This window comes from Carassius gibelio, chromosome B13 (genome assembly GCF_023724105.1).
Source record: "Carassius gibelio isolate Cgi1373 ecotype wild population from Czech Republic chromosome B13, carGib1.2-hapl.c, whole genome shotgun sequence".
Lineage (NCBI taxonomy): Eukaryota > Metazoa > Chordata > Actinopteri > Cypriniformes > Cyprinidae > Carassius > Carassius gibelio.
In genome coordinates this window covers 22,628,090-22,770,514 of record NC_068408.1, presented here as the reverse complement: position 1 = coordinate 22,770,514, position 142,425 = coordinate 22,628,090, and the positions used below count along the sequence as shown (strand labels likewise).

At 37.1% G+C, this 142,425-nt stretch overlaps 2 protein-coding genes and 1 long non-coding RNA gene across 8 annotated transcripts; 1 reads left to right on the top strand and 2 right to left on the bottom strand.

Annotated features, from left to right (window-relative positions):
- Nucleotides 1–10,126: 10,126 nt before the first annotated feature.
- Nucleotides 10,127–12,945, bottom strand: LOC127970791 (uncharacterized). The gene is made up of 3 exons (XR_008156681.1): nucleotides 12,710–12,945; nucleotides 11,215–12,211; nucleotides 10,127–10,665 (listed from the first exon to the last, which is right to left on the bottom strand). It is a non-coding gene; the product is annotated as an uncharacterized LOC127970791 (long non-coding RNA).
- A 29,994-nt stretch (nucleotides 12,946–42,939) lies between these two features.
- LOC127969851 (echinoderm microtubule-associated protein-like 4) lies at nucleotides 42,940–131,069 on the top strand. Of its 6 annotated transcripts, XR_008156377.1 has the most exons (25): nucleotides 73,249–73,528; nucleotides 90,014–90,196; nucleotides 96,935–97,067; nucleotides 97,544–97,741; nucleotides 100,481–100,618; nucleotides 101,813–101,838; nucleotides 102,468–102,500; nucleotides 104,230–104,353; nucleotides 104,698–104,847; nucleotides 105,281–105,350; nucleotides 105,583–105,693; nucleotides 106,338–106,433; nucleotides 106,719–106,853; nucleotides 107,348–107,483; nucleotides 110,063–110,214; nucleotides 111,101–111,226; nucleotides 113,025–113,156; nucleotides 116,795–116,862; nucleotides 116,977–117,065; nucleotides 117,159–117,256; nucleotides 120,341–120,428; nucleotides 120,642–120,740; nucleotides 123,378–123,508; nucleotides 126,298–129,664; nucleotides 130,395–131,069. XR_008156377.1 is itself a non-coding variant. In XM_052571973.1 (24 exons), exons 1-24 carry the CDS (start codon nucleotides 43,263–43,265, stop codon nucleotides 126,790–126,792), a joined length of 3,036 nt encoding a protein of 1,011 aa, XP_052427933.1. In that variant the 5' UTR covers nucleotides 42,941–43,262; the 3' UTR covers nucleotides 126,793–131,069. The 6 variants fall into 6 exon arrangements, 5 of the variants coding, with proteins under 5 accessions (XP_052427934.1, XP_052427933.1, XP_052427931.1 ...); XM_052571973.1 differs by lacking the exon at nucleotides 73,249–73,528 and adding an exon at nucleotides 42,941–43,287 and having other exon boundaries at nucleotides 126,298–131,069; XM_052571971.1 differs by having other exon boundaries at nucleotides 73,106–73,528; nucleotides 126,298–131,069.
- A 1,024-nt stretch (nucleotides 131,070–132,093) lies between these two features.
- Nucleotides 132,094–134,713, bottom strand: wu:fj16a03 (uncharacterized protein LOC335475 homolog). The gene is made up of 3 exons (XM_052571836.1): nucleotides 134,551–134,713; nucleotides 133,236–133,334; nucleotides 132,094–132,307 (listed from the first exon to the last, which is right to left on the bottom strand). Exons 1-3 carry the CDS (start codon nucleotides 134,594–134,596, stop codon nucleotides 132,222–132,224), a joined length of 231 nt encoding a protein of 76 aa, XP_052427796.1. The 5' UTR covers nucleotides 134,597–134,713; the 3' UTR covers nucleotides 132,094–132,221.
- Between the last annotated feature and the right edge of the window lie 7,712 nt (nucleotides 134,714–142,425).

Sequence of the window (142,425 nt, the reverse complement as noted above, 5' to 3'; positions counted from 1 at the left end):
TGTCCATTCTTGTCTCCAAATCCATCCATTTTCCTGTGCAAAGTCTCAGTCTCAGTGCTGACCGCTCTGCCCACTGCTTCAATCATAAAGGGCAGCCTTGTGAGACTGGTTTTCTGAGCCTTCTGTTTTTCCCCGATCTCCATGCTGAGGTGTTGAGATTGTGGGATAAACAGTATTCATCCCGTATCTACAGGGGTGATGCCAATGGTGGAGCAGATGCTTGCAAGTTGTCTTTCCCCATCCTCAGCATCATCCTTGAAGGTCCCAAAGCTTCCCACCAGGCCTGTGAGGCTGACATCTAGTCTGGTTGGGAAAGCTTATACGGCGGCAGGTCAGGCTGGCGCATGTTTGCACACCATACCAGGCTGACCTGCTCATGGATCTGGATGACAGGGGCTAGGAGGAAACTGTCAAGGACAGATTCTTCTTCCTAGACACCTCACTCTTGCTCTCTGGCCTCTTCGGCGACGTAGTAAACACTGTTGTCGAGAGGTTTCAGGATGCAAGGAAACAAGCTGCGGTGTCATTCCCAGGCCAACACTACCATTGTCAGGTCCCTGAGGACGGCTCCACCTGGGGAGGAAAGAATAACACCTCAGTATATGGTGCCCGATGCTCCTCAGTGCCCTCATGGAGATTTACTGATTCCCTTGCAACCCTCTGTGCTTCAGGACTCAGTGAGCTCCAATGAACAAATTTTCCTGCTGGTCATCTGCTTCAGGGCACCGAACTGGCTCCTCTAATAACACCAGAAGCCAGCCTCGAGAGGATGGTTCCCTTAGCAGGTTTTCTGGCAGTATGGTATCTTCTGCCAAATGTCTTCAAATGGTTCCTGCCAATTGTAGAATGAGGCTACAGAATCCAGTTTGGTTCTCGTCTGCCTCGCTTCAACAGGGTCATTCCACATCAGTGGGCCCTGAGCAGGCTCTAGTAATGGAACAAGAAGTACTGTAGATACTCTCCTGAGGAAGGGGGCCATAGAACATATTTCTCCTTTCTCAATTCCATGTTTCCATCCTTCCTCAACGCTGGAAGTTCCTGAGCTTTGCTTCCGTGGCAAGGCATATCAATTTTGAGTTCTTCCCTTTGACCTGTCACTCTTACCCTGCACTTTCACAAATTTAGTGGATGCTGCTCTTGCTCCTCTGCGACTCCAGGGCATCCACATACTCAGTTACATTGATGATTGGTTGATACAATCGGAGCAGATGGTGGCTCAACATTGAGATGTTGTCCTCGCCCATATGAAAGAGCTGTGTTTAAGACTAAACGGCAAGAAAAGTGTGATTTCTCCACTACAGAGAACCACTTATTTAGGCATGGTGTGGAATTCGACCATGATGCAGGCACGTTTGTCTCCTGCTCTTATCAAGCCCATCTTCACAGCAGTCAAGAGAGTAAGAGAAGGCCAATGACTCACTGTCAAACAGTTTCAAAGGTTGTTGGGTCTGATGACAGCAGCTTTAAATGTGATAACTTTTGCCTGCTGTACAAAGCACCTTGCAGTGGTGGCTCAGGACCATAGTACTTCAGGCATTCTGTCCTCCTCCGTTCCAGGAAGCAGGCCAAGAAAGGCTCAATCTGCCCTGTCCAGGTCAGGACTTTGATGATTACGCACACAGAGCTGCCCCGTGGCAAAAGGCAGATTAGCTGTTTGTTTGCTTTGGTCTGCCCAAGAAAGGATCTCCAGCGACCAAGCAGACTATGAGTAGGTGGGTGGTTTTGGCCATCTCATTAGCCTACGAGTCCTCTGGCCTCCTGTCACCTATGGGGGTCAGGGCGCACTCGACCAGGAGTATGGCGGCCTCCAAGGCTTTCAACTCGGGTGTGGCCTTGCAGGACACTGAAGGGGAACATCCCCAGGTTATGTATATAACCATGGTTCCCTGTGGGAATGAGATGCTGCATCTCCTTGCCATACTTCCTGCATCCCTGCAAGCGGTACTTCATTGAAACTAACTTGCTGTCTGGAGGATTTGCTTTTATTCTTCATGGTTGCTCAGATCACCCCGCTCGTGATGTCTCGCTGCTCCATTGGACTGATTTTACATGTGCTTCAGAATGCAGTCACGCAGAGGAGTTCCCAATGCATTTCTCAACGCAACGTTTTATTTTTTATTTTTTATTTTTTATGGAAAGTAATGCATTACTTTTACATTACTTTTTGTCACCTGAGCTGTGCTTGCTTATTTATTCTTAATAATGAAAAACCCAAGTTATATTTTTGGCAGCTGTAAAGGCCCTTTAACACCAAAAATGCTCAACACAGGGACAGAAGAAGTGCACTGAATAAATGGGAAAACAAAGTAAAATATATTTTCTGGTAAATTTGAAAGTAATATTTTATGCTACTATGGACATGAAAAAAGTCACCTGGTTATGCAATTTGTAATGCATAAACAAACTCAAATATATGGCCATATTAATACCCATACAGTAAATCATTATGTAATATATTATGTTATATGTGAATTGAACAAGAGTATTGTTTGTAAAATACAGATTTTCCGCAGCTGCACCCCCCATCGCAGAGGCCCCCTTTTCTGTTCTGCCTTTTGGGAGCTTAGGATAGTGGACCTGCATTTGTTAGTCTGAGTTGAAGGATTGTTTCCCATAGCAGTGAGTGTTGTGCACTGTGTTTTCGGCTGGTGTGATTGGACCCATTGCTTGATGGATGAGGTCCTGAAAGCTCTCGCCCTGCTGTGCGTTGGGGCCAGTTAGCTGCACAACTCTCACTCTCATGCACATGCATTCCCCTCTCTGCAGCTGGGCCTGCTTGTTGCACTCACCAATAGCCATTATTCACAGAGTTAACGTAACGGCCTCTGTCAGCACTGCCAGCCTGCTACCACATCACTATCCACAGGCTCAATTACAAACATTTGTATCCTACCAGCTACGCCAGCTTTTCCACACGCGCGTGTGTGTTTGCTGGAATAATGTTACATGGACGGTGTGCCACATCACTTGACTTGTTGTCTGGACCAGCGCGATTTTAGAACAAGCAAATGGAAAGTAATCAATTATTGACACAAGGTGCAATTTGGCTGCTTCGCTTCACTGGTGACCACACTCTCTCAGTTCATGCCTCTGGTTAGTGTCGACGAAGAAAGCTTTTTTTTTTTTGCTGGAAGATGTGAAAAACTCATTCTTTTCCCTGTTTCACGTTTTCCCTCACTTTCTCACTTCGGTAAAGTCTAAGAAATGTGACTCCTGTGCTCCTTCCAGTGAAATTAGGTGTTGTTAGCATGCTGTTGCTAGAGAGCCAGCATTTGAGAGGGAATGTTTTGGAACTCAACCACAAGGTCTCGGAGGATTACAGAGGATTACCCTCACACTGTAAACTCTTCTTACAGGGTTAATCTTGTCTTTTATACATTTTCACACAGAGTGGACCTATAACGCCGTCTGAGGAAGTTCTGAGATCTTAGAAGTTCAAAGCCACGCATAACACACAGCATGCGGCTGGACTAAGCAAACACTGCAATTTGCCCCTGGGCTAGTAAGGCCCAGATGTGCCTGAATGACTGTGTAGTGGTGAATGTACTACTACTAAATGTAGTGTGATAAAATGTCAGCTACAGTTCAATGTAATCTAAGTGTATATAAAAATAAACATCTTCAAATGTATATTACATTTATACTATAATATTTATAGTATAAATTCAAGGTTCCTTGCCAGAAAAAAACAAACAAACAAAAAAAAAAAATTATCAAATTTTATTGTCTTTTTTTTTTCAATTGCTGTACTGTTATAGAATATAGAATAATTATATTTCATATTTAATAATGATTACATAAAATAATAATAAAATATAAATAAAATTATTAAATACCTTCTAATGTGTAGATAATAATAATAATAATAATAATAATAAACATTAATATTATTATTATTAATAATAATAATAATAATAATAATAATTTTTTATAATTATATTTTATATGTAATAATGATTACATTTAATAATAATAAGATATAAATAAAATACAGTTTTCAAATCAGAAATGATATTCTCAAAACTACTTGTACAACCTTCATATCATCTAGTCACTTGTACACATCATAAAACCAGTTTCTCATTCTTTTGAACAAGTTGCGACTGCTTTTGAACATTCAAGCAATTTTGAACCCCCCCCCCCCCAAAACATCTAGACATTAGTTCATTGTATCAGTCATTAAATGCTAAATGGTTCATCTAGTTATATCAAGCACTTTTTTTTTTTTAATTACATAAGCATATGGCATACTGTTCAATACAGTTACTGTCATCCAAAATCTTGCTATAGTTTACATCTGGTTATACTAAGGAAGTGCACTGTTATATTGACAACATGACTAAGCATTTTGATTTGTTTTTGTCTTGTTTGTGAACAATGACACAAGGACTTTTTAGTCTGATGGCATTGATGTGTTCACTGACATAAGTGCGTTACAGGCTTCTGCAGGTAATCCATTTGAGAAATGCCAATACTTTCATTGCAAATATTAAGGATTATTCGAGAAATGCACCAAAGCAACTGAGAAAAACTGTAAATAAATACCTTTTAATGTATACATTTTTCTTCAAGGTTCATTGCCAATATAAATTGGGCATTCTTTTGATGTTCTGAAAATGAATGTTGAGTGTGGAGACTTTTTTAAAGCTCTTGGCCTAAAATTTGTTCCAGCTTTATGCTTTTTGTTATGAACAAGCAAGCATCAGTCAGTCCCATGTCACATCATTGCTTGGAAAACAATATTTAAAATGAGACTGTCAAATTTCCAGAATGTTCTAGTCAAATCATGTTTTTATCATAAAGGCACTGAACATCATAACATTATGTAGTGTTCATCTTCATCAAAACTGCTGTAACGATGATGAGCAACAAATGCTGTGGAAAGATCTATAATCAAACACTTATGAGATCTAGAAAATGAAGAAAGTAATTAGGAAATGGGGTTGAAAAGGAGACAAAGGGAAAATGATATGGGTAAGATCCAGAAAAGATTAAAAGACTGAAGATAGCATCACTGGCAATGTTTAGATTGTCTGGACTCAAATAAGCTGAAAATATGTTGCTTGTTTCTTACTAACAAACCCAGTGGGCATTTGTGTATCTGCATCTAAAGTGAACATCTATTTGATTCTGATGCCTAAAAACAGACATTAAAGATAAAAATATATAATATAAATATGACAGCACAGATAAAAGCTTGCCTACAATCATGTAACATATTGTATTCTGTGGCACAAAGAAGAAAGAAGAGATGGTGGAGGAGGAGTTTGAAGAAGGGTGAATAAATCAGAGCGGGAGGAGGAAGTCGACAGACGAGTTAGCAGGAAGGATGATTCTCATTAAGCCGAGCTGAGAAGCATCATGAATGATGAATGGGCTGCTGAAAGGCTTCTTTTCATCAGGCCTGTCAGATGACTGCTGAGGCTCCTCAAAAGGTCACTGTGAAAGTCAGTATCAATCTAAAGAAATTCACTGCCTTTGAGCTCTCAAACCCATCCTGGATCTGGTGAAGGTCTCGGCTGATAAGCAAAGTCTTGTAGGTTCTAGCCTCATTAGGAAGGATCTATGAATTATTACCATTGTGTGCTTCAGTTGAATATGTACGGGTGTCGTTGTAATATCCGTTTTACAAGCAGCTTTAGATAAAAGTGTCACCTAAATAACAAACGAGTTAGTCATTAGCCATCAGTGATTCTGTCATGATTTATTCACGTTCATGTTTTTTTAAGTATGTATGTTTTTGTTTTGTTTTGTTTTGTTTTTGGTTTCTGTGGTACACAAAATTAGTTGTTTAGAAGAATGTTCATGGTGCTCTTTTCTAGAGAACGAAATCAGTGATCAAGTGACCATAATGTTAAAATAAGTACTATAAAAGTACCATATACATATATATACGATTTGCTGATTTGGTGCTCAAGACATTTTTTCATTAATATAAATGTAAAAAAACAACAACTTTATAATATTGTTGAAATGGTGATACACCATTCAAAACTTTGAGGTAATTAGTTCATTTATTATTATTATTTTATTTAATTTTTTTTCCAGCAAGGATGCAATTGATTAAAAGTGACAATATATTTATAGGACATTTATAGGCTAATGTTATAAAACACATACATTTCAAATAAATACTATTGAAATATATATATATATATATATGATGTATACACATTAAAAAAGAAGACACAGGAAATGAGGTCAGCAGCTCTACCCGGTGACCTCTGGGTAATGTGCTTTCTAATCTCCACTAAACCGAGGCAGTCTGGACAATCTCTGTTCTCCTGCAGTTCTCTCTCTCTCAGCACCAAAACATCCTGTCTACAGCCGCAGTGCCATTGCAAGACTAGTGCTGATACATGAGCTGCATGCATATAGATAGAGCTCCGTCCATATGCTCTGAATGCTCCGCATACCTCAGCCATTCGGGATGAGTGCAGATTTGCTTATTAAAAATATCATTATTACAGATTTCAATTTTCATTTAAGGTATTAAAATCTAGAATAACATGTTGGAGATATGTGTGTTGTCCAAATTATTCCATTGACAAAAGAATTCAATTTTCTGCAACCAGTTACAAAGGGGAAGGATTCAGGCTAGTGAACTGATTTGCTTTGGTGTTTACACTGTATTTATTTATTTATTTATTATATGTGTATGTGTGTGTGTGTGTGTCTGTGTGTGTGTGTGCGTGCGTGTGTTTTGTATGTTGGCACTGCCTTATAGAGAATGCACAATTTAAAAAAACTAAACTTTAATATAATCTAGTTAGATATAATGGCCATTAATCAAATGGGCAACTCTGCTCTGTTTCTGTCCATTGAAATCACATCCTACCATGGTTGCTTGGCATGATATGATCAATTTCATGTGCCACTGTTGCCAGATATCGATCACCTAAAATTAATGCAGTTGATGCCAACTCCACTATGTGAAATTTACTAAAGGTAAACTGTAACTTGATATTATCAAGTCTTTTCCAGCAAAACAAGTGAAAAGCCAAAAAAAAAAAAAAAACACATTTTCAAGATACTCACATAAAGTGCACATATCTGGCAACATTGATTACAAAACTAACATATGAAGGAAAATCTGTAAATAAGTTCCACCAAAATCTACAGAGAGCAAAATGGTGATCTAATTTCCACATAAAATCAGAGATAAACAGAAATCTAAAAACACAAACCAGCAATTTTTCTAAATGATCAATATCAAAAATAATTATTTACAATCAAATGTGAATTTAAGCAGTAAACATTGCGTGTGCACTGGGTATTTTTACATCACATCTCCCAAGCCTTTTTATTTATTTATTTATTTCAACAAACTGTTATACGTCTGACTAATGCAAATACTGAATAAAGTTGAACTAAATTTGCCCATTGTTTAAAAAGAAACACTGTTTATTCTAAACCACAGATATGAATTTACAATAACTTACATTAACAATAACAAACATTCCATTATGTAAAGCTTAACAGTTCATTAGATCACTATAGTTGCATTGTGTTTATACACTGTGTCTGTGTTTGTTTGCGCAAGTGTCTATACTGTCAATGCGCTGAAACCTGAGCCTCATCATAAGCGTTTCATTGTGCCATGGACACTTTGTAAGCGTGCAATTGACAAATAAACAAACAAGAGTTGACTGGACTTGACTTGAATGTGCCGTCCTGCCTTCTCAAACTCACACGTGTTTCATTTCATTTGACTTTATGTCCTGTTAAGCACTCTGGGTATGTGAGAGAACCTGACACTGCGCGTGATGACATGGTCTCTGAAGCACAGTTGGCCGGGCAGCGACCCAGAGTCTCTCCACCCCTGAGCTGGCACTGGCAGCACTCGTTAGCAGACAGATACTCAAACTCACAGGCTATTTGAAGACTTGTGCTGGTATTTGCACACATGGCATTCAAGCCCAGCCAAGGATCTCCTCACATTAAATTTAATCTAGACCTAAAAGCATACTAGTAAAGAAGGAAATCTGTGATTGCATTATTATATTAAATTGCACCTGTGACATTTGGAATTAAACTGAAAATGCTTAGCTAAATTACTTCATTCAAAAAGTTTTAGCATTTTAGAATTGTACTTTTGAATTGAAAGAAGTACAAATAAAATGTAATGAAATTCATTTACATTTAAAATAATTTGTTGTAGACTATTTTCATTCAGAGGTTGCTTGTAAATTTCACAAATAATAAAAAGAAATAATGCACTGAATTAAACATAAAACATACAATTTTAGAAAGTAGAAACAATTCAATAGTATTTTCTTGTAAAACATATCCCCATAAAATTTGTGTCTCATTTGTTATTGTATAATAATAATAATAATAATAATAATAATAATAATAATAATAATAATAATAATAATAATTAATTTATCATTACACACATTTATCATAATTGCCTTTTTATTTAACTATATATATATATATATATATATATATATATATATATATATATATATATATATATATATATATATATATATATATGCAAACAAATTATTTAAACAGATTTATGGATCATCTCCCAAAATGTTTATATATTATAAAACAAAAATCTGGAAGAGCCAATAACATTATATTAGACCTAATTGTTGTAAATTATAAAAAACTGAGTAGTCAATGGATAAAAATTTTGATTTAGATATTTATTTTAATAAAGTTATCTGATACAACATCTATGATGATGCTATGATGACAGTATCACATTTTACCTTGAAAAATATATAAACAACTGAGGAAAATGTATATATATATATAAATGACTGTTGTATTTCTTTGATTTATTTGAATTTCTCTTTTTATTCCAATTCATCGTCTGGAGCATTTGGACTTAACGTGAGTGAATTCTTAAATTCTATATTTTTCTCAGCTCTCATGGATCACCTTGATTAATTGTGTATTGTACTGTAAAGTTTTCAACATTTGCTTCCAAGACAAGAATGTATGAGAGAAAACAGATGGTAATGTTAGGATAGTGAGATTTTAATGGGTAAAGTTTAGCTGCAGTGCTCCAGAAGCTCAAGTGGAATACGGGAGACTCAGCCAAACCAGCGTGGATTGATTTATAGCTCTGAAGTGAGCAGCCTAGCCAGCAGTACAGAAACAGCAATCTGCAACAAGCCTGCATAAATCACCCCCCAAACAGGGAGCAGCTGTCCTCAAATGTGGCCCACACCCCACTGCACAGCCCGGGGTCACTGACCCACTGCACACCCTTCCAAAAGCACCCATTTCAGTCCTCACGCAAACACTCGTTGACAGGAAGAAAATTTCACAACATATTACAATATAATTTGATAACAATGCAAGACCCCCTTATGTCTCCTCTTGGCAATTGAGGAAGATTACTTACAAATTGTTGTCCGACCGTTACTGATTACATGACCAAGTTACATGACAAAAATTAGAGTTAGAGCTCATTCAGAGACAGAGCTGGACACAGATAGCCATGTTTAAAAGCTTCTGAAGAAAACCGAGAATGTTTCTGGATCAAATATATGTTTAAAAATGAGAGAGGGAAGATGCAGAGATGATGATTTTATAAGTTGTAATGTTGTCTCTCTTGGACAGAGTGGGACGTCTTGTATTTTACAAGCCCTGCTTAGTTCAAATGCAGAACTTTAACAGGCCTAGTGGTATTGGGTCAAAATAAAAACCAGTATTCCTTCTCTCTCTCTCTCTCATATAAAATAGGATTTATGTGAGCTGAGATTCTTAGTGAAGTCTTTATTCTGTGATATTTTGAAAAATATGTTAAATTTATTTATTTTATTTTTTTTCTAGACTAGTGCACTATTTTTATTTTACTGTGATACATGCACTTTCTATAGTAGTATACATATGTGTAGCTAAATAAAACCATGATCTTACAATAATTAAATGCTGTTAATAAAAAAAAAAAAAACCTCCAGTCATTTTCCAGTCTTTTTTTTTTTGCCTCATCAGAATGAAAAAATAAAATAAAAGAATAACAATAATAATTTTGACTTTGGAGCTTGCTATGTGAACACACACACAAACAAATTTTTCATACAAAATTAGAAAATAGTATTTTTGTGCATTTTTCATAAAAGTAAACATAAATTCTATAGCGTTTTAAGTTTCATTTTTTTTTTTCTTCAGCAATAACCTGCCAAGTGCCTTCTTTAAAAAGAGACCAACACATTTAAAATTCACCACAAGATTTATGGTTAACAGGTAAAAAATGTATTATAACATTTAAAAAGAACTATTAAACTGCCCATTTCTAATTATTGGAAGGGATTTGTCCCTTTTACTGTCTATGGTGGTTATGGCCTTGAATAATAATGACGCTTGCCTTTGCAACACTTTTAATGAATAGTCTGACTGGCAACCACAACCAAACAGACTCATTAGTCTTCACACTGAGTGGGAGATGTGATATGGCATGCTGAAGTGGGCTGAAAGTTTGCATTGGTAAGATTTTTGAAAGCATACGAATTCAATCAACTGTATAATGGACCCTACCCACGTCTCTCAGCAGATTTTAGAGCCAATCCAGCCACAGGTCAGTCGGTTCATGCCCCTGTCCAGCCACACACAACTGGATTGCAGGTTCCAGTCCATTGGCAGAGCAGACTTCCTTCCTCCAGGCCTTATAGTTACGTGAGCTGTATCCTGACAGATGGACTAAGCAATACACAGTTAATTAGCACACAGAAAGAAGCCCACACTACTGCTCGTGAGAATATAAACCAGAACTACCACCTACCTTTTTTTTCAGGGTACAAATGCGTGTGCTGTTTGCCATATATTATAATGGATAGGACAAATAGGACAATTATGCAAGTCGTAAATAGTGACAGACTGTTAATGGATGCCTTAAGTGGTAATGTGACTCTCTAGAATAAATTATTCAGCTTGTACACAGGCTACCAAATTAACTAAATTGTAAAAAACACAATTTTCAGGTTTTGGCACTAAAACACTGTTGTGTGTACTTCTATATGCCATAGATTAGATAAACAGCCCAAACTGGAACAGATGAAAATATATAATTCAACAGATGAACAATAGATTTATAAAAACCAGGATAAAACTGACCAATCAAAATAGTATTATTTTATATCATATTTACTGTATTGTGAAAAGTGAAAGTGACGTGACATTCAGCCAAGTATGGTTACCCATGCTCAGACTTCATGCTCTGCATTTGACCCATCCAAAGTGCACACACACCTGGAGCAGTGGGCAGCCATTTATGCTGCGTCACCCGGGGAGCAGTTGGGTGTTCGATAGCTCAGGCGACCAGATGGCTCAGGTGACCATGGCGGAGGTTGGGATCCGGAAGGCAAAAGTGGAGTTGGAGTGACAAAGGCCCAAGGTGGAGTTGGAGGGAAGGAGGGTGCTAATGGAGCCAGAGAGATGGAGGGATCAGGCACAACCAAAAGAATGGAGTCCTGAGGCGGCGGATGGTCGACGACTGACCAAGGTGGAGCCAGAGGGACGAGGAAGCCCAGCAAAGCTGTTGGACTGACAGGAGCCATGGTGGAGCCGCTGGGTCAATGGGCCAAGATGGAGTCTAGGTTTCGGAGGTTGGAATCAGAGACCTGGGATCCTCCGACCTCAATGATCAGGAGACTGACAGGCCCGCTGCAACTCCAGTCCACAGAAGAAAGGCTGAGAATGAGCTGATGGGCTGGCAGGATGCAGCGATGGCTGGTTGGAAGTTCATAACAGTCAAGGGTTTCAGAGATGGTGTATGCTGCCCACACACACCAAATGGCAACACCCATGACAAGGGAGTGCCACAGACAGGGGAATGACCTCCATGGTCATGACAGGACACACAGACAGTTGCAAGCAGACAAACAGTTCAAAACAGACCTCCATGATTATTTCAGGACTGATAGGGAGTTCAGATGTTGACAGAAGAAGTACCTCAGAATAAAAGTCTATAAAATCTCCTGAGTCCTGCCTCAGCTCACCCTCAGCGGTGGTACGGTGAGTGGGGCTTTCCACCATTGCATGTATTGTAGCCGGCTTTCACACCTGGTCAAACGACCAATGAGGCTCTGGCTCCAGGGCGATCATCAGCTCTGTCGCTCCTCTTGCCGTTGACTCATCGATCAAGGCGGGCGCTGGCCCTCCTTCTGCAGCAGGCTCAGGTTGATGCTGCATGTGGCGGGGTGATGCAATTTCCCCATTTTTTGTAGTTGTCTGGTATTCTGTCATGCTTTAGTGTATCAAAGATAAATGCACAAAGATGAAGAAGTTAATAAATTGAAGTAATATATCCGCACAAAAATAAATCCACCATAGAGGAAGTTTTGTGATACATGTAGACGCAAACATTCACATTAACAATACCTGACAAAAACTGAACAGACTGGAACTGTAATACACAGACCAAATGAGGATAACAAAAAATAAATATATTATATTTTATTATATTATATTATATTATTTTATATTATATTATATTATATTATATTATATTATATTATTGATCAGAACGACTTGCATAAACGTTTTTGGAAAAGTTTTGGGCTGCAAACCGATTGTTCCCTTTATAAGGAACTTTGTAGTAGTGCCTAAAAACAAAAAGCATTTCTGAAGAACATCGAGGTCTCGTGATGGAGCATCAGTGTCTGGTCTTCCTCACATTTGTAAGAGTCATTAAATTATCTGGCTTTCAGCCCTTTTGACAGATGAGAGATATTATCACACACACCTGGGGCAGGACATTGGTCTCACAGGGCTTTTGCTCCTCAAGGCCTTCCATAGTTCAGGGCTCTGTTCACTGTAAGGGTAAACAGCACTGACGTCCCATCAGGTTTTGTTCTGGTTACAAAGGGAGTAGAGGGGGCAAAGAGAGTAGGAGCACAAGAGTTTTTTTTTAGCACTCGAGGTCTGTGCAACGTCCGGTCAGACTGAGAGAGCCAACACACCTGCAGGACAGGGGAGTTCAAACTGGAGCTTCATGAACCAATATAATCATGAGTTCAAATAGATAACAGTCAAGCAAATATATATGTATATATAAGCAGCTACACTACAAGCTAATTTGCTGCAATTATATTAAAGATCTTTATAGGTTGTTATAAAAATATATAAATTTATTTAATCTTTGCAGTCACATGAGCATTTGATTAAAAATCAACAATGATCTCTTATTGTGACACATTTAAACTTTAAAAGATATACTAAACGGAAAACCTGAAGACTGACAAAACAGCAGGATTTAATTACACATAAAAAAAAAGCTAATAAAAAAAAAGCGAAATGAGTTTTGAAATGCAATTTTTTGAGCAGCTTTATGCAAACAAATTTTCTGAACAAACTGATTGACTAAACTGGAACAGATTTTCCAGCAATACATACCATAGAGAAAACATTTTAAAAGAAATAAGTATAAATTGAAGGTGTGTGCATATTAACTAAAAACAGTTATGTATCCTTTTTTATTTTTTATTTTTAAACTACACTTTGGTAAAAGTGCTACTGGAACAGCTACATCAGAGCTACTCTCACAAATCAGTTATGATAGTTAGCATTAACACTTATTCATTAAAACCTAGAAGTCATATCAGAATGATCATATTTACAAGATAAAAAAGAACACTTTAATGTCAACACAATTGTATTAATATTTATCACGCCCGGTTGCTTGCACCACTGTGAGGCATTAGAGGGTGTTCCTGTGTTGTCTTTTCATCCTGCCTTTGGTTCTGGTTATTGACTCCATTTACCATCTCGCTGTGTTTTGTATTAGTGTCTACCTGGTTCAGCTGTGTTCCATTTCCTGTTTGCTCCTATGTTTGAGTTTATTTAGCCTTGTTCTGCCATTGTCTGTTGTGAGTTGTTGATAAGTGTTACCTCCTGTGTTTCTTGTGACCCTTTGTTGGTTCCGTCATGTATTTTTGGATGTATACCTGTGTGGATTATTATTAATGGATCTTAAACTGCATTTGGACCTTCTGCCTGTTGCCTACTTGTGCTCAACCATAACAGAACAACTCACCACAACAAGGGATCCAGTAGTTTTCATCAAGCGCCCAGGTCAATGTACTCGTTGTGACCCTTAAAAAGACACTTTGTTCCATTTGTCAAATTGTTCATAATATTGAGGCTTATGTGGAGGAGTTTCTTTCCTATTACTATCTTGTACATAGTGTGATGGGAGGAGCACACGACAGACACAGTGGGCGTGGCGTCATGCCTCGGAGAGGCTTTTATTAACAGAAAATCAAATAAAACTGGGGATAAAAGTGGCCAAAGGGGGAGAGTGTCCAAAATAAACAGGGGATCTGGTGTCCTTGTCATGCTGCAGGGTTTGTGTGGGTCATGCAGTGTCCACATAGGAGGGATCCAGGTAAGGGTTGGAGTCCGGCGGCCACACACGCTCCCCTCTTCGGTCCGGGGCGTGAGGGGCGGCGGCTTCCTCTAGCGGCCACATCACTCTCGTTGGCCGCAGTGCTGGCAGGGGATGGATGGCCCAGCATCCTGGCCCGTCGGCCATGTAAACGGGTGCGGTTCTTATTCGGATTCCGGGTCCGGCAGCTCACGTCTCTGGTGGCGAGTCCCTCAATGCACCCTTCCTGGACCCACGAGGACACCAGTGTGCATGCATGGGGAAGAGTCCGGTCTCCCGAGGAGAGGCGTGTTAGGCTTTTAAACAGCGGTGGTGAGGAGGCTCCATTTAGTGTGCCCCATCACACGCGGCCAGCCCTGACTTGTCCAGCGCTCTCTCCTCTCAAACACCCACTCCAGTCGGGAGCCTGGTGAAGGACGGCGATTTAGGACGGGGTGCAGGTGACAATCAAGGAGGAGGCAGCTGACTCGTCATAATAGCTACGATGCATTGCTGAGGGACTATTTTTGGAGTGGGCTCAACCTGGATATCGGCCTTAACTTGTCAGGTTAGACCCTGGGGTGCAGTAGGATATGGTCTCCAGTGGCCAAAAAGTCCGGCCGATCAGGATTGCCAGCATGTCATCACCACTCCCATGCCACAGCCAGAGCCAATTCCCAAGATGGCTGCAAGGCTCCAGCCAGAGCCAGTTCCCAAGATGGCTGCAAGGCTCCATGCCAGAGCTGCTTCTTCACCTGCCACCTCATTGGCCAGAGTTGCTCCTTCAACTGTCTAGTTTGCCATGTCAGAGCCTCCAGCCATAATGAAACCCACGCCAAGGTCTTCAGCCACGATGGACAACACTCCAGAGTTTACGGTCATCATGGACACCAAACCAAAGTTCCCTGTCCTCAGGAGTGTTGTATTTGGAGACAATAAGGATTTATCTGCATGTTTGAGGCCAAGAATCCATTCCTGAACCAATTCCAGTTCAAGACTCTGGTCCTGACCAAAGTCCAGTCCATGAATCCATTCCAGATCCAAGTCCAGTTCAAGTTTCTGTTCCTGAACCAAGTCCAGTCCAAGAATCCATTCCTGACCCAATTCCAGTTCAAGTATCTGGTCCTGAGCCAAGTCTAGTACAAGAATCTGTTCCGACACCAAGCCCGGTTCAAGTCTCTAGTCCTAAACCAAGTCCAATCCAATAATCCATTCCGGAACTAAATCAAATCCAAATTTCTGGTCCTAAGCCAAGTTCAGTCCAAGACTCCATTTGCTGAACCCAATACAGACCCAGTTGCCTTCTGGCCACTGATCCATCCAGATCCACCTAACCCACCATGTGCTCCACCAGCTACACCAAGACCGCCATCTGTCTTAACTGTGCCACCTTATGGTCAAGCAGCTCAATCAGCTCAATCAGCTCAAGTCTTCGTCTCAATTTGGTCTCTGCCCTTTGCTTCGCTGCCTCCACTGTGGCCACCACCTTCAGTTCAATCAGCTCTACCTCTGAATTTACTCTAGTCCCTCCACTCTGATCCGCTGATTCCTCAGTGGCCGCTGGCCCAAGTTCTGTCAGCTTCATCTCTGGTACTGATCTGATCTCGACCCCCCGCTTTGCGGACTTATCCATGGCCCTCATCCTCTGTTCCGCCTCTTCCGCCCATGCCTCTCCATGGTCCTGGCTATCCTTCTCTCCCCTGTGTCTGCCTCTGTACCACCACCCTCCTGGGCTTTGTAGGGCATCTGGAATCAGCCCTATGGCTGATATGTGGATTATCATTAAAGGATCTTCAACTGCATTTGGACCAGCTGCCTGTTTCTTAAATGTGCTCAACTGTTACAATACAAATGGGAAACTTCCAAGATGGATAATTGGAAACATATTGTTGTGAAAGTTGACGGTACGGTTTAATTTGAAAGCATTTGGATTCATCTTACTGGTTTGTGAGGGGGTCAGTCTTTGTGGTAAAACTGCATTTATACATCTACACCATACAAACAATGGTTGTGAATGGTTTTCCCCAACAGCTGTTGGGGAAGTTGTGGCCTAGTGGATAGAGAGTGTGACTCCTAACCCTAAGGTTGTGGGTTTGAGTCTCCGGCCGGCAATACCACGACTTAGGTGCCCTTGTGCAAGGCACTATTTTTTTTATTGTTCACCACAAAACGATCAATTTAGGCAAGCAAAGTAAATATGGTCAATTTTGATTTCAGTTGGACTTTAAGAGTTGAAGTTCACTACAAGTGTACATTCAATGCAATTAAGCTTATTTTATTTACACTTGCCAGGTGGACTTGGCACACCTGACTGTGCCCTTCTCTCCAGAACCCATATAAATCATGTGTACTAATCTAACTGACAATTTATGTTTGATGAAACATTAGAACTATGGTACTGAATGTGTAATTAATGAGTTATTTGTACTTGGCTTTCAATAACGGGAAGGACATTAACAAGCTCACCCATGTGCTTGTGACACAATGTGCAGACTGCAGTACATTGAATAGGTTACATTTCCATGCTCTCACACTCCTTCATCAGTTTGTTTATTTGCACCGAGCCCCAGGACAGTCCAGCACTGTTGCCCCTCTGACAGCTGGAGGAAGAACAGACATGAGCTGTGGCCCACTGCCCTGCCCAATTCAAAACAGAAACAATTTGACCTGAGGCAGAGAACCACACCGCTGAAAGAGTGGGGAATTATGGGTGTTTCTTTAAATATGGGCACTTGTGGACTTTTAGAAAATAAACGAAATCTTAAAATGAACTTTTCACAATCATTATTTAATGATGTCATTTCATTTGTCACTTTTTGACACACAGAGTACACCTTAAGTGTCATTTTTCGACGTGCAGGAGCTTTAAATTAGAAACCCTTGACGTCAGTATGCTGACACGAAAGGCACTAGGAATTTTATCGTCATGATTAAATTATATATTGGTTAAAATATTGCCATTATTGCATATATGTTGGGGTTTGATTTTTCAGTGTAAACAATCACAAAAGTTTTATTTATTACACTATTTACACATTTATGAGCAGGTAACCCAAGCCCTGCCCCTACCATTCCTCAATAAAACACAATATATAAGAGGCAGATACAGCTACAGTCATAATTTATAAAAAAATATTAATATTCCAGGTATTTCGAGGCAAAACAACAAAGCGGTATCGTTTTCAGCGATTTAAACAGTGGGCTGTATCATACTCAGGTGCAAAACGATGCCAGGCATGATACAAGTGTATTTTTCTATTTTCAGCCTGAAGCAGTTATCCTTTTCAAGTCCTGCGCCATGTTGTTTAAATAGCAAATGCATTTGCATGCCCATGGGCATGCTGGTCTGAAAATGAGGTGTGTTCTGGTGTATTGTTGGCACGTTGCCGTTTTTAGGCAATTGAAATAGACTGCACTATGAAGTGTCGCAGTTATATCATTGGGTAAGTGGGTAATGTTTTAATTTGATGGCATCAAACTGGGAGCCGCTATTATGCCTGGCACTGAAAATCCTTTTTAATGCATGATTTTAGTTTCACTTTCAAGATCCGCAATTGCAGTGGTTTTGTTGTTTGTCAGTGGTGCTCATGATCTGCAATTTGCCCACTGCCTCAGTTATCTCTCCTAACTCTGTTTATGTGGTAAGTGAAATTTTATGTACTGTAATGTAACAGGAATTATGTAATATCCACAGCGTAAGTAAACATCTCACACATTTTATGTTACGTTATGGAGCCAGCATAATCTGAATTTATAGTTTCTAAATGGTTATGCAGTGCTAACGTGATGCTAACATGTTGCTAACTTGATGCTGACATGTTGTATCAATAGGAAATAAATAATATTAATAATAATACCAAAATCAATTTCTCAAACATGTAAGGCCGGAATATTCCCTCAGCAGTGGCCATCATTACAGGTGTTTATATTTACAGGTGTTTCTATTTGTCTATTTTCCATAGAAGGCTACAGCATAGATGACCTGTTGTTGGACTGTTGCTGTTTCCCTGGGAGTCCACTAGTGGTCTCACTTCCCCATAGTCACCCCACTGCAGGCACTACATTTCCCACTAGCCTTTGTCCCATTCGTCACAGTTTATTGCACACCTTTTAATTGCATTCAGCTGTCTCCACTTTCATCGTTTGCACCTGCATATAAACCAGCCTGTCTCTATCTGTTTCATGCAGTCCTTGTTTTCCGTCACCGGGCTTTCTCGTGCCCCCTTTGTGTTTTTTCATGTTTCTTGTTTTTAGACTGCTTTCCTTGTTATTGACCTCTAGCCTGTTTTGGGATTTTGATTTTGGATTACCCCATTAAACACTGCAATTGGATCTCTCGTTGGATCTCTGTGTGCATTCGCATAGTGACTGTTGAGGAGATAAAGTAAGAATTAAATTTTTAAGGACAAAAACCAAACGAGGTATAAGACGAATATTGAGAGTGAGAGAGAAAAAGAAAGAAAACACAACAGGACACTATAACTGACTGGGAGGTGAAGCAGGTCTGCTGGACCAGACTAGGGCAGACACTAGGTTGTGGTTGCTACGGCAACTGACGAACACTTCAAAGAACAAGACAACTTGAGACGGTGAAGATGTTCCTCTCAGCTACTGCATGCACATCATCCAACACTCACTGTGGCTAGTTGAAACCCACAGCTCTGCTTTGAAACCAGCCTTCAAAGATCAGAAGACCTGAAAAGACCACATGCAACCATGGAAACAGAGTGTGTGCTCAGAATAAGGAGCAAACCCGATGTTTACAGTGCATGACACACGTTCAGTGATCAGACATGAGGCAGCTGGATATAAACCAAAAATATTCTGTCATACTTATAGACTGATATTTATAGTAGGCTGGAATTGAAAGGTACATGTGCATGCCCCAGCATAAGCAGTACTGTAATCAAAGGAAGTGTCTCTTTGCACATTTTTCCCAGTGGAACAAGCCCATAATTCTGCTGAATGTCTGAGAATGAAGAGTTATGCCATGTTTGGTTTCCAGCAGGTCTAATCTTTGACATCTCATGAAAACCTCCTTATTGCATTAACGCCTATCAGCTTTCCAGAAAGCTCCTCTGCATTAAAGGGGGGGGGGGGGGGGGGGTTGTGTGGAGGGGGTGAAATGCTATTTCATGCATACTGAGTTTTTTACACTGTTAAAGAGTTGGATTCCCATGCTAAACATGGACAAAGTTTCAAAAATTAAGTTGTACGTTTGAAGGAGTATTTTTGTACCAAAAATACCTCCTCCAGTTTGTCACAGGATTCAGAAAGTTTTTTTCGAGTATGGGTCTGTGTGACGTTAGATGGAGCGGAATTTCCTTATATGGGTCCTAAGGACACTTCTCCCGGAAGAGCGCGCGCTCCCGTATAGCAGAGCAGAGAGAGCAGAGACATTCACTGATCAGAGCAAGAGACCGAATTGTCACAAAAGAAGTGTGTTTTTGGTTGCCAGGGCAAGACAACCCTGCACAGATTACCGAAAAAAAAAAAAACAGCATTAAGGGACCAGTGGATGGAGTTTATTTTTACAGAGCATCAACGGAGTTGTGCAAGTGTTTGTGTTTGTTCCCTGCATTTCGAAGATGCTTGTTTTACAAACAAGGCCCAGTTTGACGCCGGACTTGCACATCGTTTATTTCTTAAGGATGATGCAATCCCAACGAAAAAGGGTCACGATCGTGTGTTGGAACCGCAGGCGGTGAGTAAAACTGCTTCAAATATCTCTGTGTTGTTAACTTCGCTATCAGCGTGTAAGCACATCAAGTAAACAACATGCGATGTTGTCATCAAACTGCACTTTCCACATGTACCAAAAAAAAAAAAAAAAACGACGTGGAACTTAGTCATTTTCCAAAACCGCTAAGCAAATATATACAGTTTCAATACATACCATATAGAGACGTCGTTGCTGATGCTTCTCTTGTTAAATTTCAGCCTCTGGATCTGATTCTGGATCATAAATATACGCTGAATCTGACTTTTGGCCATTGTTTGTTTTGGAAGTTTTTTTCCTCACGGTAATGTCACAGCTTCCAAATGCTCTCAACGCAAAAGCTTACTCGCGCTTGTGATTCTTTAGCTCCGCCCACACGTCACGCCTCCAGGCGCTCGTGTTTTTCCGAGAAAAATCTGTACAGACTATATTTCTCTTATAAATATAATAAAACTAAAGACTTTTTGGATTTATGAAGGATGCAGTACTACTCTATAGGTACTCAAGATTAACAGGATATTGAGTGAAAACGAGCATTTTACCCCCCTTTAAAGGAATACCTTTGTAAGAAAAAAAAAGTATTGAATGCACTCGCAGTCTACTTCAAATCTTAAAAATATATATTTTTGAAAAACCATACTTGCAGATTAATATATTTCATGAACTTCATGTTTTTATCAACCTTAAAGGGATAGTTTACCCAAAAAATTACAATTATGTCATTAATTATATATATATATATATATATATATATATATATATATATATATATATATATATATATATATTACCTGTCATTCATGAATCCTCTCCTGTGGCCTCATGGGATAAAGTGCCCATCAAATGTGCAAACAAGAATCTCAGCAGAAGCTGTAAGTCACTTTTGTGTGCTAAATAGCAGTGGTGTATAAAGTACCTGAAGGTCATCCTCAAGTAAAAGTACATATATATATATATCTATATATATATGTTCATACACAGCTTGAGTAGCAAGATTGTGTTCAGTTCTAACTATTTCTTCCATTTTGTATTTTTGGGTAAGAATAAGAAGCACTTTATCTGGTACTTAGTGTCTTTCAGTCCAACATATGAAAACATTTCTGGAATCTGCATCTGAACTAGCATTTAACCAACAGTTTATGTATCTCAGAGGGAACATAGATTCATTTAAACTGCAGTTACAGATGCCTAAATGATTTGATTTGAACAAATTAAAAAAAAAAGGACTAACGGGTTTAAAACGATATGAGGGTGAGTAATTAATGACATCAGTTTCATTTTTTGGTAAACTAGCCCTTAAGAAATTCCCAGGTAACAATTTTAGGTTGTAAAAATGTTGTGGCAACATTTAGAAATGTTTCTAAAACACTGACATTCTTCTTCTTCTTCTTCTTCTTCTTCTTCTTCTTCTTCTTCTTCTTCTTCTTCTTCTTCTTCTTCTTACCCCAAATTAAACATTATTTTAATGCATTTTATATAAATTTATATACACTTTTCTCAGATTTGTTTTGCCACCACAGGTTATATAGAGGTTAAATAAATACAAGCTGTTCGCACATCATAAAGTTCAAAAACTGTTTGTAAAAGTAATTCATATGAATCAAGTAGTTTAATCCAAGTTTTAAGAAGAGACATGGTCACTTTACGTGATGAGCTCCCCATTGGTTAAATACATTGTCATACATCAAACAATTTGACCACTGCACACACAACAAAGAGCCTATAAAGCTTTTGCATAGGAGGGCACTCTAAAATGGGGCGGATTTCTGAAACAAGATCCTGTCCAAATAATGAATTCTGACCTGGGCTCTTTCCAATAAAAAGTGTTCCAGATTCACTGTAGGAGCACCGATCTTCATTACTGGAATTCAAACAAAAACTGTCACGGAGAAGTAGAGAAAGCAAGAGAGACAGAGGTAGGCAGATGTAGCCGTAAAGCTCGTTTTTATGGAGAAGGTGGGGAACAGAATTGTTGCACATCGCCTCTGCCATGCTCGAACACAGAACATCTGTCAGAAATATTCCTGTGCAATGTGGCGTGAAAGAGCGTAAAGGAGGGGAATGAGTGAGGAGGGTTAGAACAATCATGTCAAATGCTGTAAAATACAGTAATCAAGTAAATGTGTGCTCAAATTAAATGAGAACCTTGGTGAAGAAAATCACCCATTGTTTAAGGACACAATCGAAAATCCATCTGATTTAATTAATTTCAACCATAATTGGGCTTATGTAAAATAAATTGTGTGTCACACTGATAGAGGAGACAGCTTCTGATGCTGCCCATGCCAGAGTAGATAAAATTATCCCATAGTCCTTAGCAATGTGATGTCAGTCAAGGTTCCAAAAGGGTTTTCACAACGATGCCAGATTAGAAGAACCAAATTTGTCTCTCCAAAAAACACTTTGAATCTGAAGAAACTATAAAGAATATGGAATGGAAAGGATCTATACATGTTAAAGATTCTTTACGGAACCATACAGTAGTTGCCATTAAAGAACTTTTTTTTTTTTTTTTAGCAGTGGATGTGTTTGTTCCTCATAAAAGAAGAGATGAAATGCACAGTGAATATGTTGCACAGAACTGCATTTCTCTTAGGTGAATTTATATGATTTGAAACTAAAATGAACATAAACATAAATAAACAACAGATGGTCATAGAGGAGTGCTACACCTAAGTTAGGCTGACAGTAAAAGCAATTTTGTGTTCTCTGTGAAATGAGGTCATAATCTAATGCTTTAATCTCTTCAATCTGCTACATATCTGCATGTGGAACTGAAGACCATGAACCCACTGTGAGTATAATATACATTGCAGTAAAAGTACCGAACAAAGCTACATGATAATATAGGCCTACTACTGGAAAATGAAAAAGTTTAACCTAGATTAGGTAATATCGTAACTCATCAAGCTATTCATATTTTCTGAAGTAAAGTCAAATGATTATGTGGGTGGTTTGTTAGGTTTTCTGTCATGTTGCTATGTAGTTGCTTTTTGCTAGGCCTACAGGATATGTCTATTAACTCTGAAAACATGTGCTGTATACTACTTATAAATGTTGACAGTAATCTTCTGCAGATGAACACATTTAAATGTTACACTCAAAAATAGTAATGAATCATGTTGCACTACACAGATTTTTGTTCAGTAAAATAAGAATAGCCAGTTTGATTGATGGCTGTGAGACAAGAAAACTACATTTAAAAGTAAGGATCCATTGACATGTCCCACCCAAACTACCAGTTTCAAAAGGAAATACATCAACACAGAAAATAAAATCTCACTTGCCAGTTTATTTTAAAGTCCAATTCTCCCTATAAACAACTATGACTTTTGCCTCAATAAAATCCTAATTTGCTGCTAATATTTAGTATGGTAGTTGTTAAATTTAGCTATTGTTTTGGATTGGGGATGTAGAATATTGTAATGTAGAATATGTGTGTATAAGTTGTAATAAACAGCTAATATGTTAACAATAGACATGTTAATAAGCAACTAGTTAATATTGAGAATTAGTCCTAGCTGTTACCAAAAATTTAAGTGTTATTATTTATTATTAAAGGGGTTGTTTAACCCAAAATTTAACATTATTTCATCAATTACTTTCTATCATGACGTTTGTTCATCTTACGAACACAAATGATGATATTTGCTAATAATTTTTGTCCATCCAACCATAGAAAGTCCATGCCCACAGCCAAACTGTTTGCACATCATAAAGTACAAAAACAATTCGTAAAAGTAATTCATATGAATCAAGCAGTTTAATCCAAGTCTTTAGAAGAGACATGGTTCACTTAACATAATGAGCAGATTTGATTGACCTTTTTTCCCACATATAAACGCAGATCAACACATATAAATAGAACACATCAGCTATGGTAAACACTGAATCTCAGCTGTGCTTGACTTACACACACACACACACACACACACACATGATTGTTTTTGTGAAAAGTGGGTTCATCCCACAGGCATAATGGTTTTTATACTGTACAACTTTATATTCTATGGCCCTTCACCAACCCTAACCCTAACCCTCACAGGAAACCCTCATTATCCAGAGTTGTGTCCTGATATGTCACAAAAACAAAAGCACACACAACACACAGTGCTAAAATACTTGCAGCCTGTGTATACATTTTAAAACTGGACTCATCAAATAAGAGTTTACAGTCAGAAGTATCCATTTTTAAAGAGAATCATGTGGTCTGAGTCAGACACACATGGGCTGCCAGTGCTGGTTATCTCATTACTCGCTGTAGAGAAGACATGCATTGGTTCATGGGTTCATGCCCATATGTTTGGTCCATTTGGAGCAGAGGAGAGATGGTACGGATCCTAACTTTGATCCTAACTCAACCCATCTGCTGGACAGGAATTTATCTAACCATGCTTATGATGCTGCTAAAAGGCAAAGTATGGAATAACAATAATCACTGCATGCTGGAACAATAGCAGGCATGTCGAGATGTTTGCATTATTACATACTGTACTGTACATTGTAGATGAGGTCAAGTTCCCGTCACCAAAATGTTACGTCTCTGTATGATGCCCTCATTTTGCTCATAGTCCTGAACTCTGTGCTAAGGGACACAGTGAAGTGGATAGAATTGAAATGTTTGGTTTTGTTTACAATCATTTTTATTACTGGCCTCAGGGAACGAGTTATTAAGAACTATTCCGTAATTCAATTTTTTCTGGTTCAGTATCATTAAATTCTCTTTTTTGTCTCATTTTGATTTGAAACAGATTTGTTGCACGTTGGCCCGCCCAAGGCAACTAGCGTATAATGCAGTGTGTACGCTTTGACAGTGATGTATGAGTCTCCGGTGTTTAAGGCATATGTTCGTACACACTGCTACATGTGTGAGTCTGGTATACAAAACACACTCTCACATTCGCCCCATGGAATTCAACACATTGCTGCTGAGGTGTCGTTGATAGAAGATTTTCACATGTTTTCATAGTATATACATAATGACTCAATGGATAGATTTCAAGACCTAGTGAACTGCCTATACAGACAGTATTTTAAAGGGACACTCCAGCCAAAAATGAAAATTCTCTCAACATTTAGAACAATTATTCATAATTATCGATCTCTGTGAGTCTGCATAATGCAACTTAATAGGTTTTAAAATGTTAATGCTTTAAAAAGCACGTACAGTCATCCAGACAGTAATTCACTTGACCCCTAAAGATGAATAAATGTGAGACGATAAGTGTGCGTAAGAAACATAATACAATTTTAAACATTTTAACTATAAACTATCATTTACAGCCAGGATTTACACATTTACACACAACAAAACTAAGCGCTTGGTGAAGCTCAGCATAAACCGTTGTGAATATTTGTGAATATTTTACACTTTATTATTTTATGTTGAATATTTTTTATGTTGAATTACTCACCGGTCTCGGGTCCCACGGAGGAGCTCCGGAAGGATACAGAAGAGGAATTACGACAGTGAAGGACTTGAAACCCGTGAGTGGCGCAGGTGTCGCTTATTTCCATTCACTCCACCGGCCTCGCTCCGTTCCCATGGCTCTCGGCCCCGCCCCACTCGTCACACAGGTGATCTGACCAATCATAACACAGAATCTGCCATTTTTGTCCAACAAACAAACCAGACAAGAGAAATAGATTAGCTACACTCTACTTAAACTGGAAAAATGGTGACACCTTCTAATGTTCATTCATGTTTATTTCATGCTATTGAGGGACTACTAATGAGGAAGAGATGATCAGTTCATGTGCCACAAAGAGCAACAAAATGGTATGTATTGTTTGAATTTATTTAAAAGTGACCGAATTGGAAAGTTTAGACTATCTTGCTCTGTCTTTTCTGTCAGTGCGCTGTCAGTTTCTTCTTTGCTCCGCAGTGTATTTTTAACTGTGTGAGAACATGACGTTTGGCGTCAGAGCGCCATGGCTTGTCGGACATAGCAACTAAGGGGGGGAGGGGTTTTGCGAAGAGTCAATTGTGAGTCAAGCCATGCATACATATGGCATGATAAGTGCTAAATGTGCAACACAGATTTTTTTGCATGCGTAGACTTCCCCAACTGAGTGACATACGAGGCACTGTTTCAGTTAGTATGCTGCCTTGAAAAGTAGTAAGTAGGCAGTAGACAGCAAGGCAGATCAAAGTTTTTGATATGAAGCCAATTTGAGCAGATGTTGAGACCAACCCTATGAAAAAAAAAGAGTATATGTGGACACTAAAGCTTCTACATACTCTCTAGTGGTTGCAGAGATTTGAGAGGCCACATGAAAGATGCAAGAGCAGTTTATACCAAAGTGTTTGGCAGCAAAATGTCATCTCTGCACTATCCCACCAGTATTTTTACTAATTACAACCACATTGTGTTTGAAGACACACACAAACTTCTCTTCACTGTGTGTCACTATACCAGATGAGACCAACACACACAAAAACTCATATATGCAGTGAAGCCAGCTGAAATAATACAGCCAGTAATGACCCTACACAAAAGCCTGAGGGAGGGCCAGTTTTCAGAGTTCATAGGAAAGATGAAGCTATTTTTCATTTGATGCTAGATGCTGCATGTTGCTTAATGTTCCATATGTTCAATGCTGATCCATCAATTTTCTAACAAGAGTTTTAAATGTCTTGTCGTTTTGTTGCGAGCCATCAGGGTAGCCACAGGGAAAAGCATAAAGCCACATGACTTGATGTTACCAAATGCAGCCCTCATAAATCCAACAGTACAATACTCCAGAAGGACAGGCTTAATTACTTGAATCTGCCACTGAATTATGTTTACAGGCCTTTCTGGTCAGTTCTGACCCTAAAAATATCAGTGCTGAGTTTTGAAAAAAATATATGGATCCCAAACACTGTGCGTGATTGATTTTACCAAGCTGAGAATCACAATGAAGATTATTAAAACTTGCTAAGAATAGCCTAGAAGGCCGATGGTTTGGATGGCAGACCGGCATAGCTATATCATTAACCAGAAAAAAGAAAAAAGAAAAAAAAGGAACCAATGAAGATGATGTGAAGCCGTTTAAGACATGAACATCTCGTGTTAGCATCCAAAACAGAACATGTGCTATATTTCATTCAGCTTTTTTGTGTTATAACTATAAGTATAATACAGAAAGTGTTAAAAGCTCACATTTGCATGAGGGACAGAAGAAAAAAAAACATCTTTGAGGAAAGAAATGAAGCTCAGTGAAAATAAATACCAATGGCAGGAGCCTCAGTTTACAGGGTTTGTTTACATCCTATTTCTATTTCTGTTCCATTCTTAAATGACAGACTTCAGCTTGCCTGGACCGCAAGCAGGAAATGCATTTGTGTCCAAAAAATGCACAGCGATAACAGTCGTGATGCATTGTGGGACGTTACATAAAACTTTTAATGACTGCTATAGAGCAGGCGCTGCCCGCTGTACAGAAGGAGGAACAGAGAGATGAGGTAAGGACAGGAGACGTGTTTAAGATCCTCGGAGTGTAAACCTGTCAGACTTTGTGCTTCCTGCTAATAAATTCTGTGGTCTGTGGCGTAAATGTTTAAAAGCAGGTATTTAAAATGTCACGTTTTGAAATCTGTGTTCTCCCTCATATTTTTAACTGTCAAACACTGAACCCAAGGTGCCCAGCTTTAAGACGTAGCCTACTTTTTTCTACAGTGAAATTTGATATTGCAAGTATACGTTATGTGTTTTATATTCCTTGCTGGTTACACTGGCAGGACCTCATGTGAAGAGAGCAGCTGGGAAGAGACTTGGCTTGAAGAGAAGTCGCCGTCCTTCCTCAACCACACCTAGGACAATCTTAAATATCCAGAACATTCCCAGACATATTTAGTTGATGAATATTACAGTGGCTTGTGGTCAGACATTTCAAAGCCTTCAGAGAAGGGATGACAACAGTCTGGACAGCAAAATACTGAAGATTCAAAAGTTATAAATCAATTTAATCCGTTCAACAAAAAAGTATTAGTAAAAAAAAAAAAAAAAAAAAAAAAAAAAAATGGAAATATGCACTTCATGCTTAAAATTACATTAAAGAAGAATACATCAAAATATTTAAAGTAGACAAATGCATGCACCACCCCATCATATATTTTATACACACTGCCCAGAGTAGGATCCCATATTCCTTGACCAAAGCAGATGGGAAGACACTGCAAGGATTTGCTCAAATTTTCCATGGTATAGTGAGTCATCTCCAGATCTGCCCAGCTGTCTGTCTTCATTCAGACGTTAATACTGGCCACGCATATTTGACTGTGAAAGGTCTAAATGTTCTCAGGCAGAGAGAAGCAAGAAGCCTAAGAAATTATTTTGTATCTGGTAAGGTGAGACAAAAATATTTTTAATAAGAGACTTTTAAATAGAGACATGTGCCGGAGCACCAGCAAAGATTCAATTTAGCAGCAGTGGAGAATAAGATTCATTTTATGATTCAAATCTTTTCAGCCGGTTCCCAAAAAAACATTTGTTCATTGATTCATTCTGTTTAGTGGCTGCCAGTGAAAGGCTTTTTAAATATGCTACATCATTGAGTATTAGATTGTGGGTTGGGAGAATAAGTTGACATGTACAGTACTTTCAAAGTTGCTCATGCAATTTGACATGGACTGTGAATAGAATTATAACAGAACTTTCAAACGTATATAGTATGATAAAACAGTGCTGCTTTACCCCACATTAGCACGACTCAAAAGAGCAGAAGCGGTTGACTGTGGCATAATAGAAGCTCTGCTGCTTTCAAGCCGTGTGTCACACTCGTCTCTCATTAACAATTACTTCAGTGACCGTGTTTCACTTCAACCTTTCAGCCTCAACCTGCTTCATACAACGACGTTAATAAATCTTTCATATTTTAGCTCATCCATCAACATGATTTCTGCCCGAGTCCCTTCGAATTGCATCGGCTGTGGGGATGAAGATGACAACTCCCATGATTCCACACTCAGTCATGGTGTCATCAAACTACGCCATTGTTTCCTTGTTTGTTTTTAATATGCGCCCTCTAGTGGCGAAACCTTACATATTGTGCCTTTAATGAAAATTTTGAAGGATAAAACGGAAAAAGTTTCCTGTGTATGGAAGGAGGAGATGAGGATGGGATGGGGGAGGGTAATTAACTATTAAAGCTGCTGAATAATAATGAATACACCATACAGGTATGCCGTGATAGGTGTCATATTCCTATAGGTAGATGTGGATCATCTGAGAGTAATTAACAGTAATAACGTTATGACTGATTTCACATCCAGTCAAACTTGGCTTGATGTCCTCGATGGAGACTCGAACCAGGAACTCCTCCCAAACCTACCTGTTTGGAACGTCATTAGAATGTCTTTTGGGGGAAATCAAAATGAATTGTTAGCAGATATTAAGCAGATAGTCTTCTGATACTCTAATTCCTGCTAGTTGACAAGTAGTCTGCGGAAAGTGGACTAGTAAAGTGGTATCAGTTATTGCAAAGTGCACATTTTACCAGTAATAATATATATATGAGGCTATTAAATTTTTACTATATATATATATATATATATATATATATATATATATATATATATATATATATATATATATATATATATATGAAGAGTTCAGATGCAAAAGCCTCTAAATGCCATCTAAAATTTTCATCTAAAATTAGGATTTTTATCAAGCTCCTATGCTTAGGTTGAGTCATTTTACTTTAATAGCAATGTGCAGGTCCTTTTACAGCCTATTAAAGTGAAATAACTGAACATAAATATAGGAGCCTGATAAAAATCCTAATTTTAGATGAAAATTTCAGATGACATTTAGAGGCGTTAGCATCTGAACTCTTCATATATATATATATATATATATATATATATATACACACTCACACACACACACACACACACACACACACACACACACACACACACATTGTTTTTTCGCCGCCATCTACTGACATTCACATCAAGTTAGTCACTAGAGAAGGATTTGAAAAGTAGAAAGTAAAAAAAAGACCAATGTCCATTCTTAATATAGACCAAAAGTCACAATTAATGAAATTCAAGATGCAAAACCAATGGAAAGGTATAAACCATATTCAAAGCAACCAAAATGCAATTTCATGTGGCGTCTGAACCCGTCACACATCAGAGCTCTTTTAGACCGTTATGAAATCCGCCAGTGACCGCGTGATATATCAACATCTGTTCAATCTCTACATGGATGTCTGCATTGCAATTTTTGCAAATGATTATGTGGATTATTTTATTTCTTTTTTGTTACTGTGTATGCAAGGTCGCTCCAGAAATGTTTAGCCAAGAGCAATCACAGACAGTTATATCCGAACACACTGCAGACACAAAGAGTCGCAGCCAGACGCTGTCACACTGGCGTGAAGCACATGTCCGGGTTTGTTCTGCTAAGGTCGGTTGCTCAGATTACCGTAGCAAATGCGATCAACATCTTTGATGTGATGCTATATGCTTGTGTTTTACCCACAATTGGGTTTGACTTTAAGTTGACTGTTTATGGTAAGGCAGCCAAATCATTTGCGGATTTGGGCCGATCTCTTTCCACTCCTCCTGCTTTTGGTGGTCTGTGTTATGATGAAGAAATTAAACGGTAGTTCTGGTCCTATTACTGGAAACCTGATCAACAGCAGATGCCAAAGTCACGTTTCTACTCTTCTGACTCTCCCGTTCTTGCTCTATTTGGGACGTCATCGGCGCTAACTCGCGGCCTGTGGAGGAGGAATGTAAACATGCATACGTCTCAAGACTTCGTGTTAAAACTGCGATCTTGAACTGTTCTTTTAAATAAAGCAATCAAGAGGCACTATCAGCATCTTAGTGTTACAATATCACTGATATTGTTATTACCTCAGACCATATGTGAAGTTGACCTGCTAAAGTTTGGGTATTGTCCTCCAACAAGACCCTACATGAGTGTTTATAATAGAACAGCCATCCTTCATTGAGAAAAATGGAAAATGATGCAGTGTTTTCATATTAGCCGGCTTTCCTGTTTATGTTGGGGCACTCTGTGACGGTGAGCAGGGTAAGGCAAGGCTTTGATCAGGGCTTTTGCAAGGATTGGGGTGATACAAGGGGGCACTGAAGGGGCTCTGGCCCCTGAGGGCCCCACAGTGCAGCTCAAAAGCCCTCAGAATTTGGGTCATGTCTTGGCCCACATCCGACTGTGGCTCATTTCCTGCAGTTTGATCATGACGAGAGAGCAGGTCTCGTGTTGAGCAACTATGGCTTACATCTGGACTATCAAAGCAGCATTTGGTACACAATATACTCCACCTACATCAATGCCATCTTTATCCAAGTAGATTTATTTAGATTTATTTCAAGAAATTTTACTCTTTAAAAGAAGAGTTCACCCAAAAATTCACTGACTGAATGAGTAAATGATGGCAAAAAGATGATTTTCTTTTTTGGATAAACTGCTTCTTTAACTGTCGCATTTTATTTCCAAACAATGAACAGAAGTATAAATTTGTTCTACCATTAAAGCTGCGGTAGGTAACTTTTGACGCTCTAGCGGTTAATAAACAGAACTGCTTGCATCTTGCGGAAGAACATCGTAGCCGGAACTACTTCTCTCTGTTTATGTCTATGAAGAATCACAAAGGTACTGGGTTACTCCGCCGCGGTACCCCCGAAGCAATCTAAAATAGTCCGAATAAACACTTATTATAGGTGCACCCTAGTGATTCAGGACAAGCCAAAAACACGGTTTTGGAAAATGGATTCATGGTGTACTCACTTATTATATACATTTTTCTACATTTTGAACACAAACAAAGTTACGGACCGCAGCTCTGATTGGTTGTTTCTTACTGGGAGCGATGGAGTTTCTGCAAATGGCAATAGGACACTGGGAGGAGCCAGAGGAGCTCGATTTATTCACAGAATATCTGTCTCATATTCTACTGTTAGGACATAATGACAGGTTTAACAAATATGTAAAAAATATATTTTTACAAAAGTTACCTACTGCAGCTTTAATTCACACACACACACACAGACACACACACACACTGAATTTAAATTGAATGTCAGGTGCAAAATAGTATGTTTAATTGCAATTAAAATGTGAACTTTTAAGGAAGTAGAATTAAAATTGAATTTTGTCTATATATATGTGTATGTATGTATGTATGTGATGTTTTGACAACAATTGTCTTAAATGATATTTCTCTATTGTGTGACATAAAATGTTTATAGTAATATCATTGTGAGTGATGTATTGACTTGCATAAACTTGAATTTCTTAGTGCTAATTTTGCTTTAGGTTTGAAAAAAGTAGACAAAATAAACATTATTATGAGTAGGAGTAGTATAAAAATATCATTTAAAAATGACTGTCATTCAGTTTATCATCTATTACAAAGTTTGCAACATTTAGAAAAATAAAAATGAAAATAATAATAATAATAATAATAATAATAATAATAATAATTCAAACAACCAACCAGTAAACCAATAAAACATATAAAACAACATTTTTTATTGATTGATTTATAATAAAGTAATAATTAGTATTATCATCATCATCATCATCAACCAATAGTGCTATTTGGAGAAAAGGCTAAAGAAATATATATTTTTAAATCTCCCAACACAATGGCATCACACTACAGTGAAAGATAAAGTGATCCAGTGTTAAAGAAGCAATCATTTCACACCTGCAGAATGAGCAGCAATCACACTGTGTTCACACTCTTCTAAATATAAACTTTTCCACATCTTCAGCGGGTAGTTTTTGCCATGAGCCCAGTCTTCAAATTTAGCTCCAATGAGAAAATGTGCCTGCCATAAATATTCCTATTGGCTTATAAATATTTATTATTTCTGCCATGAAACTGTATTTATTGGAATATATTTCATTTGTATGACCATTGAATTATTTATTTTCCCTTGCATAATTCTTTCTTTCAAATCTGCCTAAATCTGAGTCATGCCTGAAGTCTCTGAGGAACAAGAACGAAGTATTTTAAAATTCTATTTAAAAACGATTTTTAAAAATGTATCATACAGCCCAAACTGTAAGACGTATTATAGACCAACAGCAAAGAAATATACATGAAATGCATAATCGGAGGAGGTTCATTTGTATAAAGTTCAAACTTGAAAATAAAAACTAAAATATATGATTAGCCAGCTGCAGGAATAGCATAACACGTGGCTTATTGTGTGGAATATTCTTTCAGTTGGCATATGGGTGAAAGCCAAAATCAAGGCATCCTAGATAAAATTATGATGGCAATCTTTCCACTGAAGTAAAAGTTATATGAGGCGACAGATGTTTTCTTAGTAGATGTTTGCATGTCTTTGATTTGAATCGCACACATCGCTTATTACATCAGCGACGTCAGGCTATCATTCTTTCAGCATTACTACAAAAATAATGTTTATTCAACGCAAACATTATGTTGCAGTTCCCAATAAAGTTGCCGGCCAAATTGGCACATGTTAATTCTGAACCCTGTATGCACTTTACTGTGATTCCTGGCAGGTCTCTTCTTTTTAAGGGTCACATCTTTAATGTATAAACAGGCATGCCAGCTTTATTTTCTTCCGTTCACCCACTTGTCAAAACTAAAGCCTTGCTGGATAGTGCAATGTGCAAACCAGCTGGGAACGGTTAAATCTAGGCATGTTTGTGGTGAAAACGTACACTTTCAAGTTTAAGTTCGAGTTGGCACTGATAATTGAATTGCCTGGCAGGGGTATAATTGGTTTTTTGGATGGTTTGTGTGTATATGTGCGTTTTTGAGATAGAAAGTAAAGGCGGAATAGTATCTGGGGGTTAATGAATGAGAGTAGCAGTGTGCGAAGAAATCTTTTTTTAAGCAGCAGCAAGTGATATTAGTATTTCCAACAACATGGTTATTTTGTCCAGATAGCAAGCTAAGAGTGACCTGAAGAGTTCAGTAACAGAAAACAGCCACCTCTCGCCCCCTAGTGACAGCATCCAGCACAACACGCTCTCTGTTTTCTCTCTTCACTAGGTCTGGCTTATTTCATTTAAAGGGAGGTTGAAGTTGGAGGAAGGCATCCACTTTGGTATGTTCCATTACATATGTCCAATAAATATTTATATGAATAACATATATGTCAGAGTCAAGGAAGCACCAGAGTTCCCTGCGCGCCTCTTGCTTCTGGTTTTCTGGATGATGAAGATTATCTGGTGCTTCCATTGTTCTAAAGTATGTTTTTTATTAAGATTTGTTTAATCCCTGGTCTTCAGTTTTTATACCACTGAGCTCCCAGGACAGTTTTCTTTGCCAACTCAGGAGCGAAAAAAGCATTTTTCTCAACTCCCAAGTTAGCAAACATGTCTCTTTTTAAAGATATAGACCAGGTCTCAACAATAGGAAAGGCTAATGGCCTGAGAGCAGTGTGAGAGAGATTCAGGACAGTTTTTAGACATTTCACTTACACTATAAGACTATTAATTACAGTATGTTCTTTTGCTCCTGTGATCTTACATCCACAGATCCTGTAAATGTGTTTTTATGCCATGTGTTACATTAGAGTTACAAATTATTATTTCAAATGTTGAACATTATTAAAAATGAAAAAAGTATGCATACTTAAGTAGAATTATTACGTAAATAACATGTAAATAATACACTTCTTCATATGTACAAACCAAATGTAATTATTCAGATGCTGCATGTTAATTGCAATAAAACGAAAATGTCATATTGTTTACATTAAATGCAATTAGTTGAATTAAGAAGTGCTTTTTGGTCCATTTAAGTAGGACTTTTTATGTTTAATATGGTGAAAGTGCACTGCAAAACAGTGTTGGGTAAGTTACTTCAAAAAAAGTAATCCACTACAAATTACTAATTACTTCTTTAAAAATGTAATTTGATTACATTACTGATTACTGCATTTACAAAGTAATCAGATTACTAATTACTTTACTTTCAAGTTACTTTAGATTTTAGATTTAGACGTTTTTGTTAAACTAAAATATATGTGAATGTAATTTCTATTGAAACTTGTATTTGATGTTTTTAAATATATTTGTAAATGTGCATTTGCAATTATGAAGGACATTTAAAATATCTCAACTTTAAATGTAATATTTAACACTTAAAAAAATTGAATCAAATACTTTACATGTGCTGAAAAATTAGTGTATTCCTTAAAGAATGACAAAAGATGTTTGTTTTTTTAGGTAAAACTTTCTTTAAAAAAGCAGTTTTTAAAAGTGCACTTAAGTGTGAATAGAAAAATACAGGTAGTGTAACAATATATATATATATATATATATATATATATATATATATATATATATATATATATATATATATATATATATATATATGTATATATATATATATATATATATATATATATATATATGTATATATATATATATATATATGTATATATATATATATATATATGTATATATATATATATTTTTTTTTTACAGTGTCATTGTTACACACTACATGTATAAGTAATAACAGTGTATTTGCATAAGCAACTAACTCTAAAGCAATACTTAATTGTAACATATAGTGATGAAAGTGTACTGTACATTAATGATATTAATGCCATATTATCTGCAAGTACAGATATTTTAATATACACTTTTTAGATATGAAACACACAAGTGCACATTCAATATAAGGGTGACTATGGACAAAAATTATAATTTTTTTTGCATGCAATGCAAGTTTTTCAGAAACTCTGAACTGGCACTAACAGAACTTTTCCTCAATCATAAAAGTAACACCCACTCACATTATTGATATAACTCCTTGAGAGAAAAACCGCAGGCCTTGACGTCCCATTCCGCCTGTGCTGTGTGCGGAAGCCATCTGAAGCAGCTTTCTCTCCCCTTTGTGGCTTTGAGACCTGAGCTAATAGAAGGTTTCAGCGCTGGTGGTGTTTGATGAAAGCGAGCGTGAGCAGACAGGGAGCGGATTGTTCATTCATATGAGGAGCAGTTGTGTTAAAAGCGTAGGCGCCTTGTGAAGGGCATACGTAAACAGAATGGACTGAAGTGTAAAGAGCTCTAAAGGAAGGTCCCCAGTCAGGCGTCTCATTTCTGTTCCCTCTACATTCTCCATAATTCAGAATCCCTCCATCAACACGTCCTTAATGACTCCGCTCGGCCTCCTACTCGTTTATCTGCCCTCCATCTTTGCGCTAGCTTATATGGCTCTGGGTGTGAGAATTTAAGAGGAATTACTCGGAAAAGTGAGAGAGATGTGCCATAGGTCACGCATATATATATATATATATATATATATATATATATATATATATATTATTTATTTATTTTTTGAATTCCCTGCATGTCAGCTGATTAATAATAATAATAATAATAATAATAATAATATATACAAATATACAAACATGCATGTGTATATTTTTAGAAAAATATGTGTTTTCTTATATATAATGATGACTTAAACAAATCATTCGTTTGTTTGAAAACCTTTTATCAAAACCCAATGTATATTCATGCACAATCAGAATGTCTGGATTGAGAACATCTACTGTTTGTCAGTAGGGGTGAATGAACATGTGCTGGGGCTCTATACAGTAAGGCCTCACATCTACAGAGTTCCCATACAGGAGGTAATGATTGCATGTAAAATGATTTTACCCCTCACCACAAATGTACACCAATTAGTGTAAAACACAGCGAAGAATTGCGTTTTAATGGGGTTATGAAAACATGGCTAATGAGCCCACCATCATACACATTCGTCTCTCAGCACCAGCACACAGATGGCTTCCAGCTCCCCAGTGATCCTCTCACCATCACCATACAGACCTCACCATGACGGAGAGCGCCATCAATCAGCTGTCCACATCATTAAAACACTAACCCAGGTTTGATATAACAGTTTGAGGGAAGGGCAACACCGCTCAGGATTCCTTGAACGTGTGCTGTGCAAACATCAGCTGCAGACATGGGGCGTATTTTGTTGTATTTTGGTTGCGCACAGTTATCAGTGTAATGTAACGTCTCACTGCAGCCACTAGAGGGAGCGATTGCACAGTTACAAATGCTGGCTGGAGGAAATACTTTATGGAATGGCCTTTTTTATGAGGTTTTAAATGTACATATATACATACATACATACACACACACATATATATATATATATATACATACAACATAATTTGTCACATATTGGTTATATAAAGAACATTTAACATATATGGAATTTTCCATTGTACAAAAAAATCTTTATAGTGGAAAAATATGAATTATACTATGTTCTAAATGTTCTTCACGATAAAAAATAAGTATAAAACAAAATGTTTATTAAATTTTTTTTTTCTTTTTTTTTGCCATAGAAGAACCAAAGAAGAACTTGTAGAATATTTCATAAAAATATTCTACAAGTGTGCAACTCTCATTTGATGAATTCACGTATTGATTTGCGGATGTTCAACATTTCTACACGACTTCACATTTCTTGATGCGGGTGTGTAAATGCGTTTTGCACCACATTCACTGCAGCAATTGTTTCAAAAATGTGAGCGTACGAGTTTCTAAATGTGTGATTTGTAGAATAGGATTTGTGCACCTGCAATGAAGAATTTGAGAAGGTGTAACTGTTGTGTTGTGTTTGTGGGAGAGAAAAAAAAGTCTAGAGGTTTGCAACTCTTAAAACATTTCTCTCTGTGACTTCAAATTTACTGATACACATGTGTGGCTTTTCTCTACAACTACAAATCGCACTGCCACAGGTGTTCAGTTGTTTTGAATCAAAAATAACTTCATAATAATTGCTGTTATATTTTATTCATATTAGTATTTCTACACAAACACTGTTGAATATCAATGGAAAATGCTTCTTGCAGGATGAGTGTGTATTTCCAGCATCCACCAGCAGGGGCAGAGCAGATGGAGTCGTGTTTATCAGTCTATCACTGAATCCTTGGTGCTGCTCAATCACCTCTTACCTTTGGATTACAGATATATCCTATATACACAGAGCATTGTTTATGTTATGTTATTATTGATTATGTAATGTTTAGTTTTATTATTATTATTATATATGATCAGGGTTCTGAGGGTTGCTAAAATGATTAAAAACCATGCTGTGTATTGTAAATAACAATGTTTTATACTTTGTAAGTAGAGAAACAACACAAACGAGTGAAACATTTTGAGTCTCCCCCTCCCTTGCCTGACAGTGCTTTGGTCCAAATGCCTGCTTTCCTCTTTTATATCACCGCGGTTTTCCCGCGGTATTGGGCTACTTTCACACTGTTGCCAAGGGTTGTTTTTCATGTTAACGGGTTGAATCCACCCCAATAACGTGATATTTAGCACGTCCAATGCAAATTTTTACTAGAGGAACACCGCCTAAAAACATGAATTTAATCCCCCAGAATGCCATTTTCACCAGGGAGTTTTTTTCTTCTTCTTCTTTTGCAAAAACCTGGCAACCCTGTGCTTTGTTCACTATTATTATTATTATTATTATTATTATTATTATTATTATTATCATCATCATCATTATTATCATCATCATCATTATTATGCTGCAACTTTTAATTATTCATAAGCTGAACAAACTACTGTTATAGCTTGTTACAGCTATTTTCATAAAACTATTACTAACAACTTATTAAAACTGTATAGTTGTAGTTACCCTATTGTCCTTGGTGTGAACTTGTAGGCTGTGCTTACAGTTTCAATTAGAAAATGTATTTATATATTATTATACCTGGTGACTTTTTAAGGTACATTACTTAATTTAAAAGTATTGCACAAATATCCATTCAATGTCACACATTTCAGTCAAGTATTTGGTGAATGGATCATGAACTTATGCTTCTATATTCCAGTTGTATTTAGTTCAAATATGCATTCTATATCATCTCTGACAGAGAAAGCCTAGTGAATTTTACTTGGATTCATTTGTATTCCCAGCTAAAGTTTAAGGTGATATTTAAACTGGCTTAGGCTGGCCAAACAGCGCATTGTTCACATCTGGTTCAGGCCATTTGAAAACTCTGTAATTTGCCAAAAAGAGACTTGGAAGGAAAACAATGTCAGGCGGCATCACTTAGCCGTAATGTATGGGATGAGTCACTGCGAATGTTTAACACTCAACGTATTCCTAAACTCCCATAGTCATCTGATGAATTATTAATGTCCAGCATACTGGCTGGAGTTTGGGTGATTCATCATCTTCAAAGAAGGAGAAAAATAGCTACTGCACAGTAGAGACCACAGCTTTGGTCTACAGTATGTGTCATTCTCTTCACTGGCCCAGAAAGAGAGAAAAAACAGAGAAAAGGATTTCTCCAGTCCGTATTTGATTCCCTTCCTCGTCCTTCAGCAGTGAAAAATAAAAAAGAGCTTTGTCTGATCTTCTCTTTTTCTGGCTGGAGCGAGAGGTCAGACCCTTGCCAGGAAGTCATCAGGAGAAGGGGGCATGCGGTGTGAAGCTACAATGCTGACATTACAGCTCAGCCTGAGAAGAACGCGGCTCTTTCCCATACACACAATGACAATCTCTCAGAGAAGATCCCAGCATGCTGATTCAAGGGTCATTCTGGAGGACAATCTTGTCTCTGTCCTGATCCAGTGCACACGACAATGAATCCTGGTATTAACAAAGACTCAGCAGCTGGGTCTAAGAGCAACAGTGAGCAGAAGCAGCAGTCACACACAGAGATCGTCTGTTTGCTCAACACTGTAGCCTGAACCTTTGGTATTTCACTGCTTCACCAAAACACTATTCGGTTTTCTTCTAAATGGTCCAGGGCTGAGTGGCCAGACTGTGCATTGTTAGTGGCGCCTTCTATATTCGCTTAATCAAATGATTTGAAATCTCCAATGTGGAAAAACCCACATTCCACTTTAGAAGCACTAATAGCTCATAGAACCCCTGTTAAATCATTGGAATTCTCCATGTGAAATATTTCGTGGCATGCAGAATTTGCCGTCACACTGCAGTAGTTTAGCAATTCATGGGTGTGCATATTCCTTGCTTACTACCTTAATGGTCCAGTGTGCAGTGAACCCCAACACAATGTGCTAAAAACTAACAGTGGGCACCTGTTGGGCAGATGTCATTCAACCACATTTTAACCCTTGCTTTCTGTCTTTTTAGACAGAAAAGATAGATAGATTTATCTATTTATCAATATACAGTCATTTTAGGACACCCTATTGAATTCCATGTTTTTTACACAATAAAGAAATAACTGGTTCTGCAGGTCTTAAAATTTGGGAAATAAAACCTCAGATGAACAACAAAACATGATGTATTGCACCGTGTCATTGTTTATTTAACAACAAATGGAAAAGCCATGGGTGACAACATTAGGACACCCTTTACTGTTAGCATGAGAATTAAGAAGCGGTCAGGAACTGCTAAACAAATGCCTTTGATTAACTGATCATCAGCAAGTGTGAGCACCTCTATAAAAGCAGATGTTTTGGCAGTTTGCTGGTCTGGAGCCTTCAGGTGTGTGTTAACAGAATGCCAAGGAGGTAAGGCTTCAGCGATGATCTTAGAGAAGCAATTGTTGCTTCCATTAATCTTGGAAGAGTAATAAGGCTATTTCCAATCTGAAGTCCATCATTCTACATTGAGGCAGATTATTCACAAGTAGAAGATATTCAAAACAGACACCAAATCTCCCAGGAGTGACCATCCCTGCAAATGCACCCCAAGATTAGACTGTGTAATGCTTAGAGACAACTGGCAGACAACCCAATAACTTCACTGTCTCCACACGCCTCAGTTAAGATGTTAAATGATTAAATAAATGACAGTACAGTTAGCAAAATATGGGACAAGTATGGCATGTTTGGAAGGCTAAAACAGCACAGTTTAGGTTTGCAAGATTGCATCAACAAACCATAAGACTTCTAGGACAATGACCAAATGATGAGACCAAAGTGGAGATGTTAGGCCGTAATGCACAGTACCAAATTTGATGAAAACCTAAAGAGCATATCAGCACAAACACCTCATACAGAATTCCACCTCACACATGCTGGTGGAGGACTGATGATTTTGGGCTTGTCTTGTAGCCATGTGACCTGGGCACCTAATAGTATATTGTAGAGTCCAATGTGAAGACATCCATCCAACAGCTAAAGCTTGTCCAAGATTGGGTGATGCAACAGGACAATGATCCCAAGCACACCAGCAAATCTAAAACATAACTTCTGAAAAGAATCAAGGTTCTACAATAGCCCAGTCATAGTCCAGACCACATCCTGATTGAAATCATGTGGTGAGAGCTGTGTATAGACAAATACCCAAAAACCTCAATAAACTGGAGCAACGCCGTAAAGAAGAGTGGGACAAAATTCTTCCAGAACGATGTGAGAGACTGATAAAGTCATACAGAAAATTATTAATTCAACTAATTGCTGCTAAAAGTGGATCTACAGGCAACTGAATCACAGGGGGTCAACTTTGTCACACAATGCTTTTCCCTCTTGCCTTTATTTTTGTTAATCAAATAATGAAACGGTATGATATATAATATATTTGTCAGTTTCAGTAGTTGTTGTACACAATAAAACTCAATTAAATATATATTTTTTGTGTTTACTATCATCATTTATATACCATAACATATTTCAGGGTCAAGGAGATACATTTCCAGTCTTACAGTGTTCTACATGTGGCCTACATTTGATCTAGAGATCAAAGCTAGATTTATAATTTTTTTATAATGTTTCATATTTTTATATATTGCAATATCGCATTCTTTTGAGCATTTTAAATTATGTTTCTTGCTGAGGTTTATTCATATGAGTTATATGTGTTCTAACAAATCGAGATTTTTTATAATATGACATAATATGAATGCATTTTTTGGACTGAAAGATCTATCTATCAATCAATCAATCAATCTATCTATCTATCTATCTATCTATCTATCTATCTATCTATCTATCTATCTATCTATCTATCTATCTATCTATCTGTCTGTCTATCTATCTATCTATCTATCTATCTATCTATCTATTAAAAAAGCAAACACATATTAGTAAAAAAATGTATATACATTTTGAAACATTTGTTAGCATATATATATATATATATATATATATATATATATATATATATATATATATATATGTATATATATATATATATATATATATATATATATATATATATATATATATATATATATATATATATATATATATATATATATATATATATACACACACACACACACACACACACACACACATACACCATGAATATGGTGAATATATGGTGTGGAATATGGAATATGGTGAATAAATATATATATATATATATATATATATATTTTTTGTATATTTAGGAATGTATTTTTTTGCTTTATGTGAATGTTTTACCAATTTATTCTGCAATTTTTGGAAATTTCCACTTTATTATAAACTTTTTGTGGACGTGTACTTCACTACATTTTAAAGACAAAACTGATATTTTGATATGTTAACTCGGTAACATCATGTGTCCAAGTCAGTTTCAATGGAGCTATTTTTTACTATGGATTATGCCACACTTCTACAGAGACAGATTATAGACTAATCAAAATCCCCTTTTATCAGGTTGCAGTACTTCAGACGAATACAATGATATTGCCAAGATATCAAGATGCTACCATATCTAAAAACATATACTTGCATTTTTTTTTTTTTTTTTTTTTTTTTTTTTTTATAAAAGGAGATACAAGGAGCAGTATGTCAATTATTGTGGTACAAGCAAAAATAAATAGACAACTGTATAAACAAACGCGGCTCTACGAACACCAGTGGTCCTCTCATAAGGACAGCAGTGCGCACGAGAGTACAGAGAGCTGTCGTACTGAGATGCTGCGTAATGTCAGAGCGCGGCGCACTGCGCAGTCGGGTTTGAGCAGCAATGAGCGATACTCTGCGTCTGAAGGGAAGCTCGGCGTGCCAAAGCAGGCGGAGTCGGAAACGCGAAAGCCCAGCGCTCCTTCTACTCCCTCCCCCGGCGGAGGTGTAAACGATCGTGGTGGAGCAGCTCAGCTCAGGGAGCCGCCGTGATCGACTGCCCCAGAAAAGCGTTGCGTTATCCGGACGGAGATCCAGCCGCCAGTCGCTCGTCCCGTTGTTCTTGCATTTAAGCGCTGGTGTGACATTACACGAGCTCTTCCCTTTCTTCCCTTTCTTCTCAAATAGAGGACGAATTCCCCCAGTCGCCCCAGGAATATCTCCCTGGATATCTACCCCAGAAATGGACGGTTTCGCCGGTAGTTTAGGTGAGTGCGTCTGTCTGTCTGTGCGCTGAAACGTTGACTATTAATAGATGCGTCTTCTGCAGACATGGCGAATCTAGACGCATGTATGGAATGTGTGTTTGTGTGAGTGTGTGTGTGTGCGTGCGTGCGTGCGCGCGTGTGTGTCAGCTGTATAGCCACGCTCCTCTGACACTGCATTCGTGGGCAAAAGGCTACACTGAGTTGTGTCAAGAGACTCGCGGTGGCCGTATATCTTTACCCTGCTGTTTATTTCCGTTGTTAAACCCTGTGACATGTCACTGCAAAATGCTCTGAACTCACAACACACTGCAGCTCACGCTTTAGACAGGATTTGCATTTCCTGAAGGAAGTGCCGGTGTTTACTTGCAATGCAACAAAAGGACAGTGTTAAACTTACAGGTAGCTTATTCTTAAAGGTTCTGTGTCGGTGTAAATGAAATCCCTCCGCTGTCATGACACCAGATCGCGTCTTATTTTCTTTTGTCAGTGCACTTGAATCACAATGTGCATACTATCCACCCTATCTGTCCTAAATAGTATTGAAAATTACTAATATCACATGGAATTTAGGATGGATAGTATGCATGACGCAGGCATAGGTTAATTGGTTTGCAATGTAACGCGCCAAAGATGCTACCGTATGTGACCCTGGAGCACAAAACCAGTCATAAGTCGCTGGGGTGTATCTGTAGAAATAGCCAACAATGCATTGTATGGATCAAAATTAGTTATTAATTCCTAAAATCATCAGGATATGAAGTAAACATCTTGTTCCATTAAGATATTTTGATAATTTCCTACTGCCTATTAAAAAACTTATTTTTTGTTTAATAATATGCATTTCTAAGAACTTCATCTGGACAACTTTAAAGGCGATTTTCTCAGTATTTTGATCATTTTGCACACTCAGATCCTAGATTTTCAAATAGCTGTATCTCAGGCAAATTTTGTCATATCATGTCATGCATCAATGGAAAGCTTATTTATTCAACTTTACACATTGATGTATTCACCCTTATGACTGTTTTTGTGGTCCAGGGTCACACATATTTATGTAAATTGTAATTGGAAGTCACAATGATAATGCAAATAAATTCAAGAATGGAGACCAATCGCAAGCCGGTATGCAAATTCTTGTAAGAAATCGACTTGGTTAGATTTTGAATAGCGAACATTCTAGTCACAAATTCAAATTTCACTCTTAAATAATTACAAATATATGGTTTATAAAACAAAAACAGCACCCTATGGCTTAAACTATCCATGTTGCTGAATGAGGACTACAACCACAAGAATGTGAGTTGATGCTTGACAAAGCAGACATCTGTTGCAGCAACTTATTTTTATCTATTATTATATATATATATATATATATATATATATTTTTTTTTTTTTTTTTTTTACAAATAACAGCAAATTCAAATTACTGTGGGAAATTTATATTTTTGAACAAAACATAAAAGGAATATTAACCTAGTGAATCCAAAGAAACAATTCTTCAGGAAACCAGTGGCAGATTAGGTTGCTCTGTTAGGTAATGCCACAATTCAACAGCTCGGATAGAATAGCATTAATGGAGCAGTGCAGGCTGTGTGATCGTGATGTTGGTGGTTTTAGAGCTCTGTCAGTGCAAATGATTTGGTCAGATAACAGTCCATGCCAGAGGCACAGGAGGCCACAGAAATGTATTTATTGTGTTTATGAAGGGTCCACTTGAGGTTTGTGAATGTGCAGAATGCAGATGTGTTGATGTACTGTGTGTGTGTTTGTGTGTCTGTCAGACATGTCAGATGGGTTGCTGGAGGTTAAGGGGTTTTTCCGATAGATAAGTCTGATAGGTCTACAAGTGTAATTGCATAATGGATTGAATGTGCTTTAACACAGAGAATGACATGACCAGCTTTTATTGGTCCTCATAAACCACTTGCATGTGTGGTGGAGCAAACTATTTGTGTAACTAATATTACAAGGCCTTTTTTGTTGCATAATTTTCCTTATAGTATGGACTCTTTTTCACATTTCTGGGTTTCTCTCAAGAGGAAGTAGTCAAACACTGTTAAACCTATATAGCAGTGAATGGTAGACTACATCGAATATATGTTTCCATTCCCAGTTGATCAAATGGCAAAAAAAAACAAAACTCCACAATAGTGTTTTCACGACAGAATTGTTTGATAATGGCATTCAGATGATTTACATTTACTGTTTCTCCCTCTGTATTAGAAACCCCCTCACAGCAGAGTAGCTTTTTTAATTTGATGCAAAGTTCATATAATGCAAACTAGTATAGTGTTAAAAATGTCTGTACATAAAAAAAACAAGTCTGTAGAAAGGGGCCATTTACTACTTACATAATAATATATGTAAAATTTATAATTTATATATATATATATATATATATATATATATATATATATATATATATATATATATATATATATATATAAAATATAATTATATTAATTTCATTTTTATAAATGAAATTAATATATTAATGTAAAATTAATCCAGTTATATAATATAAAGTTAATTAATATTCAGTTAATATAATCACATGTATAAAAATAAATATAATCATGTTATTAATTGCCTTTTTAGTGTTTTAAGGTAACACAGTGTATTAATAATTAAGAATGTTTAAGAAGCCACACAATCTCACAGAAGGATTATTTTAAATGCTCGACTGATGTTATGAAGTGAATTTGCAGTTAAAACATGTTATTAATTTTCATGTGCTCTCAGATGGAGCAGCATTTACTACACAGAGCTATAGTTCACTGAGAAGATAGTCATTATCGTGAACGATTTTGTCAAATTTCATAATCATAAAATTTGCAATTACAAACGCGATTTTGCATAGCTTGCCAGAGAACTATGGCTCTGTCTTTGACCCCCTGCCAAATGATTACCCCCCTAGTATTGGTAGGTTTAGGAGTAGGTTTGGGGGAGGGTTAGGATTAGGGGTGGGGTTAGGATTAGGAAATCAGGTAGCGATTTGAAAGAGGGGGGTAATAATTTGGCAGGGGGTCAAAATTGGATTCGAAAATTCGATTAATCATGCTGCCTTAGTTGAAGTGCTTCATTTTAATGTAACAGTGTGAAGCTGTGTGGGACTTTGCCCTGTAATTGTTGACTTGAGAGTGGCTGCTTGAACATCCTGTCATATAACGGCTGATCAATGAAATCCTGTGCTGATTATATAACTTGATTCTGTTGCTTGGTTACACTCGGATGAGGATTGAGCGCTCCGATTGTTCTGCTCTGAGTTACCGTGGTGATGTCGCAGTGTCTGGCAGGGATGCGATATAAAGTAAAGGACCAGTTAACTAAATAGAGAAAACTGTCAGACTTTACGTTATTGCCATTACGCTGCGGTCTGACTTATTGGATGTGACTTCTGCTGAACTGCAGTGTTTGTGTATGTGTGTGTGTAAGAGTGTGTGTTGTAGCCTCTGTCCTGCAATGCCCCTATCATTCCTTACTAATGTCTTCTACTTTCTTTTAAGCTTTTTATTATTATTATTATTATTATTTTATCTATAAAGAAGCGAATTTTTATCAAACCACATTATCTAAATTTAATTTACCAGTCAAATTAAATCTAGTTTTGGCTTCCTTTATTTTGTACTGGCTTTGATTTCTCCGAAACTGCTTTTCTAAAGACAAAGGTGAAGGTTTCATACTCAAAAGTGCACTAAACGTGTATAAAACCAGACTTAGTATCAGTTTTGCACCGCAGGGACATCCGTCAGAGACAGACCGCACTATCAGCCACATGCAACCTTGTCACCTCCGTCTCTGCGTCACACAAGGCAGCGGCAGAGATTAAACTCGAAGTTTTCGGTATGACGTGCTGGCCCGTTTTACTCACTTTGGTTCTTGGAAGATCTAAATGTGGTTTTTGACAATGTCAAATGTGGTTTTGGTCATGACGACAGTGAAGCAAAACTTGCACAGCTAAGCTTCAAAAATGTGCGCATGTAATAGAAAGCGGACTGATTTCTTTGCATGAAACCTGTGATAAGGGTGTGATAAAAGTCTTAAAAATACCACCTCAGTGCTAGTGTACTTTGTATTAATGCTCCTTTTGGAAAACTTCAAATCTATTTTCAAGAAAAGCTTAATTTTAATGACTCGTGAATAAAAATGTTGTGTCATGTCATGTGGTTATTACTTAATAGTTTAATCATTAAGTAAAATGGTGTAACACCTTCAATACATGTGAGTAAACCTTGTTAAAAAATAAATAAATAAAAATATTTGGTGGTATTTTATATACATATATATATAAATTATTTGTAAAATTAATAAATAAAATAATTGATGCCAAAGAATTTTCAAGAATTTGTTTTTAATTTATTTAATGCAATTTTCCTTGTATTCAGATCTACCCAATCAAAACAGACTCAAATTTACATTTTGGGTTGCGACCCTTCAGCTAAGATCTAGTGTTGTTAGGTCTCTGAGTTATGTGCTCTTACGAGTGTAGGTCAGTAGGTTGGCCTGTGAGCGGTGTGCTGCCTTTTAAGGCATGTGCATGTGTTATGTTGATGTGTAAAAGACACTGAAGCAGGGAGCCTGATGGAGGTGTAGGGTCTTGCTCATGGCTCCAGTATTCTTAAAGGTCTCCATGTAGGCCTCAAGTGTAAACTGTGCCGAGATGGCGCCAGTTTTCGCTCTGCACCCAATCATCTGCCCAACTGTCAAGCTTAACATAAAAATAGCAGCCGCCCCCGTTCCTCCCGTCGCCAGGTGCATTCCCCACCTCTATTGCTCAATCCCAGGCCTCTGTGGGGCCGTGTGTGGGTTATTCAGCTGTAGTGCAGGGACTGAAAGCTCAGGGTGGATAACCATATAGCTGCTGGTTTAAGCCCTGTATGGAGCGAGCTTTCCACAGGGGCGGTGAACTTCACACTTATAGCAAGCAATTCATAGTGAAAACATAGCCTGAAGCTGTTTGATTTTTTTTATAGTTACTGATTTCCTGTGATGCAGTGTAGGTTTATCCATTGATGCAACAAAGTTTTGGTATCGGTATGGAAGCTTATTTCTGCAATGGAATAATCAAATATAATATTTGATATTTCATATCAAATATAAAAAAAATAAACTGTGCATGCAATGTAATGGTAAGTTAAGTCATGAAGTTGCCAAAAAGAAAAATTAAAGCTGCCTTAAAACTTTGCATGCATGACATATATTTTATATGTGTGACATTTAAATAACATGTCTGTGAAATGGTTTTCAAAACTGTCCTGGAGCAGCCCAGCACTGTCTCCCTCATCTAACACACCCCATTCAACTCGTCAGCTCATTAGTAGAGACTTTAAGACCTAAAGTGGGTCATAAAAGATATAGAGATTTGAGGGAAAATACAAGAATACAAAATACAAGATCCGCGTCATGTTCAGCAGCGGAAGAAATAGCAGCCAAAACAATCTAATAACTAGCTGCTGTGATGTCTGCTAATCAAAGAAAAAAAAAAAGAGGAAATCAATAACTTTTATAAATTTAAATAGCAGGACCATATGGGTTTTTGAAAAATGTCTCTTTTGAAGTTTGTAAAAGTACTTATCCTTAAATGTAAACCGTCTGCAAAGTTGTTAATTAAAAATGTGCATGATAAATAAATGTCTCTCAAAAGAGAGTCAATTCTGAATTGCCTTAACGAGTTGTCATATTTTCAAATCTTTTGCCGGTTACCCCTTGAAATACAAACACTCTGACCTGCCAACAAACACTTCCGCCAGTTAGTGTGTTTACATCATGCTGAGAAGACACTGTGTTCTGTGCAGTGAAAGCAAGTTGTTTTGCTTTCATTGCTGAAAGATGATGATGTGAAGAATCAGTAGTTCAAATTCATATTTTCCAAGATACCACAGCATACAATTCCATCCATTTGTTGTGTGCTCGTTATTTGACTGAGGACTGCTTCTCTAATCTTGCCTTTTATCTTCATCGGTTTATAAGCTTTATTTGGACCTGTAAGTACGAATGATACGTTATGTGTACATTTTCAACTGAGTGCTCAAAATAGCTAGTTCTTTGTGCTAATATGTGATGTAAGCCGATACCTAGTGCAGCTTTAGTCTTACTGAAATAGTTCTGATAATTTTCTGTGAACCCACTATTTCCTAAGAATGTGTCAATTAAAGGTGGGGTATGTATTTTTTTTTTTCAAAAACGCAGAGTTCCAAAAAACAAACTTGTAGCCAGTCAGCAGAAGGGGCGTGTCTATTTATGATGTGGAGGAGAGAGAGCACTCAGTGCACATGATGGACATTAGACTAGGCGAGAGACGACAGAAAGATAGAGATGGTGGATAAGAAAAAAGAGAAAAACATCCGCAGAACAAAAGAAGGCTTACGATAAGGCAACAAGTAGGACCTGTGTAAATTTTGGATCAGCTTTCCAGTGCTGGAGAGAACTCACAAAGCCGAAGTTTACTGACAAGCTATACAATATCACGTTCAAAATCTCAGGGGAATCGTCTGCTATTATGAACGTCATACTGCGTATCTATTCAATGAAATTCAGCTCTGTGTGGGAAATGCTGCTCCATCTGAAAGAACGTGATAGAGATCAACTACTAATCACAGAACCGGCTTTACTGACGAGATGCACATGACAATGGCATGTGATTAATTGCACAGCCCTACTGTTGAGTTCTTTATTGAAGCTACAGTAGATGCACCAGTGTGCTGGCTTAGGTTTGGGATTCAAGGAAACGTTACAGCGTGTCTTTTGTGTGCTCAGTTTTCCTCCGTGTTTGTGAAAATCCCAAAAGGTCAGATGCAAATGCATTATAATTTCAGTAGATAAACACAATGTAACCTCTGTGAAAGCTGTAGTGGGATGTGAAAACCATATAGTTGTTGAAAACCCTGACTTATGTTGGTTTAGGATGAACGGGTCACCAGCATCGCTCATGATTCATTTGCAGTGTGCCAAACTGGGTTTTATGCGCGAGTTTGTTTTGGAAGTATCTGATTGTTTTGACTCTAAATGACCTGTGATGTGGTTTTCATGTGGTTGTGATTGAATATGGCAGTTGTTAATGTTAAAATGTGTGTGTGTGTGTGTGGTTGTGTGTGTGTGTGTGTATTTGTATGCTGAGTTGCACTTGGAAAGACAAGCTGAGGATCAGATTTCAAAATTCCTTCTTTGAAAGAAATAAGACGGAGGGAAGCAGGAGACAGACGGACACAGAGAGAGAAAGAGCAAAGGGAGGGAGAGATCCGGAAAGGGACACACGTGTACCCGAACGCTTCCAGATGCTGGAATGTTGCCTCCCAGCTTTTCACATTCCTCATTCCCTTCTTCCCTCAAAACAATGGATGAGATTACAGCTGGAGCTAGAAGAGAAATGTGTGTGTGTGAGGACAGACAGATGAAGTCTGATGAATTGCAGAGCTGCTGATGCTGATGTCCACAGATTCCAGAATATATGCACGTCCTTATTTTATGCTGCACACTAGATCCAAAACACTCACACTCAAGTGCTGAACATGAGTAAACACTGCCTTTGGTGGGTTAGTGAACTAAAGGAGTCGGCAGGTAACTGTTTACACACATGAGAAGTAGAAATAATGCAACTTACAGTTTGGCCGGATCAATTTTAGTGTGTGAATTTGTCTGCAAGGGAAGATCTTGGGCCACTGGCTGCTGTATGTAAACATCACTACAGTGTCACGTCCTTTACTTTGAGCGGTTTCTCAGAACGGGACAATTGTATGGACAGTGAAAGAGTGTCTTTTCAAAGAAGCCCACTTTGTCTGTCATCCATGTTTGTTTCATTTCTGTTAATTGCCTGTAAACTCCACTGAATTTCCTCTAGGGTTCTCTCGGGAAAACAGGAAGTAGTATGATTAGTCAACAACAACCTCTGTCCTGGTTTTTGATCAGGAAAACACATGCAGACAAGTGAGTTGAATGATGTGCAGTATTTTAATGTTGCCATTAGGGCTGGGCATTATAGCTTAAAATATAATATCTTGATTAAATATTACATATTGAAAACTTTACTCTTTTGATGTTCATGTGTTTGTTTGATACTTTTTTTTTTTCAATCATAGGAGGCATCATTTCAATCAAACTTACAGTTTTAGATAGTAACTTAACAAAGTTAAATATAGCAAATATTGAATTAAAATCAATTTCAATTTTCTTAAAATAAAAAATAAAAATCACTATTTCACACTTTTTCACAAAATTTTCAATCAGACAGGGTTGCTATGATTTAATAAAATTCAGTTTTTTTATAAGACTCTTATGCTCACCAAGGCTGCATTTATTTGAACAAAAATATTGTAAAAAGTAATAATATTATAGTTTAATGTAACTTTTCTCTTTTTAAAGCTAATTTATTCCTGTGATAACTGAAAGCTTTAAGATACATTTATTGTTATTGTCAACATACTATTTGTTCTACTTAATATTTTTGTGTAAACGAAACAGTGCTACTTTTTTTCAGGATTTTCTAATTAATAGATAGTTCAAACCAACAGCATTATGCGCATCCATATAAACTATTAATATATTATTTATTAAAACATCAATGCTTTAAAAATGCAAATATGACACTTATGAATCATTTAAAATTGTTTCTTAAGAGTTTGAACTGATTCACAGAAATCCATCAAATGTAACCTTCTGCAGATTTTAATGATAACAGCGAAAATAACTTAAAATGCTCCGTCATATTTGATTGTACATGTAAGAGATGTACAGCATTTAAATCTGTAAAGGGTCTACTTTTATTTGTGTACACTCACAATATCAACAAAACATTGTGCTTTTATGAAATAAAGAAAATTTACAGGGTGCCCTGTCAGCCGTCTCATTCTCCTCGCATATCTGTTTGTAACGCGTCACGAAAATGAACTGAAACTCAGCGAATACTCGATACACAGACATGAGAGACAGATCGATAGAAAGCATAAGACTGATTTTGATACTGACATATTTTCTTGTCACATTTCTCTTAGCGCTTATCTAAGATATCTCTTAAAATCATGACAATATTTATGTGATTGCTTAATTCTGTGATCAGCGTCATTGTAAATAAGTTGTGAGCGTTTTAAATGTCATGCCCTAGCTGTCATGTTTATTCTGGAAGCTCATGCACAGAAAGTCTATTGAACACACGAGGCTTGATTGACTGATTTAATAATGCAGGCCCTGGAGCCAGCAGCCATGACATTTAGGACAGAATCAAGTGGAATCAACTAATCTGAGATCTGTTTTTGCACTGATTCCCCCGAGTGGGAAAAAGAGCAAGAGAATGGGCCACTGGAGGACAGTGCTTGTGGACATAAGGGGCCAGATTTTGTGTTGGCTGTACTCTCTAACCTTAATCAGAATTAATCAGGATTAATCAGGATGTGCTGCCGTCCCCCGTGTGTGTGTGTGCGCGCGCGCGCGTGTGTGTGTGAGAAAGAAAACAAGTCAGGGTTGTTATCTGAGGGTGGAGATAAATCCATATGTATGGTAGAACAGCATGTAGTCTGAAGTGGTTCAGGATGGATTAAGTTAATGACTGGCTTGGACACAGATCTTGGATGAGGTTTCAAGCACCCTTTCTCCACTCATGAAACCCAGTCAGAGTTTTTAGCCACACGTATTGAGTTCAAGATGCACATGGTTATGAAAAATACCATCTGGGTCATGTGTGATGTGGTTATGACTCTATAAATGGTCCATAAACCATGAGGTGCACTAAATCATGTGTGTTAGGATAAACAGCACGTTTGGCAAGTTGTGGATTCAAAGTTGTAGTTGTTTATAGTGTTGGTTGTCTTTACAAACCCATCATGTGCACACACACAAACACAAGACAGGTGTGAGCTCAGCGGGAGCTGGATCAGTATCAAATGTACTGCTATAGATGTGCTAGATTATCTGCTCACAGGCTCTTTTCAATTAGCTTGCCTTCATAAGTCAATGGCTCATAGATCAGGTGTCCTCTTCTAGTTATTTGTGTGTGTTTGTGTACACCAGAAGACTGTAATATTAGTTTAACATGGCAAAATAATTTTTGAAACTCTGCATACATTTATTACATACCTGTGATTTGTATTTAATTCTTATTTTGTGTCTATCAAAGGCAACAGTGTTTGGCCAGTATGTTGATTTATAAATTATATAAACCTAATATATACAATTTAAATATGCACATTATCAGTCAAACATTTGAAGTTGGATCTTTTTTATTTTAAAATAAGTATCTTATGCTCGACAAAAATTAAATTAAATTATATATATATATATATATATATATATATATATTAGGGATGCACGATATTGGATTTTGGCCGATATTCGATATGCCGATATTTTCTAAATAATTTTGGCCGATGCCGATACCGATATCGATATATATAAAAATATATACTGATATATTTACAAATATATACTGATATATTTAAACTTTAATTTTACTGAAGAGAAATCCATGTATCTCTTCTGTACTGATTCTACCATAAATTTATTATTTTACAAATGTAGACAGACATTCACATCTGAAAAACAGGTCAATTATTTCACTTGGAGAATATCGGTTTGGCTCATCGGCAGAAATATTCATATCGGCCGATACCGATAATGGTCATTTTAAGCTTTTATCGGCCGATACCGATGTTGTGCCGATATTATCGTGCATCCCTAATATATATATATATATATTAAAATTTCATTTATTCCTCTGATGCAAAGCTGAATTTTCAGCTTCATTACTCTAGTCTTCACTGTCACATGATCAATTAAAAAACCAATCTAAAATGCTGATTTACTGCTCAAGAAACATTTCTTGTTATTCTCAATGTTGAAGAGTTGTGCTACTTAATATTTCTTTAAAAACCTGATTTTCCAGGATTCTTTGAATAGAAAAGAACAACATTTATCTGACAAAAATATTTGTAACATTATAAATGTCTTCACTGTCACTGTTTTGGTTAATTGAATGTGAATTTGCAGAATTAAAGTATTACTTTCTTTACAAAATTTGTATTATACATTTATAACATGGTATATCATGGAATTTGGCAAGTTTTGGATGATTAAATTTAAATCCAAGCTGTCAGTACATCTACAAATATTACAAATAACAATATAGTATAGGAGCTCATTGTGCTGCTGTGGTTTTTATTTTTAGCAGTTTTGTCACCTGTAAATCACAAATGTGCAACGTCTGTCATTTTCTGCCATCATACGCCTCCACGTTATTCTCCTGAAATGCTAACCTTACCACACGCCGGCCACAGTCACCTACCTACGCACACAAGTGGATACACGAAACAATGAGTTCAGCTGCCTTGTAAACACACAAGGCTGGACTCTACAATTAAGCTAAACAAAATCAGCTAGTGTGATTAAACCACAGAAACTGTGATTTAATTAAATAAACTAAGTCTGCTGTCTACATACTCGGATCATGTGTGGCGCTTATGGTGTTTCCAGAAATGTCCATAATTCACAGTTCAAATCACAATATTTGGCCAAATTGCACAGTTAACTCTTCCTCAGAAAAAAAGAAAAGAAAAAAAAGTTATATTTCTTTCTCTTATTGGTTTTTCTGGATTACCAAAAAGATCTACATGGTTGTTTTACTGGAAAACAGTCACGTTCATGTGGGTTTTGAGGGAGGACATTTGCGCACTCTGAGGTCAGCCAGCGCAGTGACACTGCAGATTTTACGCTCTGTATACACATGTGTCTGTCTGACGGCCTCATTCCGTCTCCGCAGTGCAGCAGAACCCAGTGATGACTCTGCATTTTCACTCAGGAGAGCTGGGTATTTAAAGGCAGGCCACTGCGGTCCTTCCAACTTTCTCTGGTAGTTTTCCACAGCATCCAGCTCAAACATGGCTGGTAAAAGGATTTCCATGCTGACCAGGTGCACAGCAGCACTAGGTGCTCACAGTTTGTTCCATCAGAAGCTTTGCAGAATTTGTGTGAGGAACAGACAGGGGGCGCTGCAGATATTTAGACAACCAGATTTGAGGCTGAGGAGGGAATTTTACAGTAGTGTGTTTTAAAGTTGTTTCTTTGTGTTCATTAAACATACATTTTCAGAATATGAACTTATAAAAGGTGCAATAAATAATACATTTACACCTACTGAATAATGCATATAGTCAAATAATTTTAAAGTACATTCAATTGGAATACAGTTATTTTAAATTGTAAAAATATTTCACTGTATTTTTGATCAAATGTAGTCTTAATGGGCATAAAAGACTTATTTCACAAAAGTCTTGCTAGTCATATGGATACCTGCTGTTGACAAAGTCATGTGGAAGTTTAGTTATCACAATATAAACATTTAATGTTGAATATATCGCACAATTTTCAACAATGATTCAGTATCCTATTGTGATTTTATAATGAGACCTAGATCAGTTTCTAAGCCCATTTACAATGTGAATACAATCAAAGCTCGGCTCATTTCTTCTTCACTTGACTTTTGGGTCATCGGAAAGAGGTTTGAGTTCTTTTAAAGTACAACAAATGACTTAAACAGCATTTTTTTCTAATGGCAGAACTTTTTTTTTTTTTTTTTTGAAGCCCCATGCTCGTGATAGGTGACATTATAGCGTCCAGATGCACAAACAAAACATGTTTAGTGCACCTGGAATCTAGTAAACACTATGAGTGTTCAGCATCACACAGAGAGGCATTCAATAATCTGCTCTAGAGAGAAGTCATTAGGACCTAAATTACCCTCTTAGGGGCTTTTAAGTAATGGAGATCACTTGTAATGAAGCATTTGGAGGAAGACGTCTCAGTGCTGTTTTTGCAGGATAAACAGTTATTTCTGTGGTAATTGTACATCTCCAGTGAGCTGCTACAGACTGATCATTGTGAGTCTGTGCATGGACTGTTTGGAACAGTGTGGTTGGGGTTTGCTGTTGGAAGCGTTTTACTCCTATAGTGCCCATTAATTCCTGTAAGTACCACACTGGGGTTTGAGTGAATGTACTTCCCCTAACATTTCATTTTGATCTTGCTTGAATAAATTTGAAAGCTTGCGTAAGCACTTGAAGCTAAATGGCAACCGAGTTAAAGCGAGTTAAAGAGGAGAAGCAGATATAAAAAGAAAGCGTAAATAAGAGAAATATGTGAAGACATATGGAAACATAGAAAAAGAAAGTAAGAAACAAGATGAATAGCAACATAAACGGTTGTTTTGATGTTTTTTTTTTTTTTAATCTGTATCTAAATTGCTCTCTTCTGCCAAACAGTGCTGTGCGATTAAGAAAGATTTAATAAGTTAGGGCAGTTTTTTGTTGTTGTTGTTTATTTTTGAAATGAAAGAAGAATGAAAATTCTGTCATTAATTACTCATCCTCATGTCGTTTCAAACCCGTAAGACCTTCGTTCATCTAAGGAAAGCAAATGAAGATATTTTTAATGAAATCCAAGAGCTTTCTGACCCTGCATATACAGCAACACAACTGACACGTTTAAGATCCAGAAAGGTAGTAAGGAGATCGTTAATACAGTCCAAGTTAAATCAGTGTTTCAACCAAATTTATTTTTAAACTTTGAGAACTTTTTGCGTGCAAAGACAACATCAATAATGACTTTAGTCAGGGTCAGAAAGCTCTCGGATTTCAGCAAGATGAATCGAGGTCTTATAGGTTTGGAACGACGTGAGGGTGAGTAAATAATGACACAATTTTTGGGTAAACCACTCCTTTAAGAATTAAGTCATTATGTTTGTCATCTCTAGCCTACTTTTGTACTTTTTAGTACGCAAAAAAAAGAAAAAAAAAAGTATGTATCCCATGAAGCCATTGGAGAGGATTCATGAATGACAGGTAAGCGACCCAAGTAGGTCACATGACAAACACATGTCATGGGTGTGTGTCGCTCAAACATACACTTTGCACTCGATTACAAAACATTTAAAGCTAAACTGTTTAAGATATCTGATGGATGAGCTCATTTTGGTTGGATTAATTTATTTAATTATGTGCTGTCAAATATGATAAAACATCCTGGTGATGCCTTTTAAATATGTATATGAAAAAAATGTAAACACACATTTATTCTGATCTGTACTTATTTAAAAAAAAAAAAAAAAAAAAAAAATATATATATATATATATATATATTTTTTTTTTTTAATGATAGAACACTTTTTGCTGACTAGGTAAAACCTAATGGTAAAACCTAATTATGAAAACCTATTTATCTTTTGGGGGCTGAACTGATCCTTCTTTATTCTTTATGGTTCTTTATCAAATGTAGTACCTACTCAGACAGCCTGTGATTTTGTATGCAGTGTGTGATCCAAACCTCCGTAGCAGAAACAGAATATGATGGAAAGACAAGCAAAGTTCTTGAAGCCAGTTTGTTTTCTGAATAGATACTAAATACTTTAATTTAAAGAGTGCATTAAAATGATCACAATATTCAAGAGTAATCCTACAGTGCCTCTAAAACCATTTTGATATCGTGAGCTCTTGTTACATGAGGACATTCTTCTCACGTATAGTGAAATGAAATCCGATTAAATACGAGATACCATTTGGAGAGAGAGAAGAGGAATTGGCAGAGACAGAGTGAGAAGTTACTGACAGCAGTTCCCCAGTCAGACGAGTGTCAGCTTGTCAGTAAGTGTCAGGTTTGCAGTTTAAAATTTCCAGCAGCCCTGCAGTGCTCTGGTTATGTGATTCCTTTGATTTCACTCCTCAATTTGGTTTTAATGCCAAAACTTGACATGCACAGATTGACACAATTGTGTCCGAACACTATTTTTTCATGCAAGTCTGAATGGCCATGAGCAAAGATGCTAATTATACGTCTTAAGGTGCAGGTGTTTTCGTGACCTTTCAGGGGTTGTTGGCATTTGTCAGGGTGTTTGGAGTGATTGTTAATGATTAGTATTGTCTTATCAACCAGTTGAAAACCGGTCCAGCGTGAAACTTTGCCCGGATCAATGTACAGCCCTCTAGTGTCATTCAATTACTGCACACCCGATCCATCTGCTATTATTTAACTGATAATGTGGCTTTCATTAGTGCAGGATATATGAACTCTATCCTGTCGTCTGTATGCTCTGCTCGGGCACGAGTGCTGTGCCTTTCCTTCATTTAATTTGCGTTGAAGCATTTACGCAGTCACAGAAACTAAACTGAGCTCTATGTTTGTATGTGAGCAAGAGATGGTAAAAGCTGTTCATCAATATTGTTTTTTTTTTTTTTTTTTTTTTTTTAAGTTGTAGTAGATGATTAACTCTCTCATGTACTAGAAAGATGGTTTATTCATCACATAACATACTTCCATGTTGCTTTCGCTTCATGCTGTTGAATCTCGGTTGTATGATTGTATTAATTTTAACATTCATCCAGTTTTTGGCTTCAAACTGGTGGGGAGGAAACTTCACAGACAGACAGTCTGTAGCAGACTGATGCTGTCACTATTTTCTTAGCTACTACAGATATATTTTATACTCTTTTCTTTTCTTATATTGGGTCTTAGCTGCCCCAGACCAGAGCGCTCTCTCCATCACAATTCAGGAATATAACAATTCACTCATATCAGGATGCAATACGATGCATGATACTGATTTCACAATACAATGCTCTGACAGTTTTTTTAAACAAAATATGACAAATTACTACAATCTGTAAATTAAGGTGTGTTTTTGTTATTTCTCAGACAAAATGCTGCACATTTCTTTGTTAAATTTAAATACCGGTTTGGCTAAAAACGAACGTAGATACAAATTTTAAATCCCAAATCAAATAAAGTCTCTTCATATAAACAGATTAAGGCTTTGGATGTGCTTTTTCCATTTAAATTTGAGCCAACCAATGCATTTTATTCATGAATCAATCAAATGCTGCACACATGCGGCATGAGCAGTTTCTGATTTAAATTAGTCTGCAGAATTTCTAAATTTGAGGCAAAAACAGAATGCTTTGACTTGCATATCTGAACAAAACAATATTAGACGGGCTGAATGAGACACAGATTTACCCTCTGCCAGTAGGAGGCGCTTATGGATGTATGTATGTGTGGATTGTATCGATTGATTAATTGATTATTTAAAGGTCACGTTTTTCGTGCTTTTTTTTAAGCTTTGATTGTGTTTACAGTGTGCAATATAACATGTGTTCATGTTTCGCTTGTAAAAAAAACACCGTATTTTTCACACAATTAACTTATCTGTATACCGCTGTTTTCACTGTCATAAAAAATGGGCTGATGACTTCCTTGTTCTATGAAGTCCCTCCTTCAGAAATACGTAACGAGTTCTGGTTGTGCCAGCGGTTCCTGTGTTGTGATTCGACAGCAGCTGAGCGCACGCTGCCCTCCTGGAAATGCGATTGGCTAGTTTTGAGAAGCAAGTGGGTAGGATTTGTTTTGAAAACCTGGCAATCCTGATCTGAACCATAGACAGTAAAAGAACGCACATGCTGGAGATGTACTTATAATCACATGAACGTTTTTACTGACGAGATGCGCATGAAAATCGCATTTGATTTTTTGCACAGCCCTAACATCTAGTTAACAAAGCTAAACAGCATTGCCTTTTGTGTAATAAGTTGCAGAAACTGTTAAACGCACCAACTTAAATAATAAAATACACTTACCGGTTGTGGTCCATAAACAACGCCTTATCAGACAAAGAGGGAACTGCTCCATCTTTTAAGAATAATCTTTGTGTGAATTCGGCATTAAACTGATTGAGATTGAGGAAGTTGTCCTCAGCAAAATATGCTGCACATAGTTTTACATGTGGATTATAATTTTTGGGAACAGAGTTAAAAACCCCTTTGCGTGCAAACATCGCTGACGGCCCCAGTTTATTATTGTTTCACTTTCACAGCACATTAAACATCACTGTCTTACTTCATCTGGACAAACTGTGCATCAATGGAAAGTTTAAAGACTCAAGCTTCGATATTTGACCAATATTTTGATAAAACATTGTTGCAGTGACAGATATTTAGTGATTTATGTCAGGAGTGCAAAATAATAAATCCGTATTATGCCACATTTTGAATAGAAATTCACAACTCACTCATATTCAGTCATGTCAAGAGCGGTTTATTTGTGTTCACATAGACTCACTGAACAGCGTCAATAAGGATTTACAGACCAAAGATGCATATCTGCGGAGATATATGGATATATTTACTGATGTTTACTTCATATTTCTTCAGACAGAATCGTCATTTCTATTCATTTTCCACGGATTTACGCGATCAGACGATAAACAGCCTCTCCCAGCGATCTGTGTGTGCTTGCAGTAGTCACAGCTCGTGCGGTGTGTGACTCAGACTCTGATTGGGTCTTTCAAACGTCAATTTTAGAGTTTCATATCTGGACACCGCCCCATCGTGTCACATGCTTCCTGCACACTTCCTGGTAGTTATCTGGCCAAAACAACACTGAAACACCTCTGTACACACAAAATATCCGAATAATAAACCCGCGATTACGATAGTAAAGCTTGGTATGAGAATTTCTTGAGATCTGGGGCGTTTTTATAAAAAAAATCGAAAATGTACATCGGAAATGCTAACTTGTGCAGCGATGAAAAAGGCTACAAATAACATATTTTTACAACAGTAAACGACCAAATTCCACCCCTGATCGCTAAAGGAAGTTATTATAAACACTCGATCGGGGTTTAAAGTGAGTTTTGAGTAAAAGTGTACTAATAATTTCATAAATTGTCAGATGTAGCTTGATGCTAACGTTAGCACCAATGCTACTAATAGCAGGTGCTTTTCTTCTTCATAATGCATTTTTGTCTCAATAATTCACGTAAGGTCGTAAGAAAATGTTTTGTTGTATTTTTATAGTAAGACTTTTGATAAATAAGGGCTAAATGCAAAGAGAGGCTGAAGTGAGATCGCTGCTTTGTTGCTTTGTAAAGCCTGAAAAACCACAATCAAGGCTAATAAAGGTGGAATAAAAACAAAAGAATAATGATAAAAGAATAATGCGGATAATGTGTCATACTTGGCGGAGGTGTGAAAGAACCGTTTGGTGAGAACAATACAATAATGAATCGGGCAGCTTTCAACAGTGAAACATACACAAAGAGCACAGCAGTGTTTACATGTGAGATCTTACAGAGATGACAAGGGCCATAAATCAATCTGATTAGCCTTCTCTAAAAACACACTTGACATGGCCTTAGAAAATATTTCATAAAATTCACAGTTTTACAGATTCGATTATGAAATTTTTTATGTAGTCTTGAAAGACTTGTGGCCTTAGCTACACTGTGTTTTCAAACTCATTTCCTACATCAACATTTTTTTAAATACATTTAAAACATATGTTTTTAATATTTTTATTTTTGTTTTTATGTTTGAGCTTATATATCTCTATTATCATAACAGTCTGAGTGATTCTGATTCCTGAACAGTAAACTTTAAAGTGTCAGCTTTGTGAACAAAGGTTGATTATGTATCTAGTCAGAAAGAATCATGAGCAGAAACCTTTTTATTTTGGGTATGTAATTTCGGTCTCCATGCCAAAAAAGGGGGGTTACTAGTAAGGGGTTAAACATTAATTCTTACCATTAATCTCCAAGTACCGCGTCCCTGGGAAGCCCAAACAAAGGTGATTGGACTCAGAGGTGAAAATAACATAGTTTCGACGACATGGCGACAAACACAAACGCAACTTTTCCTCTTCTCCGTCAGAGCGCAATAAGGCCACGCCCCCTTTTTTGTGTATTCCTGTGGGCGGAGGTTAGTCAAAAAACGGTTCTAGTGATGTCAGCAGGAACTAGAGGGATGTAGTCCAAATGGGTCGTTTTTTGTAGGCGAATTCTGTTAAATAAAATTATCTCGCTTGGCATTGAACTTTGAGTTTTAGAATTTTACAGATATTATTTATACTCTAACAACAACATTACACACTAACTAAAGTTTGAAACATGGGATCACGAAGAACGGGACCTTTAAAAACACATAAACAAGATATATTTTTTATATATATAGTCCTGTGCAAAAGTCTTAGGCCACTAGTTTTTTCACCAACAAAACAATGGTTTTAAGTCAATTATTTCTATCTTTTGCTGTAGTGTGTCAGTAGTAAATATTACATTTCCTAACATTATTTCTGCCATTTAATGTAATACAGTGAGATTTTTGTTTGCACAAGGAGTCTGACAGCAGCCAGTGCTCCACACAGAGATCTGATCTCATCATCATCATCATCAGTCTTCTGTCTGGAATAACATGAAGAAACGGAACAAACTGAGACCGACTCAATCCAGAAGAACTGTGACAGTGTCTCCAAAACACTTCAAGAAACCTACCTGCAAAGCTACCTGAAAAACAATGCGCAAGTTAACCTAGGACAATATCTATTTTTTTTATACCAAATGTTGATTTAATTTAGTTAATAGAAGTTAATTAATAAAATTTATATCATTATTTTTGATGACATCCTCACTTTAGAGCATTTTTAAGTGTGTGCCTAAAACTTTTCACAGTACTGTAATTTTGCAGGTTTCTTAAATTGATAAATAATTAATTAAAATGTCATTAATTCGTTCATTCGTTCATTCATCCAGGAGTCATTAAGTTAAATTGGAACCAGAATCATTCATTTTCTTATTGTATCCTTGCTCGTAAACATTAACACACATTATCTATCTAAACAGGGACATCTCATAGTTTTTACTCTTTTAATATAGATTTAATTATAAATAATATATCTAACCGTAACTCTAACATAAAACTTTTGAATATGTAATAAAACACAACAACAACAGCAACCCTTTATTTAATTTATATATATATATATATATTTTTTTTATAAATGAGAACGCCCTCACACACACTGATATCAACATCTCTAGTGAGCTTTAATGACTATATACTAGTACTCATTCATGTGAAAAAGACTCCATCCATTCAGATTATCCAAGTTGTCCATGGCTTTTTCTTCTGTTGTATCGATGTCCTAACACAACCTTCCTCCAACAATCTGCGGTGAAATGAGCTGAAGTTGGAAAGCAATAAAAGGGTTCTGTGGCCAAATTAAGCAACAAAATAGCTTCAGACTGCATAGCTGTGTTGTACAATGCCATTTATGATGGCACCATGTTGCTGGATGTTTATGTAATGCTCTTGTTAGCGTCTCAATCTCAGCCTGAGACAGCCCTTGCACGGACCATATGAAGCATATTACACAGAAGAATAAAAAAAAAAAAAAAAAAAAAACATGCTTTATTCTCATTGGCTTGCTTTGTGTAATTTCTGGGAGTCATAATGCAGCTTTTTGTAAGTTTGCAATATTAGATTTAGATATTTACAGTTACGGTTTTACAACAAGATTAATTGCCAATAAACATGGTCATGGTTGGGCACTTTACATAAAAAAAAAAAAATGGCGATTTGGACCAGGTTTCTTGCCAATTCTCAAAAGTCTGACAGTGTGACTAGTTAATGTGGCTGGCATTTCCCTAAACGCTAGTTTGCGTGTGACTGCTGTGTGTCGAACATGTCTTGTTTTGTCAGGCTCACCCCATTGTGGTTTCTCTCTGTCTGTATTTATCTCTTTTTCTGTCATCCCTCGCTTTGTCTCTGTGTGTGTTAGTCCTATAACTCATGGCAGCCATTCTCTCTGTAGTCCGTTTGACCTCAAATGGCCTTATGACTCCGTAGGGGCAATTTGTGCATATGCATGCATGTGCATTGGTTTATTTCAGGCCCTCTGTCTTTGTTCTAATTAAGCGAGGCTAAACAAACCACGTTCATCATGGGGAGGAGCGTTTGTGCTCTGCATGCTGTAAACGATATTACAGAGCCTCTGAAGCTGAAGTATGTCTCTTTTTTAAGTTAAAGTACATTATATTACCCTAGAAAAATATTAAAGAACTACAATTACTGAGCCAGGGTGAATTCCTTAAAACACTAGTGCTTTCAAAACATTGCTCTGTTTGTTTGAGAATCTGACTAGCCCAACACACCAGCCAATGTGAGAATGGGGGCGGGGCTATTTGTTTATTAGACCAATTGTTGACCTGGAGAGTGTTCAGAAAACTTTTTTTTTTTTTTTGGAAATTTACATACATGTACACAATTGCTCTTATCCAAAGGTAGACATTTTCTTCAGGTTTGCTTTCTCTGGAAATCGAACCCATGTCCTTGTAATTAGTGCAACATTCTACTGTTTGAGCTTTAGAAAAAATGCAATTATTGGTTTTGCAATCTGCTTACAAATGAAATGCATCGTAGCAGCTAGTGATGTGCAAAACGACATTTTCTACACCAGTATATAATAGTCTTTTTTCCTTTACATTCTTGTGATCTGACATGTTTTTAGGGGACATTCAGATAGGATGTGTTCTTATGTTCAAAACCTGACGGATCACAATTTAATGTAAAGAAATACACGGGTCTTGATTTATTTGTTTGGACTGTTTTCATGTCTTAACATGAAGCACATTGCGCAAGATGCTAAAAAAAAACATCGCAAAACTTGGCCAAATATGTCTGTGGCTGGTTTTAGGGGGACGAGTTTAAAGATGCAATTTTCTGAGAGCGTTTCACCGTGCAAACTGTTCGACAGCTGAAGCAAAGCATGAGGTCACCAGTCATGGTGATTAAAGCACCAATCGAAATATCAGAACTAAAAATAAGAACAAATCTAAAACTAATCAAGCTCACTAATCAGACTTTAAGTCATGGCTTTCATAGTCTCACAGAACTGGACTTTTAACTATTTGTAAACCATCTAGTCCAGTTATGTGTTACTTATGCTGGCTAAGAATTGCCGACTATGGGTCTCTTAACATGACATTTAAGGGTGTTTAGGATCCTCTGATTCGGCCACTCAAACTCTAGTGTGCTCTAGTCTCTGAAGTTAACACCACTCTCTTTCAGCAAAGAGCCAAACTGATCATACAGGTATCAGGGTGCATTACTCTTAAATATTGTGTAAGCCTTAACGGCACCGTTCAGACATGCCCAAATGTGTCATGTCAAAAACCATTAGCCTTTTTATGATTTATGCAGGGCAGAGATGGAGAGATATGGAGCAAATTAAAAATAAGAATGGAGAAGAGGAATAATATTGCAGTAAATCAGATTAGAAATCTTCAGCTTTTGACGCTGTAGAATGGAAATGCATGTCTTTACCAATTCAAGTGCAAGCTTGCATGATCTGTCACCTTCCCTCTTTATCACCACTGTTAAAATGAAAAACCTTTGGAAACGTGCCCTTGAAAATGTTTTTTCTTTTGTCTGGCCTCAGTGGGTGTCATGAGTCACCAGTAAAGAGAGTTATGTTTGAAGCACTGAGAATTTCAACGCTTTCACAACACATTTTTTTTTTTCATTTACATTTAGTGCAGAGTTTATTCACTTAAATGCTGTGTCATCACATTTATAGATTACTGATATTAGTCTCTAATGGCTAAACTATCAACACACAATAAGGTCTCCTTTCCAGCTTATTCTGGTTAAGAACTGCCTATTTAGGAAAGTCTTAGTCTTTTTTTTCTAGTAAAAGTCATTTTTTAAATTAATTTATTTATTATAAACTAGAAGACTGCTAGTTATGTAAAGCCAAATCAGATTGAAACTGCTGATTTGTTGTAAATTCTTTTGAGTTTTATGTGTGTTGCATGACTTGGTGTTGCATGTGAGGCTGAAAGTGATTCTTTCTTGTCTCCACAGAGTGACGTGGTTTATTGGTTAAAGATTTGGGTTGGTACTAACCAGAAGGTTGTAGGTTCAGACCCCCAAGCTTTTTGTACATGACTCTTAACCCTCTTTTGCTCAAAGCAGACTGTCCCTGTAATAAGTAGAGTAATAAATTATTTTTGGATAAAAGTGTCAGCTAAATGACTGCTTACTCACTCTCATAAACTGCTGGGGTGTTTGATATTGCTGCACGAGTGTGTGTTAGTGGTGATGCTGTTTCTGGTAAGGCGTTGGGGTGTTCGTGCAGATGCTCTACTGAAAGTATGCACAGCCCTTCTGCTTTCACCCTTTGCACACCCTCTCTTTCCTGTGTGCCACCGACTGCCTTCCTGTCTTCTCTATTTTAGTGTTATGTTTGTGGGACTCTGACAAGTCTCTGTTTCCTTTCGCGAGATGACAGTGTCCATCGTCAGGCCACACGACAGCGGGTCCCACTCTTCAGACATGCTGGGACATGGGGAGTGGCACATGCCTTGTGTCTGCAGTAGAGTTATTTTGCAGGTCTCGCTCTGGGATTTGTGCATTCTGCTAACATGTTTGTGTCTATCGTTCAGGCATCTCAGTTGTGTCTAAGTTTGATTATTGTCAAGAATTGAGCACTTGGGTACATTTATAGACCCAAAAGGTTGGAATTTGCATGCAGATGTATTAAAATGAAATATTGCACTTTTTCCCTGTTTAACACTAGGTATACACCTCAGCACTTATGTTACGTGTCAGCATTTTGAATCAGTGCATCTGCGCACCTGTGCATGATAGTTGCAGCTGTGTTAAATTTGCCTTAGGGTCTTACACGCCAACACGCCCAGTTTGACCTGACTCACAAAACGAGTCAATCTGCTCTTGAAAAGTAATTAATAGACCAAAAGTCTAATTTCTCTCAAATTTCCTGTTGTGCAAGTGAGACCTTTAACTTCTAAAATGATATGAATAGCTTGAAAACTTCTGGCAAGAATCTACATGTAAATGTATGTAAGCTCAATGAGGAAATGCTTTGAAATTAATGACTAGGACTGGGCGATATGGAGCAAAAAATACATCTCGATATATTTTGCTATATCTAGATATACTATATATATCTCCATATATTTACAGGAAAAATAACCCTGTAATACTGCAAAAACAAATATGGCAAATATTACGTTTACGGCCATATAAAATGTTTTATTTTTTCTTAAAAAATATGTTTTATTGTTACCTAATTCTGTGTTTTTAGCATGTGTTATTTATTTTGATGGGTTACCGTACCTTTACAGTTCTGTGTATATGATACTGCAGTCTATGATGTGATATATGATGCTAGTTTTACTCACATCAAACTGTCAGATGCTCATGAATTGACTCATGAAGTGACTTTTGATTAATTAATTCAAAATTTGACAAATTCAGTGACATTCCACGTTAAACTGTAAATTCCGTTTTTATGACTGTAATCATAGGGTCCTACAGTAGACATTTGCCTGCTGTTCATCCGACGCCTCAAAACCGATGTATCTCCATATAATGGAGCCAGTTATCTCTTTTTGAGACTAGTTCTGTAGCCTCCGGGCTGGTTGCAGACGCCGCCATGTTCAATGAGACAACACGCGAGGGGAGGGGGAACAAAATCAAGGAGGCTGGGGCGAGCAAAGCACAGTGAAGACAAAGAAGCAAAGTGGTGGAATCAGAATGAATTTAATATAAACAATATATCGATAAGTCAAAATCCATATCGTGTTCAAAAATCTCTTGATATATTTTAAATATTGAGATATCGCCCACCACTATTAATGATAGATGTTTTTGCAGTGGTTGTTTTGTGGTGGGATGCAACAACGGTCGCCTCCGGTGTAGACCGTGTTATGGACCCAGCGTAGCAGAATTGCAATATTTGAATAACAATAAATATAGGTAAAAGCTTCACATAACACACTCAAACTGACACAACAGATTTTGTGGAAAGAATTTTGCATATTAAGTCTTTCACAAAATTGCTCAATTGGTAACACTTTTAGAACAAATGTATCTACATACAGTATATTACAAAGTAGGATTTACCAATACAAGCATTTAACATCTCATATATATTTAATTTCTGTATGTGTAGTGATGCAAAATGCTTGTGTGCCCAAACATTTTGAACGTACACAAAATAAAGATGTTTTTAAATGAGTTAAAATGCAATGGCATTAAGGTGTCAAACTTTTCGATGTTTAATGCAGTATTTAAATGGTCAAATAGTCAAATTTATTAACTTTTTATTTATATGTCCTTACTGGTTCAAATATACTGTATTACTTTTTTGAGTTCAAAAATTACTTTTCGGTATCAAAAAATAGCGTTGAACCTTTGCACCCCTAAATAAATATCACTTAATAGGTCTCTGAGGGTGAAGTGTTACATTTTCCATTCACCGTGGCAACATTAATTCTGAAATAATGTAGCAATGCTGTATGATGTCAGTAAAGTATGCCAGATTGTGCTGGTCTGCTGCATCCTCTAGCAACCTAGTGCTTTGCATTCGACCCATAAAAAAAGTAATATTCAACAATAATGTAGTGGATGTGTTTGTGTCATACTGGTCTACCAATATTTGGCATTCTGCAAATAAGTTTTCTGCTTGGCCAATGTGTTTGAGACAGGACTTTGACGGCATAGCACGGCCGTTCCTGAGCACAGAGTGCTCACATTCTCTCTCTTGTTTGTTGTCGTTGTTAACAGTTCTGTCTAATACTGATAGGAGTCTGTTTAATAATCAGATAGAACGGTTAAACAAAAGTTAAACGGTTAAACAAATACAAAAAACTATTATAAAACATTACGATGCTTTCTTTTTGCTGTCAGCATTAAGCAAATACACATTTATATCATTTAAACAAATCTTTGAATGACTAATGAACATTTAATATTACAAAGCTTGCAAACTTAGTCATTCAGCTGTGAGATCTTGTGAAGTGTGTATGTGTATCCTGCATGATCGCGTGTTCTCTGTGTGATGGTCAGTCCATGTGAATTGAATGCTTTAAACTTTAAACTTGTGATTGCAGTTAATATGAAAATGAACAGTTTGTGCAGGTGGGTAAATATAGACGTCCTCAGAAGACAGTTATCTACTTTGTGATTCTGGAAACTGTGGGACTTTACCAACCAGTTATAGAAAACGTGCTCCAACAGCTTTGGGCCACAGTAGACATACTAGGTGTCTATAGACATACACCCACTGCTTTGTTAATCGCTGTGTATGAGTTGGCACTGTAATCATTTCTTGAAGATTCTCTCAACTGGTCCAAGGAAAAAAATAAAAATAATTAAATAAACAGCACTCAAATTTTTAACTTAGCTTTTTTTTTTTATGTATGGATTGTGTTGAAATGAGAAATGTTTATTATAAATATTCTAATTTAATAATGAAAATACAATAACACCCAAATTTTACATTTATAATGTAAAAATATAATTTCTAGTTTATTATTTGTATGAGCTCTGGACATTGTAGAGATGTCAGGCTTTAAATAGAGTTTTAGACAGTTGTGCTGAAAGTGAGATGACATACAGCCAAGTATGGTGACCCGAACTCGAGACTCGAACCCACAACCTTAGGGTTAGGCGTCAAACTCTCTAACCAGCAGGCCACAACTTTTGGATTTGGAATGTGCTTGAATTTTGAATAACATCCTAGAAAACACTTGATCTTTTTCTTAGAACTTCCAATATAATAATAAAAAAGAATTAATCAAAATTAGAAATTACTTTTTACAAAGATCAAGTGCTGGAAAAGTGCTTGAATTCCACTCTAAAACAACTGTATGAACCCTGAGTGTTTCAGATCAAGTGCATTTCAAATCAGAAATTCCATTTCACTTGGGATACTGCCATCAATGAAAACTGCCTGATGTAGGCAGTAGGCTAATGAAGTAGGTTTTGGAAAAGAGCTAGTGTCTCTTTTTATAATCATTCAGATGTAGGCGTACTGCAATTTCATTGAAAGCTGAAATATGTTTGGCTGAATGCAGATGTTAATGGTGCAAGTGCATGTATGTGTGTGTGTGAGTGGGCGTTTGAAAGTCCCTATGATTGGCCTTTGACCTACTTTCTTTTCCTTCCTCATCTGTAATTGTGTCAGTATGACACTCATATCCCACTGAAAGACGAGGTTTCCACCTCGTATGCTGATTATCTTCGCAGTCTCCTTTCATTCGGTTTATAGGCTTTTTTACACTGAAGGACTGCAGTGTACGTGGCCACAATATTCTTTCTCTCCTCTGTTCTCCTCTCTCTGGCTCTCCTCCTGGCTTCTAGCAGTCGCTTTTTGTTGTTGGTTTTTCTTCCAACTTGGAAGCTGTGTGCTGAAGGAATGCTCTCTCTCACTCGCACTCCTTCTCATTGTTTTATAGCTCTACTCAGCGACAGGCTGGCCCCTTCACAAACGCGGGATAATTAAATGTTTCATTCTTTTTTAAACACTGCTGCTATGCTCCACTCCTTCTCCTCAGGTCTAAGATTATTAAACAGCCGTGTTGTTTTTGAACGAGGGCCCGCAAAAGCACACTTACCATTATAACTGACTGAACTCTGAGGGATATAAACTGTAAATATATGAAAAGTACATAAGTTGTTTATAAACTTAGACACTAAGACTCGGAGTGATGTACAGGTAATGGACTTGAGCTCATAAACACACATGCACAGTCATTCATTCACATTGTTTTGCAAAGCATGACGGTCATGGGATGATCATTGGATTAGTAGGGCTCATATTTTCAGAAAACTACAGAATATTATCACTTCATGAAGTCACACCATCATGGCACTTTTGAACTGTTTCATCCATACTAGGATCTGAGACTAGTGGTTGACCAATATGGGGAAATTTGTCAGTTAGATGCTGTAACTACACCATTATCTTAGCAAAAAGTCTGCTGCTTCTTTGACCTTTCAGAACGAGCTGTATAGGTAGATTTCCTATACAGGTATAGGTAGATAATTTGTTGTAGTTTGCATTTATATTTAATGCAATTAGCTGAACTAATAATTGCAATGAGTTAGGGCTGTGTAAAAAAAATTGAATGCGATTTTCATGCACATCTCATCAGTAAAAACGCTCCATTAATTGGAAGTATTATCTCCAGCACGTGTGTTCAGATCAGGGTTGCCAGGGTTTCACAACAAATCCTGCCCTATTGCTTCTCAAAACTAGTCCAAAACTAATCGCGATTCCAGGATGTTCCCAGATAATAAAAAAAAATGCTTTCCGGGGTTAAAGTCTACGTTTTGTTTTTTGGCATGGTTGTCTTGGTAAAATTAGCATTTTAAGAGCTAAATATCACGTTATTGGTATTGGGGTTGCTTCAAACCGCGGACAGGAAAAACAACCGCAGACTTGGCAACACTGGTTCAGGTGGAGCAGCAGTTACTACACAGAGCCGTAGTCCACCGACAACTAACACAAAATCGCTTTCAAAATCGACAAAGAATCGCCTGCGATTTTAACATCGATTTTGTGTAGATTGTCAGTGAATTACGGCTCGGTGTAGTAAATGCCAATCAGTGTTGCCAAGTCTGTGGTTGTTTGTCATGTCCGCGGGTGGAAGCGACCCCAATAGAAATAACGTGATATTTAGCCCCTAAAATGCGAACTTTACTGAGGCAACCATGCCATAAAACTTAAATTTTAACCCTGGAAAGCATTTTTTTTTATCGGGGAACCTCCTGGAAACGCCATTGGGCTAGTTTTGGACTAGTTTTGAGAAGCAACTGAGCAGGATTTGTTGTGAAAACCTGGCAACCCTGATCTGAACGCACGTGCTGGGAGATATACTTCTAATTACAGGAGCGTCTTTACTGATGAGATGTGCATGAAAATCACATTCGATTTTTTGCACAGCCCTACAATGAGTAACAAGTGGGTAAAAGAAAAAAAAAATTACCCACTTAAATATTATGCAATTATATATTTATGTAATTTTCATAAAGAATCTAATATACTAAAACTAAAAGATAACTACTTTAATGTCATTCCTAATTAATCTCCATGTATTAAATACATTGTAATTAAACCTTTGTAATGATAAAGATGTGATTTATTACATTAAAATAATATCTGAATATAACATTGAATAACACACTACAGTTAGGTAGTACTTTACATGTGCTTTAGTTGTACATATTTAAAGCATTAAAAATAGGTGCACTTGTTTAAAATATATCAGCAAATAAAAAAATAAAAAAGAATGGTTTAAAATGTACTTTAAAAAAAAAATTAGAATTTTGTCATTTTTACAAACTACACTTTTTAAGTGTACTTTAGTTTGCTTAAAAATAATAACATGAAAGTGCATTTTAAGGACACTTAAGAGGCCTTTTGTTTCATTAAAATTATTATATAGTATATATTTTTTTTAAACATACTTTTTGGATTTTAAATGCACTACAATTGTACATTCAATACAATAAAATGCTAGTTTTCACAAGGTTCCATCAGCCAATCAGCTTTGTCATGATTCTATTTTCGTTAATCTCTGAAGTAATTAGTCACGCTTAAAGTTTGGTAACACTCTATTTTAAAGGGTCCGTTACACTTGTTGCATGCACTATACCTACTGTTATAATAATAATAAATTATGCATACATGCAAGTAACCCTAAAAATAACCCTAATCCTAACCCTAACCATATTGTAAGTACATGTAGTTGATTAATTTTACTCAGTACTTAAATGTATAATTACACTATAACAAGGACACCTTAAAATAAATTGCATCCAAAGTTTTAATGAGCAAAGAAGGCAGCATGCAGGTTTGTGTACTTCTGAGCCCACATGCACCAGCCTAGCAACTTCCATTGAGCCTATCGCTATTTCTACTCTTGCATACTATATGCAGGACACTTGAGTTGTGAAATGCAGTCTGTGTCAACCGGAATAGCCTCAGCAATTATATGAAATTGCAATTTACAGTTTTGTTTTGCATCTTGATGTCTTAAATCATGTGATGTGACAAATATTTCACTTCCAGCAGCCAGTGCCCGGTCATTTGAAAGAGGGCTGCGGAGCTGTTGCAATTTGCTGTAGTGTGCATGCCAGTTTCTGGAAGCTTTGACATCCTCCACGTGGTCTCCTCCCCTCTCCTTGCACTCCCTTCCCCCCGTCCCAGCGCACAGTAAAACAACATACACTGTGTGTGGCTGTGTCGGAACGGCAGAGGTTAAAGACGTGCAAGCTTTAGCCACTCCCTTAGCCTACAAAGATTTTCTTTTTTTATATCTTTATCTCCTCCTCCTCTAGTTTCCCTTGTTCTCTCTCACCCTCGCGTTCACTCGCTCGCCCTGGCTTTTGTGTGAGCAGACGTATGTGTGCAGCGCTGTCCAGGAAAGAAAGAATGTGTGTATGAGACAGAAAAGAGAGACACAGACTTCAAAGAGACAGACAGACAGACAAGAAAGGAAGACACGAGGACAAGCGGACGAGCAGCAGTGAAGATTGCAGACATATGCGCGAGCGGAGAATGGAAGACAGTACGACAGGTTTAGCTCCAGTGTGCAACTCTACGGCCACGCTGAACCACCACTGCACCGGTAAAGCAGCGCTGCGGGATTGTGGGGAGAGCTGTGTGTGTGTGAGACTGATGCATGTGTGTCTGCGCTCGCAGTGTATTAGTATGAGTCTTCCTTTTTGTCATTTGGAGGTTCCCTTCTGCACACCACACAGAGAGGAAGTGTGTGTAATGCTTTAACCTCACTACATTGATGCAACTCAGCCATTTATGTGTGTGTTTCGTGAGTAAAGCAGTTTATTTGAATGCTGGTCACCACACCGATAGAGAGCTTTGTGTGGTTATTGTCTTAGAAGTAAAGGTTCTTTATTGGCCTCAATGAATTCACAAAGAACCTTTACCATCCATGCAACCTTTTCATTCCACAAAAGATTATTTACAGTGGACAAAGGTTCTAATCTTGAGATTATTAAAATGTTCTTTACACTAAGAAAAAAAATTTATTTTAAGAACTGTTCACTGAAAGGTTCTTTAGGGAACCAAAACTGGTTCTTCTACGGCATCGCTGTGAAAACCCCCTTTTGGAATCTTTATTTTTAAGAGTGTACTGTAGATGTTAACCATAATTTAATATTTATGATGGCTTGACAAATCTGACATAGATTTCCAGCAAAAATGCTAATTTGCTGTATCTTTTCTTACTCATTTAACTTAAGAGTATTCCCACAGCAGACGATTCCACATTGCAAAAAAACTGTAGACTTAAATTGACTTTTTCTCATTGTTTAAACTCAATGCAACAAACTTAGCACAGAACTTTATGCTTTTGAGTTATGCTTTTTCTTTTATTTTTTTAAACCATTAAACTTGCACATTAATTTACATTGTTAGCAGATCCTTGGACTTTTGTTGAGGAAATAGGTAGACTGGAGGATTTCTCATTTAAGAGTTTTGTTAGAAATGAAATCTGTTGAAAACAGCATTCTAAATGTAAAATAGTGATTCATATTTATAGCTGTCTCAGTTTGGTGTGATATTTCAGGTTTATACTATCATTTAAGTAAATTCACATTTGGGGTCAGATTTTATTCATAAATCTATTAATTTATAAAGTGACATTAATTTAAGACATTTGCAATGTTACAAAATATTTATATTTTAAGTAAATGTATTACAATTCCCACAAAAACTTTAAGAAGCAGTTTTTTTACAGAGATGTTTCTTGAGCAGTAAATCAGCATATTAGAATGACTTCAGAGAATTCAGCTTTGCATCACAGCATGTATCTCTGTCTGTCTTATTCTCTTCTGTCTATATGGTCTATATAACCTTCAATCCTCAAGGATTTTAAAAGCTTTTTGATCTTCCAGATAAGGCTTTCTCAAGTCAGCATTCAAGGATTATCTTGACACGCTGTCTTTTTCTATGTTTTTTTTCTTGTGTGCGTATGTGTAATGCTTGTATCTGTGTCTTGTGGCTTTTTCTTGGGATGCCACGTCTGTACAGTCTGTTTGTGGTGTCTCATTCATGGTGAACTGGCTTGGGGCAATATAAGCAAATCTCTTTGTAAGTGTGTGTTTAAAAGTGTGTGTGTGTGTGTGTGTGTGTGTGAGACTGGTTAGGGTTAGAGCATTAATGCTGAGGATGTGAAAAAGAAATACTCAGGTTCAGTGGCTGAATTTGGGCAGAATACTGCCTCTGGTCAGGGTGTTTCTCCTTTCATTGTAATAAATGCTGGTTAAGAAACAATAAAAAAGTGAATGATTAACCAATGTGTGTGTGAGTGTTTTTGCTCACACCATTTGTGAATCTACCTGTAGTATGTGTTCAGCTTGTGTTCAGATTGTGTTTGTATTTTTGCAGATGGTACACAAGCTTTTCTGTTGACTTCCTTCTGTCTCACTTTTCCTTCTTAGTTCTCTTCTTTAATGAAAGCTGAAGTGTCTGATATTGTTTTAAAAATGGTAAAACACTTTCTCCCATCTGGGTTTGTATGCAGAGACAACTGTAAGTAAACCATTACAGGTTTATTTCCTCTAAGTGTAAACAATGTGTCTCTGTGTCGCTTTCAATACATTGCTCTGTTTGTTTAAGCATCCAGACCAGCCCTGCGCAACAAAGGCTCGACCAATAGCGTGAGTGTTGGGTTTGTCTCACCAATGGTATATGATGGAAACCTGTTTGAAAACATTATTTTTGCAGTTCTGTTAGTGTTGCAGAAAAAGGGGTCATAAAGGGGTCATATGATGCGATTTCAAGTTTTTTCTCTTTGCAGTGTTACAAGCTGTTTGTGAATACATAAGATCCCTAAAGATTTGCATAACACCGCCCAAATGTTGACGCAAAGAAAGAAGGCGTAACTTTATTGTTGTTGCCACCACCAAGGCAACCATGTTGTGGAGACACTGTGCGTTTCATTGCAAAAGTGAAAATACTTTGTTTGGCCTTCCAAAAGAGGACACGACTAGAAATCATTGGTTTAGTTGTATTCACAACACTATTCTCGAACAGTTCAAATATTCATATGTGTACAACTAGAGTTCCACGATTTATTGAATGCAAATATCATGATTTTCATGCGCATTTTGTCAGTAAAGCCGGTTCTGTGATTAGCGATAAATCTCCATCAACTGCTTTCAGGTGTAGCAGCATTTGCTACACAGAGCCTTAGTTCACTGACATGCAATGCAAAACTACGTTCATAAGCGCAGACGATTTAGGATTTTTAAATCGAAGAAATCATTCGCGATAATGACAGCTGTTTGCGTATCTTCTCAATGAACTATAGAAATGCTGCTCCATCTGAGAGCATGTGAAAATCCCACATTTAATAACGTTTTTACTCCGTCATTAAGTTCACTTAATGTCAGTCGAGTGTTTAAAATAAATCCTTCTGTGAGATTATATGGCTTCTTAAAATGAATAATTAAGGCAAACGAGATTTCATTGTATTCTAAGCAGTAATAATCGCTGTTGATTAGCATTTTATTATAGATGTACTTATGATGATTTGTTTGTCGTTTCTCTGATCACAAATGCAGATGGTTTTATGTGTAAAAATACAGTACAAATCATTATAATCTGTAATTATGTCCTCACTGGACAGAATTAATGCCTAGTTTGTAATGGGTTTTAATATTTTTGTCTAGGCACTCAGGGAAATGGCATCACAGTGTAGTAAGGGGCGTAACATTTGAGTCACATGCTTGAGATATTCGCCCAATCACAATGCAATGGATAGCTGGCCAATCAGAGCACACCTCTGATCCACTGATTTTCAGAACGATGAGCTTTGTAGAAATCGTTGTGTTTCAGAAAGGCGGGGCATTGAGGAGAAACAATATTGTACAATATGTGGAAAATAATGTTTTTTAACCTTAAACACATAAACACTTTCCATTAAACCAAATACACAAAATGTAATGAAAAGATGAAAAGATCTCTCTCTTTCTCTGTCTAATATCAATTTGTAACTTTTCACATCATTTAAAAGGAAGCTGACAAACAGCACAGTTGGACCGACCATCTACTGTATAAAGACTTTTATGGTTGTATGTACAGCTCATGGCTGTGCAATATTTAAAAATACATATATATTAAAATGTACAAATCATAACATGCATATCGTGATAACTTAGTCGCTGAATATTTGCTTAATACTGATTTTAATACTTCAAAAAGTTAGGAAAAGTCCAAATTTTTTATTCAACAAAAAAGTCAGAGAAGACTCGTCATCCAGGTGTGTAAATATAAACTAAATTATTTCGTGATTAAATAAACAAACAAACTTTATTTGTACAAATGAGTACGTCCCAACAATGAGGTTTCACAAGACTTTTTTTTTTTTTGTCCTCAAAATACAGATAGGTAGCTACACGTGTATACACACACGTTCTATTACAACCGTTTGCTTGTATTTGGCGCTGGAGTTGAAGTACTGTACGTTAGGAGAGATTCCAGCTGAGAGAATCTCTCAGACAACTTTCACAGATGGACAACTGCTGTGTGTGTGTTTGTGTAGGACATGTTAGTGTGTTTAAGTTTATCTAGCACTCAGAGGTTAGTTCGAAATTGTACAATATATATCTAAACTTTGTGAATGTGTGAATAGAAACTTCTAGCTTTTCCACTTATGTTTGCCTGGACGTCTGCACAGATATAAATATCTATACATATATGTATACCATGAGGAAATCATCTTTGGATGCTAACAAAATATCACCAGAAATCTACCATGGTATAACCACTAGGTTTTTGGCCACAGTACCATGTATTTTTGCACATCCATTCCATAGATGGTGATTCTGAAGCTTTCTTTAAAGGACTTTGAAGTACTGTGGCATTCTGAATATGCTATTACCATCTGATACCATGATTGTGACGTGATTCTTCCTGATTCTTTTGATACAATGCTGATAGTGATATCTTGAGGCCAGGGTGTCTGAAGGCCAGTGCTGTATTGATATTAGTATTAAACAGTTTAGTGACGGCAAATAGGACGATGTATACCTGTTAAGTAACACAGGGTAAATCAATGTGTGGTTTTATAGAACGGATGTGGCGTTCTTTGTGCAATTCTGTGATAATCCTGCTAATTCATTAGCAAATGTGCTGCTGTGTAAACCCTGTCTTCAATTTTCTCAGTGCAGGTTGCACAGTTTAATGTCTTTAAACAAACATGTCACCACACGAGTTAAACAATTTAAAGCCACTGTGAGGCAGTAAGCTGGAATCTGCAGCACAATAATTAGCACTTCAGGGAGACAAACATTTTATTATTTCCGTGCACAGACCTTCATTATTGGGCACATGTTGGCTGTGTTTACAATGGAATGCTATGTACTGCATACTGTGCAGTGTGCACTGTTCATTGCCTACTATTCTTTTTTTTAATACTAAGTGTAACAGTATGTACTGTATTATGCTGAATTGTTCAGGTGTTTTTTGTTTTTATTTAATTTAATTTTTATTTTTTTAGAAAATGTAAACAATACTATGTCATGCTGAAGTGACAAATTACATCATGAATAATAAAAAATGAATAATAAAAATGAATAATAATAAATAATAATAAACGTGCATATAAATATAACTATGTACATTTTAAAACAAGTATAATAGTATTAGGGATTAGCAATGGGCTTAAAAATTATCACAATATTTCTAGTATTTATTTCCAATTACAATTTTAATCCTGTTTCTTTAGAGAAAAGTATTATCTTTTCTATTTTTTACCCAAAATAGGGTTTTGTGAGCATTGCTGAGTAGCCTACACACGTAATGCATTGACTGTTTAATTCATCCTGGAAGCCGGAGGGCATCCTTGTGCAGAAACTCCACATGCATAGCAGAAGTAATACTACTGACAACGCTCCAGGATATACCTAATATGGACAAAGGTATCCAGTTATCGCTGAATAAGACGCACAATGGAGATTTTAGCTGATGAAACTTGAAGACAATAAACATACAATTGCACAGAATATATGGTTTATCTGTGTTCTTCAAGCATTCTTGGGTATTTTTTACAAGGAAAGTATGTTTATAATGCAATGACCGATGAATACAATCAGTTAAATGGTTTAAAAAGTCATTTCTTTATTTATTTTCAGTAATCTATCAAAATATTTAAAAAGGTTTGCTGCATTTTTAAAATAGGCTACGTTACATAAAAAAAGTTTTTTAGAGAGAAAATTATATTAATAAGTTGCATTTTATTATTTCATTCAGAAATAGGCGTAATGCCGACACAAAATGTTTACAAATATTATAATAAACACTGTAAACATAGCTATGCTTTTTTAGTTCCCCTCACTCCACAACAAATCCTTTCAATTAACAGTAGTCTATTTAAAAAAGAACAAGAATAAAAAATAGCCTATAAGAAATTATAGCTACATAAACATATCCTTTCTAATTTAATTCAATTCTAATTTAAAATAATCCTGTCGGCTAACAGGTAGAGTAATAATCGGATAACGAACGTTGGTTGTCAGTGAGAAAAAAGAACCGAAACGAACATCCCTACCCTTGATGTAAAACTACATGTTTTATTTAATTGAATTGCATTTAATTTAAATTTAACTGCATTTTTTTCAAATGCCCCAATTGCTGAAGGGTCTGAACAACTTTTTTGTACAAGTTCAAGTTGCACTGTTATATCGCAATATATTGTAGAATGTCACAATATATTTAAAATCGCTTCTGGATTTGTTAGTCACATGGAAATGTTATAATATCAAGTTAAGCACATTGAACTGTGGGATACAGTATAACATTACAGTGTATACTGCTATCTGGGTATTGCATACAGTAAGTTGCATAGTATGCTTAGTAAAATGCTTACTGCAAGAATTGGTATGGTAGTACAGTAGTTGTTCCAAACAGCTAGTGGTTATTTGGTGGATCTCTGTGCTGCCTTTGTATTAGTGGATTAGTGAATTAGTTTAACCAGAGTCTGTTTTGTCTTTTAAACATCAGCACAGCTCAAACTGTCCATTATATAAGAAGGAGAAAAGGTGGTGAAAATAAGTACCACTTACTATCTAATCCCACATATGCCCCACAGATGTTTTAGTGCGTGTGTGTGTGGTTTTGTGTGAGGAAGAGTATGTGTGTATCTTGTGTGTCAAGCCCCGGGACATTACAATGAATCATTAACATGAAGATTCAGTGCCGTGTAGTTAATCGTGTCTGTTACATGCATGCTGGCCTGCTGAAGGCAGAGGAATCTCATTCATGAAGCTACACTGAGCCACTCTCACTGCAGTCTTAATATTCTGTTAGAGTTGTTGTGTCATCTTTTATGACTTTCTTCACAAAATCACAACAGGAGATAAAAAGCAGAGTATATGATTCATTGTATTGACAGCAAAGCAATTGTAAAGATGATGAATATTCAAGCTCTCCTGAACAGTCTAGTGTGGAAGCTCATCACCTTGAGATGAGGACAGAGCGCAAGCGTCTTCCTCCCTAGTCTCTAATATGCAACTGAGCTTTCATTTCTGTGACACATGTACGAGTATGTAATCCCCTGTGTGTGGATATGCTGAATTATGTTTTGTTTAATGTTTAATTCATATTGCTTGCATGCAACAATGATTCCCAGTCTCAAGAGGCTGTCTGAGCAAGTCTGTGTAACTGGTACTTCTATAAAAGGACTATAACCCTACAAAAGTGTGACTTTAATTTATAAATAGTGTTGATTTTTATTTTTATTTTTGTTTTTTCCTTGGGCAAATAAATAGGCACCCTTCAGCAGGTAGCTTCATGGCGATTACTTTTATAAGGGCAAACACCACTCACTCATCAGTGTTCTAGTTAGGATTATAAATATCTCCTGTTAGCATAAGTTTCGGGTTCAATGTGTAGTGTGAATCTTTGCATGTTAACCGAGAGTTGAGAGATGCATCACGGCTTGAAAGCAGAGTGTCAATTTATTTCAGAATTTTTGCTCTTATCTCCCACATCTTTGAGGTCACTTCCTGTATGAGCTCACCTCTGCAAAATGACTCAAAGCAGTATTACAGAGGCCTTGCACAGCTTCCCTTTTGTGGCTTTCCCTGCCTTTCACAGTCACATGTTGAGCAATTACCATACTGCAAATGCAAAAATATAAAAAAAACATGGTATTATACTGTAGCAGTCTTTTTTTTTTTAATAAAGTTTGGACCATGGTATTGCAAAGTGTATTTTCAGTTACTTTTAACAATACTATGCTTAAAAAAAGGCTGTGGTAATACTGTTTTTGGACTGTTTTTGGATGATTTGTACAATCGCTTACATAGTACTACAATATATTACATCGTTCCATAGTACTACAATTAGAGCTGAAACAACGAATCGATTTAATCGATTAAAATCGATTATTAAAATAGTTGTCAACTAATTTAGTAATCGATTCGTCGCTAAATAAATTTTATTTGCCATAAGCGGCTCATTTCGTGCATATTTCAAATCTGCGGTGACCAAAGTGTGGCAGTAATGAGCCACCGGAGGTTTTACTCAGCCAGTACAGCAGGTGAAGTAGCGAATAGCCAATAGCTGGCCTCGTTTTATGTCACGTGCTTCCCGAACAGCGTCTCTGCAGCATTCAGCGGGAAGTGGGAGTACTTTACTTTGAGCCTTCAAAATGAAGAGTAACCTGTAAACTCTGCACTACTGAACTGTTTAAGGGGCCGTTCACATATCGTGTCTTTTGCGTGCTCAAGTTCGTTATTTCCTATGTAGGCGCGCAGTATGCACTCTCATAATGGAAGCGACGCGGTCGCGACACGCACGCGGTGCAATGCGCCCGTTTTTCCAGGCGCGTCCACACCGCATCCATTTATCCTTTGCTGAAATTTCCGGGTCTTCATGGAGAGGGCACGTCATGGAGAGAGCACGTCATGGTTGCTTAGCAAAGGCAGACGCCTCAGGGGCGCTTCTGCCCGAGCGCTTTGGAAAGAAGGAGAAAGCGGCGCGACTAGCGTTTTCCACGCGTTTTTAGGTGCGATATGTGAACGGCCCCTAAGAATTTTATTTGTGCAGATTCTCCAGTACAAGGTTGTTTGCAAATGTTTAGTCGTAAAAGCTGATAACATTGCTTTTTAACAGTTAACATTTAAAGCTTTACAAACATGTTATGTGATCAGTTTGTCGTTTACCAGTTCAAAATTCAGTCGTGCAGACTAATTATGACTGAATGAGAGAGGTAAATGTTTGAGTATATTTAAAATGCACTTCTTCTCTAAGTATTCACTGCTCTTTTTCACACAGCAGGTTTTTTGTGTGTGTCCCAATTTTTTTTTTCTGGACAACCTTCTGATGGATTTTACTTTAAATTGTGATTTCCATTCAGGTTTCATGCCATTGGCACTTTTTTTTCGTAGGATTATTTACAATTTCACAGCATAAGCTATAAAGCTTTTTCCCAGTAAATAATAAAATACAATGCACTGCAATTTTATTCTGTTTTATCCTTATACTTCGTGAAAATATGTTCTCAAAGATTCCTTAAGCTTTGTTTGGGATGTTAAACTACTTTAGGAGCTCTAAGGACTGCCATGGTGAAAACAATATTTGAAATCTCCTTGTGAATTTTGCTAGAGTATGGGTCAGTGTTTTGATTGCAGAAGAGTTCGACAAAGGATTACTAACATAATAAAACAACTCCAGGTATATTTTTGATGAGGATATGACAATGCAAAATGGTTAAAATCTCTTAAAAATCTATGCTGAATGATAAAGACCCTTTATTAATAATTTACTTGGGGAAAAAATGGAAAAAACTAAAATATAAGTACATAAACCGATTAATCGATTAATCGTAAAAATAATCGACAGATTAATCGATTATCAAAATAATCGTTAGTTGCAGCCCTAACTACAATGACTTTTTAAAACAAATTGTATACAGTACTATTGTGGTTTTTGGAGTATCACAGTTTTCTCAAAAGTACCACAGTACAAAATAGTTCATTTTACAGACCTGTTCTACATAGACAGGGGCCAGGGGATAGTGGCCTTCAGCTCTTCTGCATTGTTGGGTCTGGCATATCGCATCTTCCTCTTCCTCCCAATTCCCCATAGATTTTCGGTGGGGTTAAGGTCAGGCGAGTTTGCTGGTCAATTAAGAACAGGGATACCGTGGTCCTCAAACCAGGTACTGGTATCTTTAGCACTGTGTGCAGGTGCCAAGTCCTGTTGGAAAATGAAATCTGCATCTCCATAATGTTGGTCAGCAGCAGGAAGCATGAAGTGCTCTAAAACTTCCTGGTATACGGCTGTGTTAACCTTGGACCTCAGAAAACACAGTGGACAAACACCAGCAGATTACATGGCACCCCAAACCATCACTGACTGTGGAAACTTTACACTGGACCTCAAGCAACGTGGATTATGTTCCTCTCCTCTCTTCCTCCAGACTCTGGGACCCTGATATCCAAACGAAATGCAAAATTTACTTTCATCAGAGAACAAAACTGGATCACTCCGCAGCAGTTGAGTCCTTTTTGAAGCGAGACACTTCTGACGCTGTCTGATGTTCATGAGTAGCTTGACACAAGCAATGCGACAGCTGAAACCCATGCCTGGCATATGTAGTGGTTCTTGAAGCACTGACTCCAGCTGCAGTCCCTCTTTGTGAATCTCCCCCACATTTTTGAATGGGTTTTGTTTCACAATCCTCTCCAGGGTGTGGTTATCCCTATTGCTTGTACACTTTTTTTCGTCCACATCTTCCTTCCCTTTGCCTCTCTATTAATGTGCTTGGACACAGCTCTGTGAACATCCAGCCTCTTTTGCATTGACCTTTTGTGTCTTGCCCTCCTTGTGCAAGGTGTCAATGGTCGTCTTTTGAACAACTGTCAAGTCAGCAGTCTTCCCCATGATTGTGTAGCCTACAGAACTAGACTGAGATTAGATTAGAGTGTGGCACCAGGTGTCTTCAATATTGAACCTTTTCACAATATTCAAATTTTCTGAGATACTGAATTTGGGATTTTCCTTAGTTGTCAGTTTTAAACATTAAAACATTTGAAATATATCAGTCTGTGTCTAATGAATTAATATAATATTCGAGTTTCACTTTTTGAATGGTATTAGTGAAATAAATCAACCTCTTGATGAAATTCTAATTATATGACCAGCACCTGTGTATATATGTGCTTAATACAGTAAGTGCATTATCTAAGTAATAACTAGGTATTAACCTAGTATATACCCCTAAATCAAACCTTAACTCAGCCTTATTTTACTATTTAACTTTCCTGAGGAAGTACAATGAAAGTGGTTGTGTAAAATAAAGCGCAACCAAAAAATATGATATCATTATAGTACGATGGAACTGTGTGCTAAAAGAATATGGTACATGTCTAATAAAACATGATAAATCTATAGTACTTTTTGCAAGCATTCAGGTCCATTTAATTATGGAATGCACGTGTGAGAATATAATAACCCTATTTCAGTTAAATGTTTTGTTCTCTAAACCATATAAGACTCTCACACAGACATAACCAGTTTAGACATGTGCAGCCTTTTGCTCTACTCCAGTTTAAAAGTGTGCTGAGTGTTTTAATGATCTCCTAACCCCCGGCAGCGTGACTTGATTATTTTCTTTGCCAGGTACACAAGAGATATCTCTGCTGCCTCATGAAGGTCAAGTCCAACCCCGTTTTGTGTGCGGCCAGTCAATGCTTCCGTCTATCCCTTATCTTGTACTCCGGAAGCTCACAGCTAAACACCATGACAGATTATCAGAGCTATCTGTTAACATGAAGTGTTGCAAATGATGAACATTAAAAAGACACATCAATCAATGCTAGCGAATGTTGTGTTTGTGTGCGACTGGAGCCTGAATGCAGCTGATTGCACCACTGAGTCTTATCTCAGCTGTATATCTGCCATCTAATCCTGAGGACTTCCTCCATAGACCTCCAGTCAAAATGAAGCATGCCAAAAACAAGTCTTACGAGCATGCAGTCTGGCCACGTGCCATGAGATTGTGCGCATGAGCGTATGTTGGGCTCTGGTCCGAGTCTGGGTGGTTTGCGTATCTTCTATGCAAGATAAATTGGTTTTATTCTGAGGTTATGTGTGTTAGGTTGGAGGTGTGTGTGCATTTAAGTGTACGTGCTCAAGGGGTGGGGGAGAAAACTAAGGAATGTGATGAGCTATTGTGAAATATGACATGTGCGTAGGCCTTCCTTCCTCTTAGCCCACAAGGAATCATGGGTAGAAATTTGGAAGAGGCCAAATTTATCTGCATTTTAGGTGTATCCCAATCTGGAGTAACGTCACACCATTGATATATATTCGGTGGAGGTTACCTGGGGATACTCCGTCACCTTCCAACCCTCTCTTTGTCTTTCTGTTTAGTGTGCTCCCTCTGCCCTTGGTTTTTCCATACACTCTGCCAGTATCAAACAACCTCCCAAAGCGATTTCCTCTCAAAGAAATGCATTGTATTATAAACGTTTGCCCTCTCCATGTTTCCGTGGTCTGCTGAGATAAGACGGTTTAAGAGGAAGGACCTGCAGACAGGGAGGAAACCACGGGCAGAGAAAGCAAATGAAATATTGCAGCCGTTTCGCAGCCCTCTAGAGATTGGATTTTATTGGCAACTTCCTGCAACCTTGAAATGTTTGCACTTAGTTTCTTGGTCAAGTTTTGACTATAAAACAGTTGAGCGTTGTTGGTGTGTATTGGCTTGTGTCTGGTGTAGCCTATATATTCACCCCAGTGGAGTCTTTTGTGGTGACTATATATGTTCACGTGTGTCCAGGTTCCTTAAGTCACCGACTTTTATTCATTGAAGGATAACGTGCATCATATTATTAAAAGTTTTACAGGCAAAAAAAAAGCTCTGTTTTGTATTGTCAACTGTGTATAGTTGTATGAAACACAGCTCACACAGAAGTCAATTTCAAAACAAGCAGCTTTCTGTTAGTCCTGTTGCAATTCACTTATGTGAATTTGTATAGAAATGACAAAATCAGAAAAAACCTTTCTTCCATGTAAACTTTGCATTTGTTCATAAACTTTTGTGTTCTCTATCAGAAGTTTTGCTTTCCCCCAGGAAACTTTGCATTTGCTTGCAAAAGCATTGGAATGTATAAAGAATTTACTCCCAAAACACATTAATTTCCATCATCAGTTTCGATTAATTTCTCGGGGGAATGCAAAACTTTGTGAGAAAATTACAATCTTGCTTAAAGTAATAGTTCACCCAAAGATGAAAATTACTCGATGATTTACTCACCCTCAAGCTATCCTAGCTGCATATTCTTCTTCACAGGCAATTTCCTGAACACACTTACCTGTTCACCAGTTAGTGGAAGCTAGAGAGATTACAGTTAGTAAATGTTTAAATATGGATATTTTTCTTATACAAATGCAGTAGTTCACTTTAGGAGGCCTTTATTAACCCCCAAAGCCATGTAGAGTACTTTTTAGGATGGATGGATGCATTTTTTGGGGGGGGATTTAATATCTCAACCCCCATTCACTGCCATTATAAATATTGGAAGAGCCAGGACTATTTTTAATATATCTCTGATTGTATTCGTCTGAAAAAAGAAAGTCATTTATAGTACACCTAGTAAATCGTGAGTTTTTTTGAGTGAACTGTACCGTTCCCACTTTGTAGCATTAGATTTGCATTGTCAATCCTGTGAAGGAGCTACTCCATACTATTGCCTCAGGTTTGATCCTCTACACAAGAATTATTCAAACTATAAGCGCTATGTTTGGCTGCTTTGCCTCAGAAAGAGTCTAATTTATAGAAAGCCTTGGTGTTCACTCTGTTACTGGCTTTGAGATCTGATGTAGATCTGAAGAGAGTAATTCACTAATAATTCTGCTTCCTGATTACATTGTTTATTTGCACATGTTATCTTCAATCTAGCATCACTACAGGAAATGCAAATGGAGGTAATGTTATGAACACAACCACAAAAGTATTGCCCAATCATTTAAGGATTTACTGTTGCCGTAATCAATCAAAAAGCACATAATTTGAACATCAAATTCAGTCTTACCCCCAGCTTCTCATGGGTGATATAACATCAGATATTCACCCCTGATTATTCTTTGAAATGCTTCCATAATCTGGACTTCAGATGTCAAGACTTTAAAAAGGAAATAAAGCAAACAGCACAGAAGGTGATTCATTTTTAATGATAGTATTCGTGATTCACCAAGGCAGGAATGAAAGGTTTGATATGCTACTCTGAGAGACTAAGTATCGATCAATAGTTTTGCGCTCGCTTGGCGTCTCTGACCCACAACAGACGATGGCTTGGACAGCATCAGGAGGTTGATTGTGGTTGAATCGTTTCGCTCTCCATTGCTGCGATTTGCCAGATTGGACCAACTGATCTTTGTGTTAAGGGATAACGGTAAAGTGTGTTAGCTCAGCTATTGGCCCAGTATCTAGCTAATGTACTTGGCTTCATGTCTAATATTGGACTCTGGGTTAGAGTGCACAGAGGGTCCCATTGTTGGCTTGTTTGACTTGTTTTGTTTGGTTATTTAACCACTGACTTCCTGTTAGTAGGTTGTGGGTTGGTCTGTGTGAGTGGGTGCCAGGGCATTCCTGAACCTCCTCCCCATCTCCACACAGAGCTCCGCAATGACCCAAAAACTGCAGGGACCCTTATCATTAGCGCTGTGTAGGAAATTAGTCGATTTTTCAAGAGCTGGATGTGTGGTGTGGTAATAAGCTTCTTGTATTTGTGCCCATGTGTTTTGTTTGTGAATTCTGTGTGGGTGAGTGTGTGAGTACTTCCAGTGATTTATTAGTGGTGTAAAAATGTCCCATGGTTTGGTTTCAAGCTTGGAGCTGAGATGTGTCGGTGTGTGAGAGTTTGAGTTGTTATATGGTATTTTATGCCCCTTAAGCTAGCTAACCGCAGCTCAGAATGCAGGGCCTCTTTGATCAGGGAAGCAGTCCAGCAATCAAAATCCCAACCACAGTAACGCCTGGCAGCTGACTGCAGCGCTGCAGAACAATCCAATACCCCCCATCCAGAACCCAACACTGCAGCACCAGTAATACTGCTAACCTTCTGAAAATCTCCTCTTATGTCGTTACAAAAACTTTATTGCTTCTGTGAAAAATAAAAGAAGATAATTTAAGAAAAGTCACAATTTTGTCAATACACAAAGTCAAAACTGTTTGGTTTGCCAGCATTCTTCCTATATATATATATATGTAAAGTACGACTTTGTCAAAAGTGAAATATTAACATGGTATCTGTATTATTTTTTTCATTTTTTCAGACAAAACAAAAACAGTTTATTAAAGGGATAGTTCACCCAAAAATAAACCATGATGAAATGAACCACTGATGTCACATGGACTATTTAAACTTTTTGAACGTGTCAGTTGCATTGCTGTCTATGGAAGACCAGAAAGCTCTCGGATTTCATCAAAAATATCGTGAAAATATCTATTTGTGTTCTGAAGAAGAACCCAAATCTCTTATGGGTTTGGATCAACATGTGGGTGAGTAATTAATGACAAAAGTTTCATTTTTTAGGTGAACTATCCCTTTAAGCCTAGCTCACACTAGAGGACCGACTCTTCTGGTTCTGTCGTGTTTGACTGCTAGTTCATGTCTGTTAGCTTTGAGGGTGTATATAAGTGCTACTGTACTACTCAAAAGGGACACAATTCACGTTTTACAAATATTTGCTTATAAAATACACTATTTAAATAACATCTTCAATAAAATGTTCTATGTTTTTGCAACATCAAATATTGATGAAATGACAACTGTTTATAAAAAGTATAAAACCTGTTCTGAAATCCAGCCTACCTGTGTTTACATTTACATTTTACATTTACATTTTATTCATTTAGCTGACGCTTTTATCCAAAGCGACTTACAATTGCTATATATGTCAGAGGTCGCACGCCTCTGGAACAACTAGGGGTTAAGTGTCTTGCTCAGGGACACATTGGTGTCTCACAGTGGATTCAAACCCGGGTCTCCCACACCACAGACGTGTGTCTTATCCACTGCGCTAACACCACCCCCTAAGATGCTTTAGATGTTTAGATGCTTTCATTATCTCTGACATGTAACAGAGCATGAATAGCAGCAGCCAATGCAATTGCTTGAGGAAAGAGCCAAGACTTAATGCATAAAATGGCCTTTGCTTACCACCGATTTCATCTGTACTGTAACTGATAAGCTGTGCTTCCCACGTCCCTTACTGTCTCATTCATATTTTTTTTTGCCTCTTTTCTTCTTATTCTGTTTTGTGTATAAACAGCCCCAAGCCCAATCATTGAGAATCAATGTTGTTTGTCGACGTTAGTGGTGTCTGGTGCTTTTCAAGATTGGAAAAAGCACAGATGTCACTTATCAATGGGAAATGTGCTTTGAAGAAGGGCTACAGTGGTGCTCTATATGAACAGTGTGTCCACTAATGATCTATGAATATATTCATGTAGACAGCAGAGAGCTGTTTTGAATTAATGCTACAGTATGAGAGTTATGTGGAATGGTTTATGCTTTTATCGCCAAAATAATTCTAGATAAAAGGGATTTTTGAGAGAAGTTTGGAATTAATAAGATTTTGTTCTTGTTTTTGAAAGAAGTCTCTTAAGTTTTACAAAGACTACAATTATTTGATAAAAAAAATACAGTAAAAACAATAGTATTGTGAAATATTATTACAATTTAAAATAACTATTATATTTTAAAACGTAATTTATTTCTGTGATATTAAAGCTACATTTTCAGTCATCATTACTCAGTCTTCAGTGTCACATGGAACTGTAGTGTATGTAAAATTGCATTGTGATTTTATATAAATGTATAAATAAAATGTATTGCTGCAGGAGCTACATACACACACACACACACACACACACACACATATATATATATATATATATATATATATATATATATATATATATATATATATATATATATATATATATATTTTTTTTTTTTTTTTTTTTTTTAATTTTTTTTTACAATTTAATGGAGAAAATATATCTGACAAGACTTATATTGTGCATCTGTACTATATGATGAGAAAGTCATCTTTGTCTCTCTTTCTCTGGCAGATGACAGTATTTCTGCCGCGAGCACATCAGATGTGCAGGACCGCCTGTCGTCTCTGGAGCTGCGGGTGCAGCAGCAGGAGGATGAGCTGACGGTGATGAAGGCCGCGCTGGCAGACGTACTCAGACGTCTGGCTCAGTCGGAGGACTCCGCAGCCGCTGCCAAAAAACAGCAAAGCAGCAAAGGTAACCTAGCACTGCCGTGTGTGTGTGCATCTTTGCCTCTAGTGATCCTCGCACTGTTTACATGCAGGAAGTGTAGGAGCGCGGCCAGACCAGGATCTGTTAACAGTTTCAATCTAGCCTTGACCCACGGCGCTGAACGTTTCCATTTGAACAGCAGCTGTGTGTGTGTGTGTGAACGTGTGATCTTGGGGGCTGCTTAAGGGAAGGCATTTAAATGTTTGACCATTAAAACTGACTTCACTTTGTTCTCCGTTTAACACACCGTATAAAACACACTGGCTGCCTCGTGCCCTGTTTCTCTCGCTCTCACGCACACACGTATACAACGTGTGTATATTTAAACTTTATGCAGCTTAAAGTTTTTTGATGTTAAAATACTTTAGTCCTTTCCTGGTTTAATATGTAAAGACTAAGGATGACTTACGAGAGTGTAAACAGTGTGGCGCTGACAAAATATTCCTCTGTTTGTTTGAGCGGCCCATATTAATCTACTATTAAACACAGGTTTTTAGAAATATTGAGAGAAACAATAAATGTTTCTTGTTCCATTGATGTTTAGGAAAGTAGTAGGGCAGTACACAATCACATTTTGTGTAAAATAACAATTTTTAGTGTTTAAAGTAAAGAATGACAAGTCAAGTGCATTGAATTGCATTTTTGGATGCAATCTTATATAGTATTCCTTGCTGTATATTGCATGTAATGGAAAATATAGCTAGTCATTCAGGTATTCTTTGAACAAGGAATTTGTTCATACTGTGACATTTGGGCTATTACAAAGCAAATCAAATCCGTATCAGTAAAATTCATTTTGCAATGCAGAGGAAACACAGAAGCTGCATCTGAAGTGGCATTTAGATAAATTATTGCAATTACAAATGCATGCATTTATTTTTGATATATTAAACAAAACAACGTTAAATACTGATATTTAATATTATTTACATAATAAAAGATACTTTGAATGTGAAATTGAAACTGCAAGTCACTTTTAATAAGGAAGTCATTTGCGATGGAGGCAAATAATTGAAACTGGTGATTCATTCAGGAACGAAACGGCATCATGCTGCTCAGAGACGCAAAACAGTGCTGTGACTTTGTTCGGACTTATTTTTATTGTCGAAAAAACAGGAAATTGTATGTTTTTTTGCAAAATACTTGATATCATCAAATCGCACATCGTTAGAACAACATTTACGATATTATCGCAGATGAAATATATTGAACACCCCTAATAGTACACTACACTATTAAAGTCTACATTGAAAGGCTGTGCATTCTGCTGGAAGCAAATGCTTAGTTTGCGCGTTAAAACTAAAGTATGCTTTAGACTTTATTTTCAGCAGTATCTGATTTAGCACACATCTTCATTGTCTCTTTAAAATTAAAGATGCGAACAAACACTTGTACTCATGCAAGTTTACATTTATACAATCCTTCTTATTAAAAATTAATAAATAAATAAAAAGGGCTAGTAAATGTATGTGCCTAACGAGAGTGGATGAATAAAGGGGATGAATTACTGTACATATGAGGACAGGAGAGATCTGGCACTGTGTTCTCCTCATCCATTCACTGGCCTCCAGTTTCCCTTTCCCTGTGGGATCTGTGTACGGATGGCAATACTGTTATGTCCCTGTGTGACACCTCCCGCCCATCCACGACCCGACCAAAGGTGCGTCACACTAGACCTCATGTTCCATTCACTCCCATTCACAAGCAATTCTTACCATTTTACAAAGATAGCTGGGTTGGATTTCCCTTTGTATGTCAGATGATAGGCTTTGAAGAAATAGACTTGAGTAATTATACGTATAAGTGTTCAGATGTCTCCAATTAGACCAATGGACAGACTAATGAATGTTTTACTCAACACAAGCAATAACAAAGAGCAGTTTCATCCCAATGAAATACTTTACTGCAGGACAGGCCTAGAAAGATTAAAATTAATTATTAAAATTTCGTTGACTTTAGAAGATATTTTCTCAGACTTTTCTGTTTTTGATTTACTAAAAATACATTTTTTTATATTTCTTTTTATTTTAAGTCTAGTGTGACGCAGCTTAGTGTGTGTGTTCAGACATTTGATCTGCTCTGTGTAAAAGAGCCGGTCATGTGACGGACAAAGTGGGTGCTTGAATCTGCCTTTAAAAACATACAGGGCATGGCCTAGAAATAATTTGACCAAAGGAAAAGATAGCTAGAAACAACAATTCTCAGGCAGTGAGCAATGAAAACAGGGAAAACGAAACCAAGAACCTAAACAAAATAGAAATTCAAGCCCTGAACGGCTATTGCCAGACAAAACCATCAGAAAGAAGGCCAACCACTGACTCAACACAGAACTCAGCTTGGACCGCTACACTGCTCATTCTTTATTATGACCGTTTTCCACATTTCACAGTAATAGACATCAAAACTGGAAGCTAATAGCCAATACAAACCTCAAAATAATGGTATTATTTATTATAAGCATGCAGAGCTTCGTCCTTACTAAAAAGATGTGTCATAAGATGAACGTCAGATCATCCTTCCTGAATCCATGACTGATTTAATTTATTTTGAAACATAAAATGTATCAGTGTCCGATTGAATCTTCATTGTAAACACACTGAAAAAAGTGTGCATTCCTTCCAAAAACTATTTGTTAGATTACATTTGGCATGTCTGCTTTTCAGACTTCATCTGTTTGAATTCAACAATTACTTTGGATCTCAAAATAGCTTCATGATTAAGCTAGTTGAGACTGGATTTCACCAATAAAGAGATTGTGTTAAGCGGTTCCAACCTAACCATGCAGTCAAAATATTTGATCTTTGTTTTATACACTACTGTCTAAAGCTTGGGATCAGAGATTTTAAATTGATAATAATAAGAAATGTGATAAAATATGTAACGCTGAACAGTGGAGTAATGGTGCTGAAAATTCAGCTTTGCCATCATTTAAATGAAAAAGTTATTTTAATTGCAATCATATTTTACAGTATCACTTTTTCAGTTTTCATATTTTATCAAATAAACGCATACTTTAAGAAATTTATTTTAGGAACATTAAAATTCTTTTGAGCAATGGTGTGTAAAGTAGAAGTTTATTAACATTTAATCTTACTGCTATTAATAAAAAAGTAAATTTATAATTTTAAAAAAATTATTTACTTTCAAATGGGACAAAACACGCATTTTTTTAGTACCTGCACTTACATTGTGCTGTTTATTAATTTTCATTGTAGATTAAACTAGTCACTACATCTCATTTTTCACATTTTCTTTCCACTGCCCAGATTTACTCACTGCGCCCATTATGACCCATTTTTCTCACTTTTACGCCTCCATTTCTCTTTCATTCTCACCATGCTGATTTGAGTTTCAAGGCTGACTCACTGCTCCTATAACATTCAATCCCCCTATCTATTCCCCCTCATTTCCCATAATCCCCCACACACTAGTATCTTTCCCCAAACTCTCAGTCTTTCCACTCAAGTCCTCGCCCAAACCTCAGTTTATCCTTAATCAGCTGCTCTCTGGACAATATCTGTGAAAGGCCTCAATTCTCGAAGGAAAAGAGAAGCGCTGGTTCCTCGCAAACTGCTTTTCCCAGTTACGGATGAATGCAGTGATTGATTTATTGTTTTTGTGATTAATCTGATCACTCATTTGGCATATCGTGAAATACATTTGAATGGATTTTCACAAGCTGTCTGCTTCAGTAATGCAGGCTGTTGTTGAGGTGGTTTATTGCTGTCTTCTATTATATGAAGTACATTGAATATGATTAAGAATGTCTATATATGTAAATCCAGTAAACTGTCCTGTATTTTGAGCATGAAAGTAATGGTGAATACCAGTGGTTTTGGTGTCTAACAGCTAGTGACAGGCTTATGATGGAAGGCAGATAATTCCTTGCTTTCCTGTTGGAGTGAGGTCACATGAGGACTTCCTGTGCGGCTGTACTGACTAGACACACACACACACACACACACACACACACACACCCATGCAGTATACACAGGAAGAAGATCATCTCATGCTCAGATGCTTAGTCTCTGTCCACGAAAGCCAGTGGTCTAAACACAGGAGTTAATTAGTTCTTTGATGCAAACAGCGTGATCTGTTGTGACAGTAGTGGCAGCTTCCAGTAAAGTCATCTATTAGTGAGACACAAATCTGAACGATTAAGTTTCCTTAATTATAACAGTATGATGTTGCAAATAAAAGCTTGTGTAGTTTGTTTGACTTTCACTGTTAAACATGTAAAAACGGAATCACAACGTCTGTAATTCGAACGGTTTGAAACCTCTCCTACCCCACGCATGTTTGTTTGTTTATTAAATATTTTGGCTTATTTTCAGCTAGCTGTAATGGGGCCAAAACTTAATATGACACTCTCAAAATATCATTTTAAATTCAAAATGTTTTCAGTGCATCGGAGTTCTGTTCCCAAGAGCCTGAAAGTGCACTTTTCCCTTTGTGTGTGTGTGTGTGTGTGTGTGTGTGTGTGTGTGGTGCTAATAATCCTGGTAATATGTATAATAATAATCAAAATAATAATACAATTTTTAAAAAAAATCAATACTGTAGTTGTATATTAGTAGTATATTATTTGTATTTATTATTATTATTACTAGCAATACATTTCAATATTGATATTAATTCATATAGGCATTTCATCTGTGGTATTTTTTTAAAGATCTTGTCTTTGCTGTTAGTTTGCACATGTTGAATACAAAAGCTGAAATGGCAATCAGTTGTTTTATTCATTTATTTATTTCAGTGGGCAACAGTATGGTCCATTTGCAAACATACTGTTAGTTTTAATAACTGTTGAATCAGCTGATCATAAAAGTTATTGTTATTACTTTTTTTGTTATTGCAGCCCTAGCAATAAAGACGATGCAGATTTTCCCACAAAATCAGCGTAGACAATATACAAAACTTTTAGTTTCTGCCCGGAGCTGGAGCTGTTTTAATTTAAGAATAAACCTAGAACTAGACCATTAATGTCTTAGATCATTAATGCACACTAAATATTTTTAAACATTCTAATTACATTTTAAAAGAAACATGCGCAAGGGAAATTCTAGATGAATGTGGCATGTAGTTGTTTTGCTTTTTGCTGTGTTTTATCTGGAGAACTGTAGAGAAAGGTTTGCTGAAGCACACATCTCTCAGCAGTCTGTTGAGGTCCGCCACACACAGTGTGTTTTTGTTGTGGGCTAATGGAGCGTGAAACAGAGCCATGTGGTACTGACATCGCATCACCACCTCCTAAGATAATATACACACGCATACGTGTGCCCCGGAGAAAAACGGCTAATCGAATCGACCACGCAAGGCCTGCACAGGCGTCAGTCTCTCTCACAAAGAAAAGGGGTCAAAGTGAAGTGACCGGTGAGCAGCCAAGAACCTAAATCAGACATTTCCACATGCAGGCCATTCAGAGAGAGTTTTAAATAGCATGGCTGATGCAAACCATTGCAATCATGGCACTGATGTTTAGCGTGAGAACACCATAACAAACTCAACTGGACACCTCCAAAACACTAGTTTAACACGAGTCAGTGCGTCTCCACTAGGGTCCAGACGTCTGAGACTCCTTCTGTTGTTTATACTTTCTCATTTAATTAAAAAGGAAAATAAATCACAGAATGTTTTTTCTTCTCTTTTCATTCTGGTCTGGTCTTCACTATAAATATTACAGACATTATATATATATATATATATATATGTATGTATATTTATATTTGTATGTATATATATTTGTATGTGTGTGTGTGTGTGTGTGTGTGTATATATATATATATATATATATATATATATATATATCATTCAAAGGTTTGGAACTGGCAAGATATTTTATGTTTTTATAATTAGAAATTTATATTTGTTGTTATTTTGCTTACCAAAGCTGCTATATGTAAATAATAATTAAAAAAATGGTTAAAACAATTTAAAAGTTTAAAAGTTAACAATTTAAAGTTACAATAAAAAAAATACATGTTCTATTTGAATATATTTAAAAATGTAATTTATTCCTGTAATGCAAAGCTGAATTTTCAGCATCATTACTGCAGTTTTCAGTGTCACATGATCCTTTAGAAATCATTCTAATATTCTGATTTGCTCGATATAGACTGATATCTGACTGATATAATAATAATTTTTTGACTATTTCACCCAGCCCTATTCAGATGATGCCAGCCCAGAAACAACACACAACAACTACCAAATGTTGCTATAAGTTTATTAACAGCAATGATTATATGTTGTGATCAGTGTTAACCATCTGCTTGATTACGTCATAACTAACTGCATGATTTTTACTGTACGTTTCTACCATATGGACATCAATTTGACATAGTCAACACTGATAAGCTACTACTAAATATAATGTAGAAACTTGATTTTTCTGTAAAGCTGCTTTGCAACAATTTGTATCGTGATAAGTTTGTAGAAAAACTGTCATGCGCCCATCTCATTTTTTGAAACTTTGACCATGTTTAGCATGAGAATCTAATTCTTTAGCAGTGTAAATATGTCAAAATGCACGAAACCGCATTAGGCCTCCCCTTTAATTAAAAAAGCTTATCCAATTGGAAAATTCATGGAAATGTAAAAGTCAAAGGGTGTGGGAACCCTAATAGAAGCTCTGTGCAGTAAATGTGTTGCAGTGCTGAGATTTGACTCATTGTTCTAAGATATAAGAGGGAATAAAACCGATGCGCAATGTGTCTCCTGCAGGTCAGACCCCGCTGCGAGAGGCTTATTCATTGTCTTGTATTGCCAATGGCAGTTCCAGCGGCCGCAAATCTCACAGAGATAGTTCCACAGTGTCCATAGCCAAGAAAGAGACACTCTCCTCCGCCGCCAAGAGGTAATGCACACACAACCCAAATATGCAAATGCCCTCAAAATCTCCTTTACACATTTTGGATGTCTCCCTTCTCTGACCCATTTCAGCTCTCCACTAATGAGCTGATGATTTGAAGCAGGTGTGTTAGTTTGGGGAGATGATCACAATGAGTTGTGGTGGCAAACCTCCATGACTGGTTCGGGAAACACTTTGCTAGGATACTCATTAAATTAGTTTTTTAACAGACACGCTTTTAAAATGCACTGGAATGTCGTCTGGAAAAATGCTGTCTAAAATATTGACGACTCATTTTACGCTGACGTATTGAAATGTTGGTGCATTCAGATGTTCTCTGTTTAATATGTAACGTTCTTTCAGCCTGAAGATATATATTCATCTGAATGTCTGTGAGTGTTTCAGTGTTGAGATGCTCAGCTCTCCTCATCTTTAAACGTGTGTCGGATCTTCCTCTGTTGACCTGCATGTTGTTTTTGCAGTGGTGGCGAAGTGAAAAAAGACAAGCCTCCGATGGAGGGGATCAAGGAGAAAGAGGAGCCGCCACAGGCTAATGATCAAACCCCTTCAGCACCCAGCACCCCGCAGGCACCATCCCCTTCCAGCAACCCCACCTCCCCTCATCCCCCACAGCCCCAAAGACGGCTTTCAGAGAACAAGGGGTCAACCCCGGCCAAAAGGTTCCTCCCATCAGCCATGCAATTCTGGCAGTGTTCGAGCAGCGTTTGGCAATCTGCTTACTGCGGTTTCGCAACCTATTGACGTAAAGCCAAGGGGCAGGGCTGACATGCTTCCTCAATCAAAAGCAAGATCAATAGAGAGCAACAGTGACTGGCCGCTTTTTATCTGCCTTGGTTCCGAAAGTATTTTTCCCATTCATTTCCACCATAGGGTTTTGAAAAATGGTTAACTAAAACATTTCGATAAAAAATTTCATTGTTTCATATATATATATATATATATATATATATATATATATATATATATATATATATATATATATATATATATATATATGAAACAATGAAACAATGAAAAATCAGCTTTGCCATCAAATGAATAAATTACATTTTATTAATTAATATATATTAATTAATAAAATGTAATTTATTCATTTGATGGCAAAGCTCAATAAATCAATAAATTACATTTTATTAATTAATATATTAATTAATATATATTAATTAATAAAATGTAATTTATTCATTTGATGGCAAAGCTGATTTTTCATTGTTCACAACACATATATACTTACATTACATTACTATTCATATTTTTTTAAAGAGTGGATGCAATGGATTTTATTGTGGAAAAAAAGGATTGGATCTATACTTGCAGAACAAAGTATGCATTGCCACATGTAAGTTACCAAGACTTAAAAAAACAACATCCATCAGTACTCATTACAAAAAGCTCATTTCCAGGCTCTTAAATTAATTATATCTAAACAAATTATTGCTTTCTCATCATTTATCAGTCCTGCTAGGTTCAGGCTGACAGTGTAGGTCAGAATGTGTTATGCTCTGGATCGCTCAGAGAGGTCCACCCAGAAGAGGAAAGTAATGGAAAGCAGATGTGATGTCCTCTCAGTGCTCAAACCCTTGGTTCTTGCTTAATAATCTGCAGGGTAATCAGGCTAACACATTAGCCCAGCCATGCTTCAACACCATTAGCAAACCTTCTAGTCTGTACTTAATAACCCAAGAGCCCGCCTGCTGAGTTATTCATATCGACCCTGCAAGCTGTCCCATCCAATTAGCTAAAGAGAACTTGAAAACCAATTAGCTGTCTCAGTAATGTCATTTCACGGCCCGATCCATGCTTGTTAGACGATGCAACAAGAAGATTATTAGCCAGGATTTGGCCACAGTCACATTACTTAGAAAAGCCTCTGCAGTCGATGAAGATTCCACTCACACTAGCAAAGTCTTGAGCTTTCTTATAAATGATTGAAATCAGAGATGTTAATTTTTTTTGTTGTTATGGTTCACACAATGAGTTTTTTGAAATCTTGCAGAGATTATTTTGAGAAATATACAGTTGTCAATACAGTGATGCCTCGTGATGTCTATATTTTCCTCAAAAGAAGAACTCTTAGGAATAGAAAGTGCAGTAAATGTAGGGATGAGCATCGTTAGACCTGTATACCTCACAAGTGGCCCCATATGTAGAACTCAAGCCAGTTTTTCACATGTGGAAGTGTGTCCGCTCTGCCCCGGAGTACTATCCTTTCCCTTTCCTAACTTACTATAATGTTTGGTGAGGTTGGAGGTACTTTGCTACAGCTCTGACCTATTTAATGGCCTTAAGCCCAAAGTATACTTCAGTTTAAACAAGAACACCTTTCATATACTGTACATACATTCGAACCCACAGCCTTTCAAAGTATACACCATTTGATAGCGTGTGAGAACACAGACGCTCAAACCTTGCGAAACCTCTAGAAAGTTTCTTGTGTCTTCGGTGTTTCTCTATTACCAATAAAAATGTCTTCAGACTCGTTTATGAAGTACAAATTCACACGGATAGTAATTTACAGTTCACAATGTACACCTAAGTATACTTTGGGCTTTAATGTATGTGTACATCTTTGAGTTTCTGGATCACTTGTATCAATTTGTTTTTACAAATGCTCCCCTGTCTTTACCTCTATAGACTCTGCTAAGTTTAGGGCTGCTAACCAGAAGGTTGTTGGTTCAAGTGCCAAAATGAGCAATCATTAATACATTTTTTTGCATAAAGGTCAGATTTTCCCAACATTTTTGTTCCACTTCTCACTTTTCTGTCAACATCTCCTTTTTAGTTCCCATAGCGAATAAATTGGAAATTGGGTCGGTGTAGAAGGGGTGGTCCAGAAAACTGGTTTGTTTTTGGTCTTTTAACATTTTTTTTCTTGTACACAGCTTCGCGTGAGGATAACGCTCCTCTGTTTTCCCTTTCTAAACCTCTGATGTGTTTCCTACTTTCCTTTAGCTTTGCTGTGTGGTGTCTCTTCCCCAATCAATCTCATGCAATTTACCACAGGACTGGGTTTCAAGTTTTTCAGCTCCCCTGTGTGTACTAACGATCGAGTGGATTGTGTGCATATGCATGATCTTTTACCTGAGGGATGCATTTTTGACTTTCAAGGGTCGTTGCTTGTTTTCTGGCTTCCAGTTTGAAATTAACAAAAGAGGAGGAGAGGTTATTTGAGTTGGGAGGACCTGGACAGAGTTAGCATCTAGACTTTGCGGTCCATCCGAAGTAAAATTATCTAAACAAACCTTTGATCTACTATGCAGATCTATTTAGATTTAACGGATCGTTCTCCTCCTAGCTCACAATGCCTCTCCTCAAAATTTTTTACTTCTTCCCCCTATTCGTTTTTTACCTTCCTTTTCGAATGAAATCCTTGTATGTTTTTTTCCTGTCGGACGCAGGGGTAGCAGTGTGAAGCGTGGAGGAATGGAGCGTTCCCAGAGTAGTACGTGGGACAGCGGAGAGGAGAGCAGGAATAAGCTGGTGAAAGCAGCCTCCACCTCCAAACTGCTGTCCAAAGTGGTGAAGAATGCAGAGAAGTAAGTGTTGGGTTTCTTCTGTTCCCTTTGCCCTACAAAGACTCGTGCTGTAGACTCGAGTCCTCATACAAGTCATCCAACTACACTGCAGTGTACACTTTTCTCAAATTTCAAAGAAAATTCTGAGAAGTTCACATGATTTATGAAGTTACACCAATATTTGATACATTCCATGTTTCATTTATTTTTTGTAATATGATTTTGCTTTTAGCTACCAATATTTAGTGTAATACTTGCTGTTCAGCACATTTGATCTTAATTTGAATTAATTCCATAAAATTCAGCACATAATATGCACAAAAGTCCAGATCCATGTTTAACTGCAAACAATCGAAGTTGTTTATAACCCTTGCCTCTTGCTTAAAAATGCTGAAGAAAGGCTTCATGTACCCTAATGTAGTAAACATTTATGACTTTCTTTTTTGTTCTTTTTATTCATGAAAACACAAAATGAGAAGTTACTGATAATTAAGAAAATAACATAAAAGTATCATAAACATGCGCTATACCACTTGCGTGCTATATTCCAAGTCTTCCAACAATAATGTCAGAAATTTTTGTGGTCATTAACTTGTAATATTCCCTTCGCCATAACATAAAACTTGGTGCATCGGTGTTGCTTTTATATGATTTTGGGTAACACTTTACAATAGTTCCAATTGTAAATATTAGTTAACTGCATTAGTTTACATAAACTAACAATGCAGTATACTTCTAAATCATTTGTTAAACTTAGGTAATGTTAATTGCAGCATTTACTAATAAATTATTAAAAGTTCTACAATTTTTTTGGGACTAACATGAACTAACAGTGATTTATGAATAAATGAATGATAAAAAAAAGAATTTGGACTTAACTAGCATTAACAAAGCTTAATAAATACAGCAACAAAGGCATTTTATTAATATTATTATTGTTTAATATTAGGGTCCTTATTTGTTGAATTCCCGCTCACTGTCATTGTGTGGGAAAAAGCATGTCAGAGATTCTCTTTTGGTATTGTGTGGAAAAAAAGAAAGCCATATGATTGGGAAACATCATGAGGGTGAGCAAATGATGACAATAAAATGAATTTTCATCTTGGAACTGTTCCTTTGAGACATTCCTGTAGCTGAACAAACATGCCATTTTTGGAACTCACTTATTTGTCTCGTGTTAACAATATTTTGGTTTTCTTCCCATTTCCTCTTTAGACACAGAGATCCAGTCATCAGCCAAGGTAAAGTCTCATTTTGCCTTTACGTGATCTATTATGTTTCACCTTCATTTTTTCCTCATGTGTTCCTCTCATTTCCTGCATCACAGTGGTTCAAGTGAAACTGCTGCCTCGTGCAGAACTTGTGCACTTAAGATGGTTACACATTTTCATTTACATGTCATTTGCACAGTAACATCTGTAAAAACATTAAAGCTGTGCCCTTTAGCCAACTTGCATTTGATAAGTGTAAACGTAAGCTACAGTAGCATGATGCCACCTCTCAGTACTTGGCTTTATCCCAGGACAAGATTAACGTTGGCACAAAAAAATACTGTTAACACGGGGTTCATGACAGTGGTCACAGGCCAAGTGTGCCCTGGAACCACCTTATCCCGAATCTGGATTTACCCCTGGGCCGAGAAAAGTACAGGTGTGAGCATCTCTCGAGTCATTTTAATCTTGGCAAAGGCGCACACAAACTGCATTCCTGTGTCTTGCGGTTCCTCGTTTGTTCTTCCAGACGTTTCTAATGATCACGCCCATCTTAAAAACTGTTGACAGGCCTCTCTTACAGCGCATCAATAAAACTGTTCCTTGTCTGCCATTCTGTGTTTGTTTTTGAGAGATTATTATTTCTGTCCCATACCCAGCTAAAATGTCAACCCGTGAAAAAAACAGTCAAGGTAAGGTTTTTTTTTCTCTTCGGGGCCCAATAACCGCCGGAATTTTTATTTTTTTTACCCCTCCCTTACCCTTCAGGCACTAATCCCGCTTTAATTCTCTTAACTTGTTGATCGATCTGAAAGATCAATGGTCAGTCACTTCTTCTTCTGTCTCTCTGTCGCTCTTGTTCCTCAAAATCTTAAATAACATTTCTGGAGGAATCAATAGTAAGTGGATTTCATCCCAGCTTACAGGCTAGATGATAAACACGCATCTCGCTTCTTCTTTTCTTCTCACCGTTCTGAATAGATGAATTACTGTAGATTCACCACCAGTTACTTATTAGCAGAGGAATGTGTTTGTCCTAAAATAAAGATAGCAGAACAGCTTTACGGCTGAATCTCACTAAAGCTTTTAAGAACAAATCGTATTTTGCTGCAAAATCCAAAAAAAAAAAAAGAGAGAGAGAGAAAGAAACAAGAAAGTGCATTTTGTAAAAAGAAATTAACATTTATTTTAACTATACCTTATTGCATTTTTTTTATGATAGCTAAGCTATTTTATCTTGATGCTAAATTGTCTCATTCTCATGACTGTAGAATATGTGGGGAAGAATATTTAGTACTTAAAATCCATTTAAATAGACCAAATCCAAAATATTTTATTTTATTTTATTAATTATTTTATGATATAAAATATACATTAGATAAATTGTTTTGTTAAATGTATCATTTATAATCTAAAAATAAAATATTTATTATTTTTGTACTTTTTGATTTTGGGATGAAATGAGTCCTAGACATGTTTTTGTAAGATTCCCCTGCATACAGTATAGATTAATTCAGTAAGCATGCACTGTGATAGTTCACCCAAAAATGAAAATTCAGTCATCATTTACTCTCATTTCATCCCAAACCTGAAGGCCCTAAACATAGATACATGTATTATGATTATAAAAAAAAAAAGAAAAGAAACATGCACACAGACATTTCTAAAATTCTTTGAGGTTTGTAACAACATGAGCAGGAGTAAATGATGATAGAATATTAATTTTTGGCTGAACTATCCCTTTAAGGATATCAGTGTCAGTGAGGAATGTTCTAGATATCCTCGGCCAACTTAGCTGTTTTTAAAGGTTATCTGTGGTCAGATGTCTTGTTCAGTGTTAAATACTTTATCGAATTATGCAATGCTATAATAAGATCTGCTACTGTGCAAAGAGACCACATAAAAAAGATTTCTTTTTTTCTGCCTCACTGTCCATTTGTTTCATCAACTTGATGTTTCTGCTCTATACCTTTCTTTTTTATTAAATCACAGTTAAATGTGGGCATTGTCATTGCTCTGGTCCTTCTGCACGTCGCTCAAAGCTTCACTTTTGTTTTGCTTGGGTTTATGAAGGAGTTCTTAGCATGAGCCTCACTAACTCCATCGAAGAGCTTCATTTAGAAATGTTTTAGAAATGTAAGAAGGAGCAATGCTAGAAACTAAATATATGCTATGTGTATGTTAAATGTTGCTAAAACAAACTATCGCAGTCTTTTCTGAAAGACCATGTTCACTTCTAAATTTCTGATAACTTGCTGCTTAAATTCAAGATACACTTCACACAAACAAACATGGTTTTGTTTGAGATATAGGTCTCATTCACAGTTGTTAGTAATTGCTTATAATTATTGATTCTTAATAATTAGTTATTATTTCTAGTATTTTCTTAGAATTTATTTCTTTCGTCAAATTTCTCCACAGAGGGAGAATATATAAAAATGTTCATGCGAGGACGACCCATCACGATGTTCATCCCATCGGACGTGGAGAATTACGACGATGTCCGAACCGAACTTCCCCCAGAGAGACTCAAACTGGAGTGGGTGTATCCTTTCTAGCAGGCTTTGAACTTATTGTATTTTACAATGGAGATTTAAAATGCTTTACCTAGGCAAAGTCAAGACATAAGTCAAATCATAGCTTGACATAACATAAAAATGCATTAAAAAATTATGGGAAATTTGTATTTTTAAAATGGATTAGAACTTCTATGGCTAGAAAATTTAATTTAATTTAATTAAATTTTTTAAACCAGTAATTGCTGAGAAAGTACACCATTCTGTGAATTAATTTCACAGACATTAAACTACTGTGATGGACAGTTATAACACACATTTTTGGTTGGATTATTGTTGTATTCTCTGTATCCTCCTTGACTCAGACGGGCAGATATGGCTACAGGGGACGTGAATGCCGTGCAAACGTGTACTTGCTACCTACCGGAGAGATCGTATATTTCATCGCCTCGGTGGTTGTGCTCTTCAACTACGAGGAGAGAACACAGCGGCACTATTTAGGACACACTGACTGTGTCAAATGGTGAGACTGAAAACATATTTTGTGTTATTTGGGCCATGCAGGTATCTGTTGGTCTTATCATTCGTCATATGGGACGTCACTGACGATGATTAAATAACCAACTCTCACTGAAAATTTCATTTTTATAGTTATGAATAAGGCATTAATATGTACTTTTTAAGTACTAATAAACCGCAAATATGCTAGGAATATGTATGCTAATAAGCAACTAGTTAATAGTGAATACTGTTTCTTAATCTAAAGTGTTACCAAATACTGTCTAAGATATGTATATAATGGAATTCATACTGGTCTGTAGATATCAGTATATGGACAGGCCAGTGGAAATCCTTATCTGTTGCTTATTTGGCAGATGACATATTAATGATCACAAACAAAGCCAGTGTGGATCAGGGAATGTTCTGCTCTCTCTGAATGTCTGTTTCTCTTCTAGTCTTGCTGTTCACCCGGATAAGATCCGTATCGCCACAGGACAGATAGCAGGCGTGGATAAGAATGGCAGGGTGAGATTTATCAGCGCAGCTACTGTGATAAAGCACAAACCTGTGTTCGCTTTAATGTATCAAAAGTATGAGATCAAATATTTTGATTGAAATTAATACTGTAACAATGTAAAAACAGTTTACTGACCCTGTATTACTTGTGTTACTAATTTCTTCTTTTCCCGCCAATGTTGCTTGTTTATCAATGTAAGCTCTTTTGGGATATTTACTGTGTGTATTGTGAATCGTGCAGCCGCTTCAGCCTCACGTCAGAGTTTGGGACTCGGTCAGTCTGTCCACGCTGCAGATCATCGGCCTCGGCACCTTTGAGAGAGGAGTCGGATCCCTCGCTTTCTCTAAAGCCGTGAGTCTAGCATCAGCTATCTAATTTGAGTTGATTTCATTATGCTTAGTTAGCACTGCCTAAAATCTATTTAGATAATTGATAGGCATGCTGGTTTGTTTGTTTGTTTATTTTTTTGTTAATTATTCTAATATTTTTCACAGTCTTGCACTGCGCTCTTCCTGGATCTGGGTCATATTTGCATGTGTTTTCAAACTGTAATAACCTTGAAATCAGGGTAAACCATAATAATCAAAATAATACCGTATCTGTGAAAATCGACTGAGAGTCGAGTAATCATTTTAATTTGGCTCCGAGGAAGCTAGGAATTTAGTTGCCTTTGTGACTGTTTTTCTGGTGACTAATGGACAAACCAAAACTTCTTTACAAATGCTGGAAAATCTATGAACCTGGTTGTTTCAACATCAAACACTGTACTCTTTGGGCATTTTCAGTGACTCTATTTGAATGAAGTGCAGATATATGAACAGCTCTTATGGGGAGACTGAAGAAACCCAAAGTGTTGTGATTTAGTGTTTGTTTGTAAACAGTCATCCAATCTAAAATGTTAGAGTATGGATTTGTAATGCTCATACTGTGTGTGTGTGTGTGTGTGTGTGTGTGTGTGTGTGTGTGTGTGTGTGTGTGTGTGTGTGTGTGTGTAGGACTCAGGCGTTCATCTCAGTGTGATTGATGACTCTAATGAGCACATGCTCACTGTGTGGGACTGGCAGAAGAAATCAAAAATCGCTGAGATTAAGGTACGTGGACACTTCTTTGATTCATTTGGTTCTTTTTTCTCACATATCACAACTCCCCTTCCTTTGTTCCTTTCTTTTAGTTTTCTTAGCTCTTATCTTGTTTCCTCCTTCTCCTTTCTTCTCAGCCTTTTTCATCTCGTTTCAGATGGCTTCCTTCTCGGCCTTTTATGTTTTGCCATGTCTATTCCATTTGTACCCTTTTCCCTGTTTCCCTGCACATTCCTCTTTTGCTTCTTATCTTTTTGTTCTTCATGTAATGATTTTGCCAATATACTGTTTTATCAGACAACCAATGAAGTGGTCTTAGCAGTGGAGTTTCACCCGACTGACGCTAACACCATTGTCACGTGTGGGAAATCCCATATCTTCTTCTGGACCTGGAGCGGTTCCTCACTCGCCCGCAAACAAGGCATCTTTGGCGTAAGGACACCCATGCTTATATTTCTCATCTGGGAATAAAATAAAAAATAAAAATAGTTGACCCAAAAATAAACATTTGCTGAAAATTTCCCCTCAGGCCATAAACAAACTGATTCACAACTCTGATTCAGTGATTATTTAGCATAATTACGGATATGGAAGACTCCATATTGCAATTTTTATTCTTTTTAAAAATATTTTTGTTAAAATGTATGTACTGTAGGTAAATGTTATTTTTTTAGTACTGATTGGGGGGGGTCGCTGTGTCAGACCATTTCAGAGAAAATACAGTAATATTGAGTCGTGTATGAAATAGGCAAAAGGTCAAAAAATATCAAGATTAATTTAATTTGAGCAACATTTCACAGCCCAAGAAACATGTCTAGACTAATGCTGCAGTCGGCTTGATGTACAAAGCCCAGACTAGTACATAGTACATGGAGTTTATAAAACCTGACTTCACATTTAATACTTTGTTTGTGTGTCTTTGACAGAAATATGAGAAGCCCAAATTTGTGCAGTGTTTGGCTTTTCTCAATAACGGAGACATCCTGACCGGAGACTCGGGAGGAATCATGCTGATATGGACTCGCAGCACCGCTGAACCAGCACCAGGGAAAGGGCCGAAAGGTAGACGCTCGTCTCACACACACACACAGGCACAGACTTTATTGACACTGCCAGCATACTAAAACACATACTTCACATTAAAATTCTCCTAATTTTTCTATCATCACCTGCATTTCCTCACAAAAGTACTTTGGTGGCAAGTTATGGTATCCTCCTCCAAATGCAGTCTGATCCTCTGCTCTGCTGCACGCTCTGAAACCAGAGACTAGAGAAGTTCCCGCTCACCATAAAAGAAAATAAAGGAAGTAGAATGAGGCCAGATGCATGTAGGGTCAATTCATAACCACATTATGTTCTACCAAAAAACACGTCATATTAAGAGTAGCAGACAAGTTACTGCACAGGTCACGAAAGGCTGTAGGTTTTACAACTCTTGACAACACACTGCTAGAGGAAATCTTTGTTTATTTCTCATGTCAAGACTGTGAAAATTACATGAGAAGCTCAGTTTATGATTTTTGGTAAAAGAGGAATTTGTTACATTATGTTAAATGCAGCAACTAAAACCTCACTGACCCTTACATTTGACCTACTACAGCCCACATGTGCTCAAGTTTATGTAAAATAATCATTTCTGTGCAACAAGTCTCTTTTGTTCAGTAAGGCTACATTTATTTGATCAGAAATACAGTAAAAACAGTATTGTTGTGAAATAGTATTACAGTTAACCGTTGTGTTTGAATACATTTTAGAATGTAATTTATTCCATATGATGCAAAACTGACTTTTCCGCATCATTACTCCAGTCTTAGTGTCACATGATCTTTCAGAAATTATCATAATATGCTGATTTGCTGCTCTAGAAACATTTCTTAATATTATAAGTGTTGAAAAGTATCATGGCACTTTGAGGTACCTTATTAACATTTTGTGTCGTCGGTAATGTATAATGTTAATGAGGCCAGCATTCATTTCAGCCAAACAGTGACGGAAACAGAAACTTCTAGAAACCTGTTGTAGAGAGTAGCTTTCAAGAAGACTTTCAATGGAAGTGCACATCTCGTGATATGTGACTGAAAACTGTTTGCGTGCACGCATGCTAGAGTCTGTGTGCACAAGTTGACAGATTCTTTTCTCTGTGTTGATCCTGGAGTTGTAATGGTTTTCACTGGCATGCTCTTCATCACCCCCTCAATCTGTGTCACAGTGCAGTCCTGTGACACAGCGCCCCCTAAAGGACAGAAACTACTACTACTACTCCCAGTCACAGAGCCCAGTCCAGCATTTGTAGTAGTTTTACTTGATACTTTGAACTGAAAATCTTCATTAGTCTATAGAATCTGTAACTTTCAAAACTCAAACTCTTTCCTGAGTCCAAAGAAGTGCATTAATGGAAATAGCTGCTGCCTGTAGCTGATCTCGAACTTCTACATAAACAAGTTAAAACATAAGCACGGCTGTATTTACATATCAGTGCCACCTGATCAGAAGCTTGGCGCAGTGTTATTGCACTACCATTCAAAAGTTTACGGTCAGTAAGATTTTTTTATATTAAATTAAATTTACACTTACATTTTATTCTGCAAGGATGCATTAAATCGATGTTACAAAAGATTTCTATTTCAATTAAACTCCCTATTCATCAAAAAATCCTGAAAGTATCACAGTTTCCACAAAAAAAGAAAAGAGAAAACCGTTTTAACACAGATGATAATCAGAAATATGCCTTGAGAAACAAATTGGCATATCAAAATGATTTGTGAAGGATCATGTGACACTGAAGACTGGAGTAATAATGCTTTTTTTTATTTATTGTAATAATATTTTACACCTTAACTGTGTTTTTGATTAAAGATGTTGATAAAAGAGCATAAGAGACTCCGAATATTTCTAGATAGCAATGGTATTTAAAATCGAACTTGCATAGCTAGACACGTCTGTTCTTGTATGTTTTGTGGATTACTATTTTGTTAAATGAGTTGAAAATTAGAGACATTGCGCAAAAACAACAGTGAAAATGAATTCCTGCTTGAGCTGCGCAACATCCTCCTGTAATGAAGCCTCACATGTGCTTCGCCGGCTGCTGCTTCATTTCTTCTTTCCATCTTAAGTCATTTGGCATATGTCATGTCCTGAACTGGCCTCGTCTAGCTGATTTCCTGTCTCTGCGTCTGTACTCATGCAGATACCATGTAACTGTAGAAGTGCGGTAGTGCAGGTGGGTTACAGTGTGTCAGAAACGCATTCGGTTTCAGATATGTGTGTGTATGTGTGTGTGTGTGTGTGTGTGTATTGACAGGGCTGGTTAGGCACTCCAGGGGTCTATATTTCTCTTGGTTTGGCTCTTTGCGCAGACAGCCGAGCCATCAGTATTATTGCAGGGAGAAGTGATAATCTACTGGAATTCCCAGAATGCATCATCATCACACACACACACACGCACCCCGGGCCTCACTGGCAAGCATATCTATGAGCTTCTCTTTCACTGGCTTTTCTAAGAGCCCTATCACATCCCCGATGGCAAAACAGTCTGGCACTTAAACTGCACTAGCCAGGAGAGATATTTGTGGTGTTCTGTTCCCAGAAATTGTGTGCAAGCGGGTCTAAGGCTGTCTTACTAACCTGTCCCGTCCCCGCAGGAGCGTTTCAGATCTTGCGTCAGATCAAGGCTCACGACGGCAGCGTCTTCACTCTGTGTCAGATGAGGAACGGCACTCTGCTCACAGGGGGCGGCAAAGACCACAAGATCATTCTGTGGGACCACGACCTGAATCCAGAGAGAGACATCGAGGTGAGAGACGAAGCTGAGCGTCACACTCACACATGCATGTTTTAAAGAGACCCGGATCTGGTATACAAAAGTAAAAGTGTGAAATAGGCTAATTATATTATTTTAATGTTGCTTTTCTTAAACACTTTACTTAAAACGTTACTTTATTTATAAAACTTGTATAAATGCATTTCCTAAAGTAGTTTTAATGCATTAATTATGCCTTGTAATGCACCTTATACTGCATTGTACAAACTCATGAATAATCATATCCACAGTTAGTACACTGTAACACTTAATTCATTGTTACGCTATGCATTTTAAATTTGGTTATAATTATTTATGACAAGATGTAATGCATTACATTTTGAATAATCATTGTGCATTATACCCTTTAATAACTCTTTATAATGCATTATACATAAAGGTTTTAAGTAAAGTGTTACCAAAGTTTTCATGCATCAAAGCAATAAAAGTTTAATACAGCTTTAAGTTTTTCTTTGATTTTCTATACATTATTAACATGTGTCCTATTTAGGGCCCTATTTTAACGATCTAAATTGTGTCGCATTGAGCCGGGTGTATGATAGGGCCCTTCATTTTTATTAACAATTGTTCATATACTGTACCAAAAAATCTTGTCAGTCATATTTAGAAAAAATAATCATTAGATGGCATTAAAAAATTTGCTTAATGTCAAAAAACTACTATACATATACTGTCTTTACGGTTTGCTAGGGTTGGTTACTTGTAATTATGCATAATTTACTATGTAAATTATGTAACGTGTAACTATGTCACCCTAATAACATAAAGTGTCACCAGAAATCATAGCATACAAGATAAGAAACATCACAAGCTCTTAGAGAAAATAACATTTCTATCATGTGTGATTGCTTTTCTTCAGGTCCCAGATCAGTATGGCACTATCCGTGCAGTAGCTGAGGGCAAGGGCGAGCAGTTTCTGGTGGGCACTTCACGCAACTTCATTCTGAGAGGCACCTTTAACGACGGATTCCAGGTGGAAGTGCAGGTACAGCAGATCTTTTATCTCATGTGCAGCCTTATACTCCTAAAAATAAAGGTTTCAAAAGGGGGTTTTGCAGTGATGCCATGGGAGAACCATTTCTGGTTCCCCAAAGAAGCTTTTAATTAACAATTCTTAAAAGAACCTTAGGCCCTGTTTACACTACACTCTTAAAATGAAAGGTGCTTCACAATGCCATAGAAGAACCTTTTTGTCTAAATTGTTCCATAAAGAACCTTTAACATCTGAAGAACCTTTCTGTTTCACAAAAGGTTCTTTGTGGCGAAAGAAGGTTCTTAATTATAAATAAGAAAAAGAAAGAGATGGTTCTTTAAAGAACCTATGACTGAATTTATTCGTAAGAGTGTAGTGTGTTTTGGTTTTAAAGGCAGGGTAGGTAAAAAATTTATAAACAACTTTCTTCCAAATTCGTTTAAACTTTCTATATATATCAATGCATAATTAAAATGTAAGTACTCTGATAAAAAGAGTATAAAAATCGAGTGACTCTAGACCGTTTAATCTGTATTAAACACAGCTCATTATTTCCATTCGGGACGAAACATAGGATTGGCTTAGGTGACTGTCACTCTCTCGCAACCATGGCAACCACACTTTTGCCACACATGACCTGCCCACTTGCGCGCGTACGTTTGATTTGAGGAATTCAAGAGGCACGGATCCTAGGAATACCAAAACAATTGTAGAGAAACAGCAAGCAAAATTCACAGTACCGGCCTATGCAGTTAGTGAAGGCAAATAAAACGTGAGTTAATATCGGCGTGGCTTTCCAGCGATGCGAGAACTGAGGGAACTCAAGGGGCTGAAAAGTGACTCCTTGATTGCTTTATTTCTGCTGGACAGGTAAATCTTTATTTTTGTATTTTGATCATACATATTTTTTTGTTTATTTTTTCATGAAGCATGTGTCATTAGCACACGTAGCGGCATAATATAGCTAACATAACATTACTTAGCGAGCCGTAGTAGAGACGATAAATAATCTATAGGCCTAGCTCAAGATGATAGCTATAGCGTGGCTTTGGAAGGAGCCCAGAAGGGAGGGGGTGGAGTGAATATAAATAATGAGCTGTCTTTAAAACAGTCGTGAGAGGTCTACAGACACTCGATTTTTATACTTTCTTTTTCAGAGTACTTACATTTTACTTATGTATTGATATATAAATAAAGTTTAAACAAATTTGGAAAAAAAGTTTTTTATATATTTTTTACCTACCCTGCCTTTAATACAGTGTTTAAATGAAAACGATCCTTGTCTGCACTGGTGTTTTCACTGCATTTCACAATCTATCTCTATCCACACTACACAACTGAAAACACATGTCACATCACCATTCATGCAGGTAGAACCATAGAAATATGTATGGGTAGATTCCCTATTATTTAGATGGCAGACGCGTCTGCATTGTTGGAGCAGTCGAATGGGGAATCTACTGTACCTATTCATATCTATGGGCTCAACAGTGAGCATGATGTTATCGTTACACGGTAGTCAAGAATATGCAGAGCAGGGACGATTCTAGGATTTTCATTTTAGGGGGGCTCAGCCCCCAATAAGGGTATGATTAAAACAAATATTATTTGACCATTAGGGTAGGGTTATATACTACTAACCTTATTGCAATCCACTATTCCATTGTATTCCCTGTATTTCATATATGGGAGTGGGAGAACTGACTGAGCCATATACAACACTGTAAAAAAAAAACATTTAGATGTGACCATTCACTGTTCCTGCAGTCACAGTTATAAGAGTTAATTTCACAGGACTCTCTATTTTTAGGGACACACGGATGAGCTGTGGGGTCTGGCCTCCCACCCGTTCAAGGACCTGTTCCTCACCTGTGCTCAGGACAGACAGGTGTGTCTGTGGAACTCAGTGGACCACACACTGGAATGGACCAGACTGCTGGACGTAAGTCTCCCACAAACACACATGTGCGCACACACAGTGACCTTAAACCGTCCTTTCATGCTCAAGCCCTCCAATGTGGCTGAATTAAAACAATTCTGCAAATAAGAGTAGGCCAGAATTCATCCACAACAATGTAAAAAAAATGTATTGCCAATTATCGCAAATGCTAAATTGCAGTGGTTGCTGCAAAAAGTGGCGCAACCAGTTATTAGATGTAGGGGGCAATTACTTTTTCACGTAGGGCCAGGTAGGATTGGACCACTTTTTCCCCTTTAATAATAGAAATCATAATTTAAAAACTGTATTTTGTATTTACTTGCATTATCTCTGTGTAATAGTAAAAAATGTGTTTTCTGATCTGAATCTTTTAAGTGTGGCAAATATGCAAAACATAAAAAAAAAAGTAAAAAAAAAAACAAAAAACGAAGGGGGCGGAAACCTTTTCACGGCACTGTATGACTATCAGTGTCCTGACAAAGGTCATAACCAGTGTTGAGTACTCGAGACTCGGACTCGGTCTCGGACTCGGTCTCGAGACCGTATTTTAATGGTCTCGGTCTTGTCATGGACTCGTGTGCATTTTGACTCGGTATTGACTCGGACTCGAACATATTAGGAATCGGACTTATGCCCGAGTCCACTCGAGTCCCAATCAAAATATTTCATGATTATTACTGTATGTTAATGTTTAATTAAATTGATGTATGATTGATACATCCAATGACTGGTGATTTTCTTGTGACGTGAGACGTTAGGCCAGCGACACACTGGATGCATGGCGCAAGTGTCTCAGCTGCGTGGCGTGTCTGTTTGCTGTTTTTAATTCGGCTCCCATGTTAACAGGTTAGAGCTTGCAGAGTCAGACTGCCTGCGTGAGACGCGCGGAAAACCCGTGCATGCTAGAAATAGAACCGACGCCTATTTTCACGCGAACACGCGCGTGTTGGAAGCGTTTCCAGGCAAAATAAACTAGGAAAATATGTTTATATGTCACTTGTGTCATTATGTACACAAATATACATATTAATTCATGACATTTTGATATTTGAAAGTCTATAGGTTGGCATAAATTCAGATATAAATGTAATTAAAAAAAATAAATAAATAATTATCGATTTTCAAATATTGCACCTGTCAAACATACTCTGTTTTGCAAGAACCTGGTTTTTCGGCGGCCTCTCTCTATGTCACCTATAGCAGAAGCAGCGCGCTAGCGCTGCGTCAGACACGCTTCTGGTGTGTAAAGACACAGAAAACGCGAAGCAGCCACCACGCTTCTGGCACGCAGCAGAGACGCCACGCAGCCAGTGTGTCACCGGCCTTAAGTTACCCTCCTGCCATCCGCCTGTAGTGATCCCGCTTTCCAGAAAGCCACATTGCTACATTATTTCTCTCAACTGTGTTATTTTTACAAAGTAGGACAAAATGGTCACAGAAAAAAACAAATATTGTTTAATTAAATTATATAATGAATACAGACACAGACTGACTGTCTCAACACTAAACATCTCCCCCTCAAAAAAAATGTCTGATAGAAGGCATTGAACTTATATGGCATTTCAACCAGCTTTCTTCCCCTTGCACATACACACTTTTGCATGAAATTTTCCTGGACAGTCAGTCGGCTCTTGTGTGTATGCCCTCCGTAACTAAAAAAAAACTTCGACTAGTGTGTATTTTACCCTGCATTAAAACCCACCATCTAGTGAAATTAGCATTAGATTATCCGTTGCTGTTACAGAAAGTGATGAAATGGTAACTTTTGTCAGTCCCCGCTTCCTCTGCACCAATAGAGAGAGTTTTTAGTCGGGGTGGATTGATCATGAGACCACATCGTGCTTGGTTGGGTAGCTGGATGGTCTCCTCACTTATTTTTTTGAAAAGTAATTATGCCCATCTTTAATCTTCACAACATCTAAAGTGCACATAATCCAAGACATTGTAAGGATATTAGCAGTCATTAGTTAAGCTTCAGGGTTAAAAGTTATGTAAAAGCTGTTACAGTTGAACATTTACAGGTATAGTGGTACAGTAATGTTACTTGTACTAGAAGTGTTATGTGGAATTACAATATAGAGTCGTACAGTAATCTTATGTGTACCAGAAAGGTTATATGGATGTGTATAGTGGTACAACGATGTTATGTGAAAATGAGCACTTAATATTGACAAGTAACAATTCATAATTCTAATAAAATTACCTTTACACCACATACTATGTGGCCCTTTTACCCTTTATTGTTTCCATCATACATTTGACATACTCTTGAAGATTTCTTTAGGTCTTGTCTCAGACCCAATCTCTCTGGTCTCGGTCTTGACTCGGACTCGAGCCTTTCTGAACTCGGTCTTGACTCGGACTCGACCCTTTCTGGACTCGGTCTTGACTCGGACTCGACCCTTTCTGGACTCGGTCTTGACTCGGACTCGACCATCTCTGGACTCGATCTGGACTCGGACTCGAATGAGCCGGTCTCGACTACAACACTGGTCATAACCACTAAATGTTTCATTTTTGTAACTATCAAAACAATCCAGGCCTACAGTTCTCTGTTCTATACTTCAGACTGGTTACTGGCATTAATTATGGCCCAGTGCTTTGTTCTTTTGAAATAGCAAAGACAGCTTGTTTGTTGATTTTGTGAAACTTCTCTCTTGGTCTAGATGTAATCCGTACTGAATATTTCTCAGAAGACAAAGCAGAATAAACAGATGGTGGGGTATTTGTTGGCAAACTTTATGACACATGCCATGACATTAGTGGTTCTTGCAAAACCTTTTTATTAAGACATCAGTTAAAAGTCAGCTTGCGCAGTTTGGCAAATACAGATTTTTTTCACTCTATCATTTATTGTAACAGTGGTTACTGTTTTTGGACAGTGTGTCTCTGAGCTGAGACTATGGTTTGTAGGACCTTGAAAGATTGAAAGATAGACCGAATAACCACTGAATACCCTTGTCATCTTAACCGTAGGCTGTTTACATTTGTATTAATGCAGTAATACAGTATTTAGTTGATGTATGTATATCAGGTTTAAAGGTTTTTCTGACTTAATCCACGCATTTAGAGCAGTGCTTCTCAAACAGGGGGCCGGGACCCGCTAAGGGGCCTCAGCACATTTCCCAGTGGGCCATAAAATGGTTTAAGATTATATAAAAAAAAAAAAAAAAAATGCTTGCTTCTTTCCAAAGTCTTGGAAAACCTGTACACTGTATGTGAGGGAAGTGTGATGATTTTTTTTTTTTTTTTTGTAATTCAAATTCAAAAATGTTTATCATATAGAAATATATATATATATATATATATATATATATATATATATATATATATATATATATATATATATATAATTTTTTTTTTTTTTTTAAGACTGGAAATGTCATGCAAATGCATTGGTCATCAAGAGTTTAAATTTGTTATGCATTCAGTTCTTAAAACACTTTAAAATTTTGAATTTTTATAATTTATTTTAATGCATTGTCACATCTAATGTCTGTAAAAGTTTAAAAACAAGCAGCTTTCATTTCTGCAGAAATATAGAAATTAGCGCATCTGCATTAGATCCAGAGCCCTCAGTTTTTTAATAGATTCCCGTGCGCTTTGAGTGTGACAGTACTAATGTGTTTGTATGTTTTTAGGAGCACGGGCACTGCGCAGATTTCCATCCTAGCGGTTCGGTTGTTGCAATTGGTACTCACTCAGGGAAGTAAGTGATCACTATATCATCTCTATATCAAGTTTACATGAATAACTTTGCCCAGATTTAACACAAAAAAGCTTTGATGACTGTAGTTCAGAGGTTGTTTTGTATGTGTCTCAGGTGGTATGCTCTAGACGCAGAGACGCGAGACCTGGTGGCCATTCACACAGACGGCAATGAGCAGCTGTCATTGTTGCGTTACTCTGTCGGTGAGTAGGAGAGTGGTTTGTTTGCATACTCTGTATTTTTTTTTGCATTTCTATCGAAATCAGACAGCCAGACGTCTCTCTGTCTCTCCTCAGATGGCACGCTGCTGGCAGTGGGATCACATGATAACTTCATTTACCTCTACACAGTGTCGGATAAGGGACGCAAGTACAGCAGATATGGGAAATGCACTGTAAGTATCTGAAGTTTATGTGGCTGTTTGCACAAAATGTGTTCTAGCATAAAATAAAAAACAGCTCAGTGGATCTCAGGCGCATTGAACTGCCAAATTTTACTACTGTGCTTGTCCTGGCACTTACGGATAGAAGAAAATAATAATAATAAATGTACCTGCAAAAATTTGAAGACATTTACAAAGTTTGTTAGGAACAAAAAAAGAATGCAAAGAGTTTGAAACATGGATTTAAAATAAATTTGTGATCAATCCATAAGTAATGCTTTTTGATTGATCTTCTAATTCACATAATTGTTGTATGGCTATATTATTGTCATTTTCACTATTCCCGATTCTGCTGGATCCGAGGGCTCAGGGAGAGTGGAGAATAAACTTTACCATGTGTGACCGTTCGCCCATGTCTGACCTGGGTCTCGTTTCGCTCGGCTGTACTCCATCAACACACTCTGAATCACACCACTGTGCTTCTGATTCCTCTGATTTTATTTTTTCTTTGCAGTTTTTCAGTAGTTGAGAAGTTTTGTGTCATTAACATCTGTGTTCAATCACAGTAATAATGGAGTCGTTCTCTGAAACGGGTGACTTACAGAGTACATTTGTGTAGATTTATACGTTCTGTTAGACAAATAAAAAAAGTTCTGTCATGTGCTAATATAGGCTAATGTAATAGACTACCTTTATAATTTATCTTAAAAAAAAAAAAACTGTGTTTAGTGTTCTTCATTAAACATAATGGACACACAAATGGTTCTCCTTTCATAGAATTATGAAATTAAATGATTTCCACATAGTTTTGTGATTGTCTGTCCTTCGATGAGTAATGAAGAGAGTGAAGAAACGCTTGATGTGAATTGGCTGAAGATGTCAGTGTGATTTTAGCGGACAGAATGAAAGCGTGCCTGTCTTTCAGCACTCTTGCCTGCCTGACACGTCTGAGCTTCCAGAGGGAATTCAGACATTGTGGGAACGCTGGTCTGTGGTTTTATTGATGCTTGGCAGACGAATCGCTCATGTGTCTGTCAGCGTAGCTGAACCGTGTTACTCGCAGACAGATGAGAGCAGATGAACACCTACAGTGGCCCCAAAACGTATTTGGACACGTAAGCAAAACTTAAAAATATCAGACCGAGTGATTTATGGTAAAGAAAAGAAGCGCAAAAACACATTTTCAAGAAAATATCACAAAGACTACAAATCACTAAAACATCAGCTTATTAAAAGTATCTGAAAAATGGCTAGTTCTGAGAAAAGCTCCAAGAGCATTTGAGTGCAGATGACATGGTTTAATAGTTTATCTATGCGATTCATAAGAGATTCATAAATTTGTACACGTGACTTAATTGTGCAAAAGTGTCCAAATGCTGTTGAGGTCAAAAATTCCAAGCAATGCACCGTTGAGCTATAAACCATTTGCATTACCGTGCAGCGTGGGAATGTTTGCCTTTTACTGACCTCTTTCGACAGCCATAGAAAGGATGCTCAGGATCTAGGATAGTGGAAACGGAAAGCACATGTCAATATGTGTATGAAAAAGCTGGAAATGGAGAGCCAGGTGATCTGTATAATCTACAGGGGGGCCTCTGTGTGCAGATAGCAAGCTTTCACAAACGCACAACTCTTTAAAACACGCACACACTCACATGTAAATGTTAGTGCACATATGGTAGGGAAGCCTGCGGACAAGTCGGAGCCAAGTCAGCCAAACTGAGATTCCCTCCCTGAGCTGTAACTCAGACGGTATTAGTTTTGTGTCTCTCTTTGCTCTGGGTGGAGACCCCTCCTGCATTATTTATTGAGACCACTGAGTTCAGTCTTTGAAAAAGCCTCTTCCATCCATTTGATTAGTTGTCAGTGTCAGTGAGATGTTCAGGCTCTTGTTGACGTTGTCTCATTTGAAGAAGGTTTATTTGTGCTTTTGTAAAATAATTGATTTTTCAACTGAACTTTTGTTGCTTTCATGCTTCAAGGTTAAAGAGTACCTAGAGTACCTCAACGTTTAAATGGCTATTTTCTTTCTAATATGTTGTTTCAAACCTGTAAGATTTTCTTTAATGGGAAACAAAGTTTGATATTTCGCAGATCGTCTGATCAGCTGTTCTCCATACAAATAAGCATTCACTCTCTAAGGTTCCGAAAAGGACAACAGAGAACCAGAACAATATAATAAATGTAGTCAAAATGGCTCACACACACATCATTTGAAGTATTTAGAATTATTAAATTATTTTAGGTGTGGAACAATTTTAAAATCGCACTTGCTTCCAGTCTTTCAAGGTGCTTCATAATGTGTTCTTATTTTGGTTAAAAAAAGAAAAAAAAAAAAAGAAAAATGTGCATCTAAGTATGCTTAAAAAAAAAAAAGAGTACTTTTTCTCTCAGAAATATACTGTAAGAGAATACTGTTAATGTAATGTTTCAGACAATCTCAGTTATTATTCTTATATTTTATACTGAATGCAGTTAGCTGGACTTTAAGTACATTAAGTTACATTAAGTACATAGAGTTTAAGTACATTATTGTTTGTAATGTCATATGTATAACTTTTATTGTCAATGAAATAGGGTTAAAGTGTACTGCCAAATGCATTTTTGGTAACCTAACAAACTTTAATGTGATTTCTGTATTTGAATGCTGTATATTTGCAATTATACATTTGTTAATGATGAAATCAAATAGTTATAATCAAGTATTTTACATGTGCTTTAATATTTTAAGTATAAGATGTACACGTAAACAGCATTTTATTTCATTAAATAATATATTATTTGCAAATAAAGTTTTTATATACTTGTAAGATTAGCAGTACACAACAAATGCACTTTCAAAACAAATAAGAGTTGCAGGCATTGAAATGTTTGCTTGAATGTTTAATTAGTGACATCTCAAATTTTGATCTTTTCTTTGAACAAAGACATTGTGTATCTTCTAGTGTCTGTATAGGTTGAATGTACATTTCTAGTGCTTGTTTTGTCCTAAACAGTTGTGATTGTCCTTAATCAATTCTGGTTATTGAAAATAATGTGACAGAACTGTTTTAGTTCTCATTTTTCATTGTCAAATCTTTAAATCTCTGTCCTCAGGGACATTCCAGCTACATTACACATCTTGACTGGTCCCCCGACAACAAGTTCATCATGTCCAACTCGGGAGACTACGAAATCCTTTACTGTAAGTGGACGACCGCAACAAGCCGTCTCTGGCGCGTTTTTCTGAAAAACATTTCCGTCTCCAATCGTATTTGTTTTTTGTCTCATTGGTTTGGTAGAACTCTTCATTACTGATTCAGCTTGTGGTTTGTGTTTGCACTTTTGCACTCAAAAGAACTTAAATTTTGCACCATATCCCAGATTTCCCTGACATGTTGTTTTACCTCTTCCACAGGGGACATTCCAAACGGTTGCAAGTTGATTCCTAACCGTTCTGAGTGCAAGGATATCGAATGGGCCACATATACCTGTGTGCTAGGATACCACGTCTTTGGTCAGTATCTGTAGATGCTGCATTGTGGGTGTTATTACTAGTTTGGGTTTGATACCTACAGTACTAAATACTATACTGTAGTACAAACTGCTGAAATCTCAACACCTTCTAAGGGTCTGTCACTGATTAACTATTGGCGCTTTTCCGCCGCATGGTATGGCTCGGAAGAGTTCACTTTTTTTGGGGATTTCCACTAGGTACAGTACCTGGTAGTCTACCTGGTATTTTTTTCTGTACCACTTCAGTTGAGGTTCCATGTGAACCTTGTCGTTACCAAAACGTGACGTGTAAACTCTGCTGATCACTGATTGGCCGGAGAGAATCATCACTACCTGCATCACTGAACAAGCGACACATCTACAGCAGAACCACTAGATTTAAACCAGCACAGCCAGCGAAGGATCGAACACAACTGTTGGGAGGCTGTTCGGTTGTCTGTGGAGGAAGTACAGACGTTCCTCTAGTTGATAGCAGAGGAGTGGATCCAGCGAGAGCTTGATGGCGCGACGCACAATTAAAACTTTTTTCAGGAGTCGCGTGAATGACGTGAATAATCCCGCCCACTCTAAAGCGATACTAAACTGCATTGGAAACACAAACCGAGCCGAGTCGTACCACGCAGTGAAAAAGCGCCATATGTGAACCAAACTTGTGACTAAACATTGGCTAGAAGAATGTTTTCTCTATGTATTATGAGTATGTGTGCTCTGTGTATGCATGCCTTGTTTGGTTTTTCCAAACGTGTGGCTTTGAACTCTTTTGCTTTTTCACACTCATTTCCTGTCAGTGGTTTAGTCTTGAGGGCGTTTGAGTCATTCACTTTCTCGTACATACCAAAACACGTTTGCTTGGCAATCTAAACACAACAGATTTACTTTAACTTCTTAATCTAACTTTTACCAGACTAATAGCTTTAACCCTAGAAGAGTGTGTATATATATATATATATATATATATATATATATCAGATTCCAAAAATTAAGTACTTGTAATTAAATAATATTACATTTTAAATACTCATAATCAGACTACAGTTACTTTTTATAGATTATGTGATCAGATGTTTTTCACAAAATGGCAGTAAATTATGCATAACGAATTAATTTGCTCTAGTTATTTTCTCTCTTAAACTTTATTTTCTAAACAAATAAATAAATAAATAATAAATCCTAAAATCCTTAAATTAGAAAAAGTCTTTTCAAGTTTTATGGACCTGCAGACACCAGCCAGTTGGCATGCGACAGTAATTGCATAGACATTGCAAATTATTTTTTATTATCAAAACATTATGAATTATTATCTTTTCATCACTTTTTTTTAATGCCCTGTATTTCATTTATGGTCCCAGTTTGGGAAACCCTGATGTATGTAATGTTTAATGCACTTCATGATGTTGATAAAGATTGGAAAAAATTTTCTTACAAGTTAGGTCAAAAGTAATCTAAAAGTAATCATAGTAGTCAGAATACATTATCTTAAATATGTAAATATAAAATGCTAAATAGATAGATAAATAATCATAAAAAGCAATCTGCATTTTGTAATCAGGTATGTAAAAATGAAGGCTTTATTGTATTTAGCTCATTTCTATCGGCAAATGTTGCACATCACCATTATTTATATATTCATCTCACTTTCCTACTGTTTTTGCAACTCCATCATTACACGCACAATTATAGTCTGCTGTTCTAATTTTGCTCACATTCTGAGTGACTTCATGTCTAAGCAGAGTGATTTCAAAAACCTAAAGTAGTTCAGACCACAAACTCACTTTATCTGTCAGCATAGCGTTCCGTCTGGTGTGTGCAGGTCTGTAATACTGGAGCACATTCACACACCACCACTCCACATATTTGAGCACTTTATTAGACTGGAAAATATTTGGTTAAACTGTACAAATCCCCAGCACTGAGCCAGTAGATTAGAGCAGTACAGTGAATGTGATATTACAGAAACTGTGTGTGTGAGATATTCTTGTACCTGGTGTTCTTCTGCCTCCTGCTGGAAATCTCGTTGAAGGCTCCTAATCCAATCATGATCATAGTTGTTGAATGAGATGAGGTGTCTACTATATGTGCAAAGCGGTGAGGTCAAAAATACCTTCCCTCCTAAAAGTTAGTAAGGATTTAATATTTCTGTTTGCTACCAGCTAAAGACGGATTTGGACAGAATATTAAATAACTAACATGCATTTATCAGTGCATTTATCTAGCACAAAAATACATTGATTTGGATTTCAACATCAGATTTGGACACATTTAATAAAATGATAAAAGTTAAAGTATATCAAAAATGTATACACTTAAAAAATGTAAAACATACCATATTTCTCATATTATTTAACTACAACAACAACAACAATAACAAAAACAAAAAGGAAAAAAATATTGTGACTGAAGGACAATGAGTTATCACTTTACTTGATTTTGCATAAAAATAATGAACTGATTTACTAAAATGATTCCCTAGATGATTGACATGATGTGTAAATTTACATATCACTCCATCATGTTGTGAAATGTCAGTTGTTCCTGGAAAAGGTGATACTGACAGCCTACTGCTAAATGCTAGACTGCTAGAGTTTCTCTTCCAGCTTCTTTTGTGCGCTAATATGTCTTGTTGTTTGCTGTGTAACAGGTGTTTGGCCGGAGGGCTCAGATGGGACAGATATCAATGCACTTGTGCGATCTCACAACAGGAAGGTGATCGCTCTGGCTGATGACTTCTGTAAAGTTCACCTGTTCCAGTATCCCTGCTCAAGATTCAAGGTCTGTCACGTCACTTTGCGGTCATATTTTAAAGAGCGTATTTAGTTTGACATTTTAGAACATGAGGATTATTAGTTGTTCGCTAGATATCTGAAGCCAGATATAAACCAGTTTGAATAATTATTCATTGTTTTTTTTGTTTTTTTTTTCAGTTTGTTTCAATGTAATGAACAGCAATTTGATTCAGTACTTTAAAAATTGTCATTTATAAGTTCTTTAAAACTTTAGTGTAAATGCTATTTTCATCTATTTTCCAAATGCATGTTATCGATCTTATTGTGAACAATTTATGCGTGGAATAGTTTTTTTGACCTCTTAATTCTTATCGGCCATCTTCCAGTGAAACTACAGACTTCTCTCTGGTGACATATGTCAGATTTCTCGAATCATTTATTCAACTTAAATTTCATACAATTGACTGCAAACTCAGATCTGCCTCCATCCAGTCAGCAATCGCTACACTCACAAGTCACTGTCCTACATTTTGTCTATCACAACTAGGGGTGGGCTATATACTGGTAGATACATTTAGCCGGTAAAAATTTGTCAACCGGATAGAGATTATTTGGACTATCATCTCTATCGCAGTTGCATGCTCACATGATGTTTGCGGTAAATAAACAAAAATGTAGTAATTACACCATAAATGCATATAATTAAAGTCTACTGTGCTTCACAGTCTATACATATGGCTTGTTGGCTAGTTTTGAAGAAAAAGAGCACTTTTAGATAAAAAAAAAAAGGCAATAAAAGATTGCCTCCTGGAGGTAGGAAAACAAAGTTTATTATGATTGCTTGTAACAAAGATTTAAATGCAAAAGAAAAGGCAGTAGAGCTGACTGTTTTAATTTAGAATATTTGTGATCCCCTCTTAGAAGTGTCACCTATAAGAGGGAAATTCCCTTTATTTAAAAAATTTAATTCAGGCACTGAATGAATGTCTAAAAATCATGATAGGATTATTACTGTAAATAATTATAAAAGATTGTTATCGGTGATCATATCGGCAGATACTGCTTTCTGTGATTGGCCTCAAAAATTGTGATCGGAGGACCTCTAGTTTTCTTTTTTTTATGTCATAAAGACCTTATTTGAAGAAAAAAAATACTATTGTGATATACAGTACCCTCCATAAGTATTGGAACCGTAAAGACAAAATATTTTGTTTGCTGGGGAGTCAAGAAATCTGTAAATATGATTAAAAGATGAATATGAGACAAAAAATGTATTATTGGGTGATTCAACACAAAGATGTTTTACCAGCTAAGAAGATCAGCACTTTTAGAGTTTCATCTCCTTATCTGATGTGAGCAGAAGTATTGGGACAGTTGCCTCGCAGGTCTTTCTAAGTGTTCAGCTGTGTCCTGTTGCATTAATTCTTCAGATATTAAAAGCATGGAATATGTCTTATCAGTTATATCAATTGCTTCTGCATTGCAAGTCTTGCATTCAATGATGAAACACACAAACCAGGATGAAGACGATGAAGCCAACTCTGAGAGAAAAGCAAGCAGTTTGGATTCTAAAAGAAAAGATGAAGTCAATTAGAACTATAAGAAAAAAAAATGGAGGAGTTTGGAAACTATCGGCGACATCAGCATCCAACAACGACCTGATCGGCTGAGAAATACAACAGTAGTTGATGACAGCCAAATCAAAAAATGATCACCAACAACCTCCAGAAAGCTGGGGAGATGCTCTGACAATGTACAGTCCGCAGGAGAATTGGACACAGAATTACAGAAGCTACACAGTAAGATGCAAACCTCTGATCAGCACTAAAAAAAAGAAAGGCAAGATTCTTCACAAATGTAAGCCAGTAGAGTTTAGGAGTTGATGGACCGATGAGACAAAGATTAATCTTTATCCAAGTGATTGGAAGCAAAAGTGCGGAGAAAAAAAGTGAACTGCAAATGATCCTAAGCATACAATCTCATCTGTAAAGCTTGGTGGAAGGGGTTTCATGTCTCTAAAACAGGACCTCTTCATTTTAATGATGACTTTATGTATGATGGCAGTAGCAGAATGAATTTGCAAGGGTACAAAATCATCTTGGCTACCAGTATTCAAGAAAATGCCAGCAAACTCATTAGAAAGCACTTCATGTTGGATCAGGACAATGACCCAAAACACCCTGCCAGTTCAGTTAAGGACTTAATCATGCCAAAGAAATGTAAAGTCTTAAATTGCCCAAATCAATCTCCAGATTTAAATCCGATTGAACATTAATTTCACCAGCTGAAGAGGAGACTAAAGACAGAAACTCTGCAAAACAGGCAACAGTTGGAATTGTCTGCATTAAAGGCTGGAGAAAAGCATTTCAAAGCATAAGAACAAGAGTCTGGTGATGTCTATGGGTTGCAGACTCACTGCTCTGATTGCATACAAGGGATCTGCAACTAAATATTAGCTTTTAATCTTTTACATATGTCTTAAAGTCAACTGTTACAGTACTTATGCTCACAACAAATAATGGGATGAACTCTGAAAGTGCTTGCCTTTTTATTTTGTAAAACATGAATGTGTCGAAAGCCCTAAAAATAAAGTGACATTTTGTTGCATATTCATCTTTTGATCATATTTGCAAATGTCTAGACCCCACAGCAGAGAAAGCAATTTTGTCTTTACTGTTCCAATACTTATGGAGGGCACTGGATATCGTTATTGTGAAATAAAGTTACTCCTATCGGGAGATAATATTTTTGTCATATTACCCAAAACATGAGCTGTAATTGAAGCCTGGGGGATATTACTTTCTTTCCTTTACTGATTTTATTATTTAATTGCAGGCCCCAAGCCACAAGTACAGTGCCCACAGCAGTCACGTGACAAACGTGAGCTTCATGCACAGCGACAGTCACCTGATTTCAACAGGTGGCAAGGACATGAGCATCATGCAGTGGCGTCTGGTGGAGAAGACCTCATCCTTGGTGCATAGCGACTCCAGCTTGGGCCTGGGTGATTCCCTGCTGCACAACTCCACCCCTCGCACCCTGCCGACGGTACCCAGCGTGCCCCATACTCCTACTGAGCCCTTGCCGGTGCCAGCCTCGCTTCCCCTCAGCACCCAAACCGAAACCAACACTCCCCCTCCCACTCCCCCTGAACCCCTGCACACGGTTACTCCTAATGGACAGCAGGACGGCTCCCCTGAAACCCCGCCCCCTTCTGATGAGGCCACGCCCCCATCTGACAGCACCCTGAGCCCCAAGGACAGCCTAGAGCCTAGCGATGATACGGCCACACCCAGTGATGAGGGCACGACCTTTAACCCGCCCTTATAAGGCAGTCCAACCCTTCTCTCGCCTGCTCGATAGCCCGCCCAAAGGCACCAGCATGTCACTGCAGCCTTCCTGTCGGATTACAAATGCAGGGTCTCATCAGTTTTATCCTTTCAAGATCTTCTTTTTTCGTTTCGTGTCTTAGTTTGTTATGTTGACATTCAGTAGATGTGGTTGTGGAGGCATTGGTTCGGGTTGGATGGTGAGAGATTTGGAATGTGTAATTAAAAACCTTTAGAACACCAGATTTAGAACACCTACAAGTTTACACTGACTCACACACACACACACACACTACCACACAAACACTAATACACATGCATAGACACATCAGTAACTGCGATACATTAAAAAAAGAGAAGAAAACAAACGATTTACCAGTTTTAGATACATGTTCATATAAACAGACAAATAGACAAATATAACATAAAATGGATACATGCTTTCAAATAACGATAATTTGGCTTATACATCAATATATTAATTGATTAAGGATCAGCAACTAAGGGTGAATTAAGGTGGATTACTGAACCTTTTCCTCTCTTTCCTGACATGAAAAAAATTTATTTTCTGTATTTTTTTTACTCATCCTCAAGTCTCAAACCTATATGACTGACTTTCTTCTGTGTAAAGCAAAAATGTTTCATAAATGTTTTGAAGAGATCTGTTGAAGATCTGTATGAGGATTTTTGAAGATGTTTAGGAGGATATTTTAAAGATCTTTTGACAAAAGTCAATTAGGCCCAGATCAATACTGGACCCTTTTGACTTTTATTCTTCAAAACAGAATTTTATTTGTTCTGCAAAAGGCAATTCAAGTCATACAGGTTTGGAACGACATAAAGTTAAGTAAACATTGTTCATTTTTTGGGTGAACTATCCCTTTAAATGAGTAAACTTTAAAAAAAAAAATCACAAGATGTAGATCATTTATATTCTTTTGCTCTCTGTGAACATTGGTGGAGGACTGCATGTAAAGCTGATTTGCGTGCTTGCATAGCATCTGTCCCTAAGCCAAAAACTACAGGACGTGTACTATATCCGGTGACACCAGGCAGGTGCCCCGGCTTATTGTTCAGAAACAAGGACCTCGACAATTCAAGCTGCTTCTGTTGGTCATCATGGTCACGGACACCTTGTATTTCAACTCGGCACAACTATCGCCGCTTTACAGGAGAACAGCCATAAACAGCAGAGCACTTCATTCAATACAAACACAAGTAACACACACTCACACACGCCTGACCTGCATCAAAATGGGGTCTGCATGGCAGTAGCCAAGATATTTTATAAATAAAATACAAAAAACAATTTCAGTCTCATCCGCCTGTCTAAAGATGCCGTACCACCCGCACATCTGTCCGTTTCCTCTGTTGGACTGGAGAACCTCCTCTGTATTCATACCATCCGTTTTAACCTTGCATCCAAATGACTCTCTCCTCGAGACTGCATTGTTTTTAGGTTTCATTTCGGGTCTGTTTTTCTTGTCATTTTCTTCATCGGACTGAGATGTTCTTGTTTTTTTTTTTTTATCATATGAGAGAAACAAAAGATTAAAGAAGTCTTAAATGTGCGTGCGTAACTGTGTATGTGCACGCGAGTCGCCGCTTCTTTCATTCCGCTATTGGGTTATCGCCCTCTCCCTCTCTCCCTCACATTTTCTAAGGATCACTCTTTTTGGACAGAGCTTGTAATGCTTACAAAAACAGTACCAGAAAGTACCATAGTATTATTTGTACCATATTGGGCTAATGTAAGTAATTTGGACAATGTTTTGACATTGACAGGATTGAATATCATGGTATTTGAGTATGGTATCATATTATGCTTATAGTGATGAGATGAGTGGACAACTTATATTTAAATTCTATCGCAAAAATAGTGCGAAGTTTTGCACTCATTAACAAAACCTTTGTGCTTTCCTGCAAAACTACTACACTCCCCTTAGAAACTTTGTATTCTGCCTTGAAACATGTTTTCTAAAAGTATTGCGTTCACCCAAGAATGTTTGCATTTATTCGCAAAGCATTTGCATCTATCTATCTTAATTCCTAATATTATTTCCATCACAAAATATTTGTGAGCGAACAAAAGACGATGCAAAAGCATTGAAATATAATTTAGTATTACCATATGATACCATGGTACTTTTACATGGTACTGCCTTTGTGTGTTCCCTCAAAGATATGGATGAAAAAGAAACTCATTGAAGATTAAACCGCATTCGCAGGCGCCGATATCTTGAGATGAAGCATATCTTTTTTTCTGAAATGAATCAATATCAGTGAAACACAAGAGAACAGCTGCTGAGAGAGATTCCCTCTAGTGCTGCTTGATGAACGGCAACCTAAATCATCAATATTACACCAGAAAATACATCAAAACGGCTCTCAAACCAGACAACCTCTAGATTTAAAACCATTGCAGAGGATTAAAATGCATTGCATTTGCAGTCTCTGTGTACAAAGGCATGAGAAAGCATGGTTTACACACTCAGATTTTAGGTTGTGATGCTGTATTGACGTACGGTATTGAGAGGTTCAGATACACATTTACAGTAATTTGGGTTTTCCTTTTTTAATTGTGAAAGAATGACAATCTTCTGTAATGTGTATAACAGTACACATCAGCATTCAAATACTAAGTATTTTACACAGCTGCCTCAAATTCATGTCTGATGTGTTTTAAGGTGATTTGTAAGTGCATGAAATAGTGGATTAGGTGGTGTTAGCAACGTTTAGATGACGGAATGATATCTGATTGTTTTTGTGGTGTTGGTGTGCTTATGCAACCTTTGCGCTGTAGACGGTGTTGAGTTGAATGCCCTTCAGCTGGTCTGCAGTTAACTTTTTATACCTTTTTATGAACGGTTTATGTACTTTTCCTGCTTTTTGTTCTTTTTTTCTCTTTTTTTAAGAAATTTGGATGGTTTTAACTGAGAATGCCTTAGTTAGGTTTTCCATGGACTTCCATGTTTTATGTTTTTGTCCTGTCCTATACAATGGGAAAGCCACACTTAAAATGCAGAATTTCTTAGTGGAAACATACAGGCACATTTTTTAAAGCAAGATATTTCAAAGAAAGCATATGAAGTTCAAGACAAAGAAAAAAGTCCAATGCTAATGTGATCGTTTTTGCGTTGTGATTGCTTTGTGTGAACTTGAGGGGGGGGGGGGGGGGGAATCACCAAAACACTAGCAATCAACATTGCTCAGAAATGTGACATTTGAAAAGCTCATTCATACATTCAAATCTAATTTAATAGCATTCAGACATTTGTGAAAAAAAAAGTTGACTTTTTAAGGGCCACTAGCTTGGACTCTCAAACCTTCAGGACACCATTGCTATCAAAAGGGCAACTCTCAGAAGCTTTACACAAGTTGCAAACTCGGATGTCGATCTTTCACAGACCTTTGTTGTTGCATTCAGGGCTGGCTTTATTGTGTATATATTGGTGTACCTGTATGTATATAACTATTTTTGGGTAGGGCGTTTCTCTGAAATGCAAGGGCAAAGATTCCATATTTGTTTTCATCCATGAAAAAGCTGGAGACTGTTCTGCAGATGCAGGTATAGTGGCCTTGTGGCATGGATTCAGATTTTAGGATTCGTCACACTGTGGCCGGGTTTTCTCAGTTCGGAGGCTCCAGGGCGTTTCTATAGACCTGTCACATAAACCTGTTAGCTGAATGGAGTGTTTTCTGAATGTAACAGATTATTTGCCTTGTTATTTGATATTGAAACGAATGCTAGGTGTGTTGGTTGAAGTATTGGTGAAGGGTTTGGGTGTTTTGAGAGAGTTTTCACAAACAGGAGTGAAAGTGAAGCTGTTGATGTCAGTGTATTGGAGAAGACTGCTTATTTTATTTTTTATTTTTTTTTATATCTGCTAATATCCAAGAGCTAATTTCCAAAACATACACGGGGAGAGAGAGGGGATGGAAAAGCCCAGCTGGTGATTGTCTGTACGCTTGGTGGAAATGTTGGGCTTGAGTACAGCTCTGGACTTCTGAATGCTTTGCTGTTTGCAGGCCTTCTGACTATGTCCTCGTTGAATAAAGGTGCGGAGACTAAGCTTTTCTGATAAACAGAATCACAGTTATGAAAACCACAATGATGATTCTGTTTATGCAATTGATCCAATCATGTTAACAAAATATGAAAATGCATTTTTTTTCTTCTCCTTGTGACAAAGTTTGAGCCAATCTGTTTCTTATGCATTCCTGCCAATGGGCAGAAAATACTGAAGAATTTAGAAAATAAAGAAACATTTCAAAACAGTCGTTGTGTTGTCTCTTAAAGATGCCTAGAGTAATTTGTTCATTTAAAATTCTACATATTTATCTAATGTGAACATTAAAGGAATTGTTTGCCCCCCCCCCCCCCCCCCCCCAAATAAAATAAATCAATCAATCAGGAAAATGTACTTACCCATAGCCATTTCAAGATGTATATTAGATTATTTTTGACACTGATTGGTAGTTTAATCTGAATCAGGAGAGAAATAAGCATAGACCAAGCACCGTTTATAAACACAAACAGTCCAAAACGGCTCTAAACAAATATGTCAGTGGATTTTGTGATGGATTTGTTTCTCAAAAACAATCATCTTTTTAATTTGAAACACATTAACTGATGGACTGGTGTAGTGTGGATTACTGTGATGTTTTATGAGCTGTTTGGACTCCGGATGGCACCCATTCACTGCAGAGGATCCACTGTTAAACAAGTGATGTAATGCTAAATTTCTCAGTATTATTTGGTTGCATTATATGCTGCTTTTGAGGATACTGTCATTGTGTTTAATGGCCCTTGAGCTTTCCAAAGTTGAGTAGATCTAACAAAAAATATGTTTATTGAAAAAAATCAAAAAAACAAAAAAACCTTTGTCAGAATGAAGAAAGTTGTTTTTTACTGCCAGATGGTGCAGTTGTGAACTAGCAGCAGGGGCTAATGGAGTCATGCCAGCCAAACCTTGACCCTTCAGACTTATTGCATCTGTAAACTCTGAAGTTTGGACCAGTAAACAAGCAAAATCGCAGACCTTGAATGATGTTTATGTTCTTTATTGATTTCTTCCATCTGCGTTAGAGAGCGAGGTTATGTTGTGGTGAAACCGACGAGGCACCTCACTGAGAAAGACGCTTGCTGACTCAGCAAAACGATCTGCTCTTTGCTGTGCAAATAAATAACCGGCCAGCGGGCCAGGCCAAAGTTATTTCTCCTTGATGTATCTATGTAATATGCTAGCTGTTAAACCTTATCTGACGTCCAATTGATAGCACAAAATCATAGACTGATTGCTGATATTTATTTATTTTTTATTTTTTTGAAGTCATTGGTGTCACAATATAAAATCGTATTGATGTCAGAGAGTATAAAATTAAAACAAAGATGACTGAGGCATAAATGAAGTTGGTGCTCAGTGAGGATCAAGCGTTGCACCGGTTTTCATGACAACATTTCCAGCCTTTCTTTTGACAGAATTCTTCGCTGACGCAGCCTTTCTCTCCGGATGCTGTGGAAGAGATTTCAGGTCAATTATCACACCCTCAACATCTAAGATATGTCCCACTTTCTTACTGTGGTATTATCTTTTCTAGTGTTCCTGTAGCTCAATTGGTAGAGCATTGTGTTATCATGCGCAAGGTTGTGGGTTCGATTCCCCGGGAACACATGATAGGTAAAAATTGATAGCCTGAATGCACTGTAAGTCGGTTTTGATAAAAGCATCTGCTAAATGCATAAATTTAATTTAATTTAATCTTTTGTAGTACATCTTTATATGTAACTTCATAATTCTATTGTCTTTTAAAACTGCTTTTTGACAGTAATTTATGGTAAACTACAATATACAATAATTTCAATTCTATAAAAACTTGTATGTTTTTAAAATATATATTTTAATTACACTTTTGTACTTTTGAACATTAAAGAGCTTTTTCACAAGAATTGTTATGAAAGAAAAATTGTGTGAATGAACTGAGACTCCCTAGATTGAAGAATCTTTTGAAAGACTTTTTAACTAAACTATATATCTACATTTTACATTAAAAATAGTAGCCTATGTCTTCAATATCATATTATATTACTGTTATGTTGCATACTGACAGTTAAAAGTTATTTAAAATACAGCAGCTTTTTTATCTCCATTCATCTATGACTTTTACCATTCCACCATGACCTTGTGTTATTACTGTTGGCACTATATGTGTAAATGTTTCTTAGAAGATGACAGGAGTTGTTACAAAAATGTTACAATGTCCTTGTCGCCCCTACAGCTTTGTTGTGTCAACAACTTATCACTGTAATGAAGTCATTCCACTGTTCTTTGAAATTGTGATTGTATCTGATTCCGTTGACTGTGTAATGCAGAAACATGCAGAGTTTATACTGTCCTGAAGCTGCCCTTGAGTCGCAGCTGACCGTGTTGTGCACTTATTTACCTCTGGTGTAGCAGGCCTGAGGAACTTTACTCCTGCACTGCAGAACCATGTTCCTCACCATCAGGAAGTCCTCACCGTAGCACTCAATGTAATGATCCGCTGAACACACAAACACACAAAGGACCTTAAGTTTGTTCAGTCTGGAGTCAAAACAGTACAATGGTTTGGGCTTTGTTGAATTTTTATTCATTTATTTATTTATTTATTTTAAAGAAATTGATACTTTTAGTCAGCAAAGATGAAAAAAAAAATGAAACGTGACAGTAAAGGCATTAATGTTCTTTTGAACTTTCTGTTCATCAGAGAATACTGGAGAAAAGAAGTATCACGGTTTCCATTGCAGTATGAAATGGCACAACTGCTTTCAACATTTATAAAAGGAAGACATGTTTCTTCTCCACCAGATGAACATATTAGAATGATACTGAAAATTCAGTTTTTCATCACAGGAGTAAATTACATTTTCAAATATATTCAAATAGAAAATGCCTTTTCACAATATAACAGATTTTACAGAATTTTTGATAAAATAAATATTGCCAAATATTATTTATAAATATTAATAATTCTTAAATATACTGAGACTTCTTTCAAAAACACACAAAAAAATGTTTGAAACTTTTGAGTGTTTATCTTAAATTAATAAAATATTTCCAAAATGTTTTTTTTTATATAATTGCTTTATCAGTTAAACTCAATATTCACACTCCAATACTTATTAATTAAAAATAAAAATTTGAATTTAGACATAGTTTTTTATTACTTTTCATTGTATAACTTTATTGTATTAACATCCATCCATTCTTCACACTGCTTGTTCTTAGTAGGGTCTAAATTGCTCATAGGAATATGAGAGTCTGCCAGCATATCTCAAACACCCCTGGATGGATGGCCAGTCCTTCACAGGGCCAGCACACACACACACACACACACACACACACACACACACGCACTATGGGCAATTTAGTGTCTCTAATTCACATGCCCTTAGGGAAACTGGAGCACCTGCAGGAACCCCACACCAACCCGGGGGACATGCAAACTCCTCGGTCAGCATGGACCTCAACTGAGCCACCATACCCCACTGTTGTGGTAACGTGTGATAGTTACATACAATTTTTAGTCAAAGTCCCCATATAGATAATTGAAAAAAACAAACGAACAAACAAAAAAAACTCATATTAGAAAACAAAAAGAAAAACAAGTTAATGTTGTAAAAATGAACTCCATTTCATCCGTTCTCATCAAGGATTCACTACTTACAAAAGTTCGAACAAACTTCAACAGTGATGGCAAACAATGTGAAAGGACTTACCCATGCAGAGAGGCAGCAGCAGGAACAGAACGAACCAGACCTTCATCTTGGATCTGAGGTTTTGTGATGGAGTTTCAGTATCGTCTGGCTGCTCTGAAATGTCTGCTGGAATCTGAGCTTTTGCTCTTTTATAGCGGTGGAGACGCAGGGTCACGTGTGTCAAACACACGCATGCAGTACATGCAGTGTGCAAAGCGTAAACAGTATTATCTCCGTGGATACCTCTAAGAACAAATAAAGATGAAAGAGTGTACTATGAATGTTCTATGAATGGATGAAATATACAAATAAACCCTGCTTGACTGGATATACCAGCTTTCAATTACAAAATGTACTTTTTTAAATGTTTACTCAAGTGTGTTACGAAATATAAGATTACATTTTGTGGCTTTTTATTTAATTGATATTATAGTTTTTGCAAGTGCAGTCTTTTTTATACTAAACATATAAAATACAATTAATATTTGAACTATACAAGTACATATTTAAATGTAATAGTATATGACTTATACTGCTCTCTATAGAGTGATATTGCCATCTATATCTATCTATCTATCTATCTATCTATCTATCTATCTATCTATCTATCTATCTATCTATCTATCTATCTATATACAGTATTGTTCAAAATAATAGCAGTACAATGTGACTAACCAGAATAATCAAGGTTTTTAGTATATTTTTTATTGCTACGTGGCAAACAAGTAACCAGTAGGTTCAGTAGATTCTCAGAAAACAAATGAGACCCAGCATTCATGATATGCACGCTCTTAAGGCTGTGCAATTGGGCAATTAGTTGAAAGGGGTGTGTTCAAAAAAATAGCAGTGTCTACCTTTGACTGTACAAACTCAAAACTATTTTGTACAAACATTTTTTTTTTCTGGGATTTAGCAATCCTGTGAATCACTAAACTAATATTTAGTTGTATGACCACAGTTTTTTAAAACTGCTTGACATCTGTGTGGCATGGAGTCAACCAACTTGTGGCACCTCTCAGCTGTTATTCCACTCCATGATTCTTTAACAACATTCCACAATTCATTCACATTTCTTGGTTTTGCTTCAGAAACAGCATTTTTGATATCACCCCACAAGTTCTCAATTGGATTAAGGTCTGGAGATTGGGCTGGCCACTCCATAACATTAATTTTGTTGGTTTGGAACCAAGACTTTGCCCGTTTACTAGTGTGTTTTGGGTCATTGTCTTGTTGAAACAACCATTTCAAGGGCATGTCCTCTTCAGCATAGGGCAACATGACCTCTTCAAGTATTTTAACATATGCAAACTGATCCATGATCCCTGGTATGCGATAAATAGGCCCAACACCATAGTAGGAGAAACATGCCCATATCATGATGCTTGCACCTCCATGCTTCACTGTCTTCACTGTGTACTGTGGCTTGAATTCAGAGTTTGGGGGTCGTCTCACAAACTGCCTGTGGCCCTTGGACCCAAAAAGAACAATTTTACTCTCATCAGTCCACAAAATGTTCCTCCATTTCTCTTTAGGCCAGTTGATGTGTTCTTTGGCAAATTGTAACCTCTTCTGCACATGCCTTTTTTTTAACAGAGGGACTTTGCGGGGGATTCTTGAAAATAGATTAGCTTCACACAGACGTCTTCTAACTGTCACAGTACTTACAGGTAACTCCAGACTGTCTTTGATCATCCTGGAGGTGATCATTGGCTGAGCCTTTGCCATTCTGGTTATTCTTCTATCCATTTTGATGGTTGTCTTCCGTTTTCTTCCACATCTCTCTGGTTTTGCTCTCCATTTTAAGGCATTGGAGATCATTTTAGCTGAACAGCCTATCATTTTTTGCACCTCTTTATAGGTTTTCCCCTCTCTAATCAACTTTTAATCAAAGTACGCTGTTCTTCTGAACAATGTCTTGAACGACCCATTTTCCTCAGCTTTCAAATGCATGTTCAACAAGTGTTGGCTTCATCCTTAAATAGGGGCCACCTGATTCACACCTGTTTCTTCACAAAATTGATGACCTCAGTGATTGAATGCCACACTGCTATTTTTTTGAACACACCCCTTTCAACTAATTCAACTAATTGCCCAATTGCACAGCCTTAAGAGCGTGCATATCATGAATGCTGGGTCTCGTTTGTTTTCTGAGAATCTACTGAACCTACTGGTAACTTGTTTGCCACGTAGCAATAAAAAATATACGAAAAACCTTGATTATTCTGGTTAGTCACATTGTACTGCTATTATTTTGAACAATACTGTATATATATATATATATATATATATATATATATTTGTGTATTCTTATACACACACACTACTGTGAACACGCAGACACACATCTCTATGTTTTATATGTAATATATCAACGTATTAATGGCTTTTATGATGCTATTTAAAAATGGAATTACACATTAGAAAAAACTTTCACATTTGTATGGGCTAGATATATAGTTCATGAATTAAATTGTTCTAATTTCAAATAGGATTCATATACAGTATTTCATAAAGTGCCATCATATGACAATATTTCAGTTCTATGTGTTCTAAAATAAAACTTTACTACAAAATTGTGAGGTTACCATTTTTAAAACATGTACATTTTTATATATTTCCCTGCTCAATACGTTTAAACATTGTAATATTTAATGCTTTTATTTTAAAGTTTTATTATTATTATTATTATTATTATTGAACTACAAAGTTGCATAATTATGGAATATGAAGAAAATGTATCTTCTGATGTAAAAAGAAGACATTTTTTTGTACATTTTACAAGTACATTTTGACAAATTTTTTATTTGATAATTGCAAGGAAATTGAATAATTGGATGCCTGAATTTAGATAAATTCAACAGTTTGACTATTTCATCATATGTCAATGTGTCATGTGTCAAATTCAGTTGGTGGAGGGCCGCAGCCCTGCAGGGTTTAGATTTAACCCTGATCAAACACACCTGATCCAGCTAATCAAGTCTTTCAGGCTCATATGAAAACTTCAATAGCATGTGTGCTAGACGAGAGCTGGCACTAAACGCTGCAGGACCGTGGCCCTCCAGGGACTGAGTTTGACTGCCCTGATCCATGCAAACACCACCACTCTCCCACTGCTGACACTTTCGTGATGCATGAAGTCAGACTGCAGAACGAAGACAGGTTTCCTTCACTATCTCTGTCACACTTCATTTACCAGTTCACATTCCTGACATAATTAACATTACATGTGTGATTCTGTTATCTGTGTTGTACCTATGTCATTTGAGAACACTTCTAATGTGGGACATTCTGTGCCATAGGTGTTATATCAAAGCAAATTAATCTAGTACATGATGTACCAGATAATTGGCTGTTTGTAACTGCAAATACAAAATTATTTTAGGTTACTTTAAAGTAACTACCCTGCAATGTTCTAGGAACATTATTTTAAGTTCTTCTAGTAGTTTTGGCGTCCCAGCATGGCATTGTCATTAGTGCCATTGTACTCTCCCCTGTTGAGTGAGCCTCTTTATTGTGGCTGTGGAATTCTGTAACCCAGGTGCCCCTAATACCACCCGGAAGTATGCGTCCAGCCTTGCTCCATCTGCAAGGTTCCGTCCAGGTGTGCAGTTGTAGGATATGGTGGATTGTAGGTGGCATATTCAATTAATAATTGTAACTTGGTCAGGGTGAGTTTTGCGTGACCTTATGCTTTTTGAGCCTCCTAAATCTAGCCTTTTAGTGAGGTTGGTGGCCCCATCATCAATGGGATAGGTAAGTTTGGGGTACTTTTAATGCCAGTCAATGTGGGTATTATTGTGGGGCAGAATTTACTTTTATCCAGGTAATTTAATTGGCATCCCTGTAAGTTCCCGTCTAGTGGTTCAGGCAGCTAGTGTGCAGCCTGAGGTTTTAGATGGATGTTATGGAGGCCTTGGGATGAACCTTAAGGTTTGAAATTCATTGTCGGGGCGACGATGCCTGATGTGGGGGTGGAATGTAGTAGGGTAAGGTATTAGCCCAGATGTCATGCCAGCCTGGGAACCTATCAGTGTTCCTACTCCTTCGTCATTGGTTAAAATGGTTTAAATCCAATGAACCATTCAGTGTTGGGATTGATCCTATTAAAAAGTGAATGGTTTGATTACTCAAGATGCATCATCCTGGTAACTAGATCATTGTGGAAAGTCATGGACAAAGGATAGGGTTTGTTGCATCTCCCTGTTGGTGTTGCAACATGCTAGCAGCCGTGGCCTCGTATGGTAAGCAACCATGCGTTTTGCTACCTTGGAATTCTCTCTCACTGCAGTTTACTGCATTTACCTGTTGTGATATGAATGTCTTAGTTTATACCAGTTAATTATGTGATTTTATGAGTAGTAACTTTTAAAGTGGGGGTTTTATACTTTCAGTGTGTCCACTTGGGGTAGTGTGGTGTTTGGCGAATTGTTTTCCTTTCACAATTGAGTGGTTTGTGGTATGATGTGAGGTGATAATCCAAAAGGCCCCTGCTGGTCATCTTTCTCCTCCTGGTCATTTTGTAACTGGTAGACTTGTGTATTAGGCATGTTTTATATTGTATCCAAAAACAAATGTTTGAACCATTACAGTTGTTTGTGTGTATATATAAATAAATTGCAAGTGTTTTATACTCTCTGTCTCCATGCTCACCCTGGCTGTTGGCCACGAACCTGTGTGCCTTTCGTAGGGCTGTTATGTCCCGGTATATTCCGGGTGGCATAGTAGATGTATATCCACTTTTGGTGGATCCTCTCCCCTACCTGACCGCTTCTTGCCACACAAACACAGAAGTCAAAGTGGTCCAGATTATCCAGGATATCTGACTGTAATTCTCCGTAATGTACACTGGTCAAGTCTTAGCAGTTTTAGCATTTTTCTGCAGCTTTTGAAGAAAAATTCTCACAGATTTTCACAATGTGTCTATGAGTGTTTACACTTGTAGCAGTTCCGTCATCTTGGTTATTTTTCATAAAGTATAGGGTCACAACTTGTGACTACGTCCTGGTTTTGGTTCATTTATGCAGAACCTGATTTTACCAAGTGAGACCTGTTCCTGGGACAACATCTTTGTTGACCCTGGAACAACATTGTGATTAACCAATAAGATTTGAAGAACAAGTTTATAGATCGTGAAGTTTACGCTTCCAATCACTGTTAGGTGCTTGTACATCAGTGTCAATTTAAACACACTCTAAATGATCCTAATACCTACTGTACTCCATTTGTCCAAGCATCTTCTACCATACTTTAAACTTCAGGTTTCCCACATGTTTTAGTGCCTTAATGAGAGCCTCACATTTTATTCAAAAAGGTGTGAACTTATGAATTAAGGTTCTTATGTGAGAATCTTGTCATACCCAACCCCCATCTAAACTCTACATCCCTTGGACACCCAAAGTAGTCAGCTGGGTTCCACTTTATTTTAAGTGTCTAAACTACTATATACTTACATCAGAAATTAAGTTCAGTGTACTTATTGGGTTCATATTGTATTGCAAAACACTGTTGCTATTGAGGAGGGAAATGGGTAAGTTTAAGGATGGGTTTGGTGGTATGGGTAGGTCTAAGGGTGTAATTAAATGTAATTACAGAAACAAATTACAGATGCAATTACATGCAGTTATTTTTTAAATATAAGTACAATGTAAAAACATGTATGTACACAATAAGCACATTGTACCAAATGATACCAAGTGAAAACTGTAGTTTTACAGATCATCTGACCTCATCTTCACCTGTGTCTTATTTCTCTCTCTAATTACATCCTTCTTCTCCTGGTCTCTGCCAGATTGTGTTACTCTATTTGAGGTGTTAGTGCCACTACGTCCCATTGTTTAATTCAGTTTGTTTGCTTGGATTACTTTGCTTGTCAGAAGGATTATGTGTTTCTGCCTGCTGATTTATAGCAAGTCTGTCTTTGTGTGTGATGTTTGCTTTCCTGGTTTATAATCCCTGGTTTCCGGCCCTGCCTGTGACTGTTTGTTATCTGGAGGAGCTGCCTTTATTTGACCTTGGTTTGACCTTCCATTTTCATTCACTGTTTTGTTAGCCGTAGGTCAGCAACTTTTTTATTTGTTTTGTGTTACAGAAAAAAATGCATCTAAAGCATTTATTAATGTTAGTTACATTTTCAGTTTAACATTTAAAAATACATTACTAAAATCGTAGGTTGTACTTGTTAATATTATTTGATGGGACTGCTGACCTGAATTAATAAATAACCAGTGTATTTTTATTATTTAACTAAATAAATGTCTATGCAATTTGTAAAATGTCTGAAACTACAGATCCACTTATTCATCACTGATTTATCCATCCAAAGAGGAAGGGCCGAAACACAACCTAAGTAAAAAAAAGAAATACACAAAAAGAAAAGAAATACACAAGTAAATTTGCATTTTTATGTTTAAAACAGTCATGGCGAAAGAGAGGCGAAAGTTATGTAGTTCAGCTTTAACTAATAGGATCTTATTGTGAAGTGTTAAAAAAGAAATAATTGTGATTTGACTCGCTAAACAGTTTTGTGGATGCATAATACACAAATACAATACAAATACAGTTTGAATACAGTTCTGTTTCAGCTTGATTTACACTCCTTAGAACAGCCAAATAATCACTGTAGACTATGCATGGAATTAAATGTTTTATAAGACCTTAAATTCCTGGGCAGCTTCCTCCAGTGGAATAATCTGATGGACCTTGACAAAACCTCCTGGTCATCCTCACAGAAGAAGAAGAATATATTTTTCCATGGGCACTACAGCGCTCCTCTGGAGTCTGTGTTGATTCCCTTTCTTGCCTCTCTTCCCTGCGTGTTCTGTCTCTTCTACACTGGACTGTTGCCTGACTCGAAAACTCTCCTCTATGTTCCACTGAACCAAACTAGCTGGAGGCCTTTCACTGAGACACGGCGTCCTACAAACAGGGAATATTCTCTCTGAACTGACCATTCCAGCACTTGTCAATACATGCCTGGCAGAAACTATGGCTGCATTCCAGAACCACAGGGCTGTGGAAGAACACACAGGGCAGCTCACATCTTCTGAAAATGAAGTCTGGTAAGCCATTACTAAGATTTTTTTTTTTTATTGATCCAAGTTTGGTTGAGGCCTCTGGTTTAGGTGTCAGAGTAATGCTACTTTCACTTTCTCCCAAGTAGCCTAGATCAAATTTTCTGGTTTAAGAATGCTGTTCAGCAGGTAAAACTAAATAAACAAGTAGATCCGAGACAAAAGAAATAACACTTATATAAATGTTGACTGTTGCTAACATTTACTTTCCTTTTTTTTTTTTTTTTTTACATGGTATTTTATGAACATAAATGCACAATTAAATTCATCCTGGTATGTTCATTTGAAAGTAAACAAAACCTCAAAAAGTAATTGGATGAACAAAGTATTTGAATAGGAGAGGACAATATCCTTATTTTGTTTGTGGTTGTGTCCCCTCATATATTCTCTTATGTGATAATTATCTGAAAACCCAAATCGGCAGCCTAGTATAAACTGACCATAGATTAGCATCTAGAAGTCAGTCTGAATCTTTATTATCTAGTCTTGAACGCATGGAGATCTCTGTTCAAACTATATCCACTTGCTACAGGTTTCTAACTTAGCTCTGTTTTCTGTGTTTGCCATTTCATTAACTTCCACGAGAGGGAGCACCTGCCACAAAAGTCATGCTCTACAGGAAATCTAATTAGTCACTTGAAAACCCTTGTCCAATATGCACTTTTTGTCATATATTTGCGCCCCTTGATTCACGTTTTGGTCAAGATACTATACTTTATTATACTTTTGCAAGAATGTTTTAGTTTTCCTCAGAGGCTATAGACTTTTATGAAAACATAATTTATCGTATACATTTATATAAACTTAAATGCCTACGTATGCGATA

Coding starts and splice junctions, on each gene's coding strand:
- LOC127969851 (XM_052571971.1), top strand. CDS start 73,444: ATGCGCGAGCGGAGAATGGAAGACAGTACGACAGGTTTAGCTCCAGTG. Junction 111,227..113,024: donor GATTCCAGGTGGAAGTGCAG/GTACAGCAGATC, acceptor CTCTATTTTTAG/GGACACACGGATGAGCTGTG. Junction 116,863..116,976: donor ATTGGTACTCACTCAGGGAA/GTAAGTGATCAC, acceptor TATGTGTCTCAG/GTGGTATGCTCTAGACGCAG.
- wu:fj16a03 (XM_052571836.1), bottom strand. CDS start 134,596: ATGAAGGTCTGGTTCGTTCTGTTCCTGCTGCTGCCTCTCTGCATGG. Junction 133,335..134,550: donor GCTGCTGCCTCTCTGCATGG/GTAAGTCCTTTC, acceptor TTGTGTGTTCAG/CGGATCATTACATTGAGTGC. Junction 132,308..133,235: donor TCAGGCCTGCTACACCAGAG/GTAAATAAGTGC, acceptor TCTCTTCCACAG/CATCCGGAGAGAAAGGCTGC.